Raw genomic sequence first — 144,179 nt, forward strand, 5'->3', positions numbered from 1 at the left:
ATTCAGCTAATGTTTATTGTTTTGCTCTGTTTAATTTGTTGATACTGAACTAAAAAGGACAATGCAGAAAACAGAAAAAAAGGAGTAAATATTTTTTCATCATTGTGCCAATATTTGTGTAAGTCATGGATCTGAGACAAAATGTCATATTTAATCTAAGTAGCCTCCTGTTGACAGCCAAGTTAGACTTTATTAATACCCGAAAGATGAAAGAGCTACTTTAGCTTCTTGGATTTTTTGGTGCGAAGTGACATGTATACTATTACAATATTTAGTAGGACAATATATGCAATAGAATGGTAGTCTTACAATACTTATTCAAGAAATGTTTAGATTTTTAACCAATCATTAAATGTATGCTAGCTTACAAAAGAAACAAAATCACTAACTTTGGATAATGGGAAAATCCTAAATGACTGAAGTGGTGTTTTTCAATTAGCAATACATTTTTTAGCATAGACTTGCAAATCAAAATATATATTGAGATCAACTGTCTGGAAATGTTTCTTCTTTGTATTGAATATCACTAAAACTAAACAAATCTGCCCTTCTTAATAGATTTTTCTTTCAAAATTATTTCACATGTGCTTAGTTTTCTTCAATATTGCTACGCCCCCCCCCCCCATTGACCTTCAGCAGCACACTAAGAGATAATGTAATCATGGTCAGGGAGTCAGTGCTGTCAAACACATCTCATCTTGGTGATGAACGCATGCTGTGGGAGTATGTCAAACATCACACACCTGAACACCTGTCTGTTTCCGTCACCAGCGCCACATCACCTCCATCACACAGCACAAGCAAGGGTAAGGACAAAATTGGGGGAAGGGGTTGCTGAAAATCCTGGAAAGAGGGAAGACAACATCTCGATACCCAGAGCAAACTGATCTCAGCACACAGAAAATAAGTCACAATGCTTGCATTGGTAATTTTCTGAAATGCAGGTTTAATTGCAGTCTTCATCAGTGTGTGGTTCACACTGCAGGGCACATGGCATCATAATTTGTTAGTGATCACACCTAGCTGATTGGCAGCTGTGACAGTGGGCGCAGCTTGGTGCGGGTTGGCCCCTGCAGTGTCCTGTTACTGGGGTCACTGAGGCCTCGCCATGACGCTGTGCTCTGCAGACAGAGGGTGGCCTTTGGTGTCAGTCTTGTGTGACCTCCCTATTGCTTCCTCCCTTCTCTTCATCCTCTTCATCTCTGTATGCTGACCTGTGGGATAAAATGGGGATACCTCGTATAAGTTGGCATGCAAAACATGTCTCACATGCTGGGATAAGAGTTTAGAGGAGGTGGATTCATTCCAAGGCAGACACATGGATGCATGTGTATTGTTGTGCATATGTGTGTGTGTCTGTTGTGGATTTAACAGGGTAGCAGACTGAATAAGTGGTACTACCCTCTGTCATTTCTTACATGCGTAACACAGTCAGGTTGTGCCTTTCCAACTCCTGAACTTCACCCTCACCGCTGGGAGGAAGCAGCGTCAACAGACAGGTGATAAACATGCCCTTGCCCTACACTGATGTATACAGAATAAATATTACACTGTATTTTTAATACATTGGGGGAGGGGTGATAACATGCTATGGTCAAATATTCTCATTATTGAGATGAGTTCATTATTCCCTCCACTGACTCATTCCCTGACCCTGAGCCTGGTATCTCCCTCTCCTCCCATTCACTCTCTTTTACTCCTTTATCTCTCTTCCGCTCTCCTTTCTTTTGGACAGAGGCATGGGTGAGATCATAATTATGTTATGACATATAGCGTTAGCCCCCAGTGTGCTAGGATTTTAACTCAAAGTAGTAGTTGTCAGTGCGACAGCTTGAACTGCTCTTAATTGGAGGGGAGGGCCAAGAGGCCCGCCCACAGACTGGGGTGGCAGTTTTAATGAGGTTATGCTCATACAGGAAGTCAGAGTTGTGACAGGAGGAAACTGTCATTGGACTGTTAGAGAATGGCTGACATCTCAAAGCCGCCTGTGTTTGTCATGGGAGGTGGGGGGGGAGGGGGGGTCTCACCACTTCTCTCTCTACAGGTGGAAACAGGCAATTAAAACAGCAATGAAGAACTGAAAAAAACCCAGCACAGCCACACCAACTTGAGTACAACTTATTGCCAATAAACACCAATCAGAAGAGAAAAAGCTGTTGAGAGAATAACAACTGCTAAATGAAATTCTTATTAACCTCCTTGGAGTCACTTCCACAGGACTTGAGAATGAGCATAATGGCCCAGACTAAATGGCAATTAACACAAATCAACAAGAGAATGTGTGTTTTTTGCCTGTGCTTGTGCTTGCATGTATGCACCATCCATTTGTGCATGTGCGCACACTCTGTGTACTATTACATGTGTGTAAGTGTGAGTGTACACTTAAGCAACTTTTCTGTAATATGCTTTAGCTCTTTGGTCTCAGGAAAGGAGGAATGAGGGTGTTGAAAGCAAAGCTGCAGACTTCTTTTGCCAAAACACTGGCTTTAGTGTTCTCCAGGTGTGCCCTGTTGAGCATGGGCACTGCTGCCAGAGTAATGTGGCCGTTGGTAGACCGCCCTAACAAACAGGCAGTGCACAACCTTTGATCTGCACCACCCTCAAAGTGAGTTCCCACTTCTGTGAAAAGTCCATTTACAAAATGTATTCCTTTCTTTCTCTCTGTTAAAACCAAATCCAAAATATTGGTCCAGCATTTCATTTCAAACAGACATTTATTTGGAGTGTAAGCTGTGTTTATTTTCCTAAGTAGATTTTGAACAGGTTTGAGTTTCGCCGGTGCTTTTAAGCACACACACGGTTTGTGTCAGCATCCAACAAAAATCATCACAGAGATCGTAGCCGTTTCCTCTCAGTGTGTCCCTCCATGGACCTCTGCATGTTTCAGGCACACCAGTTTGTTATGAAGACCTGACTACTTTTGCAGGCCAGGAATTCTGTGGGATGTAGAAATAGGTTTTTATTAAAAAGGGAAAAAGATGGCTCAGCACTTTTGATCTTGCAAAATGTTTCACATTAAAGGTACTTTGTAGGGTTTAGTTTAGTAGGAGACAGTTCCCTTGGTGCTTCCCCTTTTGGTATTTTAGGAAAGAATACATGGTGTTGCTGAAGAATGTGTTTACAAATTAGTATGACATCTGGGCCTATGTGCAGAGCTGATGCCAGATGGCCTAGTTTTGAGATGTCACTGCCTTTCGTTTGCTACATCTGGACCTTATAGCATGAGTTAAATAGACCCTCTTTGTCCACCATGACAATATGTGGCTTCACACAATTAGAGAGGTCTCCTTGCTGCCATACTGTAGATAAGCATCACCTGCTGCCCGTATAGATTGGAACAGTCTCTCCAAGGTTGTCTGGAGGTCTTTCTGTGTTCAGCATCTCATTCACTCACGTACCACAGAGGAGGAACGAGGGAGGATCTGTCATGACCTTGTGGGGCATGGGGCATGAGAAGTCAGATGGGGATGAGGGAAAGCATTTGGTCCCAAACAGAAAAAGACAAAGTTACTGTGTTTTAGTGGGTTGGAGGACACTGTTTAGTTAGTTGACAGGGACCACAGCAAATGGGCTTATCAGGAGATGCGGACACCAAGGTGAGAAGGGGCAAAGCAAATTCTCATTTAAATCCAATCTGAATTTAATACCATAGTGAACATGATTTTTTCCATGTTACACATCAAAGACTCCTGTTAGTGTTTTTTTGTGATTTGAACTTAGATACAAGGAAGCTCCAATAGGATACAGGATTTCTAAGATATACCAAGTGGCTGTTTCTTTCCAGGTGTGTAGGTACTAGCGATACTATTCAGCTCATGGCCACTGCTCAACTGTCAGCCTTATTCATGAAAACTGCAGAGATGTGAATCTGAGAGGGAACTGCTACAGGAGCAAGAGGCATGTGTCACTTGAGGTGGGTTGTAGAAGATCAACATGTGTGCGTGTGAAGGTTTGGCTCAGAGCTGAAGTCATCCCACCTATGAGGCATCTGCCAGTGTTCTGTGATCAGGTCTGACTGTAATCTCACCACAACTCTGGCTCACTTTATTTACATTCACCCCCGGAAAATTGACTTGCATATCGGTGGGAAGCACTATTTCCTTAGTAAAGCTCTTGTTAAGAGCTGCTAGATCGTGAGAACTGACATGCTAATGTTATTGAACAGCACTTCCTTCCTCAGCATGTTACAGATGGAAACAACAAAGAAAAAAAAAGTACCAATATCATGGAAAGTTCTGGGTGCAGAAATTATTTCACAACCAGCGAAAATGACGATTTTCACATTTTTCCGAGAGCATTTTAACATTGGTTTGACACAGTTAGAAAAAACGATAAAGGTCATCATATTAGAGTAAATGTCACTGAGAGTTAAGGTTGAATCATTGCACGTTTATTAGTCTGAAGGTTTCTAGTAAATCATTTTGTCACAATGTTGTAGGATCGCATCGTACCATTTAGACTTTGTGAGTCTCTACAGCCATCACCTCTAGTTAAACCAAGCATCTGTAATGCTCTGAGGTCCACTTAGCTGAGCTTCTCTTACATTAATAATGCAGAACATTTTCCTAATGAAGGAACATATTTTTTCTTTTCCATTTTTCTTTCAACATGCTGAATAACTGTGTTAATCAAGGCTTTACTTTCAGATTTGCTCTCTAATGGCATATCCAGTGAAGGGAAAAGGTCATGGTGGTAATAGACTGATCTGTAGTCCTCAGGGAGAGTCTCCTTCTTTCTAAGACAGACAGTCTTAGTCCCAGACATCCTCTTCTGCCTCCCGCTGCGCTCAACCCTGGATTTCAATCACAGGGCCAAATGAAATTATTAAGAGGTGTTAAACTTATTAATCATTAAATTAGCTAAATGATCCTATGCGTACAGCCCAGATGAATGACATGTCATTCTGTAATGCAATTTGCCTCTCCACCTCTACAGCAGGTGAAGGTCAGGAGGGGGGCCTGCAGCACAGCAGCTGATGACTTCTTTTTTTTTCTGTCTCATCTCTTTATTTCTTTTTATCCACCTCAAAGCATTTTCTTAACCACGAGGTGAGACTGAGTATAGTTAAAAAATATGTATATATATAATAACCCACATAGAAAATATATCATGTAGCACACACACTGGCGGAAACAGAAATTGCAAAACAGACAGACTTGAAAAATTAAATTAACCTTACACTTCCTGTCATCATTTCTCTTGATAGACACGTACATAACCCGCTTGCAGGTTTCAGTTTCCTCTTTTATCTTGATTTGATTGGTGGGAAAGTAGGTGAGCTTTTATGTGAAACACACCTCCTACATAACACTTATGTTGTCTTTGTTAACATGCAGTAACATTCTGTTGACATCATGTAAGAAGTGGATTACAGATACCACTAAGTTGATGTCAACTGCTGACTGATTCACGTTTCAGGAACTGCAAGTGTTACAATGCACTGATGTGGGTTTAAGTGGTTTAGATATACAGTAAATATGAACAATGTAATTTCTCACCAACCTGTTTGGTCATCATGACTTGCATTTTTTTCTGCAACTTTAGCATCTTTGTATTTGACATTTACGCAGTGATGTACGTTCTTTTTTCTCCTCTCAGCACCAGCTCTCCTTTCCCTTCTGATTTATCTCCAGTGAAACATAGCAGAGCCATTTGAAATGTGACAGTGCCAGGTAATCAGTGAGGTTATTATAGAATTTACAGAAGGCTAACAAAGCGTACCTGTGGTCCACCAATTATTGCTGCAGTTAAGGTCAGTGCTGTGGATGAGCAGGTTGGGTGGATGGGGGTTTGAGGAAGGAAAGTCAAGGTCAAGTCAGCTTGTATTTTAATTTTAACACCTACAATTCATTATATTTTTTCTGTGATTGTGTAATTCTCTCAGTATGTCTTTTGCACATTTCTTTGTGATTTGCTTAGTGGTCACATAATTGTTACCAACTCCATCCACTCCTGTGTTTGCCACCATACCAGCATATGTACATGTGTAACATATAATCCAGATTTATAGATTACAGTACTGAGGGATTTACATATCACTTTAAATAATCTGCTCACCTGAATTTAATGAGACATGTTCAAGGGGCTGTATACATGTGTATATGTGCATGTGTGTCCTTAAATGAATGTGAGTAAAGGGGTGTGTGTGTTCTATGTGCATCTGTATGTCCATGAGTGCAATGCCTGTGACTAATGAGTACCTTGCAGGACTTCAAATAGCCTCCTTCATCTGGTCATATAATATTATTGCATATATTATCTTAATTTTAGCCCAAAAGACAGACAGTTGGAGACATTCTATGTCTACCTTCCAGCTGCTTCACTTTTAAACAACAAAAGACTATCTAGAAATCAATCCCATTTGTTATTAATAGGAAGTATGATTATATGATTAGCTTGAGATCAATAGGAAATTGATTCTGATGCAAACAAGGGATTAGAGCTCTCTGTGTTCTCTGGACAGGCCTGCAGACATGATGTGGACATGTTCGACAGGCTGACCAACTGGCCTGTGCAACCTTGACCAAGTTTACATCGATACGCGATTGAACAGAACACAAAGGTTATGGGAAAATGTAGAGTTAGAAGTTGCCAAAAGCAAATTTATTTCAACATTCTGTCAATAGACATCCTGAGTTTGACATAATCATGTAAGTTTTACTGATTGGCTGCTTCCTCAGTTCAAAGTGTCTGTTAAGGTTGCCATAACAGGTGAAAATGATCTAGCTGTCTTTCAAACTCTTTACATCTTTACAAGTGTTTGTAGCGCTGCATATTTGCAGTTCACCATCTGTTACTGGTCAAATCTAAACATAATATGACCATCATATAAAGACTGTGTATATTTTTTTTTTTTCTTAAGATAACTAGAAACTTTTTAGCAAAATGTAAAATCAAGATAAACTAACAGGGAATCAGAGAGATTAGTACTTTTGTTCATTTCATGAAGATGGAGAATGATCTGAAGATAATTTTTATGTATGCAGTTTTCAGATATATCAGGAGTATCAACTGTAAATAATGAACTTTTTTTCCTGTCCTGTTTTCAGACCTGATTTATTTCTCTGCTTGTGCTTCTCTGTTTGCACTGAGCATGACTGTTTGTCAGAATGTGGTTGTCAGTGTGAGAGATGACAACAAACATGCGAGCATGTGTGCCAGACATTATACAATAGACCTACCCAAAACCCTCGCTCTGTCTACCACAATTGCCTGTTTCTCTCTGTTCTGCTTTTGTTTTGTCCAGCCTCATTTGTGATGGTATTTATCTCAGTAAAGGATGCAAAAACCTCGCTCTTGTGTGAAAGAAGAGTCATTTACAATCGTTTACATTAACAAAAACTGAATTTTACCATTACAATAACTGCAGACAATAGAATATATCCGCCTCGTTCATTTTGCGCAACAAATGAACAGAGGTACATACGCTTCCATTGTTCTGGTTAAAAATGTGCCATAGCAGAATCATATCCCTCTATGTTGGTGTAATAGATAATGAGAAGATGCAGATAAGTTCCTCAATACAAGCTGCTCCCCACTGGCTAATCCACATCATTCAGTATTGTGAGGATCACAATGATGGTTTATTACTACTCATTCAGAGCTCAACAATGATTTAAACATTTGCAGTATAGGAAGAAACACACTGCTTCAGATCACTCATCCATTTAAGAGGATGCCAGTTTTCCTTAGCAGCAGCTGTTTGTTGCTGGAATTGTTTTGATTAATGTCACTCCCAAAGCTCCACATCTGATACACTGGAAATGTGGGAACATATACCACGAGTGCCTGATGTACACCAGATGAAAAGACATTTAGAACACATTTAATTATACACATAGATAATTTAAGATTGCAGTGAAAGAACAAAAATTATTCAAGAATGGAATTTTAATATTTTGTGTCTCATTGTAAATGCCCCCATTTCCTTAGACTCTCATAAAGAGAGGGCATCTTTCTGTTTAGCTCATGTATCCTTCAGCTGTCAGGCACCTGCAGTATTGAATTTCACTGACACTGGCCCTTAATGAGAAGCAGAACGACACCTCCAGATTATAGATGTGCCCTACCTCTCTCCATTTCTATGACTTGCTTTAATAAATTACTGTCCAATAAGAACTTTTATGATCTTGGCATATGTTGCCATTTATAGGTGAAAATAATTGCGTTCCCAGATCACTCTGTTTCGAACATGAGAATGAGACTAGCGGAGCCTACAAAATGAGATAGTTTCACACTTTCTGCACAAGTCCTTCTCATTTGGGTCGTTGCCCCCCCCCCCCCCCCTCTTTTTTTTTCCCAGTTTCCTGGCTTACCTTCGCAAGTACCATTCCCCCCCCCCCCTTCCCACCTCAGTTCTTCGGCACTCTCAGCTCCACTCATGCCTAAAGAGGCCTGCACTTGCATGCCAACAGGCTCTCTTAAACTCACGGTCCCATCCCCCATTTGACTTCACACACCCACTGTCTCTCTCTTTCTCTCTCTAACACACACACATGGAGGCTTGTTTTTGAGTTCCCACTGAAGTGTGACAGAAGCCACTTGACAGTTGACACACACACACTTGATGTTATCGGGTCAGGGCCAGAGATTCAGCCTCTTGAGTGATGAGAGACTGTCACTCGCATTGTTTATCTATGCTACAGGAGGGGAGCAAGAGGAATGACAGAGAGAAAGCCGGCACTTTTTTTCTTTCTTTGCCATATATCACTCAAGGGGAAATGGGAGCTAAGACAGGGCCACGCTTGCTGCAGAAGAGTCTACATGCTTGTAGCTACAACCACTAGTACAACTAGTATAATACAGTGCATTATATTGGTGTCTGCTAAACTGTCACAGCAAACAAAGACTCATGAGGACCTGAAATAGAAGTGCTCCTCAGTCATTTAGAGAAATGCACTCGAGTCAGCTCACAAATTGATGTGGCTTTGTTATCGGCATTGTCAATTGATTGCACCTAGGGCGATAATGAAATAACTAATTGAATGTGTCCTCTTGTAAACAATTTGTTGAAACGTGCAAAACACAAACTCTCCTTGCGCTGTGTGAGTGACTGTAATTAATTTAAGACTGTTTCTGATAACCTTCACAGAACTATTAGACATGCTTTTAGTTGCAGTAATGCCTGTAAAAATATCACAAAACTTCCCAAAAAGTGTCTGGGAAAGTAATCTATCTGATACTATACGGGGTAATTTAGCAGCAAAAGTCAGATATAATGACAAGTGTGGATGTGTTTCATCAAGGCCAAAGTGGAGACTTTGTGGAAACTTAATCTTACTTTCATCATACACAGCTGGGGCTCAAGGCTCATTGTTTCTGACACTCTACTTTTTTGTATTTCATTGAAAATAATGAGTAAAAAGTCCATGATTCACAATGCCTTGCTGACAAGAGCATTTTTTTAGGATGCAAATGTCATTAAATTTACTTACCAAGGAAAACTTTTCACCCTTTTTAGCTTCCCCTTTACCACAACAATTTTATCTTTCAAGTCTGGATGTTGTCTTGTATTCACAGGGTAAAGAGAATGTTCAGAAGTCAACACAACTTGACATGTTTTCTTGTTACAATATTTATTTATTAAATTTAAAATATCTTTAGCACAGGTTAAAAATTAGACACTTTCATCTACCATGAGCGCCTTAGGATTTAACACGGTTCTAACATGGCTGAAAATAAACATTCTTAGAAATAAACAGAATGAAAACAAATTCTTCTCATTTCCTCCATTACCATTTTCATTAAATGTCACATTACAGCTGCTAGGGCAGAGGCAAATTTGGCATTTAGATTATAATTTGTCAACGGACATTGTATTAGAAATTACATACAAACAAACAAAAAACATTTTTAAAATTTCTTTCCCTTCTAAGTCATGATTTTGGAAAGTTTGGGATGAGTCAAAATTTCTTGTTGCTCTGACTTTAAAGTCTGCAATAATTTGTCAGAAGCAAATGCGTGTCTTTGAAAGGCATACCTTAAAGCTGGTGGTGAGACTTTTTTTTTTCTTTTTCTTTTTTTGGTGAGTTAACTTAGGCCCTGTTTACACAACAATTTTTCCACATAAAAAAACAAAAAAACAAAAAAAACATTTGCACAGCGGAATGAAAACTATTTTCGTGCAAGGCCAGAAATAATGTAGAGGGCATGCCAGGCCTCTAGTGGGCAGTAAAACTTTGGAACAACACACCCAGGTGTGCACTGCATCCTCATAAGACCAGGAAACCCACCACAACAACAACAGAAGCGTTATGTGCCAACTGCTAGTAACCTATTTATCTTCGCTTACGACATAAATACTCTGCCAGAATCAGGTTTTGCTTCAACAGACCAAATAAATTTAAAAGACGTAGCTGTACAGACATGACACAGACGTCCGCCAATGTTTTTGTTGTGCTTTTCACAGGTTAAGCAGCGTCATAGTTTCCAAAAGTTTCCACTTCCAGTTTACACTGATGGGACTCGCCTTGCGTTGTGAGAAATTTCACCCTGGAGACCATTATCAAATCTATATGGTTTTATACACCTAAACTCTATTTCCGTGTAAACAAGAAGCCAGAACGCAACAAAACCTTTGCATTTTCATGTGTCTGCGTTGTGGTGTAAACAGGGCCTCAAATGGCAGCCCAGTTTTTACCCCTTTTTGGCTAAATGGTTTTAGCACATGTTATCTGTTGTGTTTCACACCCAGAATATACAATTATTACTTGTGTGCATGTGTCGTACATGGCAATGAAAGAACTGCAAACTGTATGGTCAGACCGCCAGCTTCCAGCCTTCTCCTTTTCTTCTTATTCCCCATCCCAACTATTCCACAGACCAGTGATTTATGGTCATGTTTTGCCTCAGCCCTACCTTATGGAACATAAAAAACATAACAAGTAACATGAGCAGAGCAGTGTAGTAAATGGCAGGCCAATGCATTAGTTATCAGTAAGAAAACATTAACAGCGAACACATTTTTTTTTTCATTTCGAAATTGTTTACAAACCACATCCTTGTTCACAATTTATTGTTTTTCAGTGTTTACTTTTTTTTTTTTTTTTTTTTTCTTTGTCATTACATGCCATATGAGAAGTCTGGATTACAAAAGTACCTGAACAAATTGCTTGTATATTTAGCATGCATAGCTGTTTGGTATTTACATCCTATTTACAGGTGTGAACTAAGAAGAGAAGGATCTACAATACATTTTCTTTCATGAGTTTCAATTTACATTTTAAGGATGGAAAACAGAAAGCTGCCTCATATGGATTCACAGAGCAGGGCATGCACATAAAATAGAATGTTTGCTCGACTGAGCAAAGTGTTGTTTTATCCTCTATCACTGAAAAGGGAATTGCTCAGTTCTGTAACAGGCTCTGACCAACACCGCCTCATTGCATAACACGGGTCTGATTTTTTCCTTTGTCTCTATTGCACACCAGTCTCTGAGCACAAGGGGGGCTCGGAAAGGTTAATTTACGATGTTAACTGTGCCGTAAAGGGAAAAGCAAATAGGAAAGAGCATGCACAGCGCCAGAGAAGGACATTAAACTGTGGCTACATCTTTCTCTTTCTTGATTCCTCTATCTGTCCAGTGAAAACAGTGTGCCCCCCGTTGTGTACAAAGACAAGAGGCTATCACCATCCATCTTTGCAGACATGCTGAGAGGATCATACATGAGTGATCAGGCAGTAAGCTGATGCTCTCTACCAACGCTTTGTATCTTTTAAGCATTACACCTTTCATAGCCACAGTAAAATGCCCATATCAAAATAAACACATGTGCATGGAAATAAAGAAAAGGCCTACTGGACATTTTAGCCAATAAAATCAAGGAAAGACAAGGGAGAAGACAGTGGATTAAGATTCTAACTTACAGGATACAACAATGCAAACAGAATATCTTCAAATTATTTTATGACATTGCATTTATAATAATGCTTTATGTCAGTTTCCTTTCAGAAAGATTAGAAGAAATTAATATATTTAGACTGCAAACAACATCTGTAATAGGTGGTCTGGTAGCTTTCTCAAGGGACATTGCAGATATTAAATATATTGCTCATTTAACAAAACAGCATCAGTGTCAGAATTTTCACCACTACCCGTGCTCTGTCCACCTCTTGCTCATTTACAGTCAACCTCTAATGTAGGCAATCAGCAGCACCGTACCCTCACTGGGGGTCCGTAAACACTTGATATCACAGAACTGCCTTTGAAAAATTAGGTAGGTGACTGCCAGAGCATGTTAATGTGCTTTCCCATAAAGCTTATCTCTGACTGGGGTCAGGAAAGGCCAAGTGGCAAGGGGCTGATCGCCATAGCAATAAGACCCAAGAAGCTGTTACCACAGCTTACGACCCCTCTGACAATAATACAGCCAACCAAGGTCTACCTTTTGATAATCAAATCCCTCATTCAGGCCCATGTGGGAAATAATGTGGACATTTACTGCAGTACAATTGAAATGAGGGGCGAGCACAAATTAACCTCTGGTAACAGTGAAGAGCCTCGTTGTGATAGGAATCATAAACTTTTAATTGTTCACCAGCAGCAGTATTTTAAAAGCATGTAAAAACAAAATGACGAGCTGACCCCAGCCACTGGGGCGCATCCACAGTTGAAACAAAGTCACGGCCCTTCACTGCTCAAAGCCAATATGTCTTAAAGATTTTTTTCTCAAGAAATGTCTGATGTACATTTCTTTGTTTGTAAATTGAGCCACATGGTTGTATTTTCTCTATTTTTGTCAGGTATATGTGATGATGTATGAATAGTGGACAAAAGATGGGAGCTTTAAATAATACTTTGATAGCATATGGCTATCCCCTGCTGTCTCCCACTCTCTGCTCTGTAGGGGGTCCAAAAGGGATGTATTAATAACTTTCTGGACTCCACAAACTTTTCCCTTGTCTCAAACTGAAGGATTATACTCTGTTCACAGCAGGCAGAACAGCATGCTTCCAAGTAAGAAGAGTTTGAGCCACTGCAATTTCCATTTTGCACAATGAAGACAAACCCAAACATTTCTTCAAAACAAGCCTGGACTCAGATGGCAGAGACATGGTAAATTAAATAAATGCTGTCAAACTCTAACTTATTTTGTGTATTTGATCCTCGTGTAGGGCATGCAGTCTTTGCAGGATAACAGTAAGCTTGTTGCAGCTACTGAAAAGTCCATTCTTAATTTTGCATGTGCATTAACTACATCAATTGCATTTCAAAGCAAGGAAATTGGAATCTAGTTAAGCTGCTTTTTTCTTGCTCCTAATTTTCTCTGTTTTCTGGCTCAGATGCAGGAGTCTAAATCAAGCTGTCAGAAACCAGACTGCACAGTTAAACGGTGCAGACTGAAATGCCACCTGTCCACAGCTTCTGGCAATTTATTTCCTCCCTATTCATTTGTTTCTTCAGTGGCAACTAGGGTATTTGTAGAAGTCCCTACTCATTTTTAAAACACTGACATAAAGCTTCGATGTACAGGTTTAAGTGATTTTACCACAATTCATGTTGTTATTTCTTACATTACCTAATCAGTTGCTAAAGATTTGGTTTACAGCATTTGTCAGTGGTATTACACTAAGGTCAGCCCAGAGTATTTCTTCCAATTGAGGCATTTTGGTTAATCCGATTCTTTCTACCACTGCCTCCACCCCCCCAATCTTCTTGGGAGCCCATCTCATCTCTGTGAGAGGCTTGGTAGCTAAATGCCCACCTAGAGCTCAAGCTTATGTGCAAGGCAGGATGAGGTGGGGGTAAAGGCTTTAAAAGCTCTATTGTTTATCACTGTCATTAGTTCTGTGACATAAGGTGGTCTGCTTTGTCTTTGCTTCATTCTGGCAATTAGAACAACTCTCATCCATTCTATATCCATCAAGACCCATGATACTTTAAATGCCATTTTTGATGCAATTTCTTAGCCTGACCTAACCCAAATAAGTTTGAGTTATCTGAGCAGTGTTACACTGTACCTACAATATATTGAGTTTGCGCATGTGAATAATTTTTTAAGTCAAGGGAGGTCAGAATTAAAGCAGAGCAGTTGACAAGAGTTGCTTCACTGTAATCCTCTCACCTTTGACTCCACTCCCATTACCCCAGCAAGGTGTAGTTTGAGGTCACTGCTAATCACTATGAATGAGATGAACAATCACAGTCACAGAATGTGCTTTTGTGTCTGTGGGCTTGTGTATGAGAAGGACAGTCTGGTTGTGTAAGATGTCATGTGTATCTATATTGAAGGAGAAAAGTAGGAGAAGCTGCAGCAAAGTGCTTCTTTTTTTCGTCGATTATATACTCCTGTTTAATTTTAAGTTTAAGTTAAAATTGGCATTGTTCCTCCGCGTAGAAAATACTGTAAAATTACTGTTTCACAACAGTTTCAAATATAGCTATAAAGCATTTTATCAATTGATCCTCAAACCAAATGGTATATAAAATATGGACATAGTCATTTGCAAAGCAATTTAAAAAAGCATTGACGTGGGAACAGTGATGCTTTCCAGATGCTTGTTCCAAAATGTCTCTGATTTCAATTAATACCAATTTAAAATGCATAGAGACTTAATAATTAGATTTTAGTAGAATTACTGCAGCAAGTAGTAAATAGGGGCAATACAAAAATGTCAATCCTCCATATAGTTATGAACACTTAACAGCAAAACATTTAACGTGCCTGTTACTGCCTGGTGAAGGATTGTGAGGGAGCTTTGCAACCAAATGAATAATCAGTGTTTAGATATTAACATCTGGCCAGAAATCAGGTTTTCTGCATATTCTAATGTAGGCTACTTTACTTTTACACTGGAAAAAATTCACAGAGACCAAAGGGGTTATTAAAGGTTTGATGCTTTGTTGCATGTAAAATGTAGGTCAAAGTTAAAGTCATGAGGATATTCTGGTTGCATATGGCCCAGGTTATAAACAACATTTATTTTATTCGGGTACTTGAGGAAAAGTTTTAGGTTTGCATTGCTTGTTTTAACTAACACTGTCTTATAATAGAATCATCTGTTTTGTGCAGGTTAAACCAGCCACAGAATTAACTGAAAAATAAAATTTTCCCAATTTATTCATTTTTTTCATGCCAATCAAACAATCTATGGCCAACAGATCATGTGTCTTTGCACTAACTAATTGGAGTAACCCAAGCACAGGAACTGATCTCATATCATTCTCTCCACACATTTTTGTGAAATTTAATTGATTGTTATATTAATATTTCTTATAATGCATGGCAAACAGATGAACTTGAAATCAAAGAATGTAAGAACTGGCATTTTTAGCTTTTGGTTATATGAATGCATGCTCTTGAAATTAAAGCATGGCTAAAAAAATAAAAAATCTTTTTAGAAGTCTTCATAGCTAATGTTTTTGTAGGTACCATTGTCAGTTTACTTAAAAATACAAATGACTAGAGCCATGTAATACAGAAGAATGAACTATAAAGTGTGTGTGTGTCAGTTTAAGTTCTCTCTAAATTATAGCATTAGCACTAAATTTGAATACTAATAACAACGGCCAAACGTTTAGTCATTGTTGAGTACCTGCTAGTAGAAAGTGATTTGTGGGAGTTTAATACCAGTGATATACTGCTGTATGGCAATTTGGCGCGTGATACTTGACAGGGATGCCATATGCCACTTTTTGATCTCTGTGCTGCTGATTTTGTATCAGTCCTCACATGAGAGCCTTTAACTATGTCTTATGCCAGACTTTTGACTGGAGTTTAAACTGTCTTACAGATTGTTTTTCTCCATGGTGCTCTGCCTCCATGTTTACTCTGTCTCTTGGCCCCAGTGTGTGTCAGCTCCAGTGGTTCAAAGACACACAGAATGGACACAAGTTAGCCAGTAATGACACTAATGGAGTGTTTTGTCGTGAGGACATGGACTTATTAACCAGCCCAGAAAATGAGCTAGATGATAATCACATAAAGTGGAGATAAGTTAATAAGCTGTGAGCTTATAGAGTAAGCTATGCACAATTTATCCTGACAGACACTGTACTTGTTTGTTGCTGCTCACCAAGACACATGAGCAAAGTACTTCGAACATGTTTAAGTGAAGCTCTGTCTTTATTAACTACAAACTGCTCTCTTTATATAAATATAAACAATTTCTCTAAAATGGCACCATAATATACTGTCTTCTTGTCTCTGCCTTGCTCTTTTTGTGCTCTCGTTTATGTATTAGACATGAGTGAAGTAAGTCAAATAGCCCAATATCACTCATCCCTCTCTTTGCTTAATCCAAAAACAGGATTGTGAAGCTACTTTATCCTGGTACCCCACTGGCTACAGAGATGGATTGGTGGATTTGCTGAGGGAGATTATATCTGCCCAGAACAAAATAAGATGGGAGAGGGAGGAAGGAAATGAAGAAACCACAGGTAAAGACATGAATGTGGTGGTAGAAGAAAAACATGGTAAAGAAAAGGAGGAACCCAGTGTTTAAGAGCTGGAGAAATCGGGGAAGACGCAAGTGGAGAAAATGGAAGGCTGATTAAGTAAGGTCAAAGTAGGGAGGGAGAAAGAGAGAAAGGCAGCAGCGAGGCCCAACAGGGGGTAAAATCTGAATCAGTAGTGCTCTATATCCCTTGTATCCCTGCCCCTCTCCTCCCTCCCACATATCCATCATGGTAATATACATACAGTGTGGCCCTCTGGGTAATATATCTTTGACCTGTGATTACGCTAACAGCTTATTGTTTGCACACCGAACAATCCCATTATGTCGGCAATCTGTTTACATACAGCCTTGCTGTTTAGATTAGTGTGGTGTGCTGTGTGTGTGTCACAGGAAAAGACCAGGGATGGGCTTCTGTGTGTGTGTGTACCCACACATTCTGCATGTAAAAAGGTGAACAACCACACATATTCTGATCCCAGTCAGGATGATTCCCAGATAAAAGGCTCACTGTCTGTATGACTATCAAAGCTGAGCAACAGAGTACTTCATGCTGTACTTCAGGACTTCACACAAACACATAGGAAAAGCAAATCAACCTGTCACACATTGCATAATCTGTGCAGAAATGGGGTTTTGTTTAACATCTAAGAGAGTGAAAAGGCTTGAGTCTCAAAGATGCATTTGTCTGGTGTCTGGTCTATTACAACATATTTGAGTGACATCTTCATCCTTTCTGCATTTTAAATCTTCTTTAAATAATCACTGTTAAGTCATAAGTCCTAATTTCAAGTTTGTTTATGTGTTGCAAGTAAATACCTGCATGTCATTCAGTGTGCAAAGAAGATTTTCTTAAAAGCTGCACAGTTGGGCATCTAAAGCAGGTAACCACATGTATACCAATAAAATAACTTATTGTGTGTATCTGAATGTACTAATTAGATTTTTTATTAGGCTTTTTTAATTTTGCACATCCTAGAGGAAAAACACTTGCTCCATAGTGTATGGTGAATTTCCTCTCTCCACTTATCGGAATTTTAAACTTTAAGTTATTCTGTAGCTGTGTCCAGAAAGAGTGCAGATGCAGTGGGCAGGCACTAAATAATCACAGAGGGTAACAGGTATTTAACCACAAGGCTGAACATCTGGTCGAACGGAGGGCCCTGCTCATTAGCACAAAGTTAACCTCAGACAGGACGTGAGGTCATGACAGCCCTGAGAGCTGCATGAGGGTGTAACAGTTTGAGGTCGATGGGTTATTGAGCTCTCCAAGGAGGGCAGAAAAGAAAATATCATGTACTTTAGCTAGTCAGACCAGTGAAATACTTCCAACATTGGCTCAGTAATTTTTTCCTCAAAAATACTTTTGTTATCTCTCCATTCTGCTCCTGCTCTCCCTTGCTCTGTTCTTGGACTTCTATGTCAGTGCGTAGATCCATTGAGATGTGCAAATCTCTTTGACACAGGATGAATAGACAGTTGCTGGCGGGACGCCCCATGCCACTTTGTGCGCTGCCACTTAATTGGAGCGCCCCAGCTTGCCTTCCCTCTTCTCTCCTTATCCCCTTGCTTGCTGTAGCCAGGTTCAGTCTGACATCAGAAGGAAGGGTGTGGGTCCCTTCAAAGTGTTTGAACCTTAACAGCACTGTCATTTGGCTGAAGGACTCTCACAACAGCAACGACAGACATAAATCTGTTTCTATTACGCTACTGTACATTTTCTGAAATCAAAGTAAGCTGATAAAGAATTTGCTTTAGTTTAGAGTCAACTGAATGACTACCTGCATGTTTTTATATATGAATACTTGCCATGTTCCATCTACAAGTTAACATGCAGAGTACAGCATCTGAGACTATGCGCACTGGTCATACTGTACATATATATACAGCAACAAGCAACGAGTGTATTTGTTTCAAAGTGAGCATTTGTTTTCACCATTGTAGCATTCAACACTGAACTCTCCTGATGAGGCTCTGAGAGGACATGCAGCAGAAAAGTGGACTGTGGGGATAACAGACAAACTCACTGATAAGACACTGACTTCTTGATACACAGCACGTGTCCAGAGGTAGAGGATGCATGATGGTGGAGATGAGGTGTTCAACAAGCTAGTATTTTCCCTGTCCATGCAAAGGTTGACTGTCTTCACCAGTGAGGATCTAATCTTTGAAGTTGTCCGTTCATTGGCTCAGCGTCTTATCTGTCAGTCCATTTGGTTATCTCCATGGAAGACGAAGGTCAGAGTCCTCATGTCTACATCACAGTCAGTGAGGTGGATTTTTCCCCCCATGTGTAGGCTCAGGACAGGAGCACAGTTTCAAACCATGCAAAGAAAAAAGCATGTCCCTTTTAGACCAACAGCAGCTTTACTACATCAGTTAATACATCAGCACTGAGAGGGGTGGGGGCAGTTATTGCAGTGGGAAACACTTGTGTATTCAGGAGGCAATTTTAAATAGTAATATAAAATCATATGTGAAATGTTAAAAGCAAATCTTAAAGGTGCTATGTCAGGCTCGTGGCATGCCTGCTTTTCCTATTCAGTTTAACTGTTTCCCAGTGGAACTAAGTAATGAAACCAAAGGAATTGCTGCTTTATAATCCTTGTAGGGTGCTCAAATAATACCAATACATATAGCTAATGCCTTTATGCATCTATTCAAATATACAGGAAGAGTGTCCAGATACCTGGGACTATATCTTTAGATATCAGCGAAAAAAGTTGTATATTAAACTTTTCAAAAGGTTGTCTGGAATATCCACATACAGATTTTGGTGGTCTAACAAGATGGTAAATATACACTATTGTCTGGTCCATGCTGTTGTCTTCATTCACATCTATTTACATGAACTAGTGTGGATATTGGAGAGGAAGACTAGATTGTTACATAAAGAGTAAGTAGTACAATGTTTTACAGTTCAAATAACTCAAAGGACTACAGAAATGATGTGTAAACTGATAATTTCATGGACCCTGAACTGTTGAGAAGAAGACTAATTTCAAATGGAAAATATCAAACCATAAGTTCTCTACCCACAGTAATGATTTATGAATTTGGTGATAGCAACTTGGTATGTTTCCTATGTTAGGAATTATAGGGTTTTATAGTGAGCTATTTACAGAAGCATGCATAATTGTTCTTCTCACTAAAGAGAAAATTGTCTTTCCAGTGTTTTGATCAGGCATGGTCAATCATCTCATGATTATGAGTCTGTCTTTATTAAATTTTTCTTCTTTTCTTGTGTTTTGTAGAAAAAAGCAGGAGGTAAAATACCAAGGAAGGAAACTTGAGTAATAAGAGGCTTTCAACAATTTCACTGTGGGGATTTTGAGGGATTCTAGCAGATCTTGTCTCTTGTTCTTCATTTTAAATGTTGTGCTTTGTAGGTGTCTTCTTGCGATTGGTCAGCCACTCTGATATTGTTGCTGCTCAGTCGTTGTATCTGTTAACAGAAAGAGAGAGAAAGAGGATGGGAAGGATAAGAAAAGAAAATAAATCATTAAAATGTGACTCAGACCACAATTTTCTCAAGCACTTAGGTTTGTACCAGCTATGCTCCACAACACTGAGTGAACTTCACATTTCAGACTATGTGGGACCTTGTCTAAACTCAGTCTCCTTGTCCAGAGTTTATGGTGACACACAGTGAGTCACAATCACTGTATTTGGAGAGTAGGGTGGGCTCAGCTGTCACTGGTGCCAGTTTAAAAACAAAGACAGAGTGACCACCCGGTGAGTGTACACGGCAAGCCCACTTGGCTGATATTCAGAGTGACAGTGGCATCAGCATGGGGGTGACTCCATAATCAGCTTCAATTAAGGCCAAGGAGAGATGAAAAAATTCACAGTGGGTCTTCTTAATGTCTGTTTAATATGTTTGTGGTTTATTCCAGGTTATCACAAAAATACTGCGTTTTTTTCTTGTTGGTGTGTATAACTGCACAAGTTTGGCGAGTTTCTCCAGTGTCCTGTGCACTGTGAGGATGATTCATGTTGCCAGAAGGAGCGCTTTGTGGGTGGGCCATTAGACACAAAGACTACAGAAGAATTCAGCTACTATCTACTGGAGATCCAATTACATGACCCCACTGTAAAGGTTCTGCCTGCACCCATTATAAATCACCATAAACAAAGGAACTATTGACATCACACTGCATACTTTTACAGCATCTCACATACCTGCAAAATATGAAGTTATAAACTTGTATGTTGTCCAAGTTGTACGCACTCAATTTACATGGACATGATGTCATTTTGTTTGTTCTTGATTGTTTATGGTTCTTGGTTCAAATCTCAGGTGGAGCCTTTCTATGTGGACATTACACCTATGCACGTGTACGATTTCTATCGAGTACTCTGACTCTGAAGTTTTTTCCTGTTAAAAATAAGTTTTTCCTCTCCACTGTCACCCACTGTCCCATGCTTAGGAGACTGGACTTAATTAAAAAATTTGATGTAATCTGTTCCCTTCACTTGGCAATTTTCATTTATTCATTTATTTTTTATGAATTGGCTTTATATGAACACAATTATGATGACTTGGATTCATTCAAATATTTGTTAAAATATTTGTTTAAAATGTTGGTTTAGCTTTGATAGTGTTTTCGATTAAATGTATGTATTTAATTGCAGTCCTTCATTGGACGAGGCAGTACAGAAACAAATGAATTATTAGTTACGAATCAGTGTATCAATGCATCAAAATTTGGACTTGTGAAACGAAAAAAAAAAAAAAAGTGAAAGTTCAAATAATTAAGTCACACATTCAGTCCAAGAGCAACCCAGTGTTGTTATGAAAGGCAGAGAAATGGTCCACAGTAAAGGCTAAAAACTGAAGCCTTGTACTATGACAGCCTTACTCTTAGCTACACGTATTAGGTTAAAATTTTAATTTGTTAGCATGTTGACAACCTACATCTTCATATGTGATTCCTTTGGATGAGATCTACTTTCCACATATTGCTGATCCATGGACCATTGTGAAACAGTTATTTCTTTGTGCTGTAGATTGCTAGTTCAAGACCACTCCTGTACAATTGTACATTGTACTTTCCCACTTGGGATTCCTTATTCTTATGCTGTGCTCTCAATTTTCAATATTTTAGGGTGAAGTATTAAAGTTGATAAATTGGAATATTGGACAGAATTAATGTGAATGGTTATCTATAAAGTGCATGGTTAAGGAGTTGCAAAAATATCCATTGGTTAGGTTTTACACATGTTTATTTAGTGTCTTGCGATTTCTGTAATGTAACGTGAGTTCTGCCTAACACAAAACAATAGCCAAGTGGTACATAACAATTTAATTTGACAGTACCGTGGTTTGGAAAAATAGGAAAATGAGTGTCCTGCATGATTTCTGGTGAGACTATGCTAGCTTAGAGATGATAGTCCAATAGCAAATAGTAACTGCACTTGTTTGTAGAAGCTGTGGGTAAAGGAAACCCTCACCAGATGCAATCAGAGACTTGCTTGTGATAAGTATGTACTAGAAGATTTCTTTTGTTGTTTGTTTTGGTTGACTAGATTTGAGGAAACTGGCATGCAGGGACCCTGAGAATTTACAGTGCCCACAAACCTTCTCAAATATATTACAAATAACTAGTTGTTGGACTGAAGATGGCTGATTGATGACAATTTACCTATCACCCATTACCATCTATACATGTAGTGTGTGATCTGAGATATTGGCTGTCCACTGATTATCCACAAATCACTCCACATTGCACATTTATGTATTTTATTTCTTAGTCTTTTTTTTTAACACACCATTGTGCAATGCTCTGTTAGTTAACATCTTCGCAACTGGGATCACAGCTATCACCCCAAGGCGTGTTACATCCACTTTCAGAGAACAACAACTGCCAAGACTCCAGACCTTCAAGACAAAATGTGGTCCCAGGGTGTGTGATAACAGAGTGTGTGATGGGAATGCAGGGCCATTTGGACTTCCAAAGCCAGGTGTTAGCACTTCAGCTCACTGCCTCATCAATAATTGACAGAGGCAAACCAATCAGAACAATTTGCTCCCCACAGCGAAGTGCTAGAGCAGCCTAATACCAGTGAATCATTAATGAGGCAATTAGCTGCAATGGTTAGACGGTTAGCCCTCACTGGCAGCACTCTGTGACTTTACTGTGATGCTTCTCCCTATACAGGAACTATGCATGATGGAGTGATGAGCGGGCCACCGCAAGCTGAAGGAGAGAAAGAATAGAGTCACACAGCGGTGCTTGGAAACAGAGTTTAGTCTTCTTAAGATTGGAGTGTAACTTGGTTCAGTGATGCCAGCTCTCCATCTGTTGACCACAACTCAGAGGGCCAATAATGGGAACAAACCCAATTGGCCATTACCATGGGAGATTGACCTTTATTGGTTGTTGTTACCGTTGCAAAGACCGACAGAAGCTGTCTCCCAGCCGATTCAAGTGTGGGAGAGCCTTATGGACATGGATGAAATCGACCTCAGTGACATCACTCAAACATGGGGAAAGCAACAACAATAACAGCCAAGATGGAGTTTGCCTTTGAAGAGCAGAGATCCTGGATTGTTGTTTGAGTAGAAAATCAAACCCCCAAGAGAGCTGCTCACAAAGCTTCATCGACTGCTCATATTGGAACCATTTCATAGTTTATCAATGCTCCTTCTGTTTGCTCTCCCAGCCCTGGGTCCAGTACAGGCTCAATTAAACCAGCCACCTTGATCTCAGGAAAAAAACAAAGAAACAAAAAAAAAAACAAAAAAAAAAAACAAGCAAACACTACATTGTGCAAAGATTATTCTTCAACACACTCTCTTGCAGCCTCTTATTGAAAGTAAATATTTTGCTCTGTTTTAAAATTATGTTATTTACTGATTCTAATTTACAGTTTTTTTCCCTGCAAAAAACTCCATTGTTTCCATGTAATTTTTCAGTCATCCAATCACCCTAATGCGCTCTGAGTTTCCATATATCTTTGTGATGGATGGATCTGGAGTGAAAGTAGAAGAACCGAGAGTGCAAGAGGAAGCAAGAGTAAAAGAGAAGAATGCATAAAAGCCTTTATGGTTCATTGCTGTTTTGGATCCTTATAGAAGTTGAATGGGCATGCATGGCCAATACATCTGCAGTTTCCTTCAAAATTAAAATATAAAGTTACATTTAAGTATTATTAATTAAATTAATAAATAAATATGTATGTATGGTAGTAACCATATTTTTGACCACATTAGTACACGGCTTGTATGTGACTTGCAAAGTTGCAGTGCAGCAGACTGACTTTAACTGGCTGGAGGAAGTTCAGAGGAGAGACAGGGTGTAAGACAGATTTAGAATTAGCCTTTGTTAGACAGCACCACAGTGTGAAAATCAAAGTTCAGGTCAATTTCATCCACACCCTGCTGGCCCCAGATCTGAATCAGTTTTAGAACAGTCAAGTTTCAGACCTTGTCTGAAAAAAAAAAGTTTGCAAAAGAGACTACATGAATTGAGTAATTAAGTCAATCAGGAAAATGTCACTGTTTATGAAAATTAAAAAAAATGTTTTGTATTGTTAAGATAAAATAATAAAAACAGATATATGGAATATTGGTATGTATTTTTAAAGTGAAAAATATTGTATACTACCAAAAAAAAAAATATATATATATATATATATATATATATATTCTGTGTGTGTATGAGTGTGTGGGTCCTGTTAGGTGTTGTTTTTGTTGTTGTTGTTGTTGTTGTTGTTTTCTTCTTCTTCTTCTTCTTCTTCTTTTTTAAGAAAGAGAGATTTAAAAAAAGGACCAGAAATTGATTGGAAGCTGTTTCTGCCTGTGTTTCAGATATTGACACTTGTGTAGACATTGTAGACAGCTATTCTCTGTTTAATGATTGCTATTCACTTTTATAGCCCTCTCAGGATGCCATCCTCAATAAATATTTGCAAACAGGAAATTTGCAAAATGACTTGAGAGAGTCATAACACTGGCACCTCTGTGTTTTGAGATTAACATGTAATTAAAATAGTAAATCAATATTTATTAAGCAGTGGTACAAACAAATGAGAGATGTATGGGTCATATAATGTGTCACTGAATGAAGAAGAGCACTTTAAAGTAAATTTCTGCGATGCAAAGATTTTTCTGTATAAGCAATGTTTTTATCCAATTATTAAATTAAATTAAATTAAATTAAATTAAATTAAATTAAATTAAATTAAATTAAATTAAATTAAATTAAAAATATGGCCAATTGTGAGACAGATGCATGCATACTGTACACACTTGTAGGTAAATTTTGGATCACCTCAGCAAGACTCCATCCTTCACAGACAACATCTTTTTGAATGAGTAGTCTGTACTTCTTCTTTTGTTTACCTCACTTTTCCACAATTATAATAATGTTTACAGTCGCAAAAAGCAGAGAGAGTAAAAACGGCTACAGGCCATACTTTCCTACATTGTCTGGATTGGGAGCAAGAGAAGATGTTAAAAGCTTAATGGACTGCACTGCTTATTGTTTAAAATTTGCTCAGCATATAAATGGCTGAAGAAAGAGCAACCATCATTGGTTGGCCTCAATTATGCATTGAAAATAAAGTTATGAGCTAGTGGCTGAATTATTGATGCTGGCACCGGGAACAAGAGTGTTGGCAATGTGTCACGGCTTTTTTTTTTTTTTTTTTTTTTTTTTTTGCTGATGCTTCATCTTGTATTGATAATTTTTCATCTAAAAAGCCCATGAAGTCTTGATCTGTGAAAGATGGAAAAACACACCATGAATATTGGAAATTTGATGCAATATTACTGGAAGGAGGAAACAGATAACATCGAGTAACACGTTGGAAAAAATGCGCATAACAAAATGCAGCTTTGAGACTTGACATTGTAGTTTGTCTGCTTTTAGACAAACCACTTCATCACATCTGTGACAATGGTGTCAAATTAATGTCATCATTTCTCAACGGTATGGCCATGCAATGTGTCTGTGCAAAACAGGACCAAAAAGTTGTAAAACATGAGTTCTGGGGACTGTCCCCTATAGGGCTGACACATATCCTGAAATGCAAATGCTTGTGGTTCATCTGTCGATAGCCTTGCGCTATCCTATTTGTCTCACTGAGTCAGTTAAGTGTGCTATTACGCACACACAAATACACACACGCGTATACGAACAAGAAAAGAGCAAGGGCAAATAAATGCATTCTTGTTAATTCTGTTTGCAGATTGAAAAGCACAGACACAACTTATTTTGAGTGTGTTTTTATCAACTCCAGCATACATGATGAAAGGAAAAATAGAAAGACCACAAAGAATAGAATAGAATAGTATAGACAAATAAGATTAAATCAATTTCAGTTAATAAATAAATAAAAGCTGTAACCAAACCAGGCTAAATTCACAACTTAACTTCCACTGATGCTCTCACTAAATAAAAGATCATTCTCTCTGCATCAGTGTGCATTCTTCCTTTTTTAATTTTCTTTCTCTGACAAAGAAATAATGCACTAATTTTCTTCTTATTTCACTGCTTTTTAAAACATCATTGTACAAATGTACAAATAGAATACAGTCCGCTGTATGATGTGGTTTAACATTCAGGGAAATAAAGTGTTCTTGATGTCAGATAGCAGTCCATGGGGTCAGCTAAGTGTCACCACCGTCTCTCTTTTACCTCACACTGAAACACATTGTCAGAGAAACTCCAATCAATTACACCTATTACTAATCAGAGGTGATTATAATTACTTATCATGATGGACTTTAGCTTGGAAAGTCCCTATTAATATTAATAATGAGTCAAGGAGCTCAGCTCTTTTCTAGTGGTGTTTCGAGCATTAGTCTAACAAGCGCTCTGCAGCTCATCAGGAGTAAATTTAGTGTTGAAGTCAGTTGAATGCAGATAGAGATTACCCAATCAGACCATGTGCTTAGAAAAAGCCAAAATGAGAGTGATACCACACACATTTAGTGTTTCACAATCTGTGGCTGTTTGGCAATGTCTATAGTGAACTTGCTGAAGAGCTCAAAGGAGAGATTTTTTCTTCTGTCATTGTACATTTTGTTTCTTTTTGATTGTGTTCCATTTTTTTCTTTTCTTTTTTTTCTTGTTTGGCCAATCTGAAGCAAACAAAATCTATGATTTTTTTTTAAGATCGTAAACTGATAAATTAGTCAGAAAAAAAAACATTTTAACAAGTCTTCTCTTTGTCCTCTTAGTTCAGTTTAAAAAGGAATTATGCTTACATTCATTTACTGTCAAAAAGTCCTGTTAATAAAGACAAAATTCAATTAATTTGCCAGTTTAAAAAAAGATTCTTGTTTCTGTTTTGTTTGTTTTGTTGTTAATACTATCATGTTTTTATATTAAATGTATTTTAGCAACAATATATTACGGGCTATTAAAGAGCTATTAAACATATGGATTCATTTTTTTCTTTCTATAAATTTTTGTACACATAGGGCCTCACATAAATATACATATATAAGAAGTTTTTTTTTTTTTTTTTTTTCTGTTAAGGGTAAAATGGAGTTTTTGACTAAGTCTCTTCTTATGTTGCTGACATTTTCAGCAAGAGTGAAAAAAAGCTCAATGAATCATCTGTAACCATTTCACACACAGTGTGAGGAAGGTTGATGGGTGATCAAAAGATCAAAAAAACACAGAAGTGAAACTGAGCTTAAAAGCAACTGGCTGTGATATTTCTCACAAGGCAACTGACCTGAGCCCACAGCCTTGTTTAGGCCAGTTACAATGAAATGTCTCCCCGCATGATTCACTGAACAGCTACAGGGAAGAGCTCGTTGTGGTCGATGTCTGAGTCAAACAACCATGTCTACTATTCAGATATGCATGCCTGTCTCTCCAGCCCACTCACAAGGGTCTTCGGATGTGCAGCACAAGCTTTTAAAAAGCATCATGAAACATCATAAACCCATATGGATTCACATGTGTATATATATATATATATATATATATATATATATATATATATATATGTGTGTGTGTGTGTGTGTGTGTGTGTGTGTGTGTGTATATATATGCATATATATATATATATATATATATATATATATTACCTTCTGTGTCAGTTTCATTCTGCCATGACTCAGCTTCTGTCATGCTTAGGTCTTTCATATCCGCAGCAGCAACTGTTGAAATGTACTTACTTATATTTCCGATAAATGACTGATTTTACGTTCAACAGGCAGTCAGAGGCCACCGTTCACCTTTTCACACCCCCGCAGAAGCGTACATTTTTTACCCCATTTGTAAGGTGTGAGATGTGATGATGCTGAAGTTGCCCAGTTTCTTCCTTTCCAAGACGCTAAATTGTAACACGTAGAGGAGTCACTGGGGAGATCAATACCCATCAGACCTCTAAAATAAATTCATTTATCACACTTTGATGCTTGCTAGCCCATGATTCTATAGCTTGTTACACCTGATTGGAGGCAGAGATACTGGGGCTAATCCACCAGCTGCACTGGCTCCTGTCAAACATCTTCTACAACTTCTGTTTTTCAAGAAAAGCCACTTATATTTAAGGTTTTGAACAAAAAGACAGCTCAAGTTAAACAGCATTTGTGAGTGTGTTCTCCATCTCTTCCTGTGAGTGAGATCTGTGGGTTTTAAAATCTCATCTGAGGAAAATGTTCCTGCTGTCCTCCCTCTGCTGCAGATAAAGAACAGGCGTTTGAGTAATTATGGTGCATTATCGCCAAGGAACGTTTCATTGCTACATTTTAAGCTGTGTAGTGAGCGGTGACAAACGAACGACCATTTTAATTTCTGTCAGGAGGAAAAACACATGGCTGAAGCCAATGAAGTCAGCTCTCTCATTCTGCCACTGACTGAGACCATCTGGACCAAATAAAGTTTTTCTCTTTGAATCAACAGCTGTTGGAAATTACATGGGGAACGCTGCCTGTCTTTATATCAGTGTTATTTTTTCTTTCTTCGCGCTTGCTTTAAAACCAACAATGTTTGTTTTATGGTTTTAGTTCAGTGCCAGATTTGATCTGTGCTCACAGAAGAAAGAAAAATTAAACACCACCTTCTAAATACACCTGTTTCCTTTCATTTCTTTTCTTTTTTGTCTGTATGTTTCTTTTGCTCTGTATCTTTTTCTCTCTGACCAAGCCTGCTCTGCGTGGTAATCGAAGGGTTGACCGTGTCTGTCAATCTGTCAGCGGCTGACAGTTTTACAGCACATGCACTACACTGATGGGTACCATCACTCACGTAACGATTGCCCTCCGCACTGAAATCAAATGACAAGACAAAGTGAGAGGGCTGGAGGGCACTGAACAAAAAATAAAAAGTAAAGGTTTGAGTCAAACACATATACACACACAGCATGAGAAAAACAGAAGAAAAACACCAAAAAATAAAAATCAGTTTCATCTGGAAAACTGGGGTTTCCTCTGTTTTCTAAAGATGCAAAACTCTGAGGTGAATTTCCTTCTGTGCAGCAGAGATGGATGACAGCCTTTTTCCACTGCCAGCAAAAATGATTTAGATTCTTAATTTTGTCCTGGATTCTTATTGCTGATTCATTGGCATAGTTTGATGTGTGTTTTTTTTTCTTTCTTTTTTAATTTTACCTGTTTAGGAGTGTTTCTGTCACTGAAAAACATGGCTTTTGCTGTGGTCAGCAAAACATGCACAAACAACTCAAAAATATTTATTTCCATTTAATTAAACTGTAAATACACAATTATTATTATTATTATTATTATTATTATGCACTTAGCAACACAAGGTTTTAAAGACATTTTAATGTCTATTTTATTCTGCTCAATGTGACAAAAAGCATTAGAGAGGAGCAACATTTAGATTTTTCACCAAGAATTTTTATTGTATAAGAAATTTCAGCAGTGAAATTCATAATCATTCAGCTTTAATTAAAGACTTAAATAGTTTGAGATTTGCTTTTAAACAAGTCTGACTTTTGACAGAGGTCTTGATTAATTAAGGGAATGCTGTAATTTGAAACACAGCACAAGCAGTTGTCTGTCTGGAAGCCCAAAGGGAGGGAAAGTCTTAAGTGTTCCCCAGCAAACGGATGCATGAGCTGCCCAGAGGAGAGAGGCAATTGAGCCAATCTGTTTGTCTGTTTATGGGGAAAGGGAGCAGAAGCATCTTTTCCACTCCACACTGTCATATGGGAGCCAGGCTCCCACAAACACATGCTTAATGACTCGATCTATTCACTCAGTCACTATCTCTTTCTGTCTTTCTGTCTTTCATAATGATTTTGTCCATATGTGCTTCCAGTTTTCTGTCCCCATTGGTATATTCAGGTTATGGGTGAAAGGTTAACATCTTACATCAATTTTGTGGTTTGTGAAAGAGCAATCATTGTACTAGTAACACATTAACATTACCAACATGCATTTTACATTTTATAAAATATACCTACAATGTTTTTTTTTTGGTCCTTACCTCATGAAACATTGTGATAATTGTTTAGGGTTTTGAAAGGCTGCTTCAGTACGCAGATAGATTTTATCAGTGCTGCTCTACTGATTTGTTTTTACTTTATTTGTTCCACAGCTTTGGTCAGAACTCTAAACAGTGCTTCCACTTTCAACCCATCTGACTCCTGGAAAAAATTATGCAGCTCTTACACATATTTAGAATTTTGATTTAAATGATTTAAACTTCTAAACCATTTGATTCTTTACAGATTTATTTATGTATTTATTTTACACATTTCAGTGATCTAATTTACCTACATTATTCCCTTTATACTCCAATCCTCCATACTGGACTAGCTGGGGCCTCAATAATAAACTGCATAACTGTGCTGCACAATTACAGCATAACTGGAATGAATGCTACATCCCACTATCAACACAGCAGGGACAGAGGGGTAGTGGGGTCAGGTAGTTTCCAGTGATATGGTCATGGAAGGGTCGATTATGTTTTGAGAGACCATGTGATTTGTGTCACTGACATCTGGGCCAACACTGTCTAGACATTGATCAGATCGTAGCTCTGGAAGGTCTTTCAAAAGCTTTATTCTTAAATCTATGCTGACAGGCGATGACATGATGGAAATGGGGCTGGTGAATTGATTGTGTCCTCCCTTTTCTTCCACTCTCCCCCTTGCCTCTTTGTCCCAGCTCACTGCCTTCTGCTGCTTCCCTTTTTTAACAATCCTTCCCTGCCCCTTGCTTGGGTGTGTCGAATACAGGTTGTCAGATTATTTCCCAGCAGACACTGCGCTGTGTGACAGTGGACTCGAGCTGTATATCACTGGATGACACCTTCTTTGCCTCCCCCTTCTCTCGGCAGCCAACATCAAATATCACCAACCTTTTTTGATCACTTAAAAGGCTTGTATTAAGAAAGGAGCCTGTCTCTAAACAAAGCAGACCAAGTGTTTCATCTGCCGTGTTTGTCAGTGGGCCATATGTGCACTGTGACATTTTTCTTTTTATCAGAAAGGGAGTAAACCGCACAATTTCACACACAGTGGAAGTTAAAAGCAATTCAGTGATGATAAAAATATCCTTTCTTCTATAATCTTTCTTCAATTTTACAATCAGTAGATAGGTAAGAATGTCAGGATTGGGTATAAAAGGATCCTTAACCAAAGGCTTAGTCTTTCCAAACAAACGAAAAAAAAAAAAAAAAATAGATTGTGGCTGACCACTTTGTGCCAAATTCACGCAGGGAATGACTAAGAAGTTCATGAGAAACCATCATGCCACCGTGATCAGTTTAGTCATGTGGACTTGGAAGTATCCACCACTGTTACTCAAAACAGTCCTCCACTGCCACCAGCAATGTTACCAAAAACTTAGCAATTGTACACAAATTATGAAAATGTCTAATTAAAAAGAAGAATCGTGCAACAGTGCTAGACATGGCTCAGTCCCATTGTGTGTTGCTGTCATCAGGTTTGAATTTTTTTTATATTTTATAAATATAATTAAAATGGCTTCAATGGCTGTTACTGTAAATAACATCTGAAAAATCCTGTAGTATAAAAATTTGATTGGGGGGGGAGTTAACTTGCACGCCATATCCACCAGCAGGCGTTAACACAAGGTTATGTTCACTGCAGATTACAGTCATGCTTTGCCCAACTGATGTAGTTAATAATTATCAAAATGAAGAAGCATAAACTGTCAGTAGTTATATGAAGCAACCGTCTTATCAGCACAACAGATGTTTTACCATTATCATGAGAAGCTCAGTTGCAATGCAGCTTCCCACCACTTGGTGGCAGTAATGTGTCGATTAGTTGTTCAACAAACTCTAATAAGCAGAAGTGTCAGGTAGCTGCTAGCTTGTAGCGAAACTTATGAAGAAGTATTTAAAACGAAAAAAGAAAGACAATAATGGTGGCAGCCCCCATTTAGAGGGACCAATTGACTTAACATGCATGTCTTTGGACATGCAAACTCCAACCTCCCCCCCAGCTGAGTCTCAAACCAGTAGCCTTCCTCTTAGGAGGCCGTGGTCCTAACCACCACACCACCATGCAGCCCATTTCATGTACATGTGATATATAAATGTTCTTGTGAAGATATCATTGTATCGTGTCATATTTTTTCATCATGTTATATTTCACAAGGTTCTAGCTGTTGAAATAAAAAACTCAGTTTGTATTGGAAAAGTCGGGCCCCAGTGTAAAAAGGTTAAGAACCTCTGCCCTAGATGAGGTGATTAGTCCTAGAGGAATTGAATGTGGACCATATTAAAGGCTGAATAATTAGGAATTGTTCCTTAAAATAATTTAAAATGTTCTCATTTGCTGCGAGGGATAAAAGGAAGCCATGTTGCTCTTTCCAACTTCCGGGTTCCTTAACCAATCATATGCAACTCCTCATGGTTGCCTAACAACAACAAGGCAGCGTTTGGTATTTTATGTCGGCAAAAGAGCAGCAGCGTGCAGGTATGGAAGCTCGTAATTTATTTCTCTGTAAATTAATTTGTGTGACTGTATGGATGTATTAGTGGAGTAACTTGGTGGCCTGTTAGTTTACAACAACAAATGTAATGATGTTTGAGCCAAGTGAATGGTGTGTTTGTCCTTATAAACTTATAAAATTACTATCAAATGAATTTGTTTAGTGAGACTATGGGAAAACTGCTGCTGCATGGCATTTGTTAATTAATGTAGCATTTGTTTACACTCTATTTTATGCTAACGTAAATTAGCGCTAGCATTGCAAAGCATAGCAACTTACTGTGTGTGTGAATCATCTTCGCTCCTCATGATGTTTGCTGGCGCTATGTTCTCCGTCCTTCATAGATTGTATATAAAAGAACAATCTTTTAAAAAACCTTTAAATAAATGATCATGTAATATTTTTTTTTTTTTATCATGAAGATTTGAAGTAATTACAGAACCACAAAGATTTATTGATTTTGATGTGTGTGCTGATGTCAGTAGTATTATAATTCAGTAAAATATTATCAATGTGCTTTACTTTAAATAATTTGTAATTTATATGATAAAATTGAACTATGAGAACATTTAGAGATATTTTGTTTCATATTTTAAATGCCTTTTAAAAATATGTCAGTTCAATGCAAAAACCTGATGAAGTGATAAAACAAGGAGTCATAAGTTGTTGCTGCTGGAATTTTAGGTAAAAAAATACAATTTGTGCATTTTTTTAAATATTTTGTTTCTGGGAGTGGCACAGTTGAGGTTCACCTAGGGCTTCGCATTACTTTTGACCGGCCCTGGTGAGCTCTCTCCAGACAGTAAAAAAAAAGTCTTATGCTGACTCTTGTCTTATCGCTTGCTCTGTCTCTGGCTCTCTTTTGTTTTCTCTCTCCCTTCGATAATGTCTTCTAACATTTCTTTGCTGAATCAGCCACGGTCTGCGTTCTAACAGCTGGTTTGTTTACGTCTGCTTGCTAGCGTGTCACATGTGCGCAAAGCGAAACTCCACGCAGCATAGTGCAGTTTCTCAGTCAAGGGACACTGCTGGGCAGAAATGCACATAATAAATGTCTCTGTGCCATCAAACGAGTCTGGAATGCAAAGTTTTAAGGTCGAAAAGTTAGAGTGAGTCTTTAAAACACAATCTGACTGAAATATGCCAGGCTTTTATAAGAAACAGATGTCATATGGCTGGAATACAACTAGCTCTAAAATATATCTTATAATTAATGGTGTCTTTCAAGCAAGTTATCCATGCTATATGATGCTTCTTTTTAAGCTTTACACCGATTGTTATATAAATGGTCCATCTCTACTTTAGCCTGGAGGACTAGATGTCCATTATTTTGATGTATCAGAACAATAGATAGATAACATCTTCACCTCAATTCATAATTTATTCTCTCTTTTTCTTGCTATCCTTTTTTTCCTTTTTTGTTCTTTTTTAACATCTAGCTGGCATCAAATTAAAAACTACACATATCAAACATTTTTCAATTTCAGTCTGCCACTACTTTCATGTAACCCTAGAAACAGAAAATGGGTAAAAAGGTAATAGAAACTGAGTGCAGGGCTTTGCAAATCATTACATACAGTTTCTATTTTTATTTCACACAACATCCTAACTTATTTTTTGGGAAATAGAATTACATATAATGCAGAAATAAAAAAAAAAAAAACACATTTGGGATAACATTTCAAATTTAGCTTGAATTAAAATCCTTTTTACTCATTGATTTTCTGTATCACTTAGGCCAATTAAGGGTCGCAGGGAAGCTGAAGCCTATCCCAGTACATCCTGGACAAGTCGCCAGTCCATCGCAGACAATCACTCACATTCACACTCACTTTTGAGGAAAAGTTAGACTGACCAATTAACCTAACATGCATGTTATTGGATGGTGGGAGGAAGTCGGAGTACCCACAGAGAACCCATGCATACACAGGGAGAACATGCAAACTCCACACAGAAAGATTCCAAAATCCTCGAGTCTCAAACCAGTGACCTTCTTGTTGTGAGGCAGCGGTGCTTACCACCACACCACCGTGCAGTCCATCCTTTCTAATGTTATGTAAACTGGACTTGAGTTCATACATTGCAGTTCAAATGGCATACACAGAGGGTTTTGGCACAGGTGGGGTCGGCTCAGTATCCAGGCCAATGGCTCAGCATTTTGTTTCTGTGACACCTGCAAGGATATCAAAAATTACAATACTAATTCAGCACAAAGGATTTATACACCAGCCTCTCCAAGGATTTACGACGAAAGAGCGTGGGGCAGAGAGGAAAAGGAAGAGAGACTAATAATGCTGGCGAAAGTGATTAGCTCAATGGGAGAAATTGTGTGTTTGTAGTCCTGCAATTATTATTGTGTTTCTCATCACATAATGAGTTTGAACAATGCAGTTAATGGTATTATTGGCGGGCCACCAGAAACAGGGTGTATATAAGCTTGATAGCACTTTTTCATCAGTAAATCACTCCAGTGCACATGGCAATATTTAAATCTATGTTATTAAAATTGTTGGAACAACACTATCAGATTTATGTTGTGTTATTTTATTATGGATTGATTATCATCATCAGAGGCATATCTGATTTGCGTGGAGGCAGCTGGAGCGTGGTCGGTTTAATCCATTTTGATTGCTCTGCAGAGGAATACAACTGCTCTGCTTGAATGGACAACAACTTGCTGTGAACCTCTGATGATTAGCTGAGGGAGAGAAAAAAAAGGGGTTTTTCCTTCTCTCGCTTGTTCCTTCATGTTTGTGGCATTTGTTTCCACAAACAGTAATGTTAACCTGGTATGAAAATCTCTGTAATATATCTGCCTTTTATCCTGGAATCAACTAAAAGAATATAAATGAAGAATGAAAACACAGAGCATCATCTGCTATTATTACTTTTTCTTTCACTGTACTCCAGGTCATTTATCTTGGTAAGACTTAAGACGTAGGGAGTGTTTAGGATCATTACTAGTTTGATGAAAGAATTATGAATCACTTCAATCCAAAAGGCAATTGTGTTCAGGGGATGAAGACAAATGAAAACGAGTTGCATAAAAGGCACACTGGATTGAGGAGTAATTTTAGATGCACTGAATTGGAAAAGAGACAGTGGGAAGAAAATGTGTTAAACCAAACAGGAGGAGTGGGATTGTGACCACCATACAGAAACAAACACTGCTCTCTGTTTGCAAGGCAGCCTGATGTGAATCTAATTATAAACTGATTGTTTACTTGATTTGAGATGAATAAAAATTTGGGCTGCACCATGAGAGGAGATTTTACTTTCAGGATAAAAAAAAAACTGTTTCGTACACAAGCTCACAGGTACAGCAGCAGAATTATGGGCTCTCAGAACTGTGACAGCCCTGAAATTACAATTAAGATTCACTCTTTTCGACATCACACCTTGCTTGTTCTCCCTTCCCAAATGTCTTTTTCTCATTTTTTCTTTCTCTGACGGCTCAATAACAGGTGCCACATTAAGAGAGCTGTTACAACCGTCCCTGAGTGGTTGTGTCAGCAGCAATGTTCAGGCTGTGCTTTCCAACCTGCTCACCATGCAGGAAAAGGGAAAGAGAGAATGAGAAAAAAACATCTCTGGTCCCCAAATGATGCCCACTGGGAGCCATCGTGCGCTAAATTTTGCCGGGTGGTTCTCCCTTGTTTTCTGTCTTGTGGCCCCCGGACTCCGATTTACAGACAGAGCCATATTGGGCCTTTCTGCATGGCAGGGCCCAAGCAGCTGCGTTCAGCAGAAAAAAAAATGACAGCGACAAAATAAAGAAATCAACAAACACATTAGAAAAGCTAATTTCTTAGCAAACGCTTTTCTTTTTTTTTTTTTTTTTTGTTATGTGTGTGTGTGTGTGCCATATGCAGAAAATTAACCTTATAGTTAAATTTCCTTGGACATGTTTGGCCTCCCCATTCTAGAAAAAAAAAATCTGTTATTGGAAATCTTCACAAATATATGAAAAAACTAATTTATGAAGACTTTTATTTGCTCCTCTGACGTGAAAAGTGAATTTACTGCATGCACCTCAGCTGATACCGCCTTCATTTAACCCAAACTAGGCGATCTGCCATCATGCGTGCTGATCTTGTTGCGACTTCAACCATACTCCAAAAGATTTGAGAGGTTCTTGGCAAAATCTATGCAAATGAAGCGGCTTTGTGAAAAGACGCATCACTGTGCGTGCAGCCTGAAGCCGGCAATAATCACAGAGGGATTGTGTGCAAACAAGAGATCCTAAGCACCGCAAACCTCAGCAAGAAACACAGAGAGGAAAACACACCACAGGGTGAATGAGATAAGTCAAACACTCAACTGATTGTCGTTTTTTTTTTTTTTTCCATGCTGATGAAGAACAAATTAGTTTCATGTTTAACTTTTAGCTAATCTTGCCCGGAAATGTTTGATTCTTGGCTGTAAAATTGTGACTGAAAATAAAAGGAAGTCAAATCTCTGATGTCAGACCTTTTTTTTTTTAACCACAAGTACACTATTGTATGGTCCCAGCATCTCGGCATAATTCAGAAACCTTGTTTATGAAGGGTAGGAGGAGTACAGATATGTTAGCATATAGGTAATCTAAATTTAGCCTCCATACTATCAAGGGGCGTTTCATTTTACGCACACAAAAAATTATAAATTTCAAAGGTGACCTGATGGGTTTCATTACAGCTGATTGATCGGCTTATGTGAGGGTGTCACAAAATGGACAGAGAAGACATAGTACACCTTCAGGATCCAACATAGGACACATAGACCATATAACATTGGCACCTATAAGTCAGTGATACGCAGTAAATCATAGGAATGGTAGGTCTGATATCAAACATTTTATAGGCCAACAGTTCCTCATCTTTAAATGTAAATATTAGTTTAAAAAAATTTGCCTACAAGAAAGTAACAACTTAATGCAATTAAGTTTATAAGAATTTAAATATTTGTCACAAGAGGAAAAAAACACATGGTAAGTAAAACATTTGTTCAAAATTCAATAACTCGTATGTGTCCATATTCAATGCCAACACCTCCTGTAGTTCTAGTGAAGCTCTTAAAATCAGATATGTCTTAAGATCAAGAAGAAAAGAAAACATACCAGTTGCAGAAGCAATTATTACCTCTGATAGTTTTTCTTTAAATCTATAAATATTATTTATAACTTTGTCATATGAAAAAGCTTAACTGTATTTATCGTTCTTCAGTAACATTTCAGCTAATTAAATAAAAAATAAATAAATAAAAAAAGAGAAAAAAACATACTTTTCCCAATTAGGAAAGTTCCAGCAGTTATTTATGTGGATGTCTCTGCATTCTTTGTGATTGTTTGGGAACAAAGCAGGGATGCGTGCTTCTCTCCTATGAACTAGTAAATAACCTCTGCAATTCATCATAAGAACAAGTAGGAAATGTCAAGGGCACGGGAGTCCTTTTTTTTTTTTTTTTTTTTTTTTTTTGAGGTCACACACACAGTGTAAACAGTGGCACGTATGCAAACACACACACACACACACACACCTATTCACATGCTGCATTGTGATCACACTGCACCACATAGAAGTTGAGTCATTGACAAATCACAGGGACCTGAAAGTGGGGCCGAGGTGGGACTAATTGAAATGAACTTTAGAAAAAAGGGGGGACACCTAATTAGAGATGAACTTTCTAGTCTGTTTTTGTGTTGACATCACAGCGCCTAAATTTAATCTCTTCTTTGTTTGGCCAAACCTGGCGATGCAGGCAAACTGTGTATGAACACAGGAGAAGGAATAAGGTCATCGCTTTTCCTCAGTGGAAACATATTTTCCTTCAAGTCACATGCGACACTTTTCTGGAATGTGTGAGGGGCCCATTCATTATCTACTGTTTTCCTCAGAGAGACTGTAACGCATCTGGTATCTCTAGTTCTGCGTGTTTATCTGTGCCGGTTTAAGACAGCTATCCAGAGCGCTGCACTTATTGGTGTACATCCAGTACAGCACGTCTTCCTGCACCTGTGTATGTGCGAGTGAGTGTGGGTGGAGAATAGCTGAGCGTGAGCCTGCTTGCATATGGTCTGCTCTATTTTCTGGATAACTTCGTCGAGGACGTGGCCCAGTACAAAAGCTGTGAAGTTTCCCAGTAACAGGCTAATTCCTCAGTGGGTGTTTAAAGTGTCTCCAGCAGTGCTAAGTGTTCTCCTCTCTGTGCCTGATCAGAAAACAGGACCACTTTAGTCAGTTTGTTTAAAGTCCCCTGAGAAGGCTCCCATATCCTTTCTCTATTCACCTCTTCCTTTTCTCTGCTCTGTCTCTCTCACAGACAAACACTCAGTGTCACTATCACACTCACTAAATTGCATTTACTTGAACTTGAAAAGGAAAAACTAAAACAAGACTCAGTTGATCATGGTTTCCAGTTTTTTGATTGTTGTATGATTAACTTTTATCTTTGGAAATATTTAAATGAATTGATGTTTTGTTTAAGATAAATACAGTAGAAGTGAGGAAGCTAAGGCTTTGTTTTTTTCAGATAGTTTGCTTACAGATCCTCAAAAAGCAACTATCCAGGCACTAATAGAAAACCAGGAGTAAGCATTGAGTGCTTGTGAAAATAAGAAATCCAAGTACAAGGTAACATTTGAACAGACTGCAGCTAAAATTTATGCTGAGGATACCTGTTTATGTTAGGCATATTAAACATAAAACAATGCAGAAACCCTTTGTTTTTGCTAAGTGAATTATTCTCAACAGGTGTTTCTTTAACATAAATGCATTGTGAAGACAAATAACTGTTCTGGTTCCTGTTATTGATTGCACCCAATTGCAAAATCACATACAGAAACATTCCACTGAAGAACTTTAAATGTGTCCTCCAGGCACTTGTGTATGAAAACTGCTTTTTATCCCTCAGCTCATACGAGTCTCATACATGTCGAAGTATTATTGCTGAAAAATAGCTCACAGCAGGGCATTATAAATCACATCAATGTGCTAAAGGTGATTTTTAAGAAACAGGATGAATGAATAAAATTTTGCAGCGCTTTTCCCCCCACTTTACAGTTTAATCAGGTACCATCCGGCCTATTGTTAGAGACGTGAGCATGCATGTGTATTTGTGTGTGTGCATTTAATGTAAAGCACTTTTTTTAACACACTAACTTGCATATATGCAAACCAACTTCTTAATTAGTTCATCAAAATGATTGTTTTCTATTCTGATAATTATATAATTAACTGTGCAATGTATGTTACTTATTCATTCAAATGCTTTTTCTACTTCTTTTAATTGGCAGCCAAGGCTGGTTAAACTACAGATTTTGGGCAAAATTCTGCATTCTTTGAGTAGAACTGCAAACACAATAGATTTGCAAGGGAAATTTTTTGCATAAAGAATTTCTCTTACAAGACCAGTTCCCATTCTCTGTGTTTTCTATGGTCTGGCCTGTTCTTCTATCCTTGTGTAAAGGTGAAATTTCTTCAGGAAAGCTGACAAGTGTGAAATTACGATAGGAAGTACTTCATACCCTGCCATTTACCTTCATTCATTACCACACCATACACACCCACATCTACACATCCCCCTGCAGACCACAGCTGACTGGCTGATATGGCAGTCATTTCTTTAACCAGGAGTCTACAGAAGAAAAATACACAAATTATGCATGACAGTTTTGCTTCCAGAATCTCTCGGACTTTGTGGAGCCCTCAAAGGCTTCAACTTGCCTTTTGAGAGGTATTGAATGTAGAGGTACAAAGGTATTGGATAGGAGATTTTAGGTAGAGGTGGAACTACATGGATTATAGCTCATCTATACATCTATACCACCGGTCTCCTGCCCTAGAACTAGATCCATATGATGTTCAAAGGAGCACTGGACTAAAGATATTTTCTGTAGAGAGGTGAGTCAGGTCACAGGGTCTTGGAGACAACACTCCCAGTTCCTGTTTATCAAAACAAATCATTTAATAGCAAAATTAGATTAAAAAAATATCAGTGTTAATAAGACAAAGCACACAATTTGGTCCTCAGCTCCTGTGCTTCACTGCATTCAAATCAAAACTCCCCATGGGAAAAACATGCAACAAATTGTTAAATTCTTAGGTTTATTTAGGCATGTTTGTATTACTAAGAAAAAAAAGTGTATCTAAGATGGGATACTTTTGACACATAGTGTTAAAAGCTTGAAATGTGGCTCTCTGTGTCTACCCCCCCATACTGTAGTTAGTGTGTTCTGTCTGAAGGTTATGGCCAGAGGAAGTGGGATGCTGGGCGGTCATAAGTCTTTGTCTTTGAAGACTGCACGCTGTGTCCATATCGCTGTTGCAGCGTAATTGATACAGGCTCACGCTGTTGAGCTTAACTGAGCCCCATCATGGCCTTACGCTCAGATCTCTCACAGCTGTAGGGCTCAGAGCACTGAGCTCTCACAAAATCACACACACACACATAACACCCAGCTGGCTTCAGGGAAGATCACAGCTAAAGAGATCCAGAGCGAAGCTGGTTAGACTAACACTAATGGAGATGAGCTGCCTGGTTAGCTCAATGGAAAATTGAGCAGAGTTGATGCTTATTTCATCCCAGCAGTAGTCTGCTCCTCAGGGAATACACAGTCAACTTACAATGATTTTAAATCACTCTGAAACAAAGAAAAATAAATGTGGGATTTTGTGAGGGTTCTGGTTGGTCCAGGACAGAAAAAACTTTGTAGTCTTAAGTGTAATTCTATAAGAAAGCGCTTGTGATTGATGGTTTTTCCCTGAGTAGCATGCACAAAGGATACATTTTTTAAGAGCATGCTGTGCTCAATCAGTGTTTCTCCACTGACAAGGAGTTCTTCTCACTTGGCTCCTTAGTAGCAAGTGCATTAAATCATGTCAACAGCCGGTCCGGTGAAATCTGGGCCACACCTGAGTGCATATGTCCTGCCTGGCAGCACTGTAACACAGTAAAAACTGAAGAGGATCACTGGCGAGCAGGAGGAGATCCTCTGCTTTTATCCCTCTGCCTGACATTCTGTGACATTTAAGAAGTCGTTAAAGGTGTGAGCATGTGGAGAGGGAGAGCGAACCTCCTCAGGCAGAGAAAGACCCTCTGCTCTGTCACCAAATAAAACCTTGTTGGATGAACTGATTATGCTGTCCAAAAGAAATGTCCTGTACTACATGAGCCTTACCTCAAACTATCATTTACTGTGTTGACAAACCGTGTGCTGTGTGTGTGTGTGTGTGTGTGTGTGTGTGCGTGCGTGCTATGAAAACATCTAGACACTCGTGGCAGTATGGTATTAAAATTCTGCTCTTTGGTCTTTGTAGATAAGATGATGCACTGCAATTATCAGATGGAGTGCGGTCTATCTCTTGCCCAGACTGGCCTGGCTGTGTTTCATAGTGGTCAGTCTTGGATGTGACACAAACACACAGGGTCCACAGAAGAAAGGAGGCTCCACTTTTATGAGCCTTTTCCCCTCCACCAACAAACAGCTATTAAAGTGCATCCAGATCTGGCTCCTGCTGGTGCTGCTGACAGCTAATGTCCTGCTATTTGTCCATCTCTGGCATCTATCCTCATAAAGGCCCATGCTGTAAAAAATCCCCACTGACCTACATGGTTAGAGGCCAATCATTTTCTTACAGCAGTAAATGTTTTTCTTTTATTATTATTATTTTTAGGAGCAGTCCCCCATTCTGAAGTAGCGTTTAGCCTTTGGTACAGAGAACAGCCCTCAAGTTCAAAGCCCCTTCCTCCACTGAGAGGCTGTCAGCTCCAATACTAACAAAAAACACAGACAAAGAATTGTGGAGGCAGAGACAGGACAGTGATTATGAAGCCTTAGCTCTCTTCCTAGGGCCCTGTACTGCTTCTCTTGAGGAAAAAAAAAAAACACAAAAACATTTCTTTCCTCAACCCGATGAACTGACAACTGCATGAGTTCAGGCGCTGAGTGGAAGTGGAAAGAATACTTCTACTTAAAAAAAGGTTTGTTTACATGAAAACACACACTTGTGAATTTAATGAGCATACTGTTGAATATTTAAAATAACCTTTATGAAAAATGGCAACAGACCACAAATGTGTCATATTTTCTCTCAATATCACAATAGTTTGACTAAATCTCAAAGTGCAATAACTTAGCACTACCATGCTATTTCATGTCAGTTTTCACCAATAAATACTTATGAAATAAGTCATCTTAGCCCCCCTTTTTGTCTTATTATAAATGCAAGGGCTTTGTACACTATGCACCATGAAATTCTGTCCATGTGCTGAGAGTGAAAGTCAACCAGGTCACAATTAGACCTTTGCATATTAATCTGGCATGAACACTATCCACACAGGGAAGTCCTGACATTCCCACAATACACATAGAAATAATGGAGGCCCAGAGATGCCTTAGGGGGCATAAGTCACAGAGAAAAGAGATGGTGACAGGGTGACAAAGGCTTGCTACAAGTGGGTGTACTCAGGGTCCCAGGGGTTGCTCCAGTCCCAAATCTTTCATGGTATTTACAGGTGAACTTTTCATATCTTTTTAGGAGAACCTAAAGATGGATGCTGCAAAGTTAACAGCAGGTGGTCAAAGGGTTTAAAAATGAAGCTCATCTGTAATGTCCTGTGTGGTCTCTCAGCTGCTAAAGTATACATTTAAAATTTTTCAGCCACCAGGAAAGCAGCTTCAGGCCTTCAAGCTGCCCTTGTTGAGCAAATATAGTTCAATCTGAGCAGCTTTTTTTCACAAAAACCTGAGGAGACTTCTCCTCTTCACATAAACATACCGCATTACCAGTAACTACAGATTAAGAAGCATTTTAAATGTGATAGTGAGCTGCACACTCAACAAATTAATGTGGTGACACCAGAGAAGGACTTAAAAAAAAGATGAATAAAGAAAACAAAAGCTTGCCTGTTAGTATAACAATCTGCTATAGTTATTGTAAGATATTGCTTAGTCATGGTTTTCATCACTGTAATTATCAGCACCTGGAAACACCCTGACTTCTCAAAGAAGACAATGAACAATTTTCAGGAACATCTATTTTTTTTTCATCGTTTTTTTCTTTCCTGGAAATCACTTCAGCGGTCAGTCTGACCTGAACCTGTCTGGGCTAAAGCCAAAACTAAACAGACAGACATCTGGTCCCTGTAATCCTCTTACAAACACCCCCCCACCCCATACCGTTGTCCTCAATGGGGAGTCTGTAGTATCTGTGACATTGTGACATAGCAATTACCTTTAACTTATGTTCATTGATTATCCAAAAGTAGCTTACTGTAGCAAGGGTCAGGGAACAGACTCAGACTCTTAACACCATACTACTTTGGAAAGAGGGGCAGCAACACTCATCAAAACCTTAAGTGAGGGAGTCTCTGTTGTTTGTATTGGTCTCTTGAAAGTTAGAATTTTTGATTACTCTGCATGAGGTTGACCTTAGACTTTTATCGCACAAATACTAAAAATGGAGAAGCCATGTAAGCAAATTACAATTACATAAATAAGTAGTTGCACAAATAAAACAAAATAAATTTATATATAAAAAGATTCACACATATTTTATGACAGATCTAGGTTACAACCAGTTTTATTTAAAGAACAAGAATCTATTTACATTTTGAATTCCACAATATTTTTGATGAAGTGTATCAAGGAATAAACAAAAGAAATTTCTGAGGACCTCAGAAAAGAGGACGTTGTTTCTCATCAGGAAGGAACAGGTTTCAGACAGATTGTGAAATTGAGGACCACTGCTACCCTACCCAGGAGTGCTAGACCAATAACAATCACTACATAAGCAAGGCCATGACTCAGCCGAGAGCTCACAAATGACAACACCAGGAGAACACTGAAATGCAGTGATGTGCATGACAGAGTAAAAGTAGAAATCCACTTTCATAGGAAAATATTTAATAAACAAACAAACAATAAATAAAAATAAAATACATGAAAATGCTAAAAAGTCACTGGAAAAGTATTTTTTTGATAAATTATACCAAATAGAACTATTTGGTTAAATAAGATGCTTTAGGCTTATTTTGGTAGCAGTATCATGGTTTGGGCCTGTATTACTGTATTGGGACCTATGCAGTTTGCCATCATTGACAGCACAATTGATTACAAATTATAATGACTTTTAAAGAAAAACATCAGGACATCTGCTTCCATTCATCGTAATAAGGCTGGGTGAGCGAGCAACTGACATTAGCTGTGAACTGGCCTGAAAGTCACCACCTGCCTGTTCACCCAGGGAAGCTTCAGCCAGTCTGCACTAGCAGCTCAAATTCTGTTGAGTCATGATTCAGGCAGTCTAAGGGCAGCTAATGAAGCTTTTAATAATAACACTTTAAGAGTACTTTTTGTTGATACATTTTGGAATACATCTGGACAACAGAAGAGACTTCTTCAACTACTCAGCAACATGAACTTATTCACACAGCATATATAACTAACAGAGACGTTTTGATGCATCTTTTTATTTTTCAATTTATCAGGAAGTTCACCTTCATAATGTAGATCCGATTCAACACAAATGGCTTGATTTGAGCAAATGTCATGCTAAAAACTACACTTTTATCAAAAGTATTCTGTTTGTTTACAGTAATTTTTCACACAGTGCATGTTCATTAGTCACCATCACCCTTGTGGCTGCTTTACTTGGCATATTGACTAATCAGGAGACATCTACTCAAACACTCTCATTTGTATGAGACAGAAAGGAGAAAAGAACATTGTCATTCATTCTGAAATAATTACAACCTGTTTGGAGTTATGGTGGGCGCTAAGCTAATCTACATGTACACAAGATCAACAATGAAATAAGTGGAAATGATAATGCAAGGTCCACTTTACTTATTCACCATCCTAAAACGGTGTTCTAGTTAAATAACTGAGTATACATTTCTTTGCAGAAAGGTAATGCAAAGTTTCATGTAAAATCTTAGTATGAAAACCTTATTTGGCATCAGTTTTACGGTCCATCTATGAAAACAAACATTAAATAAGCCTCATAGGCTGGGTCAAAGTTTTAATTTTCTATAATGTGACCAATGAGACCACTGTGCAATATAGTAGAACTTCAAGAGTGAACATAATAACCCGAACAATGCATCTATTTTCCATCTGTACTTAGAAAGACGAGGCACAGTTGTTTCCAGGGTGAAGAAACAAGAAGGAAGAAGGTTGAGAGCAACAGGAAAGCTTGAATGAGGGCTCTGAGATAACAAGAGGAAACTGCAATGTCCCTGCCACGGCTGTGCTGTCATCACTCAAAGTAACATCCTCACAAAAGTTTGCATCTCGTTGATCTTGATTTATTATATCTTCCACTTGTTAAGTGTGCAGACCTCCAGGGTGCAATTTCAGCTAAAGCAACCCAAAACGAACAACAAATCTTTGTTTCTGCCCCTGGCAGAGTGCTTAGTAGAAGCGATAAAAGCCTTTTTAAAAAAAAAGAAACAGACTGGAACAATGGTGGGGACTTTAAACGGCTTCCTGTTGCGCTGCAGCGCAAGATCGAGCACTGCTTCAGAGAATGGAAAGTTAGAGAGTGAGAGGCATTTCATATCATGAAAACAGCTATACATGTGACACAGGGTGAATGAAAGTAAGAGAAACAAGCAGTTTATCGACTCTGGTGGGAAGAACTTGTGTGTGAAGTGAGAGCAGTGCAAAGATGCATGCGTGTCTACAGAGGCATATCTTTAGTCTTCAAGTCTCTCCAAGTCCTCTCAGCCACTTAACACTGTGTCCAAGGGAGCTCAAGTGGCTGCTGTTATAACATCTCAGGGGTATAAATATTAAAGAGTCAGAAGCTTTGAAAATGAAGAAAAGGTTTTTTTTTTTCTTTATATGAATCTGTATTTTTATATCAAAAAAGAAAATCCTAAGTTTTTGCAGTATTGCTTCATTAAGTGTTTTTTTCACTCTCTATTTGTAGACACATTCAAAGGTTAAGACTTGTTGAGTCTTTATTCTCACATAAAAAGATGAAAGGCAACTGTGAAGAACTGCTTAGAAGATACCCAAACACTGTTTCCAAAGACCAAGCATAAATCTTCTCTGTGCCTCTTTTTCAGTCACAATTTTGAGTTTGAAACATGAAAGTAACTTCACATTAAATCTCAGATATCACCCACCTTTGCTTTATATGCAGATTTGCTTGCCAAACTCTAAAAGATTAACTATAGCACATGCAGCGTGTTTGTAAGAATGGAAACGCTGGGTGGAATTTTATTTTCATCACTAAAACCTTTGGTCTGTAAAAGTCTCCATTCATCTGTTCTAAAGAATTCTCAGCTGAGGTGTAAAAGCTGATGTAATGACAAAACCTAATGAGACTGTGTGGAAGGGGAGTGGAAATAAACTTTACACTGCAAGAGAATAAAAAAGAGGCAGACAAAACAACCATTTCTGCAGGATAATAAGAAAGCAGCATTTGTATAACACTGTAAATTAATTATTATTTTTATGTAAAATGGATTGATCAAATGTAAAAATAAATGCTATTTAAAGGTAAAAACAATAAGTGTTAATATAATAAAACAATGCAGCTTATTTATAAAATGATGTAGTGATGCAGTCACATTCAAGTGCACACCAATGTGTTACTTGGGCCAATACTGTACTTACAAAAACAAGAAAAAAAAAAAAAAAAAAAACACACACACACAAAAGACTAGTTTGAATAAACATGAACTAAATAGTTCTTTCGACTATCTGATCATTGCTATGGAGCATTAAGGTCAAATTGAGAAAAAAAAATGCAGAGGAAGATTTTTTTCCCCTTCCTTACTCAGAGAATAAACTCAAAATGTCGAGAATAAAGTTGAAATGTAAACAATAAAGTCAAGTCTTTAAGATGAGTTTGAACCAGCTATATTCTATTCTATTCTATTCTACAGTCATTTAGCAGACGCTTTTATCCAAAGCGACTTACATTTGAGAGCATTATTCTATAAAACAAAATGCGCAGTGTCGATGAGCTAGTGACCTTATACTTCAGAGTGGACTTTAGCAACGAGGAAATCCCTTACCTTTTAACTTTATTCTTTCCCCTTTTACTTTATTCACATTTCAACTTTATTCTCAGAATTTCAACTTTATTGTCGAAACTTTTTGACCGTAAAGTTTTCAGTTAAATATTTCGACTTTATTCTTGTAATGTTTTGGTTAACTGCTTTAAGCGGAACTTCATTTTGAAATGTGAAGCACTGGAACAGGATGTGCATGTAAATGTTAGAGACTTGACTCAAGTTGTTTTCCTTAGCCTGGGCAGCAGTTCTGTGGGCACGTAATAAAGAACCGGCTAATGTCGGCAGTTCCCATACAACTCGTGTGGTCAAATTATTCCATAGCAGCCACTCATAACAATTCTCAACACTTAGACTTGATTCTCGACATTTCAACTTTATTCTCAAAACTGTATTTTGACTTTATTCTTGATATTTTGACTTTATTCTCTAATAATTCTCTAGTAAGGAGAAAAAAAAAAAATCATCCTCCACATTTTTTTTTCTCAGTGTGGCCCTAATACTTAGATCATCATATGACCTGCTGTGCGACTAACAGATTTAGCCTTGCTAGCTTGCTTGTACGTGGTGTCCCTGCAGCACCACATCCAAGCAGGCTAGAAAGTGAGTTTGACAGCTTGCTATTAGTTGCAGAGTAAGACAGCTGCTATAGACAAAGTCAACAAATGCCCATTACAACACCATTTACAATGTAATATGACCTCCAAAGCCTGCATCTCACATTATTCAGTTCCTGATACAGCTGTCTAATACATCCTAGTCTTGGAAATACTAAAAATGTGGATTTTCTTATTCATACAAGGTATAACATTCAAAGTTTCTCCTTGTTCAAACAAATGTTCAAACTTTGATTCAAAAGCGACAGTGCTATGTAGTGCCACAAAAACTATTTTATCCAAAGTCTTCTATCTCCATACCAAGGACTTAAATGTTATAAAAAAGGGGATCAAAGAATTGCCTGTAAAAGACCCAAATTGCAACAAAACAAGGATTTCACACTTGTACAATATTAGAAAAAGAATGCTTCTGAACACTATCCAAACTGGTTTTAACCCAGATGTAGTTGTTTGAGCAAGGTAGTTATTCACAGACATATTCGTTGGAGCCAGGTTTGAGATTAATCCAGTGTGGATGCACAATAAGCAATCTACACCTTTTTCTGCAGTCTGCTGCCTGATTATATGTAGCAGCAGTTGCTGTGATATATTCTTGCCCTCATATCTCATCTAAATCTGGCAGTGCTCCCGTGAAGCCCCTGATAGCCTTGAACTAGAATCCTTAGTAGGGCCTCACCCAGATTTAACACAGGGTGTTCTTTATTAGCATCAAGCAAAAGATAGGTCCAGGAAAGTTGGATAGGAGATAACCCCCTTGTGGGAAAGAGGATAGATGACGCTTTGACTTTCACTTAGACTTATTTTGATTTACTCACACTTTGTCAGTGTCTTGACTTGTAGATATAAAAATGGAGTTAACATGAAGGCTCTGTACCAAACATTTGGTTAAGGAAAAAAACATTGTGTGTGCAGAAAGACGAAAAGAAAATATAAATGTAACTTTAATCACATCCAGACCCATAAATGTAACCCTGATCTGTAGTAATGGTAATCAGAAACAGAGTGGTCCCGCCAGGAGCCAATTCACTCTCTGTTTTTCATTCAAATGCTGGCCACTACTTCTCACATCTCAGTGTGCATTTAAATAGTTAATGGACTGGCCATCCGCTTGGCTACTGTAAGTTGGGGGTGTTCGATGAGGCGGAGAGGTATTCTTCAAAAGTTTCTCATGCAGATCAGAAAGAGTGACTTTACAATATTGCAATATTCATGATGTGTTTAGGAACTCTATACTCTTTCCTGGCTTTGAAGTTTAAGCAATACCAGATCTCATCCGTTTCTCAGAAACTCTCGGTCCATTCGACCGGTCAGTAATTGGGCACCAATGTAAATACATAGCCTATAATACATATTTTGTTCACTGTTTTTCTTCACAATTAAAGACCAAAAGTAGACCTGATGTTTCAGTTCCAGTTTTCTTGTGAGAAATCTGTTTATCAGTATGCTGATCATGTTACACTGCGTGGCTGTTTGATCATGTCAGTTTGCCTAAAACTTTTTAATATATGGAATTTCTTTATGTTTCTTTATCTAACCCAGGTCCTGTATCCATTTAAATTCTTTTGGGGTAATTCTCCTTATTGGTTCAGGTGAAATGCGCAGTCACTGTTTGTGAGGAAATGCAGCAAAGGGTGTGAGGAAGGAGATCAGTAAAGGAGAGAAGGTAACTCAATACTGATCCAGGATAACAAGTAGGAAGTTTGAATTCTTTCTCTGAACCCATACAGAGAATTTAGCACAGGCAGCAGAGCCTCTGAAGGAAACCATAAAATATTAAGGGGAAGTGGATACCTCACTTGGCTTAATGCGGACACAAGTCAGGCCACACACAAGCTCATAAGTCTTTTTTTCTTTCTTTGCCTCCTTAAGATAAGTGTCATGGAGCTTTGAGCTTCGCAGACTTCCAGTGGCTTTTTCTTTTTTTCTTGGCTGGTAGTCTTCCTGCAGGGATTGGTTCAAGTTCTTCTGGCACTCCTCTCCATAAACTTCAGCACCACTTACAGTTATTTGTCTACACATTTGCACAGTCTAATAACGATTTGTGTTGTATACTTATGTAATGAATAAAGAAATTAAACTTTCATTATGAAAACGTTTTGAAAAAAAGCTTATGTATTTATTCCCACCTCTATTAAAACAAAAGTTGTAAGACCGGCAAAATATATAGGTACAAGAAATGACAGCAGTGTATTAAAAATAAATAACTGCTCTGTGTCCCAAAAGAAGTTGTGAAAAATGCAATGATTTACAAACCATTAAAGTCCTACACTTAACTGGAAATTGTACAAACAGAAAGTGAAATATTCAAAGTGAAAATATAGGTTGTTTAAAGAAAAAAAGCCAGTGTGTGTGTGTGTGCATATACAGACGTGGACAAAATTGTTGGTACCCTTCGGTTAATGAAAGAAAAACTCACAATGGTCACAGAAATAACTGACCATAACTGACCATATATATATATATATATATATATATATATATATATATATATATATAATTATTTTTAATACTTTGTTGAGAATCTTTTGACGGCAACGACTGCCTGAAGCCTGGTGATACTTTGCTTGACCTTTACTGCAGCTTTCTTTAGTTATTGCTTGTTTGTGGGTCTTCCTGCCCCCCCACCCCCCTCTGAAATTCATGCTCAGTCAGTTTGAGATCTGATGGTTGATACATCCATGGCAGAATATTCCACTTCTCAACCACTTCTTTGGTCAATGTTCATCTATAATGTGATGTGACATCCATTCAACTTTGTTGAATCTAATATAAAGTAAATCCATACAACTTTAGATTTTTTTCCTGCTGTTTGTGTCACCAATAACTCATCATCAATAAACACCAGTGACCCAGAGCCATCGGAAGCCATGCATGCCCATGCCATCTAACTGATATTCTGGTACAGGTTGATCTTAGTTTCATCTGTACAAATGTTGTTCCAGAACTGAGCTGACTTTAGAGGGTATTCGGTCTAATCGGGAGTTTCTATTCCTGAGGCTGAGTAATGGTTTGCACCTTGTGGTGAAAGCTTTGTAGTTGCCTTCATGATACTGATTCACCTACTTTCTGAAGAGTGTTCTTCACTTACGTGGATATTGAGAGGGGGGTTTTCATCACTATGGAAAAGATCCTGCTAACATCCACCTATGTTCTCTTCCATCTAGACCTTCTTTGACTTCCTAAGCTTACCAGTGCACTCTCTTTCATTCCAAATGTCCCAAATTGTTAATTGTGTCACTCCTAACATTTGCACTATCTCTCAGATGGATTTTTTTTTCAGCTAAAGGATGGTCCATTTTACATTCACTGACAACTCCTTGGATGACATGTAGGTTCACAGCAACAGCTTCCAAATGCCAGTGCTGTGCCTGTGAGGGCGTTCATTCTGGTGTTTGTGAACAGTGTTTGCTCACAGTTGAACTTTGTTCAAAAGAATGCCAGATTTCCATGGACCCAGCTAACCTTCCAAAGTATGTGAACTAAATGTCACTAAAAACAATCTAAAGATTTGGCAATGGCGTGCTAAAGCAGAACCTGCAGCCTTTGAGGAAAGAAGAACCCTCAGCTTTCATAAACTTGATAAATGCAAGACATATGGTCTTACATGTCTTCTTTTGCTTTGTTTTTTTTACTTATTCATTTAGGCTGAATGTTGCACTTTTATGACCCAAGTTCTAGAACTTTTATTTGGCCAAACAAGTCAATAAAAATACATTCACAAAAAACCGAAAAGTGACTTAATGAAAAGATAAATAATGTTTAAACGTTTTGCACTTTAAATATTGCACTTTTTTTTCCTCATGTTTTTATCCTGTAGGAGTGAAAGCTGCAGGTGGCTACGGGCATGGTCTGTATGGGTGGCAATAATATGAAAATGCCAGTAGCTCACTGCAACATATTGGGGAAAAAAGAACTATGAATTAGTTCATTTTTAGAACTGTGAACTTAGTTAAAAAAATTTAATTATGAACTATGAACTGAACTAGCTCATTTTAAAATGTGTAAACTGAACTTTAAACTAGTTCATACACAAATTGAAATTTCCCAACACTGCCAAAGCAAATGCCCCACCTGGTTATAGCTTGATTGATGATGGATTAATGAGAGACAGCCCATGAAGCCCATAAAATAGCTTTAGAGTTAACTGTCCAATTACTTTTTGTCCCTTGAAAGACAGGCAGCTGCATATCAAAACGTTGTATTTCTTAAATCTTTCCTCCAGTTTGAATGTGAATGCTCTCAAATGAAAGCTGAGAGTAGAGCTGGGCAATTAATGTCATATTATGTCATATTGATACAATCTTTTGTGAACAAACCCACCGTAACAATGTACTGTAATTATCGATAACAACTCCTCTCTGATGTTTACACTAGAAAATTAATGGACACAAAATATACTAGTAAGGATTTTAATAAACACAACATTGCACTGACTGACAACAAGTGGTACAACCATCTTTAAATCTGGTATTACTGGGGCCTCTAAAACTTACAAGTTCACTGTTTGAACAACGAGATCACTTTGTCCGACAAAAATTCTGCATGAAAGCTTGATCCTTCTACTTGTTTCTGGCAGAGGCTGATCTGAGGGCCTACGGAGAGGATTGATATAAAATAAATAAAGGGGATTGTGAAAAATACTTGATTAATTCCTACCAATGTGGACTCAAATAGTGAAATGAGTGTGATAGAGCCACTTTTAATTGATTTCTGTTTCTAGCACTGTTTCCAACTTCCTTAGTTTATCAATATTAGCTGTTGAAAGGTTGCTGCTTGCAGAATTATCAGAACATCTCCATAGGAAACTATCCATTAAGGACCACCTTTATTGGAGGAGAGCTCTGAATCGGCTGTGTGCCATACAGCAGGTGGTATTTGAGACTCGGTATACTGGCCGTAAGTCAGTTCATATCGGCAGTAGATAAAAATGACCTCACTCTTGTTCAGATTTTTTATTTTATTTTATTTTATTTTTTTTTATAACTGTTATTAGTTATTTGTTAATTCTAAATACTATTACATTATTAAGAAAAAAAGGACTGCAGTCATAGGTTGTGTCTCTCATATTGTATTTTATCCAAAGTTAGAGTTGTTTTGTCAGTAAAAACTTCCTATATCAATACTGTAAAGAACTGTGTAGACAATATCCATATAAAACTGATTAGTTTTATTCCACAACACAGCAAAAGAGAAAGACAGAATGAGAGAGAGAGCGTCAGAAATGCAGCAGGATGCAGGACACATCCATCAAATTGGTGCCACTGTGCTCTAGCTGCTTTTAACCCTACAGCAATCTACCCCTCTGTCTATATCCATCCATCTCCCCTCCTCCTCTCTCCTGCAGGACTGCTCAAAGTTACTGATACACAGTATGCCAAGCCAGATGGTCAGCCGCACGGTCGAAGCATGTACCACTCGTTTTCAACACCCCTCTAACAAACCCTCCTCCCAGCTCCAGATGGCATGCCATGCCTGGTTCTTGTGCCACAGGGGGACTGCGACAATATCGGTGCGACTCAGCTGCCTTGGGGCATGGTCTTTGTGCATGTGCATGCATGGGCTTGCTATGGTATGCCTGCATAAGTGTGTGTGCTTGTCCCTTAAGTGCTCTTATTTGGTTGTGTGTCTCACAATAAAATAATTTTGTCTCATGGCCTTGTGATTTCTCTCCTTTGGCCAAATTTGTCTGCTGTGGTTCAGTATGGATTTCCATCACTGAGAATCCTCCCCACTGAGCCTCATTGTTTAAGTAAGTTATTTTAATGGAGAAAACAGGGCCTGTGAAATGTACATATCACATATTCATTTTGCACCCCTATAATTTTTTTTACACATGCCTGTTTTCATTTAGGCAGAACACTGATTTTCTGTCTTCATGAACCATTTCAGCTTTAGCATCAGCCACATCTGCTATTAGTTGACTGGTGGTATCCAGTCATATCAGTGTAAGTGTGTTTCACAGGGTCAGTGTCAGCCTACAGTGATATTTCATTTGGCTATGTGCCATACACACTCAATTTAGGCAAGAAAGTATGATCTTTAACATTACACTTTAACAGAAACACACCAAAACACATCCACTGTGGTTGTGCTCTCCCCCATTATTTTTTAAACCTCTTGCTTTACCCTGCGAATGTCAGGAGCCCTCGAAACATAGTGAAAGGGGAAACCAAAGGAGGAACTTTGCCTCTGATCTGGGAATATTTCTGCTGATCACCCTTCTAAATTAAAAAGCAGTTATGAATAATCCTCACTGGAGACTCTACTTAAATTAATGCCTCAATTAGATTTGGAACATTAAAGGTAGTAATGATTCCACTCCTCTGTATTGTAATTTAAGGCCTGCTTGCTCTTCCCCGGGAAAGCAGCTCTTTGCAGTGAATATATTAGAGTAGATTAATGATGGGAGGATATGGAGGTGGCTTGCATTGAAAGCCAGGCCACTCTGCATCCTCTCTTTTCACATAACCTTAATGGCATGAAAAAAGGAGGTCTATCAATCATGCAGTCGTTGTCAGTCAGTGATTGTTGGAAACAACTCTTGATTGAAACTCTACATAAATGCCAACTCCAAAGACTAGCATGCAGTAAAAAAGAAGAAAAAATGCATGATTAGCTGCCATTTGGGCAAGGGCACAATCCAGGAACCATCACCTCTCTGTAGTATTGCGAGTAACTCCGTGGCTCCACCTGAGCGCTGGGGTGGGGTTGTAACGATCGCTGCGTGTAAGTGATCCATCCCTAATCGATCCAGACTGTCAGCATGGACTAGACATTCACCTCTGCCTGTTATCTCTATCTGTAAGGAAGCCTGCCTCAGCCACGTCAGTGACCACAGCCTAACCTCACCAGTCAGATACAGTCACAACCTGCTGTTGTGCAGATGAGTCACCTATGACTTTCAGCCAGGTTCTGATGGGTTTGGATCCCAATTCAGGTTTAACTTAGGTAAAATTAACAGAAGAGGGGTATTGGCTGGCTTATTTTGCATTAATAGGTTAAATCTATGGTGACCTTATTTTTGGTGTGGCAGCATGATAATTGGAAGTCCTGCACAACACCAGGGATTACCATGTTTATCCTCCTATAATCCCCATAAACATTAAGACACAACAAGCGACATGCTGATTAGCTTCAGGGAGGAGCAATCAATCAAAGAGAAATAAATAGCCCCCTGGCTTTCTATACACATAAAAGAAGGGTAAGTAAACAGCTAATATCTCGCTGCTTGGGACTTTCTGTGCTTTTACCATGTGAAATGATCCCATGTAAATTCCCCCTGACTTGTTCAACAATAGAGCCAACATTTTTTTCTAATACTGCATTTTTTCAGTAGTATTTTGGATAAAGTTGGGAACTTTAAATTAAAGTGGATTTTTTTTAATGCAAGTAATTCAGATAAATGGGCTTTTTTTCCCTTCATAACTCTCAGCTGACAATCAAAAGTGTAAACATTTATCACTTGCCCCAGGCCTGAGGGAAAGATGGCTCTTTTGGCAGACAGGAGGCCATTTTGCCATGCTGCATATTTACCTATTCAGACAGGGAATGGGCAGAACCCCTGAAGCAGAACATATTCAGGAGGTGCGTTTTGAGGACTTCATGTTTGCAAATGACTTGCAGGTACACACATAAAACCCCCTACCTGCTCTCGATAAAGAGACTTGTTGAAACTCAGACAAGCGCGGCTGCTCAGCAACTCTAACCAGATGCAAGGCTGGAGGAGACAGGTTGTGTGGTGAGATGGAAGAAGGAAGGGAAGGGAGGGGGGGATACGCTCTTTCCTTGTCCGTGCGACGCCACGATAAGGAGACACTGGAGCTTGTTTACATGCAGCAATGGGGAAAACAAATTGAAAATCCCTGCCGGGACGCAGATGCATATCAAAACAGGATTATTTTAGAAATAATCGCCCATGCCACAAACTGTCACCAGCTAATCTCCACTTTGTTAGAATTCAAATTACTTTCCCATGTTTACATTGCCATTACTGCAAGGGCAGGAACCAGGGACTCTATGGGGGCCTATTTGCACAAGAGTAGCAATAAAAAAAAGCTGATAAAATAAACTTTCCATAAATATTCCAGACCAAAGAGAATTCTCAGGTCCTGTTGGTGCAATACGAATATTGAATAGGACAAGCTTTTGGAATAATGGAGACTGAAAGGCCCAACTATACAGATAGAAACTGTGATGGTCTGGTTGACTGCTATAAAAAGGTGGATCCATTTAGAAGTGGACAAAAACTACTGGAACAGCCCCCACTGACCTCCACACGGCCAAGATATGTCGGGCTCAGCAGGAGTAAGCCAAGCAGATCTGGACTTGGCTAAGAAGAACAGAAGTGCATTAAGTTTGAGCTCTGTCGGAGGCAGAGGCGTCTCTTGTCTCTGGATCAAGTTGCTGGTGTTTATCACTTCTAGCTGCGCTGGCACTGAGGGCAGACATACTATCCCTTATCCAGTGCTGTCAGTCAATGGGCTGAGCCATCTCAGTCATAGCAGCCGTGAGCATCAGCCTCCTTCAGTGCTGGAGGGAGTCATGGAAAAACACACAAGGCTTATTTCCCCATATCCCAACCGATCAATGGGGCTTGTCCTTAAGTGAGAACGGAAGTGCAAAGCTGTGCGAAACAGTTCTCATGTATCAGAAGCCTAGCCAAGTCATTACACTGTTAATTCTGAAAATGCAGACAAATAAGCAAATGCAACTTTACACCTCTCAAACTTAACTGATTTAAAAAAAAAAAAAAAAAAGCATGTAGAGAAAAGCGGTCCCTTCCTATAAAAGACCATATTTCTTGAAAAAACTTTTCTGATGGAGAGAGTCTGTGCTAGTCTATTTGTTGCTTTGCCATATTGTCACAGAGGTTTGCCTTATGGTTCCCAGAAGGAAGGGGGATGTGTCTTGTGGTGAAAACCACACTGGGTGACAGACACAGAGGAGACACGACAAAAGCAGTTCTCATCCATGTTCACTGAGGCAGTGGTCACATGAAAGACTATTAACTTGTTTTCCTTTGGTTTTCCAAAAGACCCCGACATTCTTGTTTTAAAAATCTTGACAAATTCACAAACAAATTCATTTTGAAGCCTAAATATTGGGTGACCAAACATATCTTGGTGAGTTAACCCAAAGTGTTGAGCTTACAATGTGGGCCTACTTCTTTGATGCAAGGCAAACAGTCTGAGAGGAGACACTGTGGTGACTCGAATCCGACTCTGCTCTGACTTTGCTCATGTGTTCCCAGCCCTTGCCTGAGGCGGCAAACGGCTTTGCTCACTAAGGGACGGAGGACAGGGAGTGTGGAGCAGGATGAGAGTGGGGCGGGCAAGGGAGGGGGGCAGCAGACGGAGAGGTAGGTTGGATTAGGTTTGACAGGCTAATGCTTTGAGAAGGGGTCTCTTAGATGATTTATTCTCAAACACCTATTCATAATGGGCTACTGCGTGTTTCTATTAAGGCTGATGAAGACAGTGCAGCATTCACTTTTTTAGACATGCTGCTGTCTACCATGCTGCATGTCCTTCCTTAAATATTTAGTCTCTTCATCTTTTCAACTGTCACTTATGTACTCCCACTGAGATGCACTGATGAAGGCTCTTGCCACTCTTCTTCCTCCTTCTATAACTCCTTAACAAAACCTCATCAAAGATTTCCAGCAGATATTTTGTCAGCTTGTTCAGCTTTGAATGCCTAGGTCAGGAGACTGAGATGTACAGGAGCTTACCTTCTCAGTGCTCAGAGTTGTCATGAGACTTAGCACCAACAGGAGACAGTCAAATAGAAAATGTCTCTTAAAGGGTGAACGGATGAAGATGGGTGTACCACAGACAGACTGTGAGCTGTTTGTTTAATCTATATGAGAAAACCACCGAAAAAAAAAAATGTTTTAACCTAATTTTTAATTCTGACTTTTAATCTCTGTGACCATTAGTTCAGAGCATGACTTCCTGTGACTGAAACGAACCAAGAACAGTGGTTTCAGTTAAGTAGGGTCATGTATCTGGTAGCAACATTTTATCAGCTCGAAAGAGAGAAGTAGCACTGCTTGGACAAACCATACAGGAAGTAGCATTTCAAAGATATCGGCCTAGAGAAAACTGCAATGGGGTTATGGTAAGCAATGGATGCCTGCTCTAAGCTGTGGCAGGAAGGAGCAGAAAAAGACATTGGTCTTTTATCTGTGCTGTGAAGGTGCACTTCATATCGGACAATCACAATGCACAAGAAAACAAATGCAAGTCTAAGACAAGAAATTAAACATTTGAGGGTACATTCTTGACTCGCAATAAGTTATCCAAAACCTTCTTTAAAGAAGCATTGGATATAAAAACACTTCCTTTCAAAGTGGTAACAGATTTCCTTTTATCTGCAACCTGTGACAGCTCAGTTCCAGCAGCATAGACTTTAGTTATTGTAAGCCATCTGCTGTAAACGATGTTAAAAAAAAAAAAAAAAAGAAAACTGTTCAAATCTATGATCCTGATGATAAAAGCAGTGGTTGTTTATTTTTTCCTGTAGTTTCATGTTTGATTTTGCAGTCATTTGGCCCCTCTTCTCAGTCTGCCTCATTCCATGCACACCTTTATGCACATCCCTGCAAACTGCAACTTAATTACAGGTGTTGCTAACATGAAGTGGACATTTTCATTTGCACAAGGCAGCAGAATGAGTTTGCATGACACCATTGACACACATGGTGCCAAAACTGCCTGCTAGATGTATAAATAACATTCCATACTAATTTTCATATGTCAACATTTGTTTACGAGGGAAAAACTGTGTTGAGGCAGTTTTTATTTAATATTATTTATTTATTTATTTATTTTCTTTTTCCTTTTCTATATTTTTGTTGTTTAGAAATGTCAAACAACATAAAGTGTGAATAAAAAACCTTTCCTAAACACACAAATGTAGCACACACAACGACATAACTGGAAGCATTAGTGTTTCGTTTCTAACAGCAGTGAGCCTGGGTCACTGTGTAGCATTGCAATAAATCCAGTTAATTCATTGTCAAGACAGTTTGCTGAAAACTAACATTCATTATGTAAGCTCGCTCAGCAGAACATGTCAGCGGGCATTTTAGATGTTCAGAGTCTGTTAGTGCTTTTTTCGGGTGCACAGCAGTGGTAGAAGCTGCAGTAGTCTCGCGCTCGGTGACTTTTGAGGTGGTGAGAAATGATACGCTATCTGTGAAACAGAAACTTCACTGCGCGTCTCCCTCTCTCTCCATTTCTTCAGCCCCCCACGGGTGTTGGTTTGTGCCTGTAGCTATGCCTAAGTTCACATTAACACAATAGAGCTTAGACATACACATCTGTGAACCTCAGTGTGACCACCTTTACCACAGGTTTTCATTGGATCCCCCCCCCCCCCCCTCTCTCTCTCTCCAAGCTACAAGGGACTTTAGAAGCAGGTAGAGGGGCTGCGGTTTCTCTTGTTGTGAATACCATTTCAAACCACTCATTACTGCTTCACACTGTTATGTCATAAATAATATTTCCACTCCATATTTCATCTGAGTAGATGGGCTTTTAAATGAGATGCTGTTGAATAGAAGGTGCTGTGTTTATAATGTATTCTAATCTTCAGAAAAGCCTTGTGTAAATGTCACAAACTCAAACATGACCAAAACTTTTGCACAGTGGACATTAGACGAGGCTACTTCATGAAAGAGACAGAAAACTGTTCGGGTGATTTTAGGAAACAGAAAATAGGGAGTATAATGCTCACACGTTACTAGAAAACAAGGCCGCCACGGTCACAACCTCCTTACTGTGTTGCTGAGGGAGGAGTGTGATGATGATGAAACAACTGATGATTCACACTTTACTGTCAGAAGATGTCAAGAGAGCACTCACTAACACTCACAGCATGAGATTGTGCCATTGTGGCTGACATTGACTCAGATTTTAAGCTCAGTTGTATTAAGTCACATTGACATAGATCTTTACATACAGCCCAGACGTTTTTAGCTCAACATGACTCCAACATATCCCTTAAACAATATGTCTTGAAACACTGTACATAAAACATGCACATGGTTACAGCATGTACCTTGTATGTGAATTTGTGTGAATCTTAGTGCCCATGTTGACCTGCTCACATGAACTCAATATGTCTAAACTGCTCTAAACTTTTTTTTTTGTGTACTTTTCACCCTGGGGTTGGACGACTTCAAGCTGTTTTGGGTGGACAGAACACAGGAGAGTGGTAAGAGAAGAAGTCTGGCTGGCAGCGGATGGAAATGATAAATGGTGTAACTTTGGGCACATCACTATCAAAGAGCAAGTCTGCTGTGCGGATATTGAGCTGTTAGCTGTTAGAATGCAACCTTATTACCTGCCACAGGAATTCTTGCATGTTATCGCAATAACGACATACAGTACATCCCTCCATCTGCCAACGCTGATTCAGCTGGTGACATCCCCCTCTCTGTCACAAAGGTACACACAGGCTGCAGACATATCACCCACAGGCCTTCCTTTTAATTTCTGGTTTCTTCAGTCATACCCCGTTTCCACCAACGGGTGCACCCAGAGAAAGGAAAAGACAACACAATGAATACGCACAAGGCTGAGGGTCACATAAAGGTCAGTGGGTCCACCTCATTTAATCACAATTTTTTTCTCAATACCAGAATGGAAGCAACATATAATAAATATATGTGAGACAAAAATGCAGCATGTGTAAACTCATCATGATGTCATTACAAGCATGACACAGCCTAAAGCTTAACACACTTCACTGAAAGTTTTGCATTCCCATACTCGAAAACTGCAAAGGGTAATCCGACCCGACCCATCCTACTTTGATGGGATCCTTCTGTTAGGTGAACAGTCTAACCAACCCATCCTGAAAGAGTGGAGTTTGACACACTGCAATTCGCTGATTGTTTGCGAAAATAGTCACTTCATGTGCGACCTGGCATAAAAACAAAGCAGGAATGGCTCCCTGTTTAGAGCATAATATTTTCTTTTTGTTGAATAAATCTACATTTAAATGGTGTCGCAAAGCACCGCCAAGAAAAAAGAATACAAACTGCTCAATGATCACCATTCTTCTCCTTTGTTTTTGTTTTGTTTTGCTTATACTTTAAGAAAGGTGCAGCATTGCAATGACAGCATGCTATTACGTAGCTGAGGCATCTATCGCTATCCGGCTGATACAATGCCTCTCAGGTACGGTTACGGTTGACAACAAGATTACGGTTTACAAACCATATCCGCACCCTAACCATTCCAACCTGCACCCACTGGGGGAAAAAAAGCAATATAAGTATTAGGGCTGTAACAGTAGGCCAAAGTCACAGTTCAATACATGTATGGACAGTATCTGCACAAACATTTTATACGGGATGGAGGGATGTTTCAAGTGAAAAATAAAGATAATTCACGCAAACTTGTACAAACGCTAATTTAATCCAAAGTTAAATGTTTTCTTTTAATTGCATGTCTGCTGTAAAAGAAAAAGTAACATATTATTAGTTGCAAGGCTACGACATGTTTGGTTATTAAAACAATTGTTTGAATGAGCACATATTTTCAGAAAAAGTCAATATTCAAAGTAAAAAACCTTTCAACAATTTTACATGTTTTATTTACTTTACATTATATGTCATAATTAAAGACGAAGTTGTCATAAAATTTATTTATACAAAAGTCCTTTTTTTTTTACAGCTCTTTAAAATAGAAACTAATTAAACGGCTTTAGAAAAAAAAAGGCCTTTATGCTTTTCGTAGTGATTCTGTGGTTTGAGCACAGTTCATCCAGGGTGAGTTTTTAGTGAAAGTGTCCTTCCAGTCCAGCAGACTGCATTTGTCTTGTCTTTGTCCATTTGCATCTTTCACTGGAAAGCCAAAGTGCTCCCAAACAGGACATTTTAACCACAAAAGAGTATCTTTAAGCACTGGTTATTCCTTAAAGTCAGAGGCTGAACAAGGCAGTTACTCTTCTGTCTGAAAACTTGGAACGCCTCTGTTCCAAACCGAATGTTCCATACCAAAAAATCCGAATACGGACACATGTACCGTTACCCCCCTGATATATGGTATGCATGTACATATGTTCACATCTCAAGCTGCAAAGTACTGTAAAAACTACTCTGGCCCATTTTACAGCATCACTCTACCTAATGGTGTTTGACACATCAAATCACTTGACATTATGAATGAGCTAATGGTCATAATTAGTTGCCATTCTCTCGCTTCATGAGAAGTGTCCTCAAGGCCCCAGGGCAGCATATGTGTCTGTCGAACTCTGGGGTATCTGTCTAAACACTGATAGAGCTCTTCCAGAGCTTCCTTCTGCCATCAAAAGGGTTGGCTGCCAAAACAAACAATGACCCATGCATCTGTCAGTGACATGCCACAGGTATATGAAAAGCAGGAAATAATCTTCCAATGTGTTTTCGTGTGCCTGCACATGTGTTTGCATTAAATGTAGTTCCCTGCAGACCAGTACATTCTTCATTTTGATGGTGATAGTGTGAATATATGTGGCTGCTGTTTTATGCACATCACTGCTTTCACAAATCCAAACTTTAGCAGATTATGAAAGACAGTTACTTACAATTCTGGCAGAATCAATGAGAAGACTTACTGAGATAAGATTCAACTCTGACAAAACAGGCATCCTGTTCTTGTCCCCCATGCTTTTCTAACCCCAACCCAGAGAGCAGATGAGGGTCTGGAAGCATGTGTCTTTATGGTCCCCTTGGGCTCATAAAGCTGCCAGGCCCAGGATGCATCACACTCCACCAACCATGTCACTCCCAGATTCCTCCATATCAGTAGAGTCTGCTCATGTCAAGTGTGGTGCAGGATGTTTGATGGTTGTCTCATGTGTGCCGCAGGGTGTTACAATAACAAAAGCAGGTAGTTTCTCACCCCCTCACTCTGCAGCACCCTCTTGGAAGCCATATAATATCAGTCATTGTGTGACAGAAAGGCAGAGAACAGTGGGAAGGATGAGGAGGCAGAATAAACAGCATCATAAAAAGTTTTAAAGTAGGTAGACAGCAAGCAGATAATGTCTCTCTTAAATGTCTTTCAGAGTGCACCAGAACACCCCTTCTGCATACAATGACATACATTTTGCTGTTTGTCTTTTAACTTCCTTGGTTTGTGTCTTAACTATTTTCTTTGGTCTTTTTTAAGAATCTATTTTAGTTTGGAAACAGTGTTTTGGCTATGCAAAGTCACAAGCTCAAATAAAGTGTTGAATGCTTAAGGGCCAAGATGGCAGAGCCAAGAACCCAGAACAAACTCCCAGAGACCAGGTTATGTTACAACAAAACTGGCAACAGGCCTCTAAACTTTCATCACACACACACACATGCAGTGATGAATCACAGGCAGGCCTTATGGCCATAAACCAAATAAGTTGGTTTGGTTTTAATGAGTATACCAGGTTCAAGCTTAAACCGGAATGCTGCTGAATGACCAAATGAGGTGTGGATCCTATTGATAGAGACAGAGTCAGGTTGATCTTTAATTAGCAAGCGGGCAAAAGTTATTTCACACAGGTACACCGAGTGCCCCAATTCTCACTATGTTGTTAAAAAGACAATGTGAAATGACCATCTTACGTTGGACATCCTTGTAGAAGAGTTTAATTTTCAGTTTGACATCTGCATCCTCTTATTAAGAAACACTGCCACATAATGCACTTCTGTGTATTAATCTGTGTGACTCACCCAGAGAAAGGAAAAGACAACACAATGAATACACACAAGGCAGAGGGTCACATAAAGGTCAGTGGGTCCACCTCATTTAATCGCATTACTTTCTCAATACCAGAATGGAAGCAACATATAATAAATATCTGTGAGACAAAATGCAGCATGTGTCAGTGTTGTCTTTGAATGGGATGTAAACTCATCAAGGTGTCATTACAAGCATGACACAGCCTAAAGCTTTACACACTTCACTGAAAGCTTTGAGTTTGCATCAATTAAAAGAATAATAACAAGTTAAAGAGAAGGAGTAACAGAGGGAGAGAGAGAAAAATAAAAGCTGAAAGCCCAGGGAGAGTACATTTCAGGAAAAGCCTTTATTCTGAGCCTGAGCTTGGCAGCCTGTGTGATCAATATAAATAGCACCAAATGGGTTGTTATAAAATTGTCAAGAGCTGTAAATGATCCCCAAAGACAAAACTGGAAGATAAAAAAAGCACCAACACTTATGCACAAGTACAAGCATGCAGGCAAAAATGTATTTTCAGAATGTGCATGTGTGCAGTAACTTCTTTCCACCAACACTTTCTCAGTCAGACACACGCACAAGAACATGCTGCTGATTTCTGATTGGATGAGCAGTCAGAAACATTATTACTGACTTGTGTGCAGAAAAAAACAGAAGTCAACAAAATATGCTTTTTTAAGCAAATTAATTTTGTACAAGCAAAAGACATACAAGCAGGTGAACATGTATTTTTAAGATTGCATGCACACACATGTACACACACACTACTGGTTAAAGCTGACCTAAGGCAATACTTTTCCTTCAATAATGCAAACAAACATCTTTATTGCTTTGTTTGGTGGATGGCATGATTTATGAGAAAAACTTCTGTTCAGCAGTATTTCAGTTGCCGTATGTCAGGGGACAGTGAAAGGGCTGACTGTAAGAGAGAGGAGGAGAGGCCATGCATCCAAAGACAGACAAGCTGTGCATGCTGCCCCTTGTGGTCAGAAGTAGCACATCCAAGTGTGAAACTCAAAAAGATCATGGTATTTTCTTCTGCAGCTTATTTTATTGTGATTAATTTAAAGTTCTTTTTTTTGTCCCCTTTTTCATCTACCTCTGTTTACTTCTCAAAGCTTATTCATTCATCCCAGGTAAGTCTAGAGAAGGAGATCCAATGATTATGGGGACTTATTGTATTATAACTCAGCCAAAGATTAAAGGGAGAAACAGCGTTGGAAGGATGAGGGAAAGCTAAAGTGCTGTGCTGGCATTTTACACACACACAGAAAGGCTTTTTAATGCATATGCATCCCCAATTCTTCACAAATGTGTGCACCTTGAGCGAATATATTCCAGGATATCTTTCCAACTAACTTTTGAGGTAAAACAAAAAAGGGAAAAAAAAAAAAAAAAAAAAAAGTAAAATTCCGGCTGACAACAGAAGAGTATAACCAGTTGATGCACTCGCTTTGCCAGAGTGCTCCTGGTGATGGTCGCTAACGGTAGCCGTAATATGGCGGATATCACACAGACTGACTAATGAGCATTAGCATTATAGCTAAAAGACGCACAGGTAAAAACACAGAGGAAGGAACCTCCTGAGGATATGTCTAACTTTTTAAATCCCCCTTTTTTCCCCTCTTCTTTATTTCCCCCCAACAGACCTTAGCCAGTAGATCCCTCCCACCTCCCCACTGTGCCTGCCTCCCCTTTTTCTTTCTTTCAACATGCTGCAATTAGCGCTCTCATTGAATATTGAAGGTATGAAGAAGAATGGGGCTTTTTAGCCGTTTCTCTTCCGCTAAGACCATAGCTCTGCTGAGGGATGGCTGAAGGCTTCGACTAAATCAGGATGCTGAGCTACAGCAGCAGCACTTAGAGCCAAACAATCACTGATCATTTATTTAGTCAGCCTTATTTATTCATCCCCATTTGCTGTTGCTCACAGCAGTGATTATTTCACTTAGGATTATTCTCATGTGATTCTCTCTTCTTAAGCAGACAAGTCTTCTGAGATCCACAAATTAATAAGAATCCTGAAGGTTAGTTTTTGCCAATTCGATTATTTTAAAAATGAAAAATGATCCAGCTCTTCTGAGTTGAAGTCTTGCATCAGCTGAGAACACTGAAAACATTTTATTAGTCATAGTCTTTTTATCCTCTCTGCTTTTTCTACTGTATCATCATGATCTTATTTTCTAAAGTGTGTCGCACAGTGCTCGCCAGATGTATCATATCTCTGCTCTGTGTAATTCAGAACAAAGAATAGCCCTACTGTACTCAGAATTGTTGCCTGGACATTTGCCTCAGGGCTGTGTTGCAGGTTACTGGCAGAGGGGCCACTTTAGATCTGCAGGTAGACTTTGTCAGTACCCAGCACACAAAGTGTACCAGCACAAATCATCACCATTGTCCACAAATTTCCTGGAGGCCACATAATTAGACACAATCCCGATAAACACAAGCCTTCTCCAGCCGTGAACCAGGATCCACATGTGTATAAACACACACACACACACACACAAATTAGTCCGTGCTTTCTCCTAGACTTCCCACGTACAAACGCCAGACATTTATTCTCACACACGATGGATTACATGTCTCATTCTCTCACTGTCTAATGCCCAAACCCAGCTCACATTGCATGCTATAAATACATTTACAGTCTTAGCACGGCAGAGTATCAGGTCTGGTATGCTGCTGAACTTTACCACTTGTTGGTTGTGGGGCAGATCTCGCAAGGCAAGACTCTGCTGGATGGATGAGTAAGGTACAGTTGCAAAAACTAAATCCCTCGTATGTTTGACATGTTGGTGATTGGATTGTGTGTTGCTCTGCTGGCCTTAGAGAAGAGTAGATTTTGCTTATCCTTATTAAAAATAATGACACTTTCTTAACATTTTTCAACTAGATACTGTATTACTAACCCTTTCATAGATATTTAAGCCAATATGTTTTTACATTTTAAGAAATTAAAGCAATAACAGGACTAACATTAAGTTCTGTTGTTATGCAGCAGCCTTGGAGCACGTACACCCTCACACGCCGATGAAGGAAGGAAATTATCACCGTCTTGTGTCTCCTACCACTTCCGTTCATAGAGCAGTGCTCTGTGGTAAGAGTCATAAAGCATAACATAAATGCACCTCACATAGACGATGATGCAAATACAGGAATCAAATACACACACAGAGTCATTTCCAGGAAGTCATGTCTCTCTGCCGTGCAACTGGCCACAGCCAGCAGCAAACACTTATCACTCTCATTTCTTGAGATTCGATATGTCTCCTTGAAGTGAGCAGCACCTGCTACAAAGGGCCCCATTTGACCACATTCAAATAACCACAAAAGTTGCAAATTTTATCAAATCGCCAAAAGGAGGAAGAGAAGTCAAAAGGACACAAGTTGCAGCCAAAGATGAGACTTGCTATAGGCAAGGGCTAGACCACAGTAGGAGACAGGCTCCAGCCTTCCCTTACAGCTCCATCAATGTTTAATGCATTGGGGCAAGGAGGGGGCCGAACCGGGGCTGCCACCCCCACGGAGGAGGTCATCTCTGGAGTCGACTGGCTGCAGACCGACCACAGTGATTCAAAGAGTGTGACAAGAGACAGGGGTCTGCACACAAAGCGTCTCGTGGAAGATCCTCCATCTCACAGACCACAGTCTTTTGTAAAGCTTTGTCTCAACAGACCACTCCTATCTCTGAAAGTGTTTTTTTTTATTTTTTTTTTATGTATATTTCTTTTTCTATCCTAATTGGCAAATGTGTTTCACAGGAGATGTAAAACCACTGGGACACATTTAAATTCACTCACCAACCTAAAAATATTTCCAGTTCTTTAGTTTTTCTTAGATGACAGTGCAGATGGCCAACATGTATAGATGTTCTTAGATATCTAAAATAGAAAACGTCTATTTGATCCACAAGAAAAATACAGTAGATCAATGAGATCAACCATGAATCTTATTCAGGTCAAACTTGTTTAACTATCAAACAATCTAAAATTCAAAAGTACTAAAAGTGGAAAAAAAAAAAAAAAAAACTCCCAAACACATTTACAATTATATTAAGAAGTGGTAATACAAACTTTTTAAGAATCACTTAGATTTATATGTCATATGATTTTAAGTAATGCAAAGCATCAGATGTTTTCAACTGATTTTTGAAACTTTAGTCACAACCATACAAACCCTTTCAGAGCCACTTTCCATGTGACCACAATGCATATGCAATGATTTCCCATCAATACTAACTGCAAGGAAGTACCACAGCATTTATCCTGCAGGCAGGAACACAACAGCTAGCGGGTGATACATCTTGAGTTTGAGATCACAAAGTTTGAGCTCCTTTTTTTGAGAGGACATCCTGCGATGATAAACACACTGCAGCAGGCTGTGGGCAGCCAGAGAACCTATGTGATCAGAGCAGGAAGAGGCCTGGTTTCTTCGAGCCCACTATATCTCAGTGGGATGTGCTTCACAGTTATCTCCTCTCAAAGTGCGAAAGGCCGTGCACACTCACAAAGGAAGCATCTGTGCACGTCTTAGAGTCCAGACATCTGCAAGCTGTGATTACCTGGACAAGATTCTCATCCCTGTCATTGTGGTCATCAGCTGAAGGAGGGTTGGTGAACGTTTAAGGGGAGTGGCCACATAAACAGAGATACATGGTGACCTTCATCTGCTGTGCCCATTGAGAGAGGGTGGTGAGTTGAGACAGATACAAAGGACAGAAGTACATAGCAACGGATAACAATGCAGGTATAAGGAGGTGGATTTATTTAAAGGAAAAAAGCACTTTGAAGTGTATATATTTACCTAAAAAAGAAGAAAGATTTTTTTTATTTCTTACTATATTTTTAAAACTGTTTCTTTTCTATTTTTCACAGCTGTTTGATTTATTTGCCAAACTAACAGCAGCTGCGTGGCGCCTAAATTCTCTGTCAACACATAAGCACCTAGTAATGCACATATTAGCTAAGGCATGTGTCCTGAAGAGATGTCAAACCTGCGGCATCTGTGGCTGGCAGGCAGGGAGGGATGGAGAAAGGGAAAAGGAGAGGGAAAGTGCTGACTCTGACACCGTCTCTGTGTGCCGCGAACACAGGAACCAATTAGCTAGGAGCCAGCTTCCGCTGCCTGCGCTGTTATAGGACCTCCTCTCTGAGTCCCCAGGGCTGACTGCAGCTACAGGGCTATGGTGGCACATATGCTGTATACAGTAGACAAGCTATAGGAGAGTTACAGATACTGAGTAGACACGGCACAGACAGGGATGTGGTGTGGCCTTCCAGACCGAAAAGGACAGACGAGAGAAGGCCGATCACAGGTCAAACCTGTGAAATGTACTACAGTATAACTGGGGTTGTTGCAAATGTTAGAACCCGTTTAAACTCACGCACTGACTTCCTCTATCTTTACAGGCATAGCCTCTGACATTTTCTTTAAATTAATCATCCTCTTATTACCTCACACATTTTGTCACAGTCACATTCAAATATTCCACTGATGCAATGCTTGTGTAAAGAAAGATCCATATATTCACATATGCTTTGCTCACACACCTCAAAGCCAAAAAGCCCCAAAAAATATATATACATATGCATACATGTATACAAAAACCTCCCTAACCTACACACACCACTGTACTGTCCTGCTCAAAAAGGGCACCAGGTGATGCAGTCTTTTTATGCCGATTATTGATCCTCTGGAGCGCAGTAAAAACTATCCCCAGACAGACAACAAAAATAACTGTAACCATATAACAGCTTCCTGCCTGGGGAACAGATCCCACAGAGCAGCCACGTGACCGCACTATTCCTGGAGCATACTGTAGACCCTTAACAGGCCCAGGGCACTGACCAGGCATACACTGTCATGCAGAATGAAGAAAGGAGAAGGTTATAGAAAAGTGTATATTCAGATTTTGTCAGATTTTTCTTGCAGCTGAAAAATGAGCATTTCATGTATTTCCGCTCACTGAGAGGCTTTCAGTTTGATTGTTTATGTGCAGCTCGTCTCTCTCACCATATGTTGCGGCTCACTTTTAATTATGATAATATCAAAGTCTTTGTCTTCCATAGTCCATTTATGTAATAACATTTTCTCTATGCAGTGTGCACGACATACGCCGCCTTTCATACCCACGCACTCTGCACATTTCCTTTAGCAGAGACATAACTTATCAAATCTATCCTCTTTATGAAACCTTTAGAGTGTCTTTACAGTATTAAACTGTAAAACACAAAAGCAAGCTGAATACAAATTATTTCAAGTGCAAAAGTTTGCTTTTGTATTTACTGTTCTGAATTTGTACCTGACGAAGAATAGGCAAGGTAAGTCAGTATTTTTTGGTTTGGATCAGTTTACCTAAAGCTTAGCCCATGGAGGGACTTGTCTGGATAAAAAAAAAACAATAACAGAGAGAGACAGAATGGAGAGACTAAAGGCCAAACAGATTGGTCTTTGACTAAGTACTTCTAAAACAGACTGTGGAAGTGGTCACCAACCTCTTGAAACAGTCCTAAAACGAGATCTTGAGTACCAATTTTTGTTTTCTACAAATATGACTACATGGAGCGTTTCCAAAATAATTTCACTGTAAGCACATAGTTAATGTCTATGGACCTTATATGAACATGAATGTAAGCCCAACCTGCTTAAAAAAATGAACAAGTCAGAATGAAGCAGGATGTTAAAAGTAATCTGGAAGTGATCTGGACTCATATATAGAGTGTAATGGTGTGTGTCAGAGAAACAGAATTCTGTCCTGTCAATCTCCAACAGTCCACAGTCCACATTGGGATCTGGCTCCCAGCCAGCAGTGACAGAAACCTCTCATCAATGCCATTCTTCATCCGTCCTCAGAGGCCCATTGTCTGCTGCGTTTAGCCCCTTAGCTCTGATCTCAGTTCAGACCAACATATAATAGTCACTGAAGTAATGACTGGCTGTATTTACATGTTTTACACACATAAAACACTCTGAAAGATGCCACTACACACTACACAGCATCACACATAGTTATGGAAAAAGAGTGAGACAGCAAAGAAAAGGACTTAACAGATCTTATTTCATCTTCTTAATAACTTATCATCTGTCTGTGTTATCACATCGTTAGTGGTTGCGGCGCTGGCTCCACTAAACGAGACGCACACTGACTAGTGCTCTGCAGCCCCTCTGCCCCTCTAGGGGAGCTTTCGACTGGGGAAGGTCTGTTTGATCTCAACACTTATCTGCTTCATTTCTGTTCTCTTATGTGGTACTCAACAACCATCACTTTGATTTGTGGCCAGACTTTAGTCAAGTGCATTAACCACACAGCACAGATGTGTGCATTTAGTTGCATAAACATACACTCAAATACACACACTATCAAAACAAAATGGTCCTCCTGCAAACCTCAGAGAATGAAATGAGTGTGCTTTCTTACTTGGTATTGAGAGCATTTCACAAACTGTTTGTTTAGACTTTATACGTGTAAAGCTGAAGAAAATATCGGCAGGCTGCACTGTTAGTGCTGTCTTGTGTATTTTAACAAGTCCAGAACTAAATTTTGTTTTGTTTTAGGTTTTTTTCTACTGCCAGAATGACTCATTGGCTCAGAATTCACTCACAGACAAATCTGTAAATTGCTCCCTTTCATGCAACCAGATGTCCAATCCCATAATTATTCCAAATGAAAACAAATTCCTGTCTCAAAATTTCTATAGTTCTTGAAGATTTAAAAATATAATGCCACTTTTAGCTGGACAAAGAAAAAAAATCTGTAATTGCACATTAAAACCAATGATTATGAATAACCCCTTTAACAATGCACAGAGGACAGCCATGTTTATAGTAGCTTATTATATTAAGTAAAAAACAATAATAAATAAATAAAAACAATGCATCCACAGCCTTACACATTCAGAGTGTGACATGTATATCTGGCTATAACAGAACATAAAAAAAACTAGACCAGTTCACAGTGCAAAATATTGCTGTTTCACAAGAAGAGCGCAGTTTTTATACCACTAAGATACAGCTTAAGTTTTGATTCGTCAGCATGTTGAAACTTTATGTCTGCATACTTGTGCAATGACATCCACTTATTACACCTTGCTATGCCTTACATCGTTGCACGTGATCATAAAAATGAAGGAGGGGGTGGCTGGAGGTGTTCATTCATGAACCCTTGTAACAGTTATTATTCTTTGCTGCTTGTATTCTGCTTACAATGCCATAAGTTTATACTCTGCTCTTTTCCATGTGGTTAGGGGCAGAGCTAATTTACTTGGTTAGGACTACATGGCATACATTACAAAAAGCTTAGTTAAGGCCATTTATGGTCAGCACAGAAAATGGATACGCAGAGAGACGGACAACACCTGTGTGACTTACTCACATGATTTGGACCGTTTTCAGGGAGGTCAGCAATCTATTGCTTCACACAGAAGATGGAATAATACCACCGGAAATCACGGTGGCAGTGCTGAGGAGAATAGCTGACATGCAAACAGCAAAAGAAACAAGCCAGAGAAGAAGAAAAGAATCAGAATAGGAACAAGAAAAGCAGAAGAGGAATGAAGATGATGACAGCAACTGTAGAAACTGCATGAGCTTTTGGAGAAAGACTATATGCGAGTTATTAGGGCATGTTGGGTGGAGTGAAACAACTTCATAAAGATGCATTACCACCACCAAATGGTGTCGGAAACTGACGACAGTTTGCGGGAATGAACTCTGAATGTAGCACTGCCCACAAGTGGAGAAACTGACACAACACGGCAATGCAAAATATGCAATAAAGTATGAGGATGGTGACATATGTCAACGTTTGAAACAGACTCTCAAATGTAAGTTGCTTTGGATAAAAGCATCTGCTAAATGACTGTAGAATATAATAGAATAGAATAGAATAGAATAGAATAGACGTTTCATATTTACATATGTTAGGGAGCATAAATGGGCCTTTAGATCGTTGGAGCATCTACTTAGTTCCAGCTTACACATTTGCTTTTTATTTGTCACAATTTCTACCATGACATCAACTACACACACTACAGAAAACGACAACACAGTGCAGGGCTTTTCACCTCTGGCCCATAAGAACCACAGTCTGATAGGTTTTAGGTGCTTACCTGCTCCAACACACCTGATTCAAATTAAATAGATCTAACAGCTTGTCATCATGTTATGGGAAGGCTGAAGACACAAATTTTCACATTTTCTGGTGGGATTGAACTGGTTATGACACTATGATACCTTTCTTTTTCTTTTTTTTTTTGATCCTTTGCCACACTCATGCAGTGTAGGCAAAGTAGGAGACGAACGCCTCCTGTGGTGGAGGTAGTTATTTTCACACCTGGAGTGTGTGTTGTAATGTAATGTGGGTTCTGTTGCATAGTAAAGTTGCCTGGCAGCATCATAAGGTTTTTTTAAGCTGGAATTTTAGATTCCAAAAAAGGAAAAATTTAAAAATATTTAACAAAAAAGGCATTTTGAAATTTGAAATTCTTATCAGATCGGCCTTTTCTTTCATTTAACCCTCCTGTTATGTTCATTTGTCAGGAACAGCAATGATGTTCCTGGGTCAATTTGACCCGGTGCATGTTTAATTATCCAAGAGATGTCAGAAACCAAAAAAGTCCTAACAAGTATTGTTAATATTTCATTACTAACTCCATTACTAACTATTCTATCAATACTTAGTGGAATAGTGTTCCTTACCTCTCACAGGTAATGTTTCAATTACGATAATTCACTAAATGTGTTATGTCCAGCTCCTTCGACTTCTTTGCACGTTACAGCTGTGTCGCAACCTTTGCTGCTTTTTGCAGCCATTTTAGTCAGTGGTTTGGTTTCCACCAGGTGTGCCGTAGCACGTATCAGAAGCGTCCCAAAAGCACATTGTCACGGCACTCCATTAAATTTACGTGCCAAGTTTATTTTTGACGCTTCACACACCCAGAATGCGTCAATTCCACTGGTCACTGCGTTCTCCACTCCACAGTTCTCCACTCATCCTCTGATTTTGTGATCTCACAGATCCTGCTAGATGGACTGCACTTGCAGGCACTCCACACCTGACAGGCTCCCGGTAAATTTGACTGCGGGGTCAAATTGACCTGAACAGTATCTATGTGATATAAACATGCAGGGGGTGGTTGCAAATACTGTATGTGAAATGAATCATTTTCATTTTATATGTTGATTACACAAAACAAGGCAAGCATAAGAAGTTTTATACTGAAAAATAATACTTTTAACTATTTTGCCTAGATCTTCAAACTTTAAAATGGGTCAATTTGACCCAAAACATAAAAGGAGGGTTAAAATGTGAGGAAAGTTATAAACCTTTTTATTTACACACATTGTGAATTATTTCAGCCTGATCTTCCCAGTGGGAAACAGTGCAACACCATTTTGTAGTCATATGAATGAAGTGTAATTTCCTGTGATGTTTTACAGAAATGGTGGGTCCTGGGACTTTTCAAGCTCTTTGATTTCTGTGATCCCAGCAGGAATTTTTAAGACACATGCCTCTAAAAGCAGATCATTATTATGACTCTTCTAACACTAGCTTGATTAAAAAAAAGGTATTAAAGAAATAAAAAACATTACAAACACACTTTTTTCTATTGTATTTCTCCTAACAGACATCAAGCTATCAAGACTAAAAAAGAAGAATCCATTTTTCCTGAAATCTTTTTTTTCCAGAACACAGCAAAGCTTCTTCAGCACTGGTCTAAACCAGAAAGTAGTGAAAGACACAGATGAATACATTTAGAAAGGGTTACCATTGCACAAATAAAGAAATAATAATAAAATGTCCAGTCAAACCAAAAGAAAATTATTTCCTATTCCTATTCCTGCACAGTAGTCCTGTGCAGCTATATGTGAAATAGATTCTTTTACCATCCAGAGTCCTTCACGCTGCTTGATAGCGATGTTCCTAAATAAAAAGGAAGGTAAGTATGCGTGTAGATTAGGTCGAGCAAAGGAGATGCACGCCTAGAAGCAGTTGGCCTGTTTTAGAACAGGAATGCATTTTCTGCAGGAGACAGAAAAGCACTGGAGGAAAAGCTTTTCTGCAGTGTCTGCAGTAACAGTGTTAATTTCTTGGGGTATTTCATTGTGATGGTGGTAGTTGTTAAAGACTAGAAGGCAAGAAAGGGAGTTGCTAGTTTTGGGGGTTGCTGGAGGCTTGTAGTAGCAGGTTATCTATTTAAATAAAAGCTTTCAGAGCTCTGTGATCAGAGTGGAAAAACACACATGAAGAAAAAATAAAAAAGTGAAGGCATCCCTGCACACACATGCATAAAAGACAAAACATTTCAGAGGATACAAGAGGTCACACACAAGCAAGCACAAGGGGTGTGTCTTTTTCCCAAAGCACTATTGCTTATTGTTTCCACTTTTCAAGGATTTTTTTTAATAAAAGTAAAAGACTGAGTTTCTATGGGAATAGACATGTGGGAGAAGCATGCAGTAGTGAGAAGCAGCTAAATTAGAGCAAGAAATATAATTTTAGCATCACAAATTAAACTTAGACATTCAAGAACTGGACTTTCAATAAGCCACAAAGACAACATTTGCAAAAAATAAGTCTCTTCAGCTTTTTGTGTAAGAAATTATAAAATAAATGAGTTTGTGTTTTTTTTTTGTTTTGTTTTTCTTTTATTAGCCACTCATTTATCTTCATCTCTGCAAGAAACATGACAGGAAGAGAGAGAGAGAGACGCTGACAGACACAAAAAGAATCAGTGTGAAAGTGCTGTAGATAAGGAGATTTCAGATATAGCCTTTAGCAGTTTAGCCATGATGGTGGCTGAACACAGCTGTCAGACCCAGATGGCGAGGTGTTAATAACATTCAGAGTTTTGCAGCGCGCCGTTTATTTTCTAATAATAAAACTGTTAGCGCTTGCTAATAGAATAGCCACTGCCTGCCAAGTACACGTTCCAGCACACAACTCCACTACCATTTATGTGCCATACTGCAGAGCTGAATGGGTCTTCACACAGTAAGACATGTTAATAAACACTGACCAGCAGTGTTGGGAAAATAAAAAAGGAAAAAAAGAAAACATCATCATTGGTCAGGTGGATTCAACCACTATTAATTTGACGAATTAAATATAATCATCTTTATTTAAGTAAATACTATTTGGTTACATCTTTACGACATAAAACTGCATTGTGAATACTGGCTTTGGTAATGGGAAACAGCTAATTTTAACAGTGTCCTTTGAATATGACAAAATGTCAGTACAACTCTTGTTCCTTGGGACTTTGAGGCAGTAGTAGCAGACTAATCATTAGACGATTAAGCTTGAGATCAGAGGGTTTATGTTTTAATCCTTTCATTTCCAGTGGAAAGTGAATTATTTATTCAGCCTTTAACAGATGCTGCCGAGGAGTCCTTGAGCATTCAGTCAAATCCATTGCAACACATAAAACTAGTATTGAACTACAGAATATATTAAGGAAAAGGGATATTGGAATTTTGCCAGCATCAGATAAGACAATATTTCCCAACTTAGTTTTGGCAAATTAAGTACCAGCATGCATGCATACATTATTCTCTACTGTCAGCAGAAAACAACATGTATCCCTTTAAGTAATAAGATATAAACATATTTTATCTAGTCTTACTCCAAGGCTGACAGATACAATTCTTTTGAAAAGTTTAAATTCAGTAAGTGAAACAATCTGCAAATCAAATTCATGTATGTATGTATTTTTTTATGTATCTTAAGTGAAATGTTCTAATTAAATCATGAGTACTTGCTTTGTAAACCCTTTATTGGCCAATGTCACTAATTTGTACGTCATTGTGCTACCCGAAATTTGGCCAAAAATCGCAAAACAGCATTTGCTGTGATCTTCTGTCTGTTATGAACACATGACTAAATTAAGAATTAGTAGAACCCCATGAAAACAATCATTGTTGTGTTTTCTGTGCATAGAAAAGCAGTATCATCTACATTGTGGTGGCTTTCATTCTCATGGGCCACCATATTGCTCTCCAATAATTATACAATAGTAAAGCCAGAGCCAAATTGTCTAAAGCAGGGCTTCTGTGTGTGCTTTTTTAGCCACATGCTTGAACAAGATGGTGCTAAAGTAAGGCTTGTACAGCTGATTGCATTCTGCCAATTCACCACTAGATGTCACTGCATCATTCACACAAAATTTCTGGATTTAACTGGATAATATCAGAGCTAAAAAGTTACAGAAACAGTAAACTAGGTGAAAACTTGCAATACATTCACAATATCTATAAGGAATGAGTTAAATTTAGGAATGATTAATATCTGGTGATAACAGATAATGCTAATTATGAAACAGCTTGTGTCTGAGCAGTAGTTCTGGGCAGAACACCCAGACTCCCAGGGACTAAAACAAAAGGTGCTATTCTGCAAAAGCGCTGACTCATCACAGTGCACATTACAATAGAAAGCTACTGTGGTGTGACACAGTATGTCACTGACCCTAAAAAACTACTGTTGTTGCCTTTTATAGACCATCCCATTTTAGATAACATCCATAGTGTGCTGACATATCCATATCAAAACACTTTATTTCCCAGATTTTAACCAGATTTTTTTTACCTTTCTGTTGTGTGTATATATATATATATATATATATATATATATATATATATATATACATCAATATGTGTGTGTGTGTGTATAGAGAGAGAGACAGAGAGAGAGAGAGAGAAGTTATTACATCTGAGCACTACAGTAAAGTGAAGTGTGTATGTAAAAAGAAACTGGTGGAACAAGCTTGTCAGTATCATACAAGGTTCTTTCACCTTTCAGGTTATTTATTAAATATTTCAACAGGAACCAATTTCTCGTTAAATGTCATTACCATGTTTCTGCACACATGTACGCCTGGAAAGTGCCACAATTAATTGGACTTCATTTCTGTGAGATAATTTCTGACTGTTAGGCAGGCTGTAAAGGCACATCACCGCACGCATAATTACATAGGAAGGCAGGAGCAGCAAGCAGAATTTATCTTCCAACCCAAATAAGAGAGGCTGGTGCTACAGCCTTTGAAGAGACGTTTATGTCTGTATGCTAACAGTCTCTAAATGAGCTAGCACTGTCATATCAGTACAATGCAGCTTTATTTAGTGATTCTATATCACTAAGTCTTTCAGTACTTAAACAAGGAATGAATTACAAAAATATTGTATTATATTACAACACCATGGTTGACAAAAAAAAAAGAAGAAGATTGAACATATAAAAACAATAAACTAGAGCAGCACAAACAGCATCTACATGAATTAACTCTAAATTAACTTGATACATACAGCAGGTCTCCAGCTGTTTCATGTAGTTGCGAGCAGAAACCTGTGTCTTAGGTAATTGAGCTCCCGACTGCCAGAGCATTCATTATGCATTGAAATGTAACACAGAAAAGCATCTAGAGTCTTCTTACTTCTATTCTGCAAGAAATGGACTAAATGATCCCATTATAACTTGATGCAACATGATTGTATTTTTATCCTTCAGGTCTAAAGCAACAAACACATGGTATCACTAGTTTTCAAGACACACAAACGATTCTGATAAGAAAAAAAACCTGACAAATATGAGGGCAAAGTTGGCAATTTGAAATGAAAGTAGAATTTATACTGTAAGTGCTTGAATGATTTTTAGTCTCTTTAATGGATTAGAAACAAAAAAAAAAACATGGTCAGTTTTAAGTTTAGGCGGCATTTTACTTAAAAACAAGTTAAACGATTCATGGAAATCCATGAAGTGGATTAATCACTGGTAGGCTGCAAACATGGAAAAATCTAGTCTGTTTGTTCATCTGCATGTCTGTCGGTGCGCACGTGCATGTGTGTGTATGTCTGTGTGTGTGTGTGTGTGAGAGAGAGACAGAAGGTTCCGGGGCTGCTGTGTGCAGTACCGGCTGGCAGGGTGGCTGTCAGAATGGCCCTGTTTCCTGTGTCAGCTCTAAAATAGGTCCAAACACAGCAGAGATGCACGACACACTCTGGCTATTTACAGCACTCACACAGTGTGTGTTCAGGATGCTGCCAAGTGTATAGAACCAGACGTACTGTATCAGCGCACAGACGGAAGAAAAATTATGCATTCACTTAAAATAGGATACAATATAACAATGCAAAGAAATATAGCAAGAACAACTTTCTTCAGATGGAAGATCTACATAATCAGTATTCTTACATGGAATGTTTTACGGCTCATAATAAAATGTGGGTGAGAAAACCACATATGCCCTTGACCCCTCCATATGTAGATGTTGTGAGAGTATTGTGAATGGCTGGGGCACTGCGTCCTGCTTATGTCACTGCACCCACCTCCTGTGCACTGGAAAGTTGCCCTCTGTGTGTCCGTGACAACTAACAAACCTCCCAACAGATTAAGATGTGTCACCACCTTTCCATGCGTACACACAGCAGAACAGATATACCTCAACTGGAGCAGGTCATCTTATAATGTTTTGTTCTTGTCATTTTTTTGTCTTTTGGTAACATTGATTTTTAACAATGAACACAACATTTCTGCTGATTCAACTGTTGCTTTTAAAAAGTGCTATTCTTTTTAAAGCCCCCTGTATCTTCCCTCATCTCTTGAACACAACATGCTCATGCTGGCAGTTTTGAGATATCAGTGAATAACAGAAGATCACTGTTTCACACTTGGCCCAAAGCTTTCCAAGTGGGGAACCTGACACAATGTGTCACACATGCCTTAACTGCCAATGACCTTTTCCTGTCACATTTTTGCATATAAAGCCAAATAAAGTCTGTAGTCAGTTGGCACTTCATGCCATATTTCAGAAATGGATTGACCACAAGTGCACTGTAACCTTTGGATGAGGAACTTAGTAACAATTGCAAGCAAAATTCTCAGGTTTCAATGGGGATAGTCTTTATCTGCCAACAGCCATTTTCAACCAGAGATCACATTAAAATGCTACAAATATATGCCTTCCATTATATACCTTTGCTTTTTGACTATGAGTAAACAGAAGAGGCGCAGAGCAGGGCAAAGCTTTAGATAGCATGCTGCTGTTGCCAGAATCAGACGGGCCACAACTGCTGTCTCTTAGATGCTTAAAAGTGTTGAAGTAATGATGCTTCCATCTGACTAGAAACCCCGGTTTCTCCTCCACACTTTACAAATAAAACAAGGTGCAATTAAGATCTAGAGCTCTTGCATTCAACACTCAGCCTAAGAAAAGCTTGTGTTTAATCATCACTGTGGCATTGGAATCCTTAGTTGATGGTTTCCCAAAGACATGCCCTGTTAGGGGAGGCACCTGTTTAACCATAAGCCTGACTCAAGTCAGTTTTGACACAGTTTTAAGATATACTGTCATCAAACACAATCGGGAGTGCCTTTTTGCTGCTTGTGGTTTGCAGATGTCCTCCCCCACTGTTCCCAAGCAATGCAACATGGCTTTGACAAGACCAATCAACACAAACTTAAATATTTTGAAAAAGTCTCACCTTTCATGTTGGCCAAGCCTGTAGAATAAAACAACTCTTTTACTTTAATGTTAGCCCACACAACTATAGTGAGTTAAATCTGCTGCTATTTTTAGGTTTGAAAGTAACCCCCATAAACAGAGGTACCGTTAAGTTTCAGGATGTTAAGTTTCACTTTGCAAGCCTCCCACACTTTCTCTGTGTCACCCTCTCTTTCTTTAAATGTGAATGACTTCAAGTAAAAAATTCCACCACAAGTTCCACTTGAAAACCAGTTTTAATGAATTCCAAAACAGAATGAGAGAAAGCATGATAATAATAAATGATTAAAACTGCATGCATTTCCTTATGATATTGAGAAACACAACAAGAAACAGGACAAGCTAACAGGTAAACTTGCACTTAGTCTTTAGATGTGACTGCCGGGCTATGTACAAACCGTGTCTTTGTGTGTATAAGTTTGTGTGAGAGCACGAGCTGAAACCAAACTGAACTGAGTGGAGGAGGCAGCCATATGGCAGCAGCTATCTGTATAGACTGTTTTCAGACATCAGGGCCTCTTGCATTTGGTTAAGGAGGAGAAGAAGGAGGAGGAGACATAGCTGGGAACCGATAAGGCAGCTCAGGCCTTCAAATTATACAGAAATAATTTTAATTGCTACTGAGAGCAGCAGTACAGAATTTTATCTTCCTGATTCTCTTTGCCTGCATCCATTTCTTTGACTCTCTCAATCCCGCCCCATATGGCTCCCCTCCTCTTCCCCCGTGATTCACTTCACCTCATTGTCTATGAAGTTTTCCCCAAAATATTTTTTATGCACATGCAACTGTCAGCCTCCATCTGGGGCTGCTGAGAAGGGAGTGTGAGCGCTTATTTTTCTCAGTGTTTTATGTGTCTGTACCTGTGTGTGAGCTCAGGGGTGCGTTAATACACAGAGGTCATGATGTCAGTGTTTAAACCCCAGGCCTCGTAAAACCAAGCCTTGAACCAGAAAAGTGAACCAGCAAATCCTGTCGCATTTGATCTCTGTGTGTCTGTATGTGCGTGTGTGCATGTGTGTATGTGCGTGTGTGTGTGTGTGTGGGGGGGGGGGGGTAATGTACATATGCTTGCATGTCTTTGGTGCACTTGTGCTTTATGAACCAGAGCGCTTAGGTCAGATGCATGTAGTATTGGGCTTAGAGTTGCTTTGGATGGGCCAGGCTGCGCTCATCTTCTGTCTAATCTTCCTGCTCTGGTGAGTGTAGGGAGGAGGAGAAAAAATCCATAGTCTTTTCATCCTCCTGTGACCACTGTGCCTGTGAGACAGCAGCCGTGGGAATGGAGATGGATACAGGCGGCCCTGCCTCTGACCTCCCTCTACTCCAACACAAGGGTGGAGATAAACAGGGCCACAAGGATCGCTAACATCTTTCTTTCTCAGGCACACACAGATGTAACGGCACACACACAGACACACACAGAAAATGGCACAGACATCTCATTAAAGCAATAGTAGGTGAATGTTGCAACAGCAGTGTGCCACTGGGAGAGAGGTCTATTAGGGATACTATCAAGAGACAGGAGAAGGAAATGAGAGTCTATGCGCCGCTTCTGCGTGCATATAATTCTGATGTGACATATGTGTTTGACGTATGTCTAACTTTGGCCCAAGGGATAGAGCCTAGGAGCCAGTATTTATACTTATTGGCTAAATCATTATGATAATGCCATGACCAGAGAGTTAATAAAAGAATTCTTGCAGTAAATATCTGTTACTGAAGGTATGTGTGTGGGTGTGTGTGTGTGTGTGTCAGAGTGAAAAAGACTTGTTCACATGAGATACTGTGTCCAAAAGTGACAAAGACAACAGAGGAAAACTGCCTTAGAGAGCATGCTGCTGGCAGTTCATCCTAAATTACTCTTTCCTCCTCTCTGTTTCCTAGGGATTTTGGAGTGATACTCCCCTCTTGCTCCCTCGCTCCCTCAGCTGTCACAGAACGTCACCACAACTATTCACTTCAGCCGCAGGGATGGAGGGAAAGCTTTGTCCCTTTCCATCACCCTCCTCTCACATCCCTCACACTAATGGCAATTGTGGCATGCTGGGTTATACAGTATGTTGCATATCTTAGATCTGCTTTGATCCTTTTTTTTTTTTTTTTTAACAGTGACCTATGGTTTAATGACTCAAAACAAAAGTAATGATGTTTTAATTTTTGCTGAACTTCTCTCAGAATACCAAATTGGACAGTAAACATAGCAATTCCTTTGGTTATGGCTGAAATCCATAGATATGCATGTGTCTTATTATGGTTCGTCAGGGGTCATTAGTGTAATCTAAGCAGTCAGAAGTTTATACTGAGAGATGTACGCCATAGTATTCTCTTTCTATTTGTATCCCTTTTTTCTCTTAGCATCTATATGCAGCCACTTCCGATAATGTCATTCTATACTGTTCTCCGCTCCTCGCAACCAGACACTATCAGCTGTGAACTCATCACTCTCCTTTAAACACTAGGTCACAGAAAGGAAAGAGAAAAAAAAGCACTGCAAGCAAGGATGATGTTGTATATGTTCCAGGCTGTGAGGAAGGAGAACATTTGCTGAAAAGAGTTCAACTAAGATTGTGGGAATGTGGCTAAGAGACAACTCTCTGCAGCATAAGAAAACACAGAAATCGACAACACAACAGAAGTTAGAAGAACATGTGCTGCAAATACACATAGCACAGTCAAATAGCGAACACAGTGTCTCCACAGTGCATCAAATGCACCCATTTTGTCAAAGCTGCTGGCATCTCTGAGATAAATGCAAAGAGCTTCTTAACGACAGTGCCATGATGCACCAGCTGGTACCAGTAAAGTCAGATGAATTCAACAAAACAATCGCCTACCCTCACTCTAATTCAACATTTTTGTAGCCACAATAAGGTTTGAATAACTAACAATTCATAAAAAATTCTCAGGTTTAGGAAATTGTCGTTTGCTTAAAAAAAAAACACAAAAACTGTTTCCCAGTGTTAACTTGGCACAGTGGATAATGAAACTTATATAAATATTTATTATTTCATTATATTGAAAATTCAATTCTAAGGGGCAGATATTGACAACTGTGCCATAACTACCCGACAGCCACAAACACACTGCAAGTAGCACATATAACGATGGATGTGTAGTGGATATTATGTGTAAGTGAACATGAGGATGACCATTGTAAAGCATCCTTTAGCTTTCTTGCAACCAGTGTACGTTTCAGGCTTTGTTTTTTATTTGTTTTATAAAGACAGCCCTTGAAATCACATGTCACCACGTCATCCATGTTAATGAAACACACAGAACAGTATCTAATTATCTTTTTGTCATTTGACAATTTTTGTTTCACAATGGCAGACTCAATGCGTCTTTCAAAGTCTTTCGAATGTGCTGGAATTATCTTTGCAGTGTGTTTCTTTTTTCTTAAGATGTTTTCCATTGAGATAAAGTAAAAGTATCAGTATGAGTTTCAAGTATGAATGATATTTCACTACGTGTGCTTAACTGATGAAGATGATTTCTCAAACTACGTATACATTGTACTTTGTCTATTTGCATGTGATTTCTCGTTAATTTTTCCTTAGTCTGCAGCAAACGGTTTCACACTCATTCAAGTCAACAAAAAAAGAAAAGAAAAAGAAAAAGGAAGAAAGTCAACAGGAACGTGACTAACAAAGTTCATTTAAAAAACGAATCTTCTGACTGATGGCCATTAACTAAACAAGCCACTTTGATAATTTGTGAAGAATTGTGCTGCTCTCAAACCTCCACACTTTAAGGCCCACTATCATTGTAATGTCTGCAAAGAAGCCTCTTCTGTTAGGTCTCTAAGGCCATGTACTCTCCAAGGGTGACACTACCACTAACTCTCTAATTATAAAACGCAAAGAGCATTCCTCAGTCTGGTTAACCAGAACTATGAGGGAGAGGGACAAATATTTACTCCCCCCTCCATTCTGTTTCTCCTCCTTTAACATGCCCCCACCTCAATAATTTAACAGTAAGAGCAACTCAGCCTTGTAAACACAATAGTTATGTCTGCGCTCACAGAGCCATGAAGCAGACATACAGGCTCCACTGCCCCTGCAGCTACAACTACAGTAATACTGGCTTCCCTCTGCTCTACCTTTTTCTCTTCACCCTCTTTAAGTCACTCTATCTATGAAAACCACAACTACATGAAACATAGAAAAATATTCATTCATGTTTTATTTGAATTATCTCTGAAACTGGACACAATTAATTTGAAAGTCTGGCCAAACATAAATATATGTATGCAACTAAAAACTTTATTCCAGTCATTGATATGCTAATGTTGTCAACCACAACATCCATCCAAAGTAATACTCCACAAATGCCTTGATAAAATTAAACACACTACATTTAGGTCCTGAACACTTATCTTATGCTTTCTTTTGTGTCAGACTACAAGAAAGCTTTGGATATTCAAGTTCACAGACTTGTATAGTATTACTCTTACCTCACTACACTGGCTCCCTTTAGCAATAGAACTGTCTTTAAAATCTTGATGTTTATATACAACGTTAAGAGAACCACCTAAAACTAAAGATATAATTAAAGTGTAGAAATGTCCACAAGGGCACCATCGCCTCACAGCAACAAGAGTCCTGGTTCAAACCTTGGCTGGACTAGGGTTAACTTGCTAACTTGTAGCTTCTCTTTGAGTACTCCAGCTTCCCCCCACATGCTAAAATCATACATATTAGGCTAACCGGTGTTTTATTTCAATTTTTCCCTTGAAATAAGTATGAGTGGTTGTTTGTCTCTCTGTCTTGACCCTGTAATGAACTGGCAACCTTTCCAGGGTGCACCCTCCCTTTCACCTGATATTAACTGGGGATAGGCCTCAGCCTCCTCCAACCCTGCATTGCATAAATAGGCAGAGACTGGGATGACCATGGTCTGGAGGTGGAAACAGATGTTTCTGCTGGAATTTACATGTATAGCAGAAGCAACAGATTGGAGCACAGCAGTATTTCACTCAGCTGGACAATAAAGACAAATGCACATTATGCAGGATTAAGCTTGTTTTCCATGGTTCTACCAGCATAATGAGAACTCTTACCAAATTGTCAAAAATACATTAGACTCATGTGCAGGCAGTGTTAAGTTCACCTGGTAGGGCTACCGCTCCATTTACAGACAACAGCTCCTCGACCAAGTCGACCCAGGTTCAAATCCTGGCTTAGGTCATTTGATACATGTTACATCGTCTCATTGACCTCATTTCCTGCCTATCTACTGCACAGTTAAGGTCACCAGAAACTTCTTTTGTGGTTGGTGAGCATTCAGTTACGATGATGTTATAACTTATTGACTGATTTTTGTTGGCTTTAACGGCCAACTTAAGAAAATGGAATGAGTTAAAAAATGGCCAATGGTAATTTGAAATAAAGCGCAGCCCAACAGGATTGGAACATGCCATGGACATAGTAGCATCCATAGCAACAACTTTGACAATGATCTTGCTAGACTTAGGAGAATCTTTGCACCTAAAATGACTTTAGTTGTTTTTTTTTTTTTTTATTCAAAAATCTAATTTGTCGCTTGGGAATGAGAAGTAGTCAGTGGTCTTTTCATTGTTATTTTGCTTAATTGTATCTTAATTTTAGACAGTTTTTCCTGAAAATGCACTATAATGCTGAGGATTTGAGGTCTGTTGGCGAACTGGAGAAGGAGTCTTCCTGTCTCAATGATGTTGATCGGTGAAATGGACAGACTGTAACAGCCAACTGCCCCATATGAATGGGCTGATAACCACTGATAATGTTCATTCAATCTGGTGGGAATGTCTGAATCAGGAGCCCATTCAATGTGAGCACTTCACTGGCTGTTAAACGTCCAGTTATATTTCTTGTTATTATCAATATTAGTAGTGAATTGATAATAGGTGAATAAAATTATCTTTTCAATCACATAAATAAAACAATCCATGAATCAGTGGTTGTGTTTCATTCAATATGATGATGACGCATTAAATTAATAAACAAAATACACACCTACGCAAACATTTTTTTTTTTGTTATTCAAGAGCAAAACCTTCAAAGTGTTCCACAGTTAAATCAGTGAAATTATAATAAAGATGTAAACATTTTCTTTTGAATTGTCTGCCTTTTTGTTGTTTCAGAACCTGAAAGGTCTTATAGACAGCACAACAGAGAACCACTTCTGATTTATCATCTCTGATGGGCTTAGGATTTTGTAGGATATGTATGAGTATCTGTGTGTTATTTTTAGTAAGAAATCATACAAACCATTTGAGAGCAGCCTGCTTTGTGTTTGACTTGCATTTTGCTTTACAGCGCCACATCACAGGACCACACGGTGGTGGTTTTGGATATGCACCATGGCTGATTCAACCAAGAAAACATATTGGAGGAAGAAATTACAAGAAAGACAGAAAGTAACAGAGCAAGAGATAGTCAACATTGGACTGGCTTTTACTGGCTGGAGAAATCTCAGAGAACAGACAGGTGCAAGACAGATGCTGAATAAACTTTCATTATTGGATAAGACAAAAAAATAAAATAAAATAAAAACACATTAGGGTTTGACTATAAAATCATATATATTTTCTCTTCAACTGTGCATTGGCAAGTCATGCGGTGTGTTATTAGCCTGTAATTTAGTATTTTTACATAGAATGTCACTTTATATGCTATGAGATGATGAAACCTCTTGACTGTCACCCCACCTATTTGTCATTTTATTTTAACAGCATAAAATGAGAAGCCAAAAACTGACACGGAAAAGTACAGAAGCGCCATGCTATTTGTGTACGTGAGATAATATTAATGAGCACTGTACACGTAAAAAATGCACCTTTTCTACTCTTTATATGTGTTTTTGATCAACTGTCTTGTGTAAGAAGCGATTCATAAAATTTGAGATATGACAAAATATAAACCTGAATACAATTGCTCTCATTAAAACAGTTTCACAGAAATGTTTTGCACTTTTCTAAAGTAGCATAACTATATAAAGCTGAAATCACTTAATTAAACAGATGTCAGTAACATAATGGCAAATTAAAGAGAAATGTCAGTTTTAATGTGATTCCAGATGATATTTTAAGAACTTTGGGAAGCAAGCCTTTTAGATGCCAAGCATGAACATTTGAAGCAACACCTTTAAGCTAGTTCAGGAGGACAATTCAAGCTGCTCTGCTGTCTCCCATGTGACCTGTCTCATACTGTACTTGCCATATATTAAACATACTCATCCAGTTTGGGCAGTCTTCCTCTCCTCCTCAAACTTGCTGGCACTATCTTACATCTGAGAGTTTCATTTCTCTGTCAGTTCATGCATTATAGTGATCCTAGTTTGATTAAATATCCTTGCATGATAATTAGATACATAAAATAAAGAATAACAACTTTTGTTGCAAGTGTTCCTGTCTAACAGCAAGAAAATTAAGAGAACGGTATTGTTCTCAGACGCTATTTGTGTCCAGTGTTAACAGGCCTGCACAATGCATTAAGCTTGGAGTGTAAGTAATGTTCGCTTAGACTTACAACCCCTTCTGGCCAGCACCGTTTAATGTGCAGCAATAACTCTGTTAAACTGCTGTTTCTTATAGCCTTTCTTTCTTCATACAATTTTTTTCTTCCCTTTGTCACTCTCTGTATACATCTCTTAAATGGTGCTCTAGTGTGAAAAATGAAGGATGAGTAAGGACACGACAAGTCTCCTCAGTCTCTCCCTTTTGTATAATTCAGTCTCGCTGTGGTCATGTCTGTGTAAAGCAAGACACTAAAAATACAGAAACACAAACATCTAATATGATGCAGTGGGACTGGACAATGATTGTTTTCCCCTTGGAAGTCATCAAGGTATGTTTGGAATCAAGAGTGGAACTGAACACTATCAGTGTAAATGCAAACTCAGCCTCCAATGAGGACCCACATCCTGGGTGAATGACTGTCAGAGTTGCTGTATGGCAGGATGAAGTGTGTTCATTTCCTTATTTATTGACTCACTTGCTTTTCTCAGAGTGTTTGAAATTAATAACAGCCAGCAGAAATCAGACAGAGGGATGAAAATCAGCACTTTCCCTGCAGTGAAGCCATTCATCAAGCTAACGAGGGGGAGAATGGAAGCAGAGGAGGAGAGGAGAGGAAAAGTAACGTTTGGAGAGGGAGCTGAGAGCAGAAGGGAAGCAGGTGCAGCATGAGGAAGAATATGTGTGTGTGTGTGTGTGTGTGTGTGTGTAGGGGGGGTGATAGGGAAAGTGACGCTGGGAACAGAGCAGGAACAGAAGCGAGGTAAAGGAAGCTAAGTTTGTTTGGGAGGAGAGTCATTTGGAGGATGAGACAGTAGATTGAGGAAGAGGAGATGTGCATCTCTCTGAGGGCTGGGTCAGAGATAGAAGGACAAGTTTGATATTGTAGTGTTGACAGAGACAGAAACCGAATTTAGATACTTACATCTGCACTCAAGGATTATCATAGAAAATAATAACGATATTTTGATTTACTGGCTTATGGATAGGGCATACCCTATCTATCAACAATGAGAAAATTACCAAACCACTAAAAATACCTTTGAATACGTTGACATGGAATGAGACTGAACAGAGCTCTGTGTCACTGTTCCCAGCAGGGCTTTACTAAGGTTCCTTGATGATGGGCTTGCCCTCGACTCAAAGCCTTCACCTTGCGATGGCTCTGGTCCCATGCTGCTCTGCCTTCCCTACAGTCCACCAAAGACCCAGCAGTTCTTTACATCCAGAGTAGGGCTGACTAAGCACTTCCCACTGAACCTCTTTTTTCTGAGAGGGGAACGCCATGCTGAGATCTCTGCCACAGAAAAATAATTAGCAAAATGGAGCTCTACCCAAACACATAGAGCTAAATCTAGAACCACTTCACAGTCAAATGGTGAAATAAATTTTCATTTTGATTCTTGCTCTGTTTGTTTCCTTTTTTTTATTTTTTTATCTTTGGGGGGAAATATTATTGACACAGTAAGAGCTAGAATTTCTGTTTCACATTTCTAAGTGTTGCCCTCACAATTAGATATGAGTTTAATCATTTCAAGATAAATGTAGGATAGCTCAGTTAACAATGGCTATTCGTGAAAACTACCCAGTTAAAGCCTTGCAGTCTTTCTTCAGTCTGAGTTGGTCCAAGCAAAGAAACTTGTGCTCTGTGCCATGTAATGACACAAACTGTAGCATCTCACTGTACACGGATATCTGTATTTTTAACTTTAAAGTTAGACCACAGCGTCTTTGGTCACCAAGACTAAATATAGTTGGCTCCTCCTGTGCAGTCTCCAGTTTCCCACTCCTTTCCGAGAGGCAGGTGGAGCAGAGAAGAGGAGGGGAAAAGGAAGGATAACACCCAGACTTGAATAAATCATCCCTCGACTTTTGACCCATATGGAGCAGGAGGTTGTTTTTATACTTCTGCACTGCCCCCTCTCTCTCCATGGCCTCTGTACCCCTCCTCCATCTCATTCATTTTCTCCTCCAGATGACAGGTCAATCTGGATCGATTTCATCTGCCCTCAATGACTGAGAACAACATCCTGGCACCCAGAAATAGAGCACTCTGTGATAAAAGTACCTCCAAGCAACCATTGCCATTCGCATGTAGCTGTGAGAGGGAATGCTAGAATTTATTCAGAAGGCTTAATTTATACCACATGAGCTGCACTGACATAAAGGGACAAAAGATGTTTTTAAAATGAGAAATTGCTCACTGTGATGAGATGTGTTGGCTGGGTGATGCTGATTCAGCAGTTTTCACCCCAACGTCCCTGACCACATGGTTAGTAGCCTCACCTACCTGTTACTATACACTCATGTGATCATGCACACGATTGCATTCACAGGTTTGGCGTTCAACTCTTTCTCACAGTCTCTTTCTTACACTTACAGTACATATACTGTACACACACCTGGCATTTTATCTTTGTCAGCATATTCCCGGTCCCTCAACTCCCTGCTGGGGCCTGAACTCTGCTGTTTCTTTGCATGGCAAGCTATGGTGTGTATGCTTTTAAATCACACACACAGCATTCATAGGTGAAACATCCTGGCAGCTTCACACCAATGTTACTGTAACCTCTGTTTTCCTCTAAGTCCACAACTCCATTATGCAGCAAATGCATTCACATTTGGAAAAATCTTTTTCTTTGGATCAGTTTGGTAGAGAAGCAGTGACACAGTGTCCTGCTGGTGTGTCTACAGTCCAGGCTGGAGTCAGGACATTCTTTCCCCCGGCAAGGACACCAAGACCTGGCTCTCCGTCTCCATCACTCAGTTTGTCCTCCTGGAGCTACGTGGCCAGACTGTTCAACCCCCCCCCTTCACCATCTCACCTCATATGCATGGATTTGCATAAAACAAAGGCATTGTTATGCCTGCAGTCTCAGCGATGGTCGAAACCGCTACCTACCAGATCGACCAGACCACACTGCATGCATCCCCCTCTTAGCTCAGCTGGCAGTTTGTCAGAGCGCAGCATCAGTATAGTGCAGCGGCATGGCAAGGGAGCTGAGATTTACGAGGCTGACTAAGATAGACACCCTCATAGTTTTCCACTTTCATTCGTTTAACATCCGTTCCCTTGGCATTGTTTATATTCAACACCCCTTAGTAGTGCGCAGAGGGCACCTAATTCACAGTGATGAAGTGGGAGGAGAATCAAAGCACTTAAAAAGCTTCATCTAAAGATGATTTGTCCTTGTCTTCCCTGATGGCTTTTTGTCCTGCTTCCCCTCCTGAAGTTAAGTGCATCTAGAGAAAGGGCAGCTACTGATTCCGTGCACCACTTAGGCACAATCAAGTAAATAATGGTAAACACACATGTATACATATGCATGCACGTACACAGCTTCTACTTTATGTTAGTGGGCAATAAGGTTGCATCAGATCTAAAAGAGAGGGAGATCTTCAATGCTTATATCCACAGTCTTTTGTGGCAGCTTGGTTTTCTCTTCTTGGATTACCTATAAAGATAAGATAAGGCTCCGATAGCACAGGATGACAGAAAAGAGTAGCTTTAAAAGTTTAGTTTAGTGCATGAACTGAAATACGGTATTTCAGTTTGAATTTCCAGAAACAGTTACATCCAATACACTGTGTGCATCATCTATGTACTCATTTCCTTGGTGCATACTTGTCAACTGTTAGCATTGTATCATATGGTGAGTTATGCACCTATTACATCTTGATGTAAGAGCCGTATTCCCTGCTGAATTTTGTGAAAATGCAGAACCTGTTAAGCCTGTGATCACATATCTAAAATTGTTTTGAAGATGAAAGATACATGTTGTGCTTCTAATGCCTGAAAAATGTGACTAACCTTTCCGCTGTGGAGCCAACATTGCAATGATTAAAGCTAAGCAGTTTGCAGTCTTTCAAACTCAACTTTTTTTCAACTCAACTTCTTTACATTCACAATTATAGCACATATTTTTTAAAGCAAGCTTTTTATTTTTCACCTCTCACGTACATGCAAATGTCAATTTTAGTGACATATATATATAAAAACGGGCATGATTACCTCAGAGATGCCTAAAAACCTCATGTTTGTTGGTATCTCTGTGGCTCATTTTTGTGCAAAGGCAAAAAAGCACATACATGCATAACAATTATGCTTCTTAGAAATCTCAATCATCATGGAATTGTACACCCCATTTCTCATCTTGCTCTGCATAATGCCATATTTATCCATTTAAATGCAGCTATTTACTCAAACTAGCAAGTGTAAGAATGGATGAATATTTTGAAACACAACCACACAGATGTAACGTGGACTAGGAAGGCTGTGGTGTGAAGAGGGATGGATTTGTTGGGGTATAAACTGCAGGAATACATAAGGTATGTTAGCTAAGTATTGCGGGAAAAACGGAAGTCAGCTAAAGCAGTTTATTTGGCAGAACTAAGTTAACGTCAACAATCACTTGAAAATTTATGTGAAAATTGTTTTAAATTCCAAGGAATCACTGATTGTGTATCCAGGCTAGTATAAGAATTGCAAAGAAGCAAACTCTTAATTTAGTCTGAAAAAAAAATGGATCCGCCAAGACTTGTGTTGTAAAACTACATTTAAAGATGCACCTGCATGCAGGTAAAAAAAAGTCATTCAATGACATTCTCAGTGATATGTATGACGGCATATTGTTACTTAGAAATGTGATAGCTAACTTAGTGCTAAGTTTGTGACACTGGCTCTATGTGATAGATTGTTAGCTTTGATTCCTCAGTTCAAAATAATATATCTAGCATCATGGACTGACTAAAGTTGGTACATACTTTGTAAAGTAACAGTGAAGGAAATATGCAGAGAAATTGTCAGATCCCAGCACTATTCCTGGTAATGAATGGGTTGAGTTGTCATTTCTGTTAAATGTGGCAAGTTGTAAAATATAATATGTGAACGCTCTGAGGCCTGCAAAACTAATATTACAACCTCGCTGCTGAAAATCTCAAATATCCAGAATCACAAACAATGTAAAAAAAAAAAAGCTAACATCAGTAATGTTGTCAAGAAAACTATGAAATAACATTTTCTGATTAAATGATCTAATTACTGAATCAACAAGAGTTTAGAAGCAATGAAAAGAATAATTACAGTGCATATATTAACTAAGTTTATTATAATCTCATGACTCCAGTTATGGTTAGTTAGTTAGTTAGTTCTACAAATGTGAGCCCTGCTGTTACAACACTTCCAAAAACAGACAGGTTAAGAAGGTAACTAGAAAATATTGTGACAATTACTACCTCTTAAATAAAAAGACATTTTTTAGAGAAGTCAAATAAACAAACAAAAAACAAATGAATAAAAAATAAACAAATAAATAAAGAAACTGATCCTTTAAAACAGACCTTTTAAATCAATATTAATGTATAAAATTATTTCCTCATTAATATGTTTTATATTAAAAATGAGATATTATCAAAATTACATTCAAGCAAGTTTGCTTAAATTGTTCTAAATATAGTGTAACAGAATTTAAGCTTAAAAGTTTACTTTGAGCATTTTTTTTTCAATTCTCTATAAGCAAAAAAGAAAAAAGCATTGGCTTTGCCTGCACTCATAAACACACCACAGTCACTCACACACACGATCCAACATCTGTAATGATCCATTGCTTAAAAACCAAAAGCTTAACCAAACATTGAATTTGAAGAAATGTTACACCCCAAGTGGAAAGTCATGCACAAATGCTAGATGTTCTCTCATTCGTACGTGTCATGACCAAGTGAAATCATTGCTGGAACAATTGGGATTGCTATAATCGTCTTGTCAGGCTCGTCGCTGTCACTGTGCATTGATTTAAACACTAGAGGCTTATTCTTCACTTCTTCTCTGCTGTTGTCCGAGACAAAAGACGAAATCTGAACCTAAAATTTACATTTGAATGGGAGGCTACATTCAGCTGGTCGTGCTGTTGATCCAGAATGACTGAAATTTTTACCAGTGAGTGGGATTTCCCGTCTTTGTGGAATTGAATAAGGTACACAAATACATACATTACCCCGGCAAAGTTGTTACTCTGGGAGATAGAGGGCGACATAATAGAGAAACATATTGCCAATATTCGGAAGATGTGTGCTCTTTAGCATATGAATAGGAACAGTAAAACTACGGTTCATTATGTATTCATTATGGGAACCTTACACACATGTGCACTATGTTTAAAAAAAAAATCTCTCTCTATTCGATATGCCAATGTCACATTAATCATTTGATCATGAAGTAATATAATATAATGTAATATAATATAATATAATATAATATAATATAATATAATATAATATAATATAATATAATATAATATAATATAATATTTACATAATACTTATGTTATAATTTTTAAAAGGATACCTTTGTATTTTTTTATTATTCAAATTTCATTGACTACCTAAAGTTAAATAAACAAAAAAAGAAAAATAAAAGAAGCTAAAAGAGGTTTTGCTTTACCTCAAGGATCCAAGGGCACAGAGGAAGAGGGCGTGAAATCACAGATGGAGGAATTTTCTTGATGACCTAAAGAGGCAGATAAAATTGGACATAAATTAAAATGTATGAATTAATAAATTATTAAAGCAAAAAATGCACAGTGTCACCTTCACTCCCTTGTCTGTCTCATCTGTGTTTGGTGTCACTATCTGCCACCCTGTCAGACACACACGTCAACCCACACAAACAATCACAAAGGAACAAGTAGACCCATTCAGAGAGAGATTCACTCTCACCTTGTCTGGTTCCTCAAATACATTGCATGTATCATAGGAAGTGCTTGATGTGGAAGGAAATGCAAAAATTTGCATGCAAATAGATTCTACAGGCAGAACCCATGCATCAAAACACTTTAACTACAAGTGACAATACTAAAGTGTCTTAGCACACCCTCCCAGAGGAAAGTAAAAAAGAAAGCCTTTACGTTCATTTTTGTGAAATGACATAATTAATTGTCCTAAAAAGGAAGGAATGTATCACTCAGACTGCAGGAGGAAGTCCCTCCCAATAAAACACACAAGCAGGTGTGTTGTTCAAGTCAGGTCCAAACCAAATTATTCACATCCCCAATAAATGTTGCTACACAAGTGAAGCATCAGCGTACCTCTGAGCTGCCTGTGCACTGATGCCAAGCAGGGTCCCTTTAAAACGCTGTGGAAAATGACAGTTGTGGAAATACTGGTGCCAATACACTGCAGTAAAGGAAATTTTAAATCATTGGATTTTCAAATAAATGCCACATAACTCACATCTGCAGAGTATACAGAACCTGCAGGAAAGCAGCAGTAATGCAGCATGAGGATTAGTACTGCAGCAGAAAACACGTCATTGCATCTAAATCATAAAGTGTAGACTTTAGTGGTAAGGTAAATTTTAAACTGATGCTAAATGTGTCTTCAGGAAAAACTACCAAAGACAACAGACATGTTGTAGCTTTTATATTATCTTAAGAAAATATGTAAATGCTCATTAAACTTGTAAGGTATGCTTTATTTCTGTTGTTATTGCTTTTCACCATGACATCACTCTGTTAATTAGACTGTAGGTGTCAGTGAAAGCAAAACAATCTTCATTCAATGAACTCAGGCAGAAGATCTATTATTTTTGTTCATCATATGACCAAATCTGTCATGGATCTGTGTTTCATGTACCAGACTCACGCTACAGCTCCACATTTTACTCAAATGTATGCAATGAAAGGTACAACTGTGAAACTAAATGGTTCATATTTCTAGAAAAAAGCAAACATTTATGTAGTGAAATGGTAAAAATCAAATATCTGAATTTTTATGTATACCTCTTTAAAAAAAACTATTTGCATATTATTACTTTTTTTTTCATTGTCACCTTTCATGGTGGCTCTACTGGGAGATGGTGTGGCATTTATTTAAGTCATAGGCTCTTTGTTTGTGTCCATTTACAGACAAAAAATTACCCCAGCAAGCCGCTACCACTTAATTACCGACATAACCTGGAGCCAGTCTTTCAAGGACAATTCTCTAATGACACCAAATATATCCTCTAATATCTATTTGAAGAATGCTCTCTGCCACAAAGAAAGAATTTATAGAAACGACAAAGCAACTCTGATGATTGTAAATAAGTATTTTAATCAATGCTTGAGAACTGTTCAGTTTTTAGAGTGGGTGTCTGAGGAACACCTCTTAGAAAAAGTGAGTAGAGATTGTCTCTGTGTCTCTCTGCCAAATAACAACCTGGGCAGAATATTAACTGATGTGGCTGCCACCTGGTTGTACGGAAACACCTGATGTGCCGACGTGTGGTCATCTCAGACTCCTCTCTTTGGCATGTTGTTGTGAAGAAGCAAACTTTATTGGGTGTTTTGTTATATGATATCAAAGACACAACAAGCAGCAAGCAGTACTTAACACTAATCCTTCCTCCTTAAACTCCCAGATTCAGTCTGAGTGCCATGAAGTTGGGATTGTAAAAATATTGTCTTTAAATTGATATCAAATAACAAAACACTCGATAAAGTTTGCAACTCGAAAGAATTTATTATTGAAGTTTATGAAGACAGAAAAAAAGATGGCCTAATAAAAACACCTTCTATGTATTTTAATACCTTCCATCTACTTCAAGTTACATTAACACATTAGCTGTGGTTTTGTTTTTACACTTTTATTAACACGTTATTATTTATTTATTCTTGTTCTTAGTTTTGCCTTTGTTAACAGAAAAAAAAGATAATGATAGAAAAAAAAACTGTGACTTAATTTGACATCAGCTAAATGAAGCAGAATGTGTAAAAAAAAAAAAATGACAGTGACTAGTCTTGAGTTTGTTGTGAACTCTACCGTGTCGGATATGCATGTACATCTCGTTCACTTGGTTCTGGGCAGAGGAAATGAACATGAGCTCCCCAGGGCAGGGATTACTCTAATGACTTTGAAAGCAGCCTTGTGCACTGTAACTTCTGACCTCTGTTCATCCTCTTCTACTAAAGTGAGACACATGTAAGCATGCAGACACAAACTTAAACTTTCCTTTATCTGGATAAGCACTGATCGACCTTTCATACAGGCCAGCGCAACTTAGGACACAGAAAGAAAAAAGGAAAAAAAAAAAAAAAAGACAAACAGCAACTCTAAGATCCTCTACAGCCCTTCCTCCGGCGCCATCTAAAGCCTGCAAGAATTCAGACCTCCAACCAGCCCTCAATTTTGATTCTGTCAGCTGGCGTGCTGCTACTTGACTGAACATTGTGCTGCATCTTATGGAGTCAGCCAGCATAGCTTCTACATTCCACATAGATGCATCACTGAAAGATCGATCGATTTATCACTTACGTAACCAATGCGCACTGCCAAACATAAAAGAGGCAACATCTTTTGTCAATTTCATCCTCACTTAAATATAATTTAGCTCTGAGGCTATAGTATATATCAGAGAGAAACATAATGAATGTTGTGCTTTGAAACAAAAGATTGAGCATTGCTATTTAAAAACAGTATCTAGTTTTGTTTTATGCTGTTGCATGTAAGTTGTGTGTGCGCTTTCAGTTCAAGTGCATCAAAAGTCTAACTGATAAATTCCAGTACGAAAGTAAAATCTGACAAGGCAGTCCTAATCAGAGGCCAACTTTTCATTTTTCTACATACCACTCAAAAACCTCACCACACAAATACATTAGCAAAGCCCAACTTCTGAGCATAGAAGAAACCTACCTGAAGTAATTCCCCACATTGTTGTGGTTAATATGAAATATCAAAATGTAGCAGCATTACAGCTCAGATCAAATAGATGTAATTAGATAAATTGAGGAAGAAGGAGAGCGGCTTGGCTGTAAATTGCACGGTGTGTGCATGCTAAGACCCAACACTGGCACAGCTGCACTGAGCTGCGCTCACGATTTATCATCTCTACATCGCAGGAGCTGGTTGCCCACACCACTATTAATCATCAGCAAAATCATTTAATTCAGCCCAAGCCCGACTATTGTCTCAGTCTTCCGCCTCACTCTAGGCAAATCAGCCACCACAGCAGCACATGCACACACACCTCAGATGGGATACAAGTGTTAGGTTAAAAATGCTTTATTGTCTCTTTTTGAGAAGACAGCTGTGTAAATGCACCATCTGTAGCAGATGATGCAGAAGATGGCTTTTTTTTACTGTATTTCTTTTATCAGTTATGTATTCCTTTTATAACTGCAAAGTTCACAGCATGTTATACCGAGTAAGAGCTGATCATTTGCTGATTTGTTAATGCACTGATAGTGTGGTTAGTTTTCATGAAAGATGTCCTGTGTGGATGTCCTCCGCTCATAGATGTGCATAAGCTGTGGCTAAACTGCAAAAAAGCTGACAAACCCAGATTGAATCTGTCCTCAGAAAACCTTAGTGTTTCTTCAAAGTGTATTTTGGCACATTGGTCTTCCTGTTTCAACAGATTGTTCTGGAACAGTGAAACAAGATGCCCACCAGGCTACTCCTTGTCCCAGAACTTACAAAAGAAAGTTCCCCCCCTTGTGTTTCAGAAAAGCAGCCTTTTCACTTAACACACCAGTGCAGTAAAATAGTCATGTTGAGAGACGTCAACCAAAGATGTCTCAACAAGGGCTGAAATGCAAGATTTGGTAGAGCAGTGCAGAGTCTTTCCTGCTCACCACAGCTGCTGACTTAAACCGCTACCTTCTCCAGCTCCCTCTCACATGCCTGCCGTGGCTACGCCCTCATTGCACCCCATTGCCCAGAGCAAGTCTGCTCCAGGCCAACATCCAGACCCACGGGCAAACAGGATAAGGCTGAGTAAAATTGGGAAAGCCAAATCATGACATGCTAATGACAGTGAGCACACAGTTTATGAAAAAGACAGACAGCGGGCACACCACACATAAACACAGCATGTAGAAAACAATATGAGAAAGGACAAATGGGGGGGTGCAGATATGGAACAAACAAAACCACAAGAAACTTGCATAAAGAGATGTAATCATTACATACTGTCATTCAGGGAAACACACATTCAGATTTGTACCTTTTTAAACTTACACACATGCTAGCTTACACCTACACACAAGCACTCAGTCATGCATTAAAGGAGACTCTCACGCACAGACACACACACACTCACATACTGATCACAGGTCACCGTTTACTCTAGAAGTAGCTGCAGAAAATCATCAGATATCAACAGATGACTTCCACAAACTCAAATGGAAATGCAATTAATGAACTGGGTTTAGGGGGGAGGGTTTAGTTAAAATATCTTTTAAAGAAAGCTATTTACGTAACAAAATATGTTAAGAACTGAAATAACGACAACGGCTGTAACATTAAAATTTTCAGATTCACATTTTTTGTGACCGTTTGGCTGTGAGAAGGTTTTCTCTTTCTATGCCCCGGTTAAATTTGGGAAAAGGCAGGAAAATATATGAAAATGGTAACTTAGACATTACAGCCAAATAGAGGCCAAAGCATGTCTTAATATTTCCTGTGATTCCATAATGCAATATTCTTACATGCAGGATTCAAGAGCTATAAGCGTGTGTTCTGTCAGTGTAAGTTGCTCTGCACATTTTTGCATTGTTAAAATGTTTAAATTACTACTCTCAGAATCACTATTTCAGGGTGGCCACTTACGTTATTGGTGTTGGAATAAAACCCATTAAAAGGGGGTAACACTAGCCAATAGAAACAATGATGAAAGGTCAATGTGATTGTACTTTCATTTCATGCTTCAATCGCAAAAGCAAAAATTTAAGCCAAAAAGAAAAATGAGAAACTTATTGAAGACAGTTACATACATTTATTGCATATCATTTAATTGTATGAAATGAAAAACGAGCACATATGAACATCACATATGGTTAGTGAGTGGTATAATTTTGCACAGCAAAATATATATATACTATATATAAGATGAAAGATTAATTAACATATTTTCAAGATTCATTGGCGAATGTTTACTCTCTTGTTTTGTACATGCAGGGTGACAATCCCTGAAGATCTAACAATGTCCAGACATTATTGATTATAATAATTAGTTATTGCTTTGCAAATATTGACTTCATTTAAGACAAAACAGCCTCTCCTGAGCTGACCATGAACATCTCAAGATGTTACGATTAAGTCGTAGCAGAGTCAAACGTGTCTTTATAAGTGGAAATTAATTATTTTCTACCTTCCACATGACAACAGGCGAGTTCTTTCTTTCTTTCTTTTTTTCTTTCTAGTGCATTTCAGTTCAAAATATGTCAGTTTGGAGAAGAAACACATTTGAAAAAGAAAAAAAAAAACAAACAAACATAGCAATTGACTTGGACTTCAGCAATGAGAGTGAACTTATTCAACAATTCTTTTGTGTTAACTTTCAAATAAGATTCAAATTCTTATTTGATTTTTTTTTCTTTAAATAGGCTACAATAATTAAATGTTTGGCGGGGAGAGCTTTCACACTTCGGTTTAAAGCACATGCTGCAAAAGCGCTCTTAATGCACTGCACAATACAGCTCACTGTATAAATTGGAGCCAAGCCAATTCCTCTAAATCAATGTTAAAAATATATCCTTTTGTGCAGCAATATCCATAGTTCAGTAATCTATGCTTCAACCTGTGGCACATGTTATAGTTTGCAAATTAGAACTTATTTAAATTACGTTGTAAAAATTATTCAAATGTTGACAAATGCACAATGGAATATCTAAAAAAAAAAAAAAAAAATCAAATAAAGCAACAGACTAAACTTCCAGGAAACGGATGTGTGATTTCCTTAACAGTCTTTTCTTTTTCCCCTCGAACCAGGATCCCCGCCGACAAACTTCCATCAGGAATGCACTGCGCATTCACTGCAGCCTAATGACAGCCGGTGGTGGTGCACTTCAACACAGCTGAAACGCACTCGCACTTACAGAGGCGTGGGAAGTCCTGTCACTTTTTTGTCGCTGTCCCAAAAAAGTGAAGAGGCCTAAATGAAGTTAAGCCATGCTGGGGTCATCCGACAAAAAAAAAAAAAAAAAAAAAAAATGAGAGAGAGACATCTTCACGCACAGAAAGAACAAAAAGAAAAGGAACAAAACCATACATGTCCAGCATGCAGGGAAGTTCAATACCACATTAAAAAAAATAAAAATACAATAACAATCAAACAAAAACAATGGATAGTTTGTAATGAATAGTCTTTTGTTGCTCAACACAATAACAAGCAAATGCATGAGATGAGGTGGCGTCAAACGGCAGGCTTGCAATTCTCCAAGTTTGGCAGATGAACAAAACAAAACAAAAAAGGACCAAAAATATTGTCGATGGATGCATTTTTTTTATCTGTACACAGAATCAAAAGAAAACGGTGTAAAGGGGCACGTTAATGAACTTCAAAGGAGTACTTGCATGCATACTGCGGCGTGAAGTTGGATCAACTTAAAAAAAATTACACTGCAAATCTAATGAACAGTGATGAAAAAAGATCTTGACAGGCTATGGAGTATATGCTGAGAAGTATGACAGCAAAAAGTAGATCAAAGTTTTTAATAAAAAAAAAGAAGAAAAAAAAAGAAAAAAACAAACTCAGGTGACAAAGCCCTCCAAATTTAAATCAGTCGCAGACTTGGGGAAAATCTTGTTTTCCAAAAATATATAAAATTAAAAGGAAAAAAAAAAGTTGACAATTTAGTTCTTGGTCTATTAGGCTTTGTGCCAAAATAATAATATTAATAGTTAAAAAAAAGTTTCATAATGAAAACTTTGTAAGCGGGGTGGGTAACGCATCTGTTTTTCTTTCATTTTTTCGCGATAATATCGAGACTCACATGAAAAACTCCGGGGATGAAGGGTTGTTGTCACTGCTGGATCCATTTTCTCTGAAGCCGTTGCTGATGAGCTTCTCATACTTTTCTTTGTACGCGTCCCTCTCCCGGACCAGCCTGGAGATCTCCTGCTTTAGGTGCTCGACTTGCTGAATGAGTTGCGTCTTCTCCCCCTCCAGGACGTGCCGCTGCTGGACCCGCTTGAACCGACAGGACTGAGCGTAGCCTCTGTTCTTTAGGGTCCTCCTCTTCTGTTTCAATCTGATCACTTCTTCCTTGCTGACCCCCCGTAGCTGCCGGTTGAGCTCCCGCACTGACATGGTCACCAGCTGCTCATCTGAAAAACGGTCCTCCAAGCGCATGTGTGGGTGATTTGTCCCAGAAGTGCCGTTGGACTGGATGCCGGGTGCCTGGTGGTGGCCGTTGCTGTGATGGTGATGGTGGTGGTGGTGGTGTTGCGCTCCGTTCTGAGCAGCCGCCGCTGCGATGACTGCCGACACCACTGCCGCGGCGGACCCCATCTCTTCCCCGGCCATGGTGCCGCCTGCTCCGGCTGCGCCAGCAAACTGCTGGCCCCTGGAGTAGCCATCGAAAGACTGGAGCTGGTGACTGCTGTTGATCAGCGCCTCCACTGCGTCTTCGGGGCTGAAGCCCAGCGCCTCTGGATTCAACTGCTGTTGATAACCGGACATCCAGTAGAAATCCTCTATGTGTGTCTTTTGCTCGCTCCCCGAGCCTGGACTGGGCGCCGAGAAGCTTGGGGAAGGGGGCACTGAGCTGCAAGGCGTGCTCATCGGGGTGGAAGACAAGGATCCCCCGGCGATAAGGCGACTGCACTGGCTGATGTTGCGATCGGGCTCCACCGGCTCCTTTTTCACTTCAAACTTCATCAGATCGAAGTCATTAACATATTCCATGGCCAGGGGACTGGTGGGCAGGTCGGAGTTGCTCATTGCCAGCTCTGATGCCATCCTCTTGCTGCTGACAGTCCTCCAAATGGGGTGAAGAGCAGCTGTCAAACCGGGCTGGTTTGGAAGAACGTGAGCCAGTTTGATTTTTAAGCGTTTGTCTTGAAACTAAAAACAAAAATTGAGGTTTTCAGCGTCCCTTTTGCAGCCACGGACTTGCAGACGTGTGAGAGTAGTTTTTCTTTGCAGAGTCTATTGCACAGACACAGCAGTGCCGCGCGCACGAGTAGCGGAGTCCTTGTTCAGCATGTGAAACACGGCGGTTTTGTATTTCAAACATTTAACACTTTACGGCTTCTTCTGGAATACATTACGCAAGCGGAGAGGGAAACAAGCCGAGAGTCAGGCAGTGAATGTAGCCGCGCACGTTAGAAACCGCTGACTGGTGGGGCGATTTTTTAGAGGGATCACACAGCAGATGAGTTTAAGAGCATTGTGGCTGCCCTGACGTCAGGCTGGAAATGGGAAATTGACTCGGACGAAGAGCCAATAGGGTCGCACACTAAGAGAGCTAATTAACATATCCGAAGCCTACAGAAACCCAACTTTTCTCAACTGTTAGAGGCCACCAGCTGACTGTCAGCTGCGACACGGGCTCTGTTGCATTAATAGTAGTTATTTTAATATTCCAGATAACTTTTTATCATCGTTTGTGATCATATTTTATATCCTCAGTGAAATAAAGCAAATGTTTCATATTTATTGACAATGGACTGGGAACATTTAGAGAAATCAGAGAAAGAAAACATATACAGATAAATCGATTGAAAAAACAGAAATAAGGAAGTGTTTTGTCTTTTTAATGCTGTCCATTCATATTTGGCCATTGTTTAATGCAGCATATTCATTTTATGTCTCATCTGCAAAGCCATTTAGAATGATTACACTAGACTTTACAACAATTCTCTCGTTATGAAGCAGAAGTAACTCTCTAAATACAGTACCAGAACTTAATAGAAAACCAGAGGGACATGCACGAGCGATGCTTTGCACTGATGTGACAAACATGAAAAGTGGACTGAAGAGGTTTTTGTCGTGGCTCTCCGTACCATTAAGAAACTCAACACTGCCACCTTTTGGTCGTGATCAGTGCAAGAAATCCCCCATCTTCACAGTCCGTTCACACAAGTCCCAAACAGTGACAGTTGTTGTAAAACGTTGAAAAATCTGCTGTTTGTAAAACAGACACATTCACAGCACGTGTGTCCTTGTTTACTGTGTTTCCCAGAGGAAAAGAAACGCATCCCTCCCCGAGTTTTAACTGAAATGTCTAATAAATAAATAAAAAGAAAAGAAAAAGAAAAACAGAAGTCAGATTGATTGGAAGACATATCAGAGGAAATGGATGCCATGAACCCAATGTTCTGTCGAAACAGTAATTATACTCAGCTGTCATAAAAAATCACTTTATCTAAGTTTTGGCCCAGGCGTTGCTTTAGGAGTCATATAAGCCTCTCCCGTACATTGCACTTTATCTAAGTTCAGAGGTCTTTAACTTTTAATTGACTTGTGTACAACAGTAAGTATCATGAGGTCGTTTGGGTTTTCCTGCTTTCTGTATCAATGTGTGGCTCATAGCTAAGTTGTCATAATGGGTTCATGTGGCCACAGTGACATTATATATGTATTTATTTATTTTTGCCAGAACTGCAAAGTTTGTTTTATTTAATTTGGTTTTGATACTTTAACCTGAGTTCATCAACAGGGATGATATCAGTTTAGGAAGGAAACCTTTCTGTCATTAACTTACACTGGTAAAAAGCCATCTGTTGATAAACCCGAGCAGTTTATTCATTGAATAGTAATGCAGTTTGTAAGGGAAAAGCATGATGTAAACTATAGTAAGTGGCCAGTCAGTGTTGATTTCTTTTGTGGCCTCCTTTGACATAGTGCTGACAAATAACCATTTCTTTCCTGTGACAAAAGCCTATAATCATGGTCTGTTTCTCTCTGTCTCCAAGTGCATGATGTCATCAGCATGTGCATTTTTAGATTTTTATGTCCACACTTCTTAATGATAGGCTAAATCAGACATGTCCATACAGCTGGAGGCTATGGAAGATGATCCTAGGAGTAAGTCAGATATTTCAATAACCATATGAGTTCAACAGTCCTCTGTGGTCATCTAAAGTGCGGTTAAGGTTGTCCCTTCTAGGTTTTTTATTTCTTTATTTTTTATGCTTACTGGACATTTATTCAAGATGACTTTATATTAAGTGTGAAACATTATTACACATATTATGTATGGAATATCATCAATGAAATATAGATAATAATCAAGACACTGCACTGAAATCCAGACTTATTTTTCTTTTACTGCATGTGGAAGAAACGATAACAGACTCTTTAAGGAAGTAGCCAACATTAAGTTACTGAACACATGACCATTGTTACCACGTACTGAATGTTTTAGGAAAAGGATAAATATGTGTCTGGTTGTATGTTTAATATTTCACCATGCATGTGGCAAAACTCAAACAAACCCTATTGTTTCTATTTCCATTCTGTTGCCTTGTCATCTGTTTGGGCTTACCTGTTCATGGGAAGGCACAGCAGTGGCCCGTTCCCTGGGGTACAGCTACAGCAGAGCGAGACTAATATACAAACGAAGGGAGAGCTCATTAGTCATGACAGAAGAAAGTGGCGGACCTAATTTAGCTGCTTTTGTGTCTTTGAAGTTATTGATGATGCAGAGCTGAGAGATCTACATGGAAAGAGACTTGGCTGCTGTGAGGAGGACTTCTGAAACCAGGAGGGAAGATGTGCTGAAGACGAAGAGAGAAGCAGGTTGTCTTGCAAAGATGTGAAACATTACCATGTATTTAAAAGGGTCAGTCCACTTTTTCATGCTTTTCAGAAATTTATGAAAACAGAGAATGTTTAAATCAGTAGCAACCACATGAAAACTAACTGAAAAAATGTGGAAAATTACAAGATGACAGCAACCTTGATTTGGTGAAGCCACAAGCATTAGACATGCCTGACTAATCAGTTATCATGTGATCTGCCAATAATTGGATTTAGATCTGCAGATTTAAGATTACACCCTCAATGAATTTGTTTTGGACATATTGTTTTTGGTCACAAATCAATGTAAGCTTATTAAATAAGTGTGATTTACCTTTAACACATTAAGACTGTTATCTTAGAAGTGTGTATGGTCAATTCAATGTGCTTACTGCAGATTCAAAACCTTAAAAATATATTGTGTATAATGTAAGTAAAGTTATTTTTTAAAGGTGTCTTAACAATAAAGGCTGAAAAAGGCTGACTATAAAACTGTAAACATTTCAGAGGCTCTGATAAACATGGAAAGAAATGAGCAAATAATATTCCCGTCTGATTGTAAGCACACAAGTCATCAAGCAGCAACTTCTACTTGCACTTGTCTGACTTATGACTGCCTATTGATTTGTGAAATAGCTGTTTAACAGAATTTAACATTTTGTCGTAAATGTCCAGATAAGTGTTTCACACTCCAAACTCACACTCACGCAAATAAAAGACACAAAAAAAATCCTGATCACTAAAGTTTAAAAACAGCCTTGTTAGAAGCCGAGTTCAGGCTGCTGTCAGGAAATCATGCCTGTCCTGGGTGAAAGAGGCTAACATAACAAGGACTTGGCTTGCAGAAGTAGCTCTTTAAAATTATGCAAGCTAAGCAGCTATTTGTAAACTGTATCAATAACATGAATAGCAGCATTTAGATTATATACCTGAAATCTTCTTGCACTCAAGAGCAGGCAACTGAGCGGAAAGATCAGAGGTCGGTGAGTTGTTTACTACATCTTATACAGTGTAAGTGTGGTAGTTGTGTGTGTGTGTGTGTGTGTGTGTAGGGGGGGGGGGGGGGGGGGGGGGGGGGGGGGGGTGCTCAGTTCTAGACATAGCTCGATAAGACAATTTAATCAGAATCTTTGCATTCCAACACCTTTGTAAGCTTCACTTAACCTGAGCCTGTAACAGTAACTCTGTTGGAATCAGTAAATACTTGACAGCACCTTAAAGCACAAGGGCATTGTATTTAAAAGTATGGAGTCACAAACCCTTTATATGCTAGAGAAACACTTTGTCTGAGCATTGCTTTTAACTTTCAAATGAAGAGGACAGAAATACTCCCCATGCTTTGCATCTTTCCTAACGTGAAGAGATGGTATTGCTCTGGGGCAATGCAATTTCATCAACAGTCCAGTGAGAACAGCAAAGCTGGAATATCAATTTTCACCCCACCAACAGAATGTGGGCACAGCCATGTCATAATTACCTTAATCCATTAGTCAGGAGGAGGGTGAGGCTGAGAGGGGTGCAATGGAGGACAGAGCAGACAAAACAAGGTCAGAAGGAGAGCACATCTGAAGTCTGAGGTGCATTTTGGATAGCCTCTTAGACACTGGTGGAAAATATTTAGTAGCCTACAGACAGGTTGGTTCATGTGATCTAAGAACTGTGGTGTATGACCCCAAGCTACTATCAGCTCTGTTGCTTGATGGCAAGGGACCAACAGTAAACCAGCAAATTTATTACAGCGCTGTGAACACCTGAGTCAAACACATTTTTCTAGACTGTCTCAGTGTCATGCCAGTGTCCCAGAGTTTTGAGGTTTAATCTCATGCCCCTTCCAAATGAAGATTTGTCAAACTGAATATCATGTCTGCAAATTAATGCTGCATGCTCTGTAAGTGTAGGCTATTCTGTTCACCCCCCGCAGAGTAATCGAAGAAGGCAAGTCAATACTGCGTAAGAGTTGGCAGAGCCGTTTGCATATTAGCCATAATTACCTTCACATGAACATAATGTATTGGTTTACTGTCATGTGTAAGGTTAATATGTTTCGCAAGTAAATGATATGTTAACTGCTGGGTAGCTTTCTGAGCTTATCTCCTCAGTAGTTTCACACAATTTAGACTTTCATCTTTAACTGTGTGTGTGTGTTGTACAAATGAGCACCTTTAACCTTGTCGGCGTGTGTCTGTGTTAATGTTTCATGTTTTCATGCATATCTATGTGTGCATGAGTAACTTTTTATGGTTTAATGTTAAAAGAATACTAAGCTCACTTACACAATAACGAATTTATCATTTTAGAGAGACAAAGCAGTTAGAGATATATTTTCACAGTGAACAAGGAAAAAAGTTATTTATGTTTTCAAAGTTTAATGTTTTATATATATATATATATATATATATATATATATATATATATATATATATATATATATATATATATATATATATATATATATATATTAGGACACTGTCAACCACCTTTAATTTATCAACACACAGTCAAGGGGATTAGGAGCAATCTTTGTAGGGCATGTCAACCCCTGAACAAGTTTCTGGCAAGTCTCTAGCTTCCACCCCCACTTCCCCATAGCCACTATGCCCTCCAGCTACTGTAGCCTGGAACTGACAGTAACAATGAAGTACAGTTTGCACAATTACAGAGAGTCAGCAAGCTAATTTGAGCAGAGATACAGGAGCCAAAAAAAGATCAGAAGGACAAGAGTGATTAGCATCCTTAGCTGATTTAAACTGTATTGCAATGCTTTTTGCCCTCTGACACTTTGGCGTAGAAGATGGTGGCACCCTCTTCTGCCCCTTTCTCACCTGCATTTCTCAACATTAATGTGATGGTGAGTGTTAATTTTATGCCTGAATAGGCACGAAGGCCCAGATTTACTAAGTCAGACAAATTAGTTAACAGATTCTAATTAGCTCCAGTGTCTAGCTCTATGGGTGTGGTCCTAAAGCTTCACTGCAACCAGCTCATTTGGTGTTAGTCTTAGATTTCCAAACAAAAAAAAAAAAAAAGAAAAAGATGTGACTTGGCACCTTTTTCTTCTGGCATTCTGATTACATGAATGGTCAATCTTTCTTTCTTTCATCTGAGTTTTCATATCACCTGTTTGTCTCTTTGCAGCAAAATTTGTAGCAGCATCAAGCAGAATTTGATCTTTTTTTTGTGATAACTGATGCTGTGATGCTTTGAATTGTAAACAAACATTTTGTAAATTACTCTGCATTTCTGATTTAAAGACCTTTCGTCCCAAATTGGATGGTCTGACATGGAAATTGATAATAAATACATATGCAATGGGGCCAAGCACAAAGATCACTGTTTCCACACTTTTTAGGTGCTTCTGCAATATTTTTTGATAACTGCTGACAGTGATTTCTAAAATCGAAACTAGAGTGTGTACCAGACAACAAAACAAAATCAAGGACATCTGACACTTGTTACAGTTTCAGGCCATTTAAATGTAATTTAGATGTGTCTGCTAAGGCTTTTTAACCGTTTGGATGTTTTGTCCACATGGAAAATGCATTTTGGCAAACCAAAAATACAATTTATTTTAAACCAGGTTTCAAAACAAATGCATCTGAAAACACCACAGTTTAATTTCTGTGTTTACAACCCTTACGCATCTTTTCCGAACTGATGATGCCATAGTTCGACCACTTCCTTAAGCTGCACACAAAACCCTGGCAGCAGCTAACAACTATAGTCAAGTGTGACCAGAAGCAGAAGTTCTTCCTCATCGCCAGGCCAAACAAATGTCTCCTTCTTAGTTTAATCTGTCGCCATCTTCTTTCTTTTCTACTTCGCATGTGTGTTTACATCACACAAGTTTATGTGAGTGCATCACATCTTAAGTTGAGTTTATACTTGGTAGGTATTCTTCTATGTATGGTAGGACCGGTGCAGTTGATGACGGTCAAATGAGCTCTCATACTCGAGGTTACGCCGTTGTGTTGCAGTTTCTCTTCCACGGTAACCAAATGAATTCAGCAAGAAGATCCAGAAATCCAGAAAAACGGAATCACAAACAGACAAGTAGTTCTATGTAACCGCGCTGCAAGCAGGGGTGCATGTCAGGTTTAGAAGAGGTGCACATTGAGCCTCTGCGGAGCTACACGGTGATGCCTTAACTGAACTTACACAGATGCCATGCAAGTATAAATTCATCTTTATTAGCAGATTTTAGTGTATGTTTGTGGCAGCATTACTCCATGTTCAGGCTTAGCACAATACAGCACTGAGTGGTTTATCTGCTGATCTTAGTTACTGTCAGGAACGAGGCATGGAAAGTTGAGGTGTGGACCCAAATGCAGCCTTACGAGGCGGGAGGCAGAAACAAGTGAAGTGAATGAGCCAAATCAAACCAGGTACATTAATGGCAAAGAACAGAAAGCAAGACAGTAAAAACATGACAAGACCATAAAAACCCCAAATCAAAAACACAGATCACAAAATTCCACAAATTACTTCATTATGCACACGGATAACTTAACCAAATTTCCATTTTTTCTTACCATCATTAGGTCCAGCAGTTGTGTTTTAACAGTCTTGAGTCATAAGATGTTTTAGTATTTTTACCTAACCAATTTTTTGTTATGCTTTAAACTAATCAGGTAGCAATTAAAATAAAATTTAAACAGCAAGTGGATGAAAACATGGAGGTGAAGAAATACCTGTGACAAAAACTTGGATCTCATCTTTTAAGTCCTAACTTTCCACCAGCTAACTTGTATGGACTCTATTGCTTGTTTATAAGTTAACTCTGATGTCTGCAGAATGTGTGACCATCATCAATACCTGAGCTCCTCTTAGGGATTACCTTACCTTAAAAAAATGTATCTGAATATTTGATTATTTGACCACACTTAATTGAATATCAACAGTCTTGTGTCATTTAGTTTTGTCCACACCATGATTACAGGTAAACAGGAAAACATAAGCAGACACAAAGATGCAAACATTTTCCTAAATGCACACATGTTTTTAAAAATGCACGGGTGCACACTTACGCATGCTCATATCCTAATGAGAGATATTCTGACCTTTCTTTATGTACCCCTGGAGAATATTGATGAATCCCCTTTTAAAAATAACTCTCGCTTGTAGGGTCATTAAATGATTTACAGTTACTTCACCAACACATAATTATTGCATTTATTATGTTGGACTGTACAGGGTTGGGGCATTGTAGTTAGGAGGTGGTCTTTTTAACACACAATAGACGATTAAAAGTTCTGTGGGTACACTCACAAATTGTGTTCAACTCTGAAGTTAACATCACAAGAAAACACTTTATTGCTTTTATAAGTGGTGCATTAGCGATTATAAAACCAAAACCTGTGGCTTTTATAGTGCTTTGTCCGATTAGTGAAAGAAAAGCTTTCAGATGAGAAGAAGAGAACACAAAGTTTTAGCATTGTTTGCGTCTAATTATATTTAACTTTTCTATAGCGTTCTGTTACTTTCAAATTCTGGTCTTGAATTTGAGCCATCTCTAATCAAAGAATTTGCAATGACATTTCGGTCTTTCACTGTCATGCAGTCTAAACCTTTGTGAGGGAAAACCTCTGTCACAATGAAACGTGTTTGGATGAGTTTTCTCCCCTCTCAGATCATTCCTATTACCCATGTCAAATCAGACATAATCTAACAGAGTGGGCTAACTAATCCCAGGTACTACCACATTTGCTCCCATGGCAGAGAGTCTAAGCACAACATTAAGACTGCAAGGTTATCAGCTTATTGGAAGCATCTGACCATTTCTGGCATGCACAGTTACATGACTTGCTTCATCGTGTTAACAGTATTATTTGAGTCTTTGTATTTTTGAATGCTGTAGCCTGGATCTCTTTCTAATAATGATATCTTCTCAGTTGTTATGCTGCTAAGCTGGTTAAAATGTCATCTGACTGTGATTGTGAGCATGGCCCTTCCAACATTCCCAGTGGGTGAAGCGCTTATTGTTCATTTGAGCTCTGCGTTGAACACACGGCATTAAAAACTCAACCAAAGCCCAAATTAAGATGATTTAAATGAAGTCATTTGAGGAACATTTAATTACCAGTGGAGCGTAATTAAATGGTTCTGAGTGCTGAGTGATTCCTAATGAAATGAGAAAGACTGGGGAGGGTGATAGTCAGACCCATTCCCAGTCTTCAGGGCTGATCGAAAAAAACAGAGAAGCACCTGCTGGATGAATAAACGGATCACTGCTAGATTATTTCCAAAAGTGCACAAAACAAAGTTGAGGAACAGGTTTGTTCCTGATATCACCTGAGCAAAGTTTACAATGATGACACACACACACATGCTTTGTAGTAGATATTCATTTTGAGTTGAACTGGTTGCGAAGCGAGGGATAAGTGATGAGTCCCATGTTACAGAGGTGAGTTGAAGTGTTTACAGGGCAGGTGTGCAGTGTGGCCAATAAAAGTCCCTTCCTCTGGACATATTGTTAAACAAAGGCAATTGGCCTGGTTATTACAAGTTGCATATTTCTCTGTCTTTGGAAATTCCCAAATCACAACAATCTCACACCTGTACCATCTATTAAATAGTCTCATCCTCCCTCTACTCTTTAAATTTGGATTTGCAAGTGTGTTTGAGAGGCAGAGAGAAAGGTGAACGCCTACACATGTGTTTGCAAGTCCTTGTGTGTCAGTCTTTACGAGTGGCAGAGGCTGCAGCTGCACTTCTCGTAGCTCTCTCAGAATCTGGAAGCCCAAAGGCCTTAAGGCAAAAAATGCCAAACAAATTGATCTTTTTGTTGGCTTGGTGCATATCTGTCAGACAAAAATACAAATGGAATATTTTTAAAATGCCCTTCTTGGTTCTCCAGGTTCTGTTTTATATTCAGTTTCAGCTTTTCTGAGACAACCTTGTCATCTGTCAATTCTGTTTTGCATTTGGAGTTTCATTGGGAAACAAACAAAAGCTGGTTGGTTAACTGTTGATGATGCTATTATAAGGTTAAATCTAGAGTATACAAGCCAGGAGTCTGTATGGAGAGTATTTCCTGAGGAACAATGAGTCTCCAAGCTTGTCTGACAGAGACAGAGACACAGAGGGGATGGGCTGAGAGAACGACTTAGACAAAAACAGACAGAGATTATCACTCCACAATATGTACATTTACACGTATGTTCCCTACAACTCACCTGAAAAAGTTCAAATTGATTTTTTTTTTTGCACAATGCACGAAGTTAATTAATTCACTGCAGTGATTACTCTTTCAGAGTACCTTGATATACTTTGGTGTCTTGGCATACAAATATAAAAAAGTCTTAGTTGCACACTTTTTGTATATATATATATATATATTCTTGTACATAGGAAAAAAATTGCAAATGATTTGTTTTTGTATGAAACATGGGGGAAGTCAGCACTATTATCACAGCAGCAGCCTGGAGTCCATCCAGCTATTGATCCACTGTATCCTGTCCAACTCCATCCAGAGCAAAGGATGAAAGAAGGGACATTTAGTGTATGTCATACAGAGTCATAGTATATTAGAATTTTTGTGATTCACCTTTGTAAATATAATGCCATAGCCAAGAAAATTTCAATACATGATCACAACAAAGACATTCAACCTGTCAGGCCAAACACTGATTAATGTTCATTGGGTGGCTAGTTGAATGTTCAATGTATAGAATGCCAGTGGCTTATGGCTGCTGTAATAAAATGTCTCAGAGGGTATATGACATATTGATGTGATTTGTGCATATATGAGGTCATGCCTCCACAACAAATGTTTAAGTTCTTGTAATTACCCCCCGAAATCCACCGCCGGTCACGCACATGCATGCATACAACAAGAATTTGCTTAATTCTCAAGATAGATATCACATGGCTGTTGTACATTCAGACCAGTCAGACCAGTTTGTCAAATGTCTCACTGTGTTCTAGATGCACTTCCCATGGAGACATAGGAACTAAATTGCCTAATAAAAGCTCATAAACTAAATTGTAGTTTGTGACTACAGAGCTCTGGCACTAGAGTGCACGCGAACAATGACACCCAGTAGTCCAAGCAAATCCTCTAACCAGACTTACATTCCAATCAGCAATTACAGCATCAGCCCCACCAATCCAGCCCAAAACACCTACTCACACCAACAATGGCATCAGTGTTTACACACAAGAGCAATGCTCATTTCTCTGTCATTTCTCTGTCCCCTCTTCCTCTCTGCTCTCAGAGAATTCTTATTATTAATCTTAACTTAATCGTTAGAGGAGTCCTCAGTCATTACATGTTCTCACATTACAAAACCACTACAACAGGTCAAGTACTCAGTTGTTATTCTTGTGAGTTTCAAATGATTTTATAATGATTTGCCAAGAACTGACAGATTTTGTTTTTTTTTTATTATTCATAGAAATAACATAGATGACAGAAAGCACATATACAGTGACATTTATCAGAGATGAGAAAATTAACACAATAGGCTAAAGGAAGATGTGGAAATGCAATTTTCTAGTTCAGAAAAAGAAAAATGTTTGCCTACTCATATGCACTCTGACACATCTACCTTAAGCTGACATGCTGTGTTAATTTTCTCAATTTCTCTAAGGCCCATAAAGTGTAAAAAAAAGTTAATGCTGCCGAAATGCTTGTCTTTCATACTCACAGCCATTATAAACACCATGTAATTATGTGTTAATGGCCTGCTCTGCAATTTTGTGTGCAAAATCTGGTTTGTAATTCAGTGTGGGATGAAATATACCAGATGTAATGGAAATAGCATAAGTCCTACTGAAGCCTTTAGAAATCTTTATTTTAAAAACAGTGCATGTAAACAGGATGCACTCACAATATTTTTTTTGTGTGTTTTCACTGGCTGTATATATATATATATATATATATATATATATATATATATATATATGTATCCAAATCAAATCATAACTAATAGCAACACCAACTTGTTTGGATAATGATGTTAAAATACTGAGGCTGATTGGTTCCCTATTAAGTAGGCCATGCCTAAGCATCACTGATCAATACTAGTCAAATAAATAAATAAATAAATGATATGGCAGTGCTCATAAACAAAGAGAAAAATACAATAAAGCAAACATGGATCTTACTTTTCTATTTGTCTTGCATCACAAATCAGTGGAAAACAGTTTGCCACAAGCATGTTTGTTGGTGACTGCTTTCCAAACCATCTACAGCAAAGCAAACTCGCTGCTGGGCTGAGCATGAACCCAGTCTTGTGCAATGCTCCCTCAAAAGAACATTTGTTCACCATCTGTGGCTGCTGCTCCCACTCAATGTAAAGCTGAAGTGAAGATGCAGTATTGCTTTGTTTCTTACAGCTAAGAGAATGTCACTACATATTGTTTTTAATCTTCTCACTTCTACATAAATATGCAATTAAAACTGTAACTCAGCTGTAGACATGAACTGCCAACTTTCTGTGGGATCTTGAAAACATAGTTGCTGCATAAATGAAACCTCCTTTTCTATTATTATTTTTTTTTCTATCACTGAGACCCTGCCAGAAGAGTGTGTGTTTTGATGACAGCTATGTGTTTCCTCTTGCACCCTATTCAGGCTGCAGCTGGCTGTTAAAGACATTAGTCCAGCCTGGAAATTTTGCAAGGGTGCCAGTTAAGACTCACATGTCCTCACAGACAAATTTCAGCTACAGAAAGACAGGAAAGTGAATCCATTAGAGACCAATACATTATATTCAATATGTATCTAACTGTGATTTAACCTCTGCTGCAGCAAATAACAATTTTATCAATTATTGACTTGTATTGCAACATTATAGAAAAAACAAAATTGTAGATTTTTTTTATGTAGATGAAATATTGTAAAGCATTTTCAGTTAAGGCATGATTTTGAATAGGTTATTAAATTTGCTTTGTGAGCAGTTAAAACTTAGACTGGATGACCTGTGTATGACACAGACTCGTGTGACATTGCAGCAACATTAACACAAAGAGCTAATACAGGCGTGCCTCCTTTCTGTTTCAGCACACTCACTTTCACACATGTCCAGTCCTCTCTGTGACATTGTCCAACATTGTGGGCTCTCTTACCCCTCCCCCCCTCCTCTTTTGTTTCATTTTGAGGGGGCCAGAGGTTTGGTCTTGTCTGTGCAGCTGGAGTTTTTAGAAATCTGACTGGTTTAAACTGCTTAGTGACAGTTTGCTGAACACCAATCAGGGTACTTGCTTGAATTGGACCCATAACATGTCTTAGGCCTGTTGCATGTGTCTTTTTAAAAACTGTGGTCATCCACAGACATAAAATGCACTGTCAGCACTAAAATATTGAATCAGAGAGGATGTGATGTACTCATCTTGGAGTTTTGTGTACTGGATTGTACACACATTCCTTAACAGTCATACTTACTGATAACTGAATTAACAAAGCAAACAACCAAAGTTCAGTCATGTTTTAATATATTGATTATTTGATTATGTGAGTTTGGTTATGTAGTTTGGTTCTGGTGGAAAAAAAAACAAGTCAAAGCCATCTTCATTTGTAGTTGTAAACGTGTATTAAAATGTGATCATCAGCTTAGAATTGTTGACAAGTCTAAGTTTCCCCAGTCAAAGGAGTTTTTGGTTTTCACTTCTTTGATCTAACAGAAATCATCCTATGCTGATTAAAGTTAACTTAAAACAAAGTTTTAGGTGCCTTTAGTATTTCATTGTCATAGACAGGGGCCCAGTTTTAGAAATGGATAAAAATGTATCCACTGAATTAAATGTGCGTGAATTGGTTTTCAGAAAAATTGACTAGATGACACGATTGGGTAAGAGAAGGTTTTTACCTGAATAATGAACAGAGCTATTAGCAGCAGTAGGATACTGTATTCATTATGTAGTGGGTGACACTGCGGGGTGTTGATACTTCGAAGGGCCATAAAAGAGCAAGTGTTTATTTGTGGGGACGTTTCAGTTTCCTGTGGGGTGGCCAGGGTGTTTGCTGGAACCATGTTGGTTTGAGGGCTTATTGATTGAATCAGCCAATCTGGTAAATTTGCTTTGAATATGTTTGAGTTTTTTATGTTGTGGTTGAATATTTACTGTATTTTGTAAGCCAGAGTCGGGTCTGAGAGGCATTGGGCCATATAAAAAAATGGGTGACTGGGCGTGGAAATTCAACGCCACAGGTATGTTGTTTTAATGTTTTAGAGATTAAATTAATGAGTTTTTAAAATTTTTGTAAACTTTTTTTGGTAAATCTGCTACAGGTCCTAATAGTTTTTTTTTACACAATTGTACAAGTGGACTAGCCACCTTAACCTTTTTGTTTTTTATGTCTCGTCTTTTTTTTTGGGTCACTCCCCTCTATGCTATGTATCCTCCTCGTCATATTCAGTAGTGGTTGCACCCAGTCTTTTCAGAGTGAATTCATCTGTGGTGTTATTGATTTGCGGTGGTTTGCTGTGCAAACCTATTATGGTTGAATTGAAGAGAGTGCAATGAATTCAAGCAAGATTGTCCGTCCTGTGTGATGTCTGTTAATTCAGACCTGGGATTCTATTATCTGAAACAACGTATGGATAAGGAAAAAAAAGAATGCCTACTTTGATGTGTCAATAAATACTGTTAACTTTATTTCTGTGTTGTTTTCTTATTTTGTTCCTTTTTATATAGATTTCATTGGTGACAGTTACTAAGCAGTTGTGGTCAAAATGACCGGAAATTAAATCAATACTTTTGAACTGGATGTTTTTTTTTTGTTTGTTTGTTGTTTTTTTTTTTGTCATAGTTTTTATCACTTTTAAAGGATGTACCTTCCGCTCGTGTGTCCACATTGGATTATTTGTAGATTAATTAATTCTCAATCCTCCTGCATTAATTCCTAGAAATACATTTGTAACTTCTTTATGCCAGATATCTATGCTCCTCCAACTTAAAATCAGTGAGAGTGATACACTTAATGGATCGATTGTATGATAATGTTGATTTGTCACAGTGTCAGCTGCTGGACTGAATGACATCTAGAAGTTGAGTTACAGATTGTAACATAACCAATCTCTCCCCCTATCAAGCCAGTCACAAAAATGGAGCAAAACATACATTAATGAATACAGTGAAATGCATGCTTCCAATGAGCTTGATTACATGCACACAAAATAATCTGATTATTAACTGAGTTAAGTGAACATGTAGAGAGCACAATCTTACACCCTTTATTAGATAATGGCATTTATCTGATTATGAGAAATCAAATATGTATACCTAGATTTCTCAACAATATTCCAATCTGTACATGTAGATCTGTATATCTGATTTATTTAGCTTTTTACATTTGGGCATGTGCAAAAAATGGAAAATGTTGAAAAGACATGAGTAAAACACAATTGAAAAACAGGAAGGTGGGGTATGTATAGATATGTACTCTATTTTGTGTGGAAGCATGGAGCTTTCACCTAAAAAAAAGGGGACCTTATTACATCATAACATGATAATAGTAGACAACAACAACATATAGACATAAACAGGATTAGGCAGACTGAGGCAACAGCTGCTGAGCAGCGGGCCATTTTCACAAATGGAAAACCTTCATTTTATTTATTTTTGTTTTATTTTAGTTTTTAAAGCACTTTGGACGGCATGAGTTGTTGGCAATGCATTATTATTATTTCTACATAAATCTGACCTTGACCTTCAGCAATCCTTATGGTGTGGAAGCAAGCAGAAAAGAATAGCCACTAAAAGCACATGTCAAGTGAAGCTCCCCGTGGGTATTTAGTGTCAGGGAGTCCCAAGAATAAGATGGTCTCCAAGTTCCTTCTTTAAATTTTCTATAACTATACAGTTCATGAATTCTGTCTCATCTAATGAAAGTTGTGATGATGAGCTCGCACTTGAGATTAACAGAGATGTTCATAAAGTCCTTTTTTGAAATTCTAAGTCAATTTCTCAAGTTTTTGAGTGGCAAGTCCAGGTCAAGTTTTAAGTCTTATGGCTCAAGTCCAAGTTAGGTTGGCAAGTCACTTTTTGTATTGGAGACAACGACACGTTCTGGCTGGAAGATGCGAATCAGGGTTTGATCACCAATTTCACACAGGGGGTGCCGGCTATAGCCCTTCTTGAGGTCGTTCAAAGTATGGGCAAAGAAAAGACTGAGAGACTGATGTGATGTTTCTCCTTTACTTTATTTATTATATATGTGTGTGGTTTTATGCATGACTTAATATGAGCAGCACACATTTACACCCAAGGTGCAGCCACAGGGCTGACACGGCCGGTAATTAACATATTTAAGCTCTGAACTCTTGTCAACAATGACTAACAGGAAATTTTCACCAGTACGTCGTCACAAATATAACAGAGGTTATATACATACTGGAGCTTGGGTACTGCAGCGACTGGTCTGCTTAGAAGACTACATTATAATATCCAAGGAATTTAAAATCTGTACTCACCTTTAATCTATTTTGTAATAGCTTTGATCTTTAACTTAAACTGACAAATGCTCTGTTCCACCCCTCTGGACCATTTCTTTGCTGTACTGAATTTAGAAAACCTGTAGATGAAGATGGAAATTTATTCAGATTAGTAAATATGTTCTTAACATAACTTGACTGGTAAACATGTAAAAACCAGGAGGACTTGAAATAACTGTAAGATGAGCAGAAAAAATGGGATTTTTTTTTTTTTTTTAAGAAAATTTTTTTTTTTTTTTAGAAAACTGGATTTAGACTCAATATTTGCAGGTCTAATAAATATTCCTTACATTCCTAAATCAACAACAGCTATACTTTTCTAATAAACAGACAAAGTAAAACTGCAATGTTTAAAATGGATCTGATCCCAGTTTGACACCAATTAAACATCGTCATGGCAAAGTCACAGTTTATGGAAACTGTTCAGTAAACATCTCATGCTTCTTCTGAACACATTCAGTGGAGCCAATCTGATTAAGTTAACATTATTTTAATAGAAAGGTACTAACAACTAATGTTTACACCACTTTGGGGCTAAGCTCATTGCTAACATAGAAGCTAACATTAACATTTCATTTTACAGTGACTAACCTTCCCAAGTGTTTTAAGGCGGATAAAGGTGGATCCAGCAGCATCTTGTATCGTTGTAACACAGAAGTGTAAGTTTCCTGCTCTTTTATTTGTCCCTTTTATTTTTTTTTTTATTACCCAAAAGTTACAGTGATGCTGCAGCAACAAACGTGTTCACCGGTGCTGCCATTGTTTTGATAGATTGCACATGCAGAGTCATCTGTGTTTGTGTCACTAGAAATGTGACTTAAGTGTGACTCGAGTCCACATCTCTGAGATCTAATACTGAGTTGTTGGTGTGGCAGCAGGACCACAGCAGCTGGGAAGGGAGAGCCCAAGAGCACTGGGCCAGTATAAGTTTATTATATTTAATGCTAGAGACTCCTTCCATTAAAAGCTGTAAAAGAACAAAACAGAAACAACAACCAACTAAAATTTTAAAACAAACAGTTTGACATTCAGTTTAGGCTTACCAGTAGAGGAAGCAGTTTAATGAGAGGAAATGGCATCTAAAAAAAGGCAAAAAAAGGGGGGGGGGGGGGGAAACACACATCCAACTTACCCCACTGCTTGTCACCCAAACCAGCAGGAGAAAGATTGCACACACCACACACGAGGCTGATGCCACCACCAAAAAGGCTCATCCACCACCGCTGCTGAAAAGATAAACATGTTTAATCAGTAGAAGAAAAAAAGAAAAAAAAGTACCTTGTAGCTGTTGACTGATAATTTAAGGACAATTCTGAAAATCCTTAAGACACTGATGCAACACAAAAATCAATAATCACAACCAATTCTACACAATATTAACCAATTTAGGTTTATCCAGCATAAGAAAGTTCATTAGCCAGACAGTCTAATTCATTCCTCGCACACATTCATGTGGGCATACTCACACCAACCAGTTTACCAACCATACTGGAGACCAGACTCAGAATAATTTATTTAGCCAAGTGCTTCAGCACACCTGATTCAAATTAATGAGTCAGTTGTTGTGCAGAACATGATTGGCTGTAAGATTCATTGAATCTCATTCAGGTGTGTTGAAGCAGGGGTACATGGAAAATAGTGATGCGCGGGCTGCCCCCTAACCCGCGGGTCCCGCGGGTTACCAGGGGTTCGGGTTGGGGCGGGTAAAAGAATTTTCGCTTCACTGCGGGGCGGGTTGGTGTGGTTTACTATTCTGAAATATCTAGTTCTATCTATTAATTTTATTTTTTGTCAAACTGAAAATAAAGACCTTAATCAGTGTCTACATTTTGTTACTATAATATGTAAGACAAAATATTTATCAGTTATTTAAACACAGGTCACGTTTTATAACGTAATTTTCATGTAGGCGCGTAGTAGGCTACGCAGGCTACGTGCAGAAAGCGCCAAGCAGACAAGCAACAAAAGATGGAAGAAGAAGTGTTGAATAACATTCGTTCGGGAGTTTACATCCTTAAAAAGAAGAAGGAGGGTCAAATGGCTAAATCACAGGTTTGGGACATGTTCAACGAGGTAATCAGTGCAGACAACAGCAGCAGCATTGGCTATGTGCTTTATAACACTTAAACACTTTAAAACACTTTATTTATTTGCCTATTTATGTTTATAGGCTTAACGTTCAAATGAAAATACATTTTGTGTTGCCAGTTTCCAGTGCCAATTTAGGAGACCATATGCACCTTTCTCAGATTAAACAAAAGCATTCGTCAATATCATAACGTGTTTTAATGGGGCGGGTCGGGTCGGGTTAAAAAAATAGAAGCGGAGGTGCGGGGCGGTTAGGTGCGGTCCAATTCTTTTTAAAAGAGCGGGACCCGAGGGTCGGAAAAAACCCCGACCCGCACATCACTAATGGAAAACCTGCTGGATTGTGGACCTCATAGGACTAAAAATGAGTAGCACTGCACTAGCATCTGTTTTTTATATGATGCAGACCATTAACTTAAGGTTGATTTATACTTACTATTGAACTTGTCTAGCTTGTGGAAGAAAACAAAGAAATAATTTGATCACATGAACAGCAACTTGATCCAATGGGTGTTGTTTTTAAAAATGACAGTTACTACACAAATTCAGCGAGAAAATCCAGAAATCAGGAAACTCGTTATCCCAAATTGACCTGTCATAAAGGAGTACTTCCCCGTAATCGTCTACGTAGCAGGGGTGCATGTCAGGTGTGGAAGAGGTGCGTGTAGGGACCTCTGTGGAGCTACGCTGCGACGCAGTAGCTACAAGAATATAAATCCGCCTTTACACAATTGGCTGAGAAAGTCCCACAATGATTGTGTGAACGTGGAAAAGACCTATTCCACTACATTTAAATCTGTCCAGGTTTAGCCATATTGACATCCAGCAATACAGTAAGAATCTATCTGACCTAATAAAACTGAATGTATTCAGGATTCTACAAAAGGTCCAGTTAATATCCCGGGAAGTTTGTACAAAAGTTTACACTGTAGTTTTTCCATTGCAAGGTCAAGTTCAGCTGCGACGCAGCATTTGACAATGTTGTAAAAAATACTAAATATACAGAGCAGGTACATAACAATGTAAATACACATAAACCGACTACATTAAAACACTGTTAACCCCAAAGAACTGGGGATAAATATACTGATGACTGGCTGACATAGAGTTAACACTGTGCCACCATGAGGAGTTTTGCTCAAGGGTCGAGTTACATTCAAAGAGCAAAGTTTGAAATTAAGGCCAGAGGAGCTAGGAACTGGCAAAGAAAACCCAAGCTGGTTTAAAGGGAGGTTAAAGGTCATTCTGGGTCAAGTACCTTGCCTAGAGACTAGATGTTAAACACACTCCCCAGGGAAAAAGAGACAGCACAGTGTCTGACAAGATCAACAACATTGGCCTAATTAGAGCAAACACAGACGTCAGGGACCATCCATTTGTCCAAAGAGGAAAAAGAAACAAAAAAAGGAGAATCTTGTTATTGTTATTGAATATTGTTATTGTTTTTGAAATAAACTTATTTTCTTAAATTACTATCTTCTTTCCAGTTTGTGCATTAGTTTATACTGCACTAACCAACAAGGATTTACCGTCTGGAGTGTAATTTGGAGAGGCTCCTTGAGAAAACAGCCTCCTCAGGGGGAAAGACAATTAGTCCTTCAACAAACAGTGCGGATCAGTCGCTTTAATTAAACACCCTCCCCCATCATTGCCTTGTCCCTCCCTCCTCCCATTCCCTCCCCTTCCTTTCATCTCCACTTCTTCTTATTTCTTTTTATGTGAAGGAGCCTGGATTTTAATACAGGGCCAGATGACACCCTAATAATTTGTTGTGTGGCTTGGTGAGCCCCTAACCAGTGGATTAGATGGATATTGGTCAGTGGGGTAGTTTGTGGAGTTAGCGCTAACAGGATTTACCATCTACTGAGTATATCAAAAGCAGAGTCCTTTGCTAAGCACCAAGCACTTCACCAAATTAAAAAGTGACCCACAGGTGGCCTCTCTGCACCGTTTGTACCGATGGCCCATGACACTAATTGCTTTCTAACTCTGTTACGAGTGCCATCAAATTACACTCGTCAATTAGAGTGAAGAAGACTGTGTGGATGGTCTAAGAGCTTATTCCACTGATCAGAGTTGTGTGTTTTACTTGTGTCAGTAACACTGAGCCTAGAGTCAGATGCAGACACTGCTAAACTAACTTCTCCTTTTCTGGATAAGGTAAAATTCTGCAATTCTTTCTGTCTGAGCAAGACATTGTAATATTATGCCCAAGCTCTGTCATCTATTTATTACAATTCAAGATCAGGAAGATTACAGGTGCAGTTATGGGTATTGAAGGAAGGGAAGAAAGAGATTAAAGGGGTGAAGCTGTAAACATGAAGAAAAAAGCCTAGAAAGTAGGTGAAGCCCAGTAGCAGAGAAAACAAAACTGAAACACCACAGGAAACTACTCAGTTCATACTTGATGTGGGAATACTCTCTCAAGTGTTAGAATGTATGTCGTCTCTGTCTTTGTATGCGTTTTTCTTTAATGTGATGTGGTAAAGTAATAAGAGGAAGGCAGGATGTGATGTTCACACAGTACATCCTGTGATGTTGGGGATCCCCACCTATAGCTAAAGTTTGCGAAGACACGTCAATATTTCCTGTGCTCTTCCGTGTCAAACAACCTTCTGCAAGCAAACCTCAAGCTTTCTTTCTTTTTTCCTCTAAAATGCTTTACAGCAAACTGGAAAGCTGCCATCAATGCTGTAATTCCAAATAGCATGGAACTTAAAAGTATGCATTTCCAAGTCACACAACTGTGTTTATTTGGGGTAGCATGCATACTGTTATTGTCTTTGCTTGTGCTATGCTGACACAAGGAGTTCTGAGGAAGTTTTTTGTAGCTCAGTGAACCATAACCTCTGTTTAGTGAGTGATATGAGCTGGGTCGATGGATGGGGGTGTGACATCTGTACTAGATGCTTTACTGGCACTGCAAGGCGTACCTTTCCTGGAAGAGACTAAATAATGGGGGATGAGAACAAAGGGTGAACTGACTACCTCAGACATCCATATTAGGCAACACACCTGTAGCAGTAGATGAGCGAGCAGAGTGGCATGGTCAGGGTAGTAATTCCATCCATATTTTTCTCTCCCTGCAGGCACAAACTAATCCCAGCAGCCTTCACTAGTGAGAAGCAATAACTGAGAGATACAAATGTGTTGATACACCATTGCTGTGGTGAAAGATTTAACAAGCGATAAGCAGTAATCGAATTAACTCCCTTACAGTGATTGTGCATTTAAGACCAGGGAACTACCTCTTCTCAGTTTTCTCTGTTTCACCCCAGCAATGTGTATACATAACAGCTGTTTCTTTCTGCTGCTTACAAGTGTTGATATCTTCATTTACTCGACAGCTTCAGGGCACCACACCTCTGTGTGGCATACTGCATGTCTGGCAAAGTGAGGCTTGAGTAAAGAAAAGACCCCAGTTATACACATGCAATGCAATGTTCACTTTTGGAAAGGAGAGACAGAAGATAGGTGAGGAAATGAATCTGTCAAGTCTGACCAATGCTTTCTCCAAAGGTTCCACTAGCTTGAGATGAACAGCCCACCTGTATTTATGGACCTTTCTCAAGAACAATGGGCCCCATTCACCAACAATTCTTAGGAAAAAATGAGTTCTTAAGTCGTATTTATGATTTGTTTTTATGAAGATTGTGGTATTCATGAAGATCTTTATGGTTTGATCCTGAGAACAAATCCTACAAACACTCAGGAGTAACAATTATTTAAAAATAATATTTGAATGAGTCAGCATTTGTGTTGCCTTATGCTGTTTAGTTCAATAACAATAATAATTATATTAATAACTACAATATTGTTTTTCCGTTTTTTTTTTTTTTTTTTGTTTGTTTTGTTTTTTTTCTTAATTCTGGTAATTAAAAAAATTTGTTGTTAAAAAGTTAATTACAAGACACTACAGATCATGTCCTAAGATTTAAATTTCTGAGGGGAAAAGTAAACTATTTTTCTTTCATTTAATTCTTTACAGAACAAATTGGCAGAAGGGATTTAATTCTATTGCTGATCTTTTTATCACATTATTGGTGCAATAGACTGCACATTAAAGCACTGTCACCAGATCTAGTCCCTCAACCGCAAGCAATATTATTCCATATATGTCCAAGGAAATTTGATTTACAAACTATAGAAAGTATGTAAAGAGAGATGAAAATTTATTCTGCAGTGTACCGCTTACCCCTTTAGCTGCTACACCAATAGGACGATGAGTGTCCTGATGCATATGCAGAGTAGGACCAGACTGCAGGCTTATTGTACAAGTTTTGGCACAATTAATTATCCATTTGTAAATAAAGATGCTTTTGTGTTAACTGAATCTCACCATGTAATTATAACAAAGTGTTCAATTTTAGAAATTAGGACAACCAGGTTTCCGTGCTTACCTTTATTTCATTCAATTCTTTTGGTATTCTCCTCATCACGTCCTACCTTGGCATGCGTCTGCACACAGTTTTCTGCACAACTTTTATGGGCATTTTTAATTGTTCATCTGCAAATTATGAGCAGCTGGCACATCCTTTAAACTCATGAAGACATAAGTATTCATACTTCTACGTATTCATGACATTACAGCTTTGTTTTGCTTTACGGCACATCTGTTGCAACTGGATATCAACACGCTGGCCATTTTGAACATGCATCACGATGGATTCAGCAAAGAAAAGCAAAGGAAAAGAAAGAGAGAAAAGTGACAGAGCAAAAGATAAGACAAGAGTCAATATCAGACTGACTTTTACTGGATGGAGAGATTTCAGAGAAGAGATAGGATGCAAGACGGATGCCGAATAAACCTTTGTTAGGGGGTGCCAAAGTCAGAAATCTGCCCAAGTTCAGTAGGGGGTCTTTGAGAAATTTCTTAGTTTGAGGCCCAATGAGTGCAACATTAACAAGACTAGTTTTGAGGTCTGAACATGACTAAGTTGTACAATTGTCTTATTAACCAAAGAGTGAAAGCAAAGTAAAAAAAAAAAAAAAAAAATTAAGGGGGGAAAAGAGTCCTGGACCAGACAGAAATCAAACCACAATTACTTTATAACTTATTTGACTATCAGCTTGCCATCTAGCTGTTAGAGTTTTTTTTTGTTTGTTTGTTTGTTTGTAAGTTAACACTTTCAAATAACAAGTCCCCCAGTCTAAACAATCATGTAAATAATCTGTTTTTACTAAGAATAAACTACTGCTCCTACAAGTTGCAGGCAACAGGAAATAAGTCAGTTTAACAGTGCACATGTGTTTGCTCTCTTGATCACTAAAGGTTACATGTTTAAAAAAAAATAATTATAAATCATTTTGGCTTTAGTGAATGAACACTCCATGGGGTCCTGCTTGAGAAAGGGATGGTATCATTTCAAGAAATGTTTGTGATAGTTCTAAAAAAAAAAGCTTTATTGCATTCAACTAGTTCATCAACTGATTTCCTCTACTTTTAAGCCCCCTTTCCACCATCGGGTTGGCTCATTACCCTTTACCTACTTGTAGTTTGTCGTTATTTATTTATTTTTTTTACAAACACTGACTTTAACCAACTTGCCTATTATGTCATTGCTAAGTCTTTAATAGGTTTGTTTTCTTGTATTAATTTATTTTTTGCTTTAAATTTATAAGATGCCCTTATCAACAGAAAACGTTTTCAGCTACAGCATCTGAATAGAGAACAGTACCTTATTCTGGTAAATGAATCCTTTCACATGCATTTGAATCTTAGCATATATTGTATGTAAATAAACATTTTGTGAGGACATGTTAGTTATCTGTTTAGTCTCTCATTTTTAAAGGACCTTAAGTTTTGTTAAAATCACTAATTATTTTTCACTTTGAGTGTACTTGACATGGAAAACCCACTTATCTTATAGATATGGCAGCTAAAGAGACAAGAGCTTCCGTGGAGGCAAAAAAAAAAAAAAAAAAAAAGTAATTTTAAGAATTTATCAAACATATGCGCTATTTGGTATTGTATTTGAGAAATAATTATTTGAGGAAGGAAATATTTCCCCACTGATAAATCAAAAGCAGTTTACTTTACTATTACTATAAATTTGAGCTTCACTCTACTTCCTCCTAATTTAAAAGTTTTTCAGTATGAGGCGATTGGTGTTCTACATCAGAACTGACTTAAAAGTGACGAGGCACACAAATGGTACTACTGTAACATAAATTATAAGAAAAGGCAAGCCAGAAGAGGATTTTGTAAAATGTGTTTATGTGCATGGGCCACGATGCTGCTGCACAGATGTTTTGCAGTCTGTACCTCAACTTGCAGAGGCATGTCCTTATCTGGGACTACTGCCAAGACAGGAAGTCTCTGTGTTAACCCGCTGTTTTCTGGAAGCATACACTAGTGGTAGAAATATATCCCAAAGCTCTTCACCAAGGAATGATGAACAGAAAAATATTCACAGTGGGCATGAGAAGGGTTAATTTTACAGGATCTACAATATTGAGTGAGTTGATGTTTTTGTGCTCACTACTTTTGCCATGAATGTGGCCCTTCGCGCTTTGTTGCAAAACATAAATGTCTACAATGGATGTGATTTGTCTGGAGAAATTACTAGTAGTATAACATTGTTTTAAATGGCTAGGGTTTGATTGACACTGGCTGACATTCAGAAACATGGGGTACTACTCTACTGACAACACATTTGTAGTAAGTTAGTTACTGAAATTATTTACACTTGGGAGCAAAATTATTCAGCCCCCATTCCTCCTCAGAACATATTCCAAAATTTCTGTAGCCTTTCCAGATGATTTTGCACATGTTAGAGTCAGCTTTTCTTATGCTTTATTGGTGGTTTACATCTTGGTATTCTGGCATGTTAGCCTTCAGTGTGAAACATTTGCATAACTCTGTTAAGTGAAATATCAGTGCCTGGAGCCATCAAGTCTTTCTGCAAGTCTTTTGCAGTCAAATTCATCTGTCTTTTTAGGAACTTGGTTGTTCCATTAACTGCATCTTAAGAAAGATCCAATGCATTTGCATTTGACTTTCTGCACCATTCTCTTGTCTTAGCCATACTGCTGTTTATAGTTAATTTGGCAATGCTCTCAACAGACAATCTGGAAGTGTGGAACTAGGCAAGAGGACACTTAAAAGTTTGTGAAAAGTCAGAAAACTTGAAGTACAATCATTTGCACTTTCGACAATGGTTTTATAAGGGGTTGGATAAACTTCAAAGTCTAGTAATTATTAAAAGTAAAAGTATGTTCAGTTTGGATAAATAAAAAAAACAATACTAACTGTATTGAGATTTACAATATATAATGTCCTTTGTAATCTGGTTATAGCAGCTGATAATATTATTTGTTTATTTTTACAATAAACCTAAGTTATAGTGGAAGCTGAATAATTTTGCTACCAACAATAAGTTTTATGTGGTACTATGGTAATCAGAGTTGCTTTGTTGCACCAAGATGGACTGAGATACATATTTTAGAGTATATCTTTTGATATACAATTAAGACTTTTTTTTTTTTTTTTTTTTACAGATTCAAGCACACATCATTCTGTGAAAACAGAGGAGAACATATACGCATCGTAAAGATGTTGTTCACCATCTACGTAATTCAGCTGAAGACTTTCCAACAGTCTTGTGTCTTTCACTTTTCTTTCTTCTTCCTGTATGGGGAAAAAAAATTCTTAGTGACAATTTACTTTTGCTCTGTTACATTTTAAAATACTTGCCAAAAAGATTTTCTTACTCCATGATTCTACCAGGTGTTTGTCTCTACAATATCTCATGAGGAGCAGGGTTTAGCTCCATCATGAAAGGCTTGATCTCCTGCTGGGAATGTTTTTGAAGCAAAGCATTTTCTCTGCTACAGTGTTGGGCAAAGTCACACATTTTTCTGATATGGTATTAGGAAAAAAAAGTGTTTATAACAGGGATCTGTTATAAACTTTGTGTATGTCTCTTTTAACTACAGGACATTTCATTAAGAAAAATGCTGGTACTATTAAGTGATTTAAAAATGTTACATACAAGTGAGAGCATATGATTGATTTAAAAAAAAATACCTGATTTACCATGTATTTTTATTCATTCATACATTATCTACCATTTTGTCCATTATGGGTCACGGGTAAGCTGGAGCCTTCCAGCATTTAACAGGTGAGAGGCTGGGTACACCCTGGACAGGTTGCCAGTCCATTGCAGGGCTCACTATGTATTTTATATTTAAGTTTCTGCTTAGGCCACCTACTTCATGCTTCCATTAAAACAAGACCAGACTAATTATTGTAACTGAGTCCTCTCTTATTAAATCATAAGAATTGTGTAGAGTAGCCAAGATCAAGTCTGCTGATCACTCCAGAGTCAGAATTCAGTCACAACTGACCCCATCTGTTGATATCAGGACTTTATCCTTTAACTGCTTGCTCTATCATGCCTCCTTTACAGGAATTAATTCCTTTGAAGAACAATGTGGGCATTTGATCCCAAAGCAGGGAGACTGTGATATTCTATTTAGGAAAAGCTGTTTTGGGCAGTTGTCCTTTTCTGTCAGAGCTTCACACACCTTGAACCCTGTCCCTACAGAACTCAGGAATATCTCATCAACAAAAACTCAACAACTGTCAACAATCAATGAACAATCAAGCACACACATTTGTACTTTTTTGTTTTGTTGGCATTTCTTGATATATTTTAACCAGGTGTTCTGTGTCATGTATATATTAACATTGTTTGTCAATTATCTATGTTTGTTGCATGACTTACTTACTTTTGTATATTTTTAATGAACTAATGTTTAATTATCTTAACAATACTTGTATGTATTTTGTGTTTATTTATGTATTTTATCATATTTCTTCTTACACTGACCTGCCATTAAACTACAGATTGAAATTAGCTTGAAGAGCTAATTCTGGCATATTTACTCTGTAAACCTCATGTCAGTTATTATGCAATGTCCCATTTATAGTAAACTTTGACCATTTTACTATTGTTACTATATTATTAACTGTTATCTCAATTATTTGGTTAAAAAAAACAAAAAAAAACAAAAAACACATAGATTCTTAAAAAAGTTTTTTAGCTTTTTTCTTAGTACAAACTTTAAAGGGTTAAACTGTCTTGAATTCTTCCCCTAAAATTACCACAATGTGTCTGTTTCTGTGTCATTATTACCAACAATAGCCACCATAACAAAGAGAACTGTATTCTATATAGCTATTATGGCTTTTAAGTATGATTTGTCAGTTGTGTACTTTGTATGAATGTACTACATCCCACATAGCTTGCCTCATGTAGGGAAGTGTCCTCATAGTTAAATCCAGCCAGATTTTACACTGCTCATTTGTATGAGTTTATAGCATTTAAGCAAAATGTCTAAGAGTCAGGGTGGTCTGACCTGTTGCATATTTTTTGTTATTTCCACAGTGAGTGGTTAAATTACATAAAATAGGATTGTAGACAACAATAAATCATTTGGTTGGCTTATTTGACAATGCAAAAAGTAAGATGTTAAGATGCCAAATTATAAAATGATGAATGAAGGGACAAGTAGATGGATGAAAGCCCACTTGCCTGTCTCGGTATATATGTAACTGTGAGCTGATGAATGACCTCACTAATAAAGTTTGGACATAGTCACCCAGTTGGCTGAGGAGAGAAGCTGTGGGACATTTTCAGACTCATGAGGCTCTGGAAGGATTTCTATAATAACATTTTTCAAAAGCAGAGGAAGCTGGTTGTAATTAGTAGCACATATTCATTGAGCAAATTTGCAATAGAAGAAAAACAAAAAAGCAACACCTGCAGGAAATGAAAACAAAGTGCACTGCTGCTGTCTTTGGGCAGCTGTAATTTTTTTGGCAGGTGTAAAAGTGAATTCATTTGCACCTTCACTGCAAGAAAAACATGGCTGGGGAAATAAAATTTTACAGTGGATGTCAGCTGGACTATGGACAAGAGAAAGTTTTGATTTACAAGGATATGTATGTACTGAATTGGCAACCAGCTGTGCAACACACCACAGAGACACATTCATCTCACACCTATGACTGTTGCCAGGCAGCAAGAGGAAAGTAGGAAACTCTGAGATGATGTTGGATAGCCCAACAGTCAATTAGAAACTTCATGATTTGAGAAAACACATTTGCCCATTTGAAATCAAGCTCAAATTTGCCTCTTTACTTTGCAGAATATAAAACAATGAAATAGTATCAATCATAAATGCTACATTTCCAACTACATACACAGAAACAAAGTGATGATAAACACACAATTTACCAAAATGTTATGTCTACTTTGTCTCTACTTCTCACCTTAGAGGCTTAATGACTTTGGCTCTAGAGTTTGTTTGAAACTTCCACCTGAAAAAACATCTTGAAGTTCAAAACATCTTCAAACCTGTAGGATGCTATGGACAAAATACATAATTTAAAATAAATTACAGTAGCTGTTCTTGTACAGGTCAGAGTGAGATTTGATCATTGATAGCATGACTCAGTAAGATTAATATTGTTTAACTAGTATAAAAGAGTGATACAACTGGAAAATTTGATTCAACAGAAACAAAAAGCAAAGAAATGCAACTTCAGTCATACTGACACCAGACAGCTTCCTCACAGAATATGTCAAGTTTTGCAACTTTTAGTAAAGATGCAAGATGTATTTTAGCACACATATGGTCTGATTCCAAAACACAGAACTTCAGGCTGGAAGGGCTTAATCCCAAATTTCTCAAGTAAACACCATAATGGTCTTAACAAAAAAAACAAAAAAATCTCCATGTGCTGCCTGCACTGAAAAAAAACTGTCTAATTGGGGAAGACACAATATTTGTCCTCACAATTTGGTCCGTCGCCAAATGTTGAGCATCAGGGGGCACGCTCCTCCAGGCCATGAAAGCTCTAAGATTACCTCCCTCTGCTAGCTTACATCTTCACTAGATTTGCAACCCTTCCTCCTAACTCCCTTCTTTTCTTTCTCCCTGCATGAGGCCAATTTGTTGTGGCAGGCGTGCGTCTCAAAGTCCAGATCTTGTTACACAAATTTAGGTTTTGCTGGAAGATTTTGAACATGGTCCAGACTGGATAAACGAGGCAGTGTGTATCTCTAAGGAGTGCCAGACAGAGAAGACATGATATGGGGGGGCTGTTATGTTTGATGAAAATTAATAGGATGCCCGTGTGTGGTATACAAATAGCATAATCTGTAGGCTATAATGTTACAAATCACTTAACAAAGTGCCATCTGAAGAACAAATTTCCACTGTGTTCCACTTCATGGGTAAAATCCTCAAAGTTTTCACATGTGACTCCAATCTTGATGCAACTGCACTTGCCTCCAGTTTATGTCAGACTGCAATTTAAGATTCTTTTACTGACTTGGAGAGCTCTTCACGGACATGCACCAGGTTATATCAGAGGGCTAGCACTCATATGGCCCTGGCACGTCCCTGTGGTCCTGTGACCAGGGCCTGCTGATGGTGCCCCATACTAAACAAAAGTAGACAGAGCCTTCTGTTCAGTGGCCCCTATACTGTAAAACACTCTTACTTTGGACTTCAGTGGTCTCTGTGGCGACTTTTAAAAGCCAGTTAAAACCTTTTTAAATCAGCTTTTTATTTATTTCTCTTGCTTCTTTGCATTGTTGGCTCTTGTGAAGCACTTTGTGATTCTATATCTTGAAAGGTGCCACATAAATAAAGCTTTACTGTACTATTTTTTTTTTTTATTTAAAATAGCCAAAAGAGGGAAAGGTACTTGAGCATAAATCCACATACTACACAAAAATGAATCTGTCTAAGCTTATATTGTAGTCCTGCTGTCATTTCAGCTCCTCTTCAATTTAGTCCTGTGAGTGCTTTTTTTGCAACAGACTCAAGCTTGTCCCTCAACAGCCACAGAACAAGGATTAGCTAAGAGAATGCTCATCCTTTCCTGGATGAAATCCTGCTGCAATCTCTGACACAGGAAGCAGTGACCATAGGTTTTGTGCTCAAGAGGAAGAGAAGCTGCAGTGGTTTACACAGCACCGTTTTTATCTCCCCTATTGTCGTTTTAGGGATTGGTTGGTTGATGAGGTTGAGCAGGGGTCGAAGTGTTGAACAGGGATGTCCGGCAGTGATAACCATCTCCAGGCAGTATATTGCAAGTTTGATGATGGTGCCGAGGCCATTACAGATGAGATAACATGTCTTTCACGGTTCAGTGGCAAACACACTGCTTGTGTAAGCTACACTTTTGTCTGTGACCATATTCATGAAGCTCGCTAGAACAAAGCCTTTTCCTGGTGATGAAATTCTTAGAAAATTTTTAGTCAGTATGATTTTTGTTAGAAATCCTAGATACTGGCAAAGATAGAGCTTTTCATATAGTGTCTTAGCCCTTAAGAAAGCAACCCCCTAAAGTAAACACTCAGAAGTAAAAAGGAAGATTTTCAAGATGGTTAATAAGTTAAAAATGCAACAGTGCAAAAATACATTCATATTCTTGTTATTAAATAGATAATATACTTTAGTTAACAGCATCCAAACAAATTGCAGGAACAAGCCTGATCTCTAAAAGAGGCCACTCTCCAACCAGCAGGACTGAGAAGATCTGGGACTGGTGTTTTGTTGCTACACAGGTTAGTCCTAGAGGTCCCAGGGTTCATGCTCAAAGAGGCAACTATTCCCTTTTTGGCAGATGGTTTTATTGTTGTGGCTGGTCATATTATTTTAGGTTCTAGGTTAATTTCAGGAGCTTCAAATTTGGTCAATCCATGCCTAAGCAACTAAATTTGATATAAAATAAACCCAACTTTTAAGGTGCTTACCTTGAGGCACCAATGTTGAGCCAACTGATCATGGAAGATATGGTGCTGTTTCTCAAATTGTATTAACCCATTGTTCAGCATTTGCATCCTCTTATGTTTTTGCTCTATGTTTGCTGCATGTTGTCCAGTTGTATGCAGAAATGTTGTTTAATGAGTTTTGATTCATTTTGCTGAAACTGATGCTCAGTTTTTTCCCCCTCTATTTATTTCATACCATGGACATTAGCAGCATAAGGAGTGTATCAGTAAATGCCAATGTGTACCCACCAGTTTAGCTGAATGATCATTTCCTATTTATTTTTTAACATGTGAATATATATGTTAAAAATAAGCTTTTTTTTTTGTTTGTTTGTTTGTTGTTTTTTCTTTTTTTTCTTTTTTTTTTTTTTTTTTTGCTCATCTGTAATACTTGGTCATCAAGCGTTCAAATGCATTTTCTATTTTCTACTATCTGATTCCGCAGAATGCATCCAGTTGTTGATGCTTCCAACCTACCTCCTAGCTACTTTTCTTATACTCACAGTCTCTTCTTTTATTTTTACAAATCTACTTCAGACTTTACTCTTAAAACCTCTGAGTTCTTTTATTAAATTAAAATAAAACTAACAAACTTCTATCAACAAAACATTTAGGACTCTAGAGTCAAATTACTTTCGAGCACCAACAATTTGGACACAGTACACTAAAAAAGCTATACCTCTCATATGGTTCTTTCAGTAGTAATGCAAATCTTCACAAGGAATACATAATACTCATTCATGAAATGTTACTATTATCCATATTTATTACTTTAGTTTTTAATATAGCACAATACTTAGCATCATAGCCTTCATTCTTCTCCTACAGAACAGTGGGCAGCAATGCTGAGAACAGAGGGCAGAGAAAGCCCTTTAGAAAGTAAACAGACACAGAATTGAAGAAACAAGGAAGAGGAAGGCATCTGAAACATGTGGGCATTATGGGAATGTGATATTGGATGGACAAAGGCTGACTGTGACCACTGGAAAGTAAGGAATTGTCTCTTCTTATTTGGAAAAGATTTCAAAATTATGACCCAAGTCGTTTTCCCACAGACCTTAGGTAAAACATTGTGAGCCCAATTCACTGACAGACCGTTCAGTGTTCAAGCAAAGGGTGGGAAGACTGTTGATATACTGGTGCTCCACTGTGAATGAACTTGCTGTCAGAAAAATGATCCATTTTCTGCCACTGAACTTTTTCTTTCAGTTCTTCAGCTTCTTTAAACTGTTTCAATTTCTGTCATGCAAATACAGCCTTTAGCCTGGCATAACCAGCCAGGCTGTTGTCAAAACAGCAGAAGACTGCACTCAGACATGAAGTGAAAAGAGTGTGAAAGTCTGCTAAAAATGTAACATATTAATGTCATTAACAGCATTATCGTGCTGGACTTTAGTAATAATACTTTTGCACTGGCTGACAAGTAGAGGATTTAAAGAGAGCTGTATTTCTTTGCCAGACTCTTAAACATCTCATTTTCCATTAACATGAGACCTAGAGCAGCATGTGTCACAGAAGGATATAAATCTCCTCTTTCCCTTCCCCCTCTCTGGCCCCGTGCAGTGTGGAGGAAGAGAAAACAATCCAGCCAGAGCAGTTCTCTGCTTAACCCTATCATGTGCTGCTGAAAAGAGATAGCTAAAGGCAAAGACTTTTGCCTTTGCCATAGTTAGTCACACTATCAACATCTTGTTTTGTCCCCAAATTTAAAAAAGCAAAGTCTTGATTTACCCCAGTGCTGTCTCCAACCTTAGCAAGGCAGTCATTAGCTGCTCACTCTCTTTTCAAAAGGACTTCACAGAAGCATTGATGGATGACTCCTCACACTTTTGCCTCCTGTGGCAGAAAGAAGTGTGCTACTTACCAAAGACCCTGCTGCCTGCTGTCTAATCTACACCAGAGATGACACACAATTGGCCAGAAAAAGCCCATTTAATGCACTCTACTGTGCTCTTAAAAGAGGTTTTGGAGACTGGCAAATGGTCACCCAGGGCCTTTTTAATGGATACTTGGTGCTAAGCTCTCAAGGGGATATCAAGCATTCTGGAGAGTAGGAGACAGAGATTCTTAGGGGTCTGTTTAAGTTTTGGCCAAGGACTGACTTCTATGTTTCCAATTTTAAACAGATCTAAAGAGATCCTCCTGGGATGAGATAAACATCGTGGAGTGATAAAGAGGGAGACTGAGATCAGAGAGATATCCTGTACCCTACTATCCTTTTTCTATCACACACTCACGTGTTTCAGTTCTCGTTTCATTATCATTGTCTTTATTACTTGTGCACACAAGGTCATCTTAGGCTGTCTAAGGCCTATGGACTGTGTGTTGTGCCTGCGCCACCCAGAAAACCATCATTATAACCTGGATTTTTGCATTTCATCACAACCTGTAACCACAGCAAATGTGCTCTTCTATTCTCAAGGAAGTATACAAAGTAGATATATTTTAAAACATATAAAACTGTTAAATTGACTGTACTGATTTGTAACATTCTTCCTTATTGCTGATTCTTTCTTTTTTCTTGACAGTGTAGATTGCTAATCATTAGATTAATACAACTATAGGAAGCATTATTCAGTAAACTGACGTGTCACAAACACACACCCACACACACACATGCACACACAAATAATAAAGTACAGAGCAGTTTAAAAACATGTTTTAAATAAATGTCTTTCCCAAAGTCCACATATTAAACTTGTGTGTCCATTCATGGTTCAGACTTGTTTTTCTGAGTGACACAGCTCATTTTGTAACAAATCAATAAAATACTGAGAAAAACTGAGGTTTTTTTTTTATAAATGGATGTCCCAAGTGTAAGTCATGTAGATTATATTTCTCCCATTTTAGCCTCTTTTCATAGACTCCTTGTTAAATCCAGAATAGACTTCAAAATTCTTCTTCTCACCAATAAAAGTCATTTAGATGTCAATGACCCTGAGCTATCCATTTAGTTCAACTAGGCCTAGGCTGCTGGACTTATGATACACCAAGTACCTCTCCTTGCTCTTTTCTCTCCATGTATAATATGTAACATTACTGCTATCATTAATACATCTTAATTTCTGTCCTTTCCCTGGCCTATAATTATGGTTGTGCTGAAGTTACTTCCTGTTAAAAGAGTTTTCCTCTCCACCATCAGCCACTGGCTTGTGCATGCTCAGAAGTTTTTTTTTTTTTTTTTTATGAATTGCCATGTTATGAGCATATTTTGAAATAACTGGACTAATATGAAATATAGTAAGTTTAACTGGATTATAAGTGGGTTAAAGTGAACTGACTTGAATTGTACTATTTCTTTAAAAGTTCCTTTGGATAACCTTTGCTTTGATTTGGTGCTGTGTAAAAGTAATTTACAAATACTTGTTTCAATTAGTTCATACAGTACACTTTGTATAGTGTGACTTTCTATAGCCACACATGTTGATTTAAAAGCTCACTTACTGGTTATATCAAGTCTAAAGATATGTCAGGGCCTTCGCCAATCTCAAGCTTCATGCATGCCATGCTTTACTAACACACTGACCTGATGCTGGTAGGCCACACACACTTTCACACTCACGCACGCACACATTATTTAGTCAAATAACCGTACTCTCATTAGTGGTGAATTGTTGTTGATTAGGGGAAAGTTCATACGATCCATCTGATGACCATCCACTGGGACTGTGGGAGGATGGGGGGGGTGGGGGGGGGGGGGGGGGGGTACCAGCCAGTCAATTAGATTGCCTTTTAGAGTAAGATGGTTCTGCTGAGGGATCACATTTGGACACATCTGCCTCCCATTGCAGATTGCAGGTTTCATCCCTCCCACAGGCACACTCTCAGAGAATTATACAATCCTCTGTGGCACATTGTGTATCCATGGCAGAAAACACTGGTGTACAAGGTGCAGAAGTCAGGGATCATTAGCAGAGTTAGACACATGTACATTCCTTTAATATTAAGGTGCTATTCATATCATAAACAAAATGCTTATATAAGGGCATGTATTTTACCACAAGCAACTAAAGAAACGATGGATACAAACCTTTTCTAAGTCTCCATTTTTACAGAATCAAACATATCCAATATGTTGCCCATAATTTATTTTGCAGATCAAACACTTTAAAATACAATAGTTTAGATTCATCACAAACTATCTACAACTATATTTTAAGAGAAAGAACTGCATTGATTGACTTCCTGCCTGCCACAGCCATGTGACTGCAGATGGGGAAGAACCATGAAAATGAGGAAAAACTTTAAAAAAAAACTTTTTTAAAATACAAAACAAGCACATCAAAAACAATTGTAACTTGAAGTTGAGTTCAAACTTATAGGAGGTGTTGGCTTAATCGAGACAGCAATGTAGCAATGCAGTCAACAATAGGTTCAGAGAATGTGCATCTGGATCCAGCTCTATCCTGAGGTGCCACAAGACTCAATGGCATTCTCATATGTCTGGACTACATGAGGCTTGGGATGTTGTCAGTACCCATCACCAAGCGCTGCTGCTGGCCATGAAGCTGAAAGCTCCACTCTAAACTCAGAGCCTCACTGGTAGGTATAAGCACGCAAATTCTGGTATCTGCCAACCCTGTTCGGTGAAATGGGTACCATGGAATGGATGAAGGGAAAAAGGGTAGTCACTGGAAGTGCAGAAATGTATAAGCAGAATTGTATTTATAGGAAAATGACTGCATAGGGGTAACTGCCTCCACTTTGTTGCTGCTTTAAGTAAAAAATATGTAACTTATCATTAAGGTATCACAACAGTCAGACTGAACTGTACCATTGAAAAAAATGAAGACAGTGTCAGGGTTGGAATAACCAGAACATGACATTTGTAATAAAAAAGGAAATGAAGACAAAGTGGGTGACTGGGCTGAAAAACAGACAAAGACACAGAGACAGAGAGCCACTAGGAGCTGGCTCAACCGTGTCCCGCTGAGAAACCTCCAAACCATTGCTTCTCCAGAGGAAAATGTTTCCACCATTCTCTAAGTGCCCATTAACTGTCTATTCCCATTCCAGCCGTGCTTTGCACCGTGCTCCGGCACAGTGGGAGCGGTGGCCAGAACTGCCCACAGTACTCCAGAGAGGCCAAGGCTAGCTGAGAGCAGGGAGAAGCAGAGAAGTGTACAGAGCTGTGCATGACTCCTGGTGCTTGAAGACATGTAGGTCATCGCTTTTACAAACAATGCATACAGAGAAACCAGTAGATCCAGTATGTTATAAACAGACTAACATTCACCTCTACTATTTGCATAATAAATATGTTAATCCTCTGATCATATGTTTGATGTAACTTTCCACCCTATATATATTTTCATGTTTTGGAAAGAGAGAGATATAAAATTTAAGATTTTGTTTGGAGTATTTTGGCAAAAAGCCAGAAGTATTTACAAGTATTATTAGCCTATTTACTTTCTGCCATTTCTATCATAGATTTGAACATCTAAGGGTGAGAGAGATTGCACCCCAATTAGAGTCTGATAACTAATCAATAGCTGCATATTCTGCAAGCAGGAAGTAAACGATTAGGCTCCTGGGAAAAGCAGTTCAAATTACACTGTTGTCAATGTTGTGAGGGGGAGCGAGAACAGCAGAGAAATAGAGCTCAGGGGTAGGAAGGACACACAGATACAAACAAAGGATTATAGAGCATTTCTGTCTCTGTAATCACAACAATTCTGCCTTTAATATATAAAAGTGAATGTATTCGGCTTTACCCTACTGTATGTTCCCACCTTATAATCCTCTCAACTAAAAACTTCATCACCACTCCATCAAAAATGAAAAATAAACACATGGTAGAGTTGTGGAAGGGATGAGCAATGTCTACTCATTGCTCTGCTGTCAGGGGTGATCTGTACCACCCAGGCTGAATTATGTGGTGCACAGAGTAAGCAACTGTTAGAGTGAAGTTGTTCCTACAACAGCCAGAACAGCCAGAGGCAGACCATGGACAAGGACACCACAAGTGGAAACAGGAAGAACCACTGTAATAGCACCAACCCCATGTCCTTATTTATGTATTTACTGTACCACGCTAGAACCACAGATATGAAGGAAACTATGCTAAAAGATGCCAATTTAGGTCTAATTTTAACTTCTTAACATTAGCATTGTTTTTCCATTTTTCTTCTACTTTTTAAAATTTAACTTAATTTATCCTGGTATTTTTTTAAAATAACAAAAAGATTTTGATTTGGCATCTGCAAAACCTTTAGTAAATTTATCTTTTTGTGGAAAAAAAAAAAAAAAAAAAAAAAAAAATATATATATATATATATATATATATATATATATATATATATATATATATATATATATATATATATAGTGCATGTAAATTAATGCAGCCTGCTACATTCCAATTAGGCAAAAATAAAAACGAACCCCTTAGATATTCACACACACAAACCTTCTCTTTAAAGTATTATATGTTGTGATCCCTTGATTTTTAACTTTCTCTTTTGTCTTTTTTTTTTTCTGTGCTGCCAAATGTTATCTTTGAGCCAATCAATAGTTTAAAGAATCTTTTAAAGCCATTCTTTATCAAAGCATAGGGCTCTGGAGCATAGTACAGGCCATCCTCCATGTTTGGATAGATTAGTCTTGTCTTTCTCTGCTCTCAATCAAACTGGAGAGACGGAGGCCAGTCCACTGCCAAACCGACAGGATCAAAAGGAAACATTACAAAGGCCGATGAAAAAGTGTAAATTAGCATATAAAAAGATATTTTATACAATAACTGAGGCAAAATAACATCTTCAATCAGCAATTGTACATGTTTGGTCAGATCATTATGTGATTTGATAAGAAGCGACACTCAGATATTGTTGAAAACTACAGTGTCAGGAAAGTTACATTAGAAAGTAACTTAATAAATGGACATATGTCAGCATCTTAAACTGAAAAAAAAAGTTATTTTGAAGTTTAACTTTTGGAAATAAGATTAAAAAAGGAAAAAAGAAAGAAATCAATAGAATACAATCCTCTTCCTTTGATGCAACTTAATCCATGTCTCACTGTGAGGATGTTGAGAGGAAAGCATTTGCTTATCGAGACGTTTTGGGCTCCAGATGCTGCTTTTTGCTAATACTGATGCATTGTAATAATCTTGTCTGCTGTCAGAATTAATGAAATAGTGAGAGAGATGTATATAAGATCTTGGATGTACATGCATGTGTGAGTGCTTGTGCATGCTTTTTAAACTTCCTGCCCAATCTTGTGGGTTTGTCTGACGCCTCTAGAGGAACTGAGTGAAAGGAAGCATTGTGCTGTGGGAGTGTTCTCCTGGTGGGTAAAGCCTGTAAGCTGCTCTCCTCCACATGGGGCCTGCAGTCGAGGCTCTGAACTGTGGTCTGGATGGCACCAGGGACTGCTCCCTCTGAGACAGGACCCGTAATAGTCCTGCTTGTTGCCCTGAGAGAAAAGGAGGAACACAGAAAATATGTGATACAAATATGACTGTGCGGAACAGGCGTACAGAGACTCAGACAAAATGAGAGAAAATTTGTTACAAAAACAGCTGGAGTCTGTTTTTAACCAGGGAAATACCTTTCTTGTCATACTTCATTTAGCATTGATGAGAAAATGTGCTTGTTTTAGCAAAAAGTGATAAACAGTTAGAGCAAAGGTCAACCCATGTAACATTATGTTTTTTCTTGTTTGTTTGTTGTTTTCTCCAAACTCTAAGGGAGTTGTCTTTAGTTTCTCCTCGTTACAATGTCAGAGAGACAGAAAGGATATCTCAAAATAAGCTTATTTATAGCAGAGCCCATTTATATGTAGCTGAACAACTATATCTGGACACACTTATCTAGTCATACATCATCTTGCCACATCAGCAATCTAAATTTTATCCCCACTCTAATCGTAAGTCCATCGTAGATAGCCAGGGGACTGTCAGGGATGAGTTGATACGGGTATTACCTTGACAGATATAGTACACATGAATAACTGTGTATACCTGACTGAAAGTTAGTGTCACTGCGTAGCACTGCATCCTAGTCTTTGCCATGTCTGTGGCTTGTATGATGATAAATTCACTGCAGGTGTCACCCTGGTTACGGTAGGTGAGGATTGATGGCCCACAGAGACTTGCGATCCATCACCATTGCATCGGGATTTCAAGAATCTGTTCCTGATCACACCCCACGGCTGGGGCCATGTGGTAACGACCCCTCTCAGCACGACACCACAGGAAATCGATACCAGGCACTCAAGGTCAATGTACTGTTGGAAAACTACTTAAGCCCTGATGAATGGAGGGCCTGCCAGCACATGAGACAAGCCACTGACAGCTCTTCCTCCTCCTACACTCAAAAATATACACACATGCAGACATAAACAAATATGCACGTCCTTTAAAGTTACAAAATTTTATCCAAAGGCGCCTTTCTTTTCTGTCAACTTAATTTGTTGTCTTTCTTTGTAATATTATATAACAGTGGTTGACCAATAGACATGATAAATAAAAATACTTAAGAAAAAACTTTTGTCTTGCATAGAATTTTTAATTGAAAAACAAAGTAAACTTCAGATCATTTATTTTCACTATGAATACAAAATACATTTGATAGAAACCATTGTATAAAATGAGTTGTTCTCCTTATCTTCAAATAGCCTTGAGATTCTAAGATACTGTCATCATGATTTACAAATATTTTTGTTTCAATAGGTAGACAATAGCAGGTAATTTACTTAGCAAATAAGACAGTCAATCCTTTTCTATGCAGCTGTCCTGCTTAAAGTGTGGAAGCATAAATGTGGCACCACTTGTTTCCTTTATGCTAACTAAATAAAAGAAATAGTTTATCCTGCACATCTTACTGTGGTTTGACATTGAAGTAGTATCAGTTTCCATATAGTTATTTCTTGTGTCTTTTTAAGTTTTTACTGTGCTGCAGACATAACAGTGACTATTTTGACTACTTTCACATCCTGAATATAATATATAACTATACACCAAGCTACAGTACATATCATAACATGTTACTTAATTGGGTTTACATTTGAGAAAGTATACAACAAAAATAAAAACCTTAGGTGATTTATGTATCTTTTATGAGCCAAAGAGTGTATATGTAATCACCCACTTTTCACACTTAAAAAAACTCCTGCTTTTTAAATTTGCTTTGTAAAATTTTGTGTTTTATGTCATACGTGTGCATGTGCATTACAAGTTCTCTTTGATTGCTTGTGCTACAATTCTTTGCTACAGATTCTACAAATCAGATCACTAAAATGTGTGTGAATCACTAGGTTTGTGTAAGTTTTGGCAGCTACTATACAGCCACAAACCCAGTGGTTGTGAAGCTATCCTCTCTTTTTCCAACCTCCTCTTTAGGTTGCCTTCTTTGCGTCACATTTGCATTAGAGTTCCAGCCACTGTCATAAACACAACGGCATCTTTTGGGGCTAGTAAAAGCCATTCTTCTCAAAGTATAACTGCATATATTGGATCCATTTAAATTTTCAACATTTTTTGAACCACATATTTATAACCTCATATTACCTAGTTTGGTTTCTAAGGGTGTCCCTAATCTTTCCCCACGCTACAACACATTAATTTAAAGCAACACTGTGGCCTTGTGAGTACATTGACTGTTACTTGGAACATACAAAATTATAAAGCACCTGTTTCACTCTAATGTCATTGTGTAAAGCACTTTAATCAACATCTGTGTTTAACACTTTGCAAGAATGACTTTCATTTAAAGAGCATTTAATTACAAAACAACGAATGAAAGAAACTGTGCAGAAATCTCTTTATTTTTGTTTCCTTTTCCTGAGAAGGTGGTGCTTGATGAGCTGGACAGACCTCAATTCCAGTCAGACTATTTGATGTGTTGTTTCTCAAGGATTGTTTGTTACAAACACTCCACTCTTCATTCACAATCCACAAGGCCACAGGGTACTTTTATTGAGGTTACAAGTGAGTTGTACGTAGACACACCAAAGATCTACATCCTGTATAGCAGCGACAGTGTGCTTACATAGGAAGATCTCAGCAAAAAGTCCGGGTTCATCAAAAAGCAGAGAACTGGTCTGTATTCCTCACACAGGAAAGCCACAGAGAGGCATTTCAAGTAAGAGACAAAGGGGTTTTAGTGTGGTAATTACCAGTCTTCTTCTGTATGTGTACTGGATATGGTTTCAAAAAGCCACAGTGTTATCACACGTATGGTTGCTTGTGATGGTTTTATAAAGAAGCCGTTTTGAATTTTAGCTAATTGGAACAATGTACTGGCAGATTAGCTAGAAAAAGCACAAACAACTTGATGTGTTTATGATAAAACACTGAAGTTATCTGGGAAATCCTGCATCAAAAGTAAATTTATCAGCAATTAACTCATTGACAGGGCAATTTTCAACTCTTACATTTATTTATTTTTTTTCACATAAAGGGATTTATATTGTTTGACTTTTAAGAAATTAGTCTAAAACATTTAAAACCTCTGATCTGAATTTCCTTCCCACTGTATTTGGACAATAAACCAAAGGAACTTCACAACATCCCTAACAATTATCAAAATAGCATTACATAACACTTTATTGGGCAACAAGATATAATTGTCATTTTGTATATAATTGTAGCTTCAATCCTTCATTGTGGATTTATGTTAAACCACATTTTCTTTCCACAACACAGCTCACATGAGGATGACATATGCACACATTCACACATAGAATAAACACTTGTGTTGTGAATGTCCCAAGAACTCACACTCAAGCAGTAAATATTGTCTT

General features: G+C 38.4%; 1 protein-coding gene across 1 annotated transcript; it reads right to left on the reverse strand.

Annotated features, from left to right (window-relative positions):
* Window positions 1–18,445: 18,445 nt before the first annotated feature.
* Window positions 18,446–102,951, reverse strand: mafa (v-maf avian musculoaponeurotic fibrosarcoma oncogene homolog a (paralog a)). The gene is made up of 3 exons (XM_041994516.1): window positions 101,367–102,951; window positions 94,058–94,123; window positions 18,446–19,840 (listed from the first exon to the last, which is right to left on the reverse strand). Exons 1-2 carry the CDS (start codon window positions 102,332–102,334, stop codon window positions 94,096–94,098), a joined length of 996 nt encoding a protein of 331 aa, XP_041850450.1. The 5' UTR covers window positions 102,335–102,951; the 3' UTR covers window positions 18,446–19,840; window positions 94,058–94,095.
* Window positions 102,952–144,179: the final 41,228 nt, after the last annotated feature.

This window comes from Melanotaenia boesemani, chromosome 1 (assembly GCF_017639745.1).
Source record: "Melanotaenia boesemani isolate fMelBoe1 chromosome 1, fMelBoe1.pri, whole genome shotgun sequence".
NCBI classification, from domain to species: Eukaryota; Metazoa; Chordata; class Actinopteri; order Atheriniformes; family Melanotaeniidae; genus Melanotaenia; species Melanotaenia boesemani.

Excerpts from the sequence above, each read along its gene's own strand:
- mafa (XM_041994516.1), bottom strand. The coding sequence starts at position 102,334 with ATGGCATCAGAGCTGGCAATGAGCAACTCCGACCTGCCCACCAGTCCC. Across the intron at positions 94,124-101,366 it reads TCATCCCCGGAGTTTTTCAT|GTCATCAAGAAAATTCCTCC; the intron begins GTGAGTCTCGAT and ends CTGCCTCTTTAG.